Source organism: Mustela erminea, chromosome 3 (genome assembly GCF_009829155.1).
Source record: "Mustela erminea isolate mMusErm1 chromosome 3, mMusErm1.Pri, whole genome shotgun sequence".
Taxonomy (NCBI): domain Eukaryota; kingdom Metazoa; phylum Chordata; class Mammalia; order Carnivora; family Mustelidae; genus Mustela; species Mustela erminea.
Genome location: NC_045616.1, coordinates 138,556,365 through 138,700,543, shown reverse-complemented (window position 1 = coordinate 138,700,543; position 144,179 = coordinate 138,556,365). Strand labels below are relative to the sequence as shown.

Here is a 144,179-nt window from a genome sequence, read left to right as displayed (position 1 = left end):
GAGCTGCCCTCAGATGTAGAACAGGGAGACAGGGTCTCAGATTCCAACACTGGCTAGGGAGCAAGTGGTACCAGAGCATTTCCTCCAATTCCTGGATGGGGAAAGATCACACAAACAACACACTGATTTATTGCAACCCACCACACACACAAATTCTAAAGGCCTTTAACTGCTTGTAGGAATGGGTTGCCAAATTCCCAATGGGGCTTTGCGGGGAGCGCTCTCGGAGCCCTTGCCGCTGGAGTTCTGAAGACACTCTTCTGAAGGTTAGTCATGGTACTGGCGGCTCTGTTCTCAGCCTGGCAGGGTGCAGTGCGCCTCCTTTTTTTGAGTTTCCACAAAGTGGGTCCTCTTCTTCCTTTGCTGTTGTTCATTTCATGCCGCCACTGTCATAAATTACCACAGACTCAGCGACTTAAAACAACACAAATTTATTACCTCGCAGTTCTGGAGCCCAAAAGGAGACACTGGGCCAAGATCTTTGGGCTAACATCAAGGTGTTGGGAAGGCTGTGTTTCTTCTGGAGGCTCTGGGGGAGGATCCCTTTCCTTGCCCTTTCCAGCTTCTAGAGGCCGCTGCATTCCTTGGTTGGTGGCCCCTCCTCCGTCTTCAAAAGCAGCAGCCTAGCATCTTCCAGTGTCTAACTCTGACTCTCCTGTGTTCCTCGTTAAGGACCCTTGTGATTACATGGGACTCCGGCCCCTTCCAGATAATGCAAGATAATCACCTCTTCTCAAGGGTCCTTAACTTAATCACACCTGCGTAGTCCCTTCTGCCACGTGAAGAAACACATCCAGGGGTTTCAAGGAGTAGATGTGGAAATCTTTAGGCGGGCCATTAATCTGCCCAGCACAGCTGTCATGTTTACTTTCAAGATCTTCAAAGAGCTTTGGCTGTTGGTCACATGCATATATCATTTCCACAGGGCTTCTTTATTGGTCTGTTCCAGGTTTTATAAGCAGCAGGGTGGGTACCCGCTAGATGAAAGCTGCAGGAGTTAGCTCTCCCCATGGAGGAGGATGGGGCTGGAGGATCCCCACTGTTCCCTGAGGGGGTGGGCTTCTGTAAGAGTCATTGTCTATGGTTAGAGGCCCAGGTCACCCAGAGAGCCCTTGCCGACCATTATGTTTTCCCCCACTAAGAGAAAAATTTCTTGGCAACCTGTCGCTAGCTGCAGCCATATAAATCTGCTATATTTAAGCAACCCTTATGGAGAAGCAAAGGGGACAGACAGGTCTCTGGAAAAACTCTCATGCCTGTGCTCCAGGAAAAATGCACGAGACTATTCATCACAGTAGTCTTGTTTGTAATGGTAAAAAACTGCAAACAACTAAAATTTCCTTCAGTAGCAGAGTGGATTTCTAAACTATTGATACACCCTATGGTAATTGACGTAAGTGACTTAGAAGTCTGTATATGAAGATGAAAAAGTATTAAAAATATAACATTAAGTGAAATAACCCCCGAGTTATAGGGTAATATTGTTTATGTACTTAGGAGGCAAAAGTTTAAAAATATGCTTGGGATGGAAACACTTCAGCTTCAGGAGAGTGGGCTCCTCTGGACTGGAGGGAGGAAATGACATTGGGTAAGACCACAGAGAAGACCCCAGCTGCACTGCTAAGTATCCTTTCTTTAACAACAACAAAAAACTGAAGCGAATATGGCAAAGTGAAAATATTTATTATAGCTAAGTGGTATAATGTACTATTTTGTGTATTTTGAAATATTTAATAATAAAGTAATAATGAAAAAATCTAAGCATAAGACATATGGAGTTAGATATTTTTGAAGCAACATTTTTTGTCTATAATATAATGTTAAATAGAAATTTGAACTAGTCCCGTTATGCAAACTACATACTGAGCCAGTGAATGATTTGTAGATTTTCAGTGCTGTACCCTGACTTAGTGCTCAAGCCTTGGGTTTTTAATTCTAATACTACAACTAGTCATTGTCTGTCTACATACCACGGCCAATGGTTTCCTCTTCTGCAAAATCCCACTTGAAAAGGGGATGAAGTTTTCATTTGTTTGTCTTTACCAACACTAATTCTTTTTTTTTTTAATGCTTTAAAAAAAAGATTTTATTTATTTATTTGGCAGAGTACAAGCAGGGGTAGGAGCAGGCAGAGGAAGAGGGAGAGGCAACCCCCTGCCCCTCCTTGAGCAGGGGGCCTGATGTGGGGCTGGATCCCAGGACCCTGGGATCATACCCTGAGCTGAAGGTAGATGCTTAACCAACTGAGTCACCCAGGTGCTCCTTACCAACACTTATTCTTACCAAAAACCTCTCTAGTATGATAACTCCATCATGAACTTGCTTTAGCAGGATAAAGTCAATGATGCAGATTTTTTCCCCCAGGGACTTATGCAATAGACACGAACTTTCTCTGTTGAACTAGACGGAAACATATGTTAGGTAATTTTTTATAATGAATATAGAATTATCTCTTCACTAATCATATTGAATTTTGAGTAGAAATTTGATTTAGAAATTTTGATTTAGAAATTTGATGGAACTCTTCTGTATCTACTCTTTTCCAGCCACCTAGTACTTTGTGCTTTTCTTCACATGCAAGTACCAAGTTGTGCTATTTCTCCAGGCTTCCCAAACTGCAAGGAGAGGTTCTGGACACTCTGTACAGAAGGAGAATTTGTAGTTGAAAAAAACAAGATTTTAAGGTACTGAAGTAGTGGAGTCAAAAGTGAACACATAAAGGTTTATATACAAATTCTTGTTCACTAAGTTAGAGCAGTAAAGATAATACATGCATGACTGCTGCGAGGGCATACAGACCCTCTGTGCAAATTCTGAAATGCACCCTTTCTCTGGATGGACACAGCTTCAGTTGGCCAGGTGTTCTTGTACAGGCCACAACCTGCCCAACCATATGTAGCAGCTCTGAGAGGGATTATCCATAGCTTTTTAGACATCTTAAAATAGCAGTACAGATATGCTACAGATAATTTAAATGTGCATGATGGAAACTTTTTAGGGTATGCATGCAAATATCTTTGCTGAGACAGCATATACAGTAAGAGAACTGTTTCTTCCTCTGCATCTGTGTGTCCATCCAAATAATGAGTGGGGACTGTTGAGTCATTCCCACATTCACCGTGACTCCAGGGGTGATGACCGTAACAGAGCCTGGGGAGGGTAGTGGGAGCAGGCATCTGCTCCAGGGCCCGATGCAGCACAGGAATGCTGTAGTGCAGTGGGAAACTGGTTCAGATAGACACCTATGAGTAGGAGTAAAATAACTTGAGTGCCCAGCTGTGTCTCCTGAATGTTTTTGTGATGCCCATACACTGTTCCTCCAGCCATTAAAAGTGAGCCCTCCTAGCCAGCTGGAATCTGCAAACGAAGGAAAGCATGGCACAGAAAGCTTCATGTGGATGGAATAAATGATGAATGATGGATTTCTTTTATTATTTAATATGCCTCCCAATAATTGGCTAGGATGAGAAAATTCCAACAGGAAACAACGACCACAAAAGGTGGAAATGCTCCGCTGAATTTTTTCAGACTACTGACTATGTTTCAGTTAGAATTGAATTAGCATTTCTCATGCCCCCCCCTTTAAAAAAAGTTTTTTTTTTTTTTTAAAGATTTTATTTATTTATTTGACAGAGAGAAATCACAAGTAGATGGAGAGGCAGGCAGAGAGAGAGAGAGGGAAGCAGGCTCCCTGCTGAGCAGGGAGCCCGATGCGGGACTTGATCCCAGGACCCTGAGATCATGACCTGAGCCGAAGGCAGCGGCTTAACCCACTGAGCCACCCAGGCGCCCTAAAAAAAGTTATTTATTTATTTATTTGAGAGAGAGAAAGAGGAAGAGCACAGAGGGAGAGTGAGAGGGAAAAGCAGGCTCCCCGCTGAGCAGGAAACCCACCAGCTACAGTGGGACTTGATCCCAGGACCCTGGGATCATGACCTGAGCGGAAGGTGGACACTTACTTAACCAACTGTGCCACCCAGGAGTCCCTCTTACACACTTTAAAAGATATAATTTTGAAGAAATCACACAGGAAAGCTGCAAGTACACCACAGAACATTTTTACCTCTGAGACTTCTCTTTTCTTCTTTGTGATTAGTCAGTATTCTTGTGGGGAGATATATATATCTATATCCTGTGCCTCATTAAACTGACAGTTCACTGATTGTGTTTTTCCAATAGGTGTATAAGTTTACATGTTTGGCTAAGAATCTATGATTATTGTAACTTATCTGATCCACTGTCCCTGTTTCGGGCCCCATTCAGGCTGGCTGCTGTGTTTTCTGTGGCATGTCCCCTCATTCTGAGACTTGGTGCTTTCTGGCCTCAGATGTTCAGCTTCATCTTCTACTCTCCCTGTCCCAGCCTGGGAGGCGGCCCAGCCATTTCCTTGGGAAGCCGTGGCTCCCTTCACTGGCCCGTGGTGGTTAGGATTCAAGAGATCTGGGTGCAGGGTGTATTCATTGTTCCTGGAGTTTGTGGCTGCTAGGCTCCTTTAGTAGGTAGATTCTCTCTCTCTGTCTCTCTTGATACATGTATGTACAGAAACACACACTTAAATTTATATTAGTTTCTGTATCTGCTATTTATAGAAACTCATGACCTCACACCAATACCTCCAATCCGAATCCATCACCGTAAAATTCCTTCCTTCCTTCCCATATTTATATGTCTCTTCTGCATGAGAAGCCTGTCTCCACTAGCTTTATAGCTGTCCCCCCTTATCAGAGGGTTCCCTTTCTTGGGCTTCGGTTAGTCGCGGTCAGCTGTGATCCAGAAGTAGATGATCCTCCTTCTGACCTATTGTCAGAAGGTCACTGGGAGCCTAAGGCTCGGGCACCAAGCCTCCGCCAGCCACCCGCCTTGCCTCATCTCACATGCGGGCGGTGTAGCATCTTGCATCATCACAAGAAATAGAAAGGTGAGTGCAGTAAGATATTTTGAGAGGGAGACCACATTCATATAACTGTTGTCATAGCATACTGTTCTAGTTGTCCTGTTTTATTATGGCTGTTGCTAATCTTACTGTGCCTAATTTATAAATTAAACTTCATCACAGGTATGTATATACAGGAGAAAATAGAGTACATATAGGATTGGTACTTTCTGTGGTTTCAGGCATCCACTGGCGGTTCTTGGAGCATCTCCCCTGCAGATAAAGGGGGACGACTGTCCTTTACTCCTTTGATCAACCAGTCTGCCCACTTGCCTTGTCTAGATGCCGTCTTCACTTGAGCGCTCTGCTCTCCCTCCACAAAATACCCTTCTCCCCCTTGCCCCAGCAACCTGGCCTGATGGTCCCCCACCTCCTGAAGGACGCCCTCCTCCTCCTGCAGAGCTCTGACACAGCCCACTGCCCCAGTGTGCAGATACTGCTTTCCCTTTGCTGAGCTGACCTTGCATTCTGGGCCACCATGGCTTCTTCCCTCTTCCCTTTTCCTGCCTCATCTGGTAGCTTTGGGAATGGTTTGAGAAGGAAAGAGAAGGGAAGCAGCAGGAGGAGGAGGAGTACTTTTTATATGTACTTTTTTTTTTTTTTTAAAGATTTTATTTATTTATTTGACAGAGATCACAAGTAGACAGAGAGGCAGACAGAGAGAGAGGGAAGCAGGCTCCCTGCTGAGCAGAGAGCCCGATGTGGGGCTCGATCCCAGGACCCTGGGATCATGACCTGAGCCGAAGGCAGCGGCCTAACCCACTGAGCCACCCAGGTGCCCTTATATGTACTTTTTAAGAATAAAAGGACCCTAGGGGTGCCGAGGTGGCCCAGTGGGTTAAGTGTCTGCCTTTGGCTCAGGTTATAATCTTGGGGTCCTGGGATTGAGACCCTCACTGGGCTCCCTGCTCAGTGGGGAGCCTGCTTCTCTCTCTCCCTCTGCCCCTTCCCCCTCTCAAATTAAAAAAATCTTAAAAAAGGAAAGAATAAAAGCACTCTAACTTAACCTTTCTAAATAAATGTTGAACCATTTTAAAAAACAGCGGTGATTTGGGGACACGCCAAATTGTTGGTCTTCCTGGGGTGCCTTGTGTTTCTGCTCAGCTCTGGCTGTCAAGCGCTCTTATAGATGTCTTAGTTTCTGCCTTCTGTACAAGCCCAGAACCCAGTCCTGAGGAATTAGGCTTCTCTCCACTTCCTTTATCTTCCTGAGTTTTCATTGAAGACATGCTGTGTGGTTTACCTTCATTTTCTATTTTCAGCAGTCTGGCTCCTGCGTGTATTTTTCCTTTTCTAAATACACCTTTCTGGAGTAACTTGGGTTTACGTGCCTTAGAATTCTCAGGCTTGCCACGGTGATGTATAGTGGTAGGTTTGTTGCTAGAATTTGTTTACCAGGAACTTGTGACTGAATTTCTATACATGTTTATCCCTGAGTCTCTCTAGACCGACCTTCCTTCCTTCCTTCCTTCCCTCCCACCCTCCTTTTTTTCTTCCTTCCTTTTTTTTTTTTTTTTAAAGACTTAGCATCGTACCTGACATGTAAGAGTGATTGTTGTAATTTGTTGAATTGTAACAAGTGATATTGACTGATATTGTACTCCTGACTTCTAATTAATTTGGCCAGTAGTCCCTTTGTTCTGGGGGAATTAGTCAGGACAGTCCTTTAGTAATGAAAGGAACTGACAGGTGTTCGCTAAATGACTTGTCTCTGTATGTGGGGTTGCTACTGTGGGCAGAGCTGCTTCACTGCCCATTGTCTTTGTATTAGTGGGGTTTCTCTAAGTACAGGTCCAGGCCATGATGCTTAGTATGTCAATGCTCTAAATACTGGAGCACAGTGTGTGTATTCTTGCTCCCATATCAGGAACAGAGACCCTGAAGGCTCTGGGAACACATGCAGTCCCAGCCTTCTCTTTCCTTATGCTGGAGGAGAGACTGTGCTTGGAGCAAAGTGACCTGGGTGAGATTTGTTTGACCCCAAATTGTGTTATGAAGATTGAGTGCCCCATTTGGCAAACGTGCTGATACAGAAATGCATTCTGATGTCTGGGGGCTAAAGAATGATACTACAGTCCTGGGAGTGAAGGCTGGTGTTTCCACTCCACAGTCAGTCATTCTGGAAAGAGGTTAGTCCTAAGGAAGGAGGTGGAAGCGTAAGGGGGTAGATCTGAGGAGAGGTAGAGGAATGATGTCTTCTTCTCTCTAATGCCTCAGGTTGGTTAGTCTGGAGCACTTTAGGAACTATTTCCAGGAAAGCTTCTATTTCACTTGCTCTTAGACTTACTTTGAGGACTCCATTCCTTTATTTTTTTAAATAAAAAAAAATTTATTAAATTATGTTCAGTTGTTGGGCTCCCCGCCGAGGGGAGGAGGCGCCCGGGCCAGCCGGAGGCCTCTCCTTGGGGCTGAACGGGATGGCGAGTGTCGCGAACCCGGAACGCACCCACAGAAGACACCGGGCTCTGGAGGTCTGTCGAAGCAGGATCTCGCTTTATTGAGCAGGGCAGCGACTTATATGGGGTGAGGGAAGGGAAGTGAGGTCAGCAAAGTGGGGGCCAGTGGGGATGTGCCCTGTCGGCGGGAGTTGGGAGAGACACGCCCTGCAGGGGGTGGAGGCTCGCGGGAAACAGTACTGATGGGAAACCGAAACCGCCACTTTGGCGCCTTTGTGGTCGGCCATGTGGGTTCCCGATCCGGAAGAGAAGGCCACCCGGCGCCATCTTAGCCTCTTGGGGCCCAACATTCAGTAAGCCAGCATATAGTACACAACTATTTTGAGAAACATGCTCATGTGTGTCATGGTGGCTCACAGCATTTGCTTATCTGGTTTACCCAAGATGATTATAAAGAAACAGTGACATAAAATGTTGAAATGTCAAAGTGAAAACGTCAGAGATAATCAGGTTAGTTTCACAATAGGGCTATATTGACTTTCTGATGGAACAATTCTTTGTTGTGTGGGACTGGCCTCCTCATTGCAGGGCACTTAGCATTCTTTTTTTTTTTTTAAGATTTAATTTATTTATTTGACAGAGAGAGAAAGCACGAGCAGGGGGAGCAGGGAGAGGGAGAAGCAGACTCCCCACTGAGCAAGGAGCTGACATGAGGCTCGATCCCAGGACCTTGAGATCATGAACTGAGCTGAAGGCAGATGCTTAACTGATTGAGTTACCCAGGCACACAGCGTTCTTGATTCCCTTAATTTTTGTGACAACCCAAAACCACCCCACTCATATCCAAATGCCCCCAGGGGAGGAGAGTAACATTCCTGTTGAGAACCACCAAAATCTTCATTACCTAGAAGATAGGAGGCCTGAAGTAGTCATGTGACTGCCAAAATTACAGAATGACTTAGAGAGCCCAAAAAGAAACCAAATCCTCTCACTCTTACAGGTAAGTCTTATTATCTTCTTCACTTGAAATTAAGAAACAAAAGTTCAGAGTGGTTAACAACATGCCTTGGATCACACAATTCATAAATGGCACAGCCCATAGTTAGCCCTAGACCTGGCTAGTTTCAAAGACTACCAATCACACTTCCATCATGTGACGCTCATAAGCTAGCTCATACCCAGTTAGGAAATGAAGACCCTGGAGCGCCCGGGTGGCTCAGTGGGTTAAAGCTTCTGCCTTTGGCTCAGGTCATGATCCCAGGGTCCTGGGGTTGAGCCCCGAGTCGGGCTCTCTGCTTCCTCCCCCCTCTCTCTCTGTCTGCCTCTGCCTATTTGTGATTTCTCTCTCTCTGTCAAATAAATAAAATCTTAAAAAAAAAAAAAAAAAAGAAAAGTAAATGATGACCCTGACGTGCTTGACACTTTCTGCAGGATATTTCCTCCTCGCCCAACATACAACTAACAAAGTGATAATCCTTAGATTTTTTATTTTCTTATTTTTTAAAAAATGTATTTATTTATTTGAGCAAGAGAGACAGAACGAGCACATGCAAGCAGGGGGAAGGACAGAGTCAGTGGGAGAGAATCCCAAGCAGACTCCCCAGTGAGCTTAGAGCCCAACATGGGGCTCCATCCCAAGACCCTGAGATCATGACCTGTGCCGAAATTGAGAGTCAGACACTCAACCAACTGAGTCACCTAGGAACCCCCATAGATTCTTCTGATATTTTGAAATGTTCTAATTTTTCTCATATAAGGTACTGTAAAAATTAACATTTTAAAGTGACAATGATGCAGAAATTTCTAATTTTGGGGGTTATTACTCAACTATTAACTCATTTGGAATTGTGCAAATAATTAAACTTGCCCAACCCTGCATTCTTTCAGTATGACCAATTTCATCATGGGAGTTTTCATACAGAGATATAAGAGGTCAACAAAATGTGTTACTGTTAATGTATTACTATTAAAAGCAAATTCTTTGAATTTCTAACTGTGGAAATAAAGGATTATATATTATATTTTGTTTAAAATGAAACTAAATATATTTTTTAAAGATTTTATTTATTTATTTGAGAGAAAGAAAAATCAGGGAGAGGGGCAGAGGGACAAGTAGATTCCCTGCTGAGCACAGAGCCTGACCCAGGCTAGATCCCAGCACCCTGAGATCATGACCTGAGCCGAAGTCAGACTTTTAACCAACTGAGCCACCCAGGTGACCCAAAGTGAAACTAAATATTAAGAAGACGTTTCTGTATAGCCTCTCTTCATAAGCCTGCCTATTAATGAGTTCTGTTGATCTATGTAATAGGAATCATTCTGGCATCTGGAACTAGCACACACAAGATTACTTTTTTTTTTTAAAGATTTTTTTTTTTTTAGATTTATTCGACAGAGAGAGTGAGATCACAAGTAGGCAGAGAGGCAGGCAGAGAGAGAGGAGGAAGCAGGCTCCCCGCTGTGCAGAGGGCCTGATGCAGGGCTCGATCCCAACACCCTGAGATCACAACCTGAGCTGAAGGCAGAGGCTTAACCCACTGAGCCACCCAGGTGCCCCAAGATTACTTTTTCTTATATGATAATATAAGAGCTACTTTTCATTGAGATAGTCTCAGTGCTATTTGTTCATGTTTCTAAGACACTTGTAAACAAAGCATGATTATAAATTAAAGAGATCCATGTCACCAGTGATAATCAAAATCTTTCTCATTGTTCTAATGGTCATCCAGATAATCACAATATGCTGATATTAAACTTTCTGAGATTATTTTAGAAGTATAAATGTAAAATTCAAACATTCCTGGAGGACTCTATCTTATATATGAAAGCATTTCTTTTCAGCTATCAGTGTTTTTTTTTTTAAATATTTTATTTATTTATTTGACAGACAGAGATCACAAGTAAGTAGAGAGGCAGGCAGAGAGAGAGAGAGAGGAGGAAGCAGGCTCCCTGCCGAACAGAGAGCCCGATGTGGGCCTTGATCCCAGAACCCTGGGACCATGACCTGAGCTGAAGGCAGAGGCTTTAACCCACTGAGCCACCCAGGCACCCCTCAGCTATCAGTGTTTTGTTCCTTATTAAGATGCTATAATTCTGAGTCTAACTCAGCCACATAATTTAGAATAATTAAAAAATGCATTTGGAAAGTCAGTGCTTGCAAGATTTGGTTGAGGTGCCAAGAATTTTTGTGCCTCTGTTTGCATTTGCTTTTCTGATTCGTTAACATCAGATAACAATATTCTAATTATCTGGGGTTAATAAGAAGAGAGCACAGATATTTTCATGCCCAATGAAGGCCAAGTCCTGACCGGCCCTGCTGCCCCAAGGTTTCCCAGTGGACTGAGGGGGTAAAGTGGTGGGAGAACTGAGTCATCAGCAGGCATGCGACAACAGCACAGTGGTGCTGAGCTCGGAAATACCTGCAGTAGGCAGGCAGGACCAGATGCACGCTGGGAGGGGCAGCTCCGTTCCTGAAACATGTAAGATGTGTAAGTAACTTGAGTTCTGTTTGTTTTGTCATTTTGTTTAGGTTGAATTTTAAAATGTGTTGTGCCTTTATGATTTTATAAGTGCTATGCATTCAAGGATTTTTACCCCTGTTTTCGTATTTGTACACATCCAAGTAACATTGCAGTGAAAATTTAATTTAAGGCAACACTAGATGGTCCATGGGCTTTTCTTTTAAATCTTTTATTTATTTTGTTAAAAGTGGTCCTTTTAAGAAACAGTGCTCTAAACGTTCTGGGACATTTTCTTGAGGAATTGCCTCCGTTGAGCATTTCTTTGAATGTTTTCAATAGTCCAGATCGTTCTCCTCTGATCACGGATGTGTTGAGGTCATTGTGGCAGACATTTTGTTGCCTGCCCAGCACCCATGAAGCCTCCCTATGACCGCCCCTCTGTTCTCCTTTCTCAAACGCAGTCTTGGTGGAACTGCCAATCACGGTGGCCCATCCCACCTCCACCCGCATTCTCTAGCCTGGGGCTGGGCAGGAGATCCAAATGATGTCAGACGGACTCTCAATGGAATTTGAGGCTTGACGCAGAGTGACATGAGGACTGAAAATAGTTGACACTGATTCATCCCAAAGGTGGAGGCCCAATGCACCCTCCTGTCTGTCAGCTCCAGCTGCTTTATTCCTTGCTTTTACCTGGGTTCTGTCCTTTCCAAAATTTGCTGATCAGTCCTTGCTTGAATTCTATGGGCTAACCTTACCTTTCAACCAATTCTTTTATTTTTGATAAGTTTAGCCCGAGTTGGTTTCTGTAACCCACAACCAGTGATGGAGCTTACTCTTTACTAAGAGTAAAGTCTAGTAAGAAGGGTCAGTGAGGATGCCAGGAAGTTTTGTCTGGGGTCAAAAAAATAATGTATAGGGGCACTTGGGTGGCTCAGTGGGTTAAAGCCTCTGCCTTCAGCTCAGGTCATGATCTCAGGGTCCTGGGATCGAGCCCCACGTCGGGTTCTCTGCTCAGCAGGGAGCCTGCTTCCTCCTCTCTCTCTGCCTGCCTCTCTGCCTGCTTGTGATTTCTCTCTGTCAAATAAATAAATAAAATCTTAAAAAAAATGTATAACATTTACTGGGGTTCTACACCTGGCTGTTCATTCTGTAAACACTCTTGAAAGAAGCTGTGGAGCCTCGAGGCTTTAGCATCACCTGGAGTTGATTCTCTGGCTTATCAGTACGTAAGCTGTTTGTAACATTGACCATGTTCCTTAAACTCTCCAAGCCTGTTTTCTTCTAGGTAAGTTGGGGATAATAATGGCAATGACCACATGGTATTGTTGTGAAGATTAAATGAGATAAGATACATACAGCTTATAGTAAAGACTTAATATATAAAGTATTGTTATTATTATAATTTTGATATGTTTTATGAGACAGTCATTGAGCTACATGCTGCAGATGCAAAAATAGTAAGAGAAAAATTAAGTCCACTTGTATTTTTCTTGGAAAAAAAAAAAACCACAACAACACTGACTTTGTTTGAAGAAGTGCATTGATAATCTGCCTTAGGTGGGAAGCAAGGAATTAAGTACCTCTGAGGAAATGCTTAATTAAAAGTCAAATGAGAATGGCAAGAGAAGGGAAATTAGCTAAAGAATGACAGATTGGGGATTTTAGAATGAAAAGTGATGTAATATGATGCGGCCTGTGTATAGATAGGGACAGTTGTTATCTGTGTTTTATTTCTGGAGTTCTATGTGGGATGGTGGAATTCAGAGACAACTTCCGTTTATAATTTATATTATCCTCAGAAAACAGACCCTTGAAACAGGATTTCGAGATTGGGTTACATATCAAGTCAAGAAACACAGAGATCATGGGCTTGGTAGGGATGAGGGGAGAATGGGACATGGATAACTCATGGTGCATAGTGGCAGCATGACTACCCAAACAATCATGGAATGATAGCAAGAGGCCAAGTGCGGTGGAGGGCAAGGCATGGGGAGATCAAGTGGCTGTGGGACTTAATTGCTATAGTGATAGTCATGTTTGTAAGGATTGTGGAAACACTTGGCTTCTTCTGTGAACCCTAGTCCAAGGGAAATGGAAATCTTTAAAGATACACTTGAGAATGCACATAGGGAACCAGAAGGCCTCCATGACAACTTGGAGAAATCCTTCTTTTTTTGTAACTGCAGGGTTGATACGACTAAGGCGTAAAGGGTAAAGAGGGTAAAAGTCTTCTAGGCTTCTTACCTTTAGGGTCACTGGTGGGTCTGGGATGTGAGACATGACTGGTTTGAAGACATTTGGACAGACATGGACAAGGCTGAGAACTTTGAATCTGTAAGTTCCCATTACCTTCCTTGATAGCAGAGGAAACCCCACCCCTCTCTGAGGGAACAAGCCTTCCCCTCCTAAAAGCCTTTTGTTCCTGGCAATTGTGTCCCCAGCTAGGGTCACCACTCAGTGCCTCCAGGCCCCTAACAAGAGCTGAAACCAACAGAGCCCTGTAGGAGAGGCACAAAGGCTGGTCTGGGAAGAGAGAGTTTATACATAGCTCTAAGATGTCGCTGATCTGAGTTGGCAAGAGTCTGGGGAGCAAAGTGACAGCAGATTCTTTTTTTTTTTTTTTTTCTTAATTTTTTATTTTTTATAAACATATATTTTTATCCCCAGGGGTACAGGTCTGTGAATCGCCAGGTTTACATACTTCACAGCACTCACCAAAGCACATACCCTCCCCAATGTCCATAACCCCACTCCCCTTCGCCCAACCCCCCTCCCCCCAGCAACCCTCAGTTTGTTTTGTGAGATTAAGAGTCGCTTATGGTTTGTCTCCCTCCCAATCCCATCTTGTTTCATTGATTCTTCTCCTACCCACTTAAGCCCCCATGTTGCATCACCATTTCCTCATATCAGGGAGATCATATGATAGTTGTCTTTCTCTGCTTGACTTATTTCGCTAAGCATGATATGCTCTCGTTCCATCCGTGTTGTCTCAAATGGCAAGATTTCATTTCTTTTGATGGCTGCATAGTATTCCATTGTGTATATATACCACATCTTCTTGATCCATTCATCTGTTAATGGACATCTAGGTTCTTTCCATAGTTTGGCTATTGTGGACATTGCTGCTATAAACATTCGGGTGCACGTGCCCCTTTGGATCACTACGTTGGTATCTTTAGGGTAAATACCCAGTAGTGCAATTGCTGGGTCATAGGGCAGTTCTATTTTCAACATTTTGAGGAACCTCCATGCTGTTTTCCAGAGTGGTTGCACCAGCTTGCATTCCTACCAACAGTGTAGGAGGGTTCCCCTTTTTCCGCATCCTCGCCAGCATCTGTCATTTCCTGACTTGTTGATTTTAGCCATTCTGACTGGTGTGAGGTGATATCTCATTGTGGTTTTGATTTGTATTTCCCTGATGCCGAGTGATATGGAGCACTTTTTCATGTCTGTTGGCCATCTGGATGTCTTCTTTGCAGAAATGTCTGTTCATGTCCTCTGCCCATTTCTTGATTGGATTATTTGTTCTTTGGGTGTTGAGTTTGCTAAGTTCTTTATAGATTTTGGATACTAGTCCTTTATCTGATATGTCGTTTGCAAATATCTTCTCCCATTCGTGACAGCAGATTCTAAAGGTATTAGATCTTGAGACACCTGGGTGGCTCAGTTGGTTAAGCGACTGCCTTTGGCTCAGGTCGTGATCCTGGAGTCCCAGGATGGAGCCCCTCATTGGGATCCCTGCTCTGACCTTCTCTCCTCTCATCCTCTCTCTGTCTCTCTCTCAAAAGAAAACAAAACAAACAAAAGAATAACATAGAGGACATGGGGGAGATGGAAAGAAGGGAGTTGGGGGAAATTGGAGGGGGAGACAAACCATGAGAGACTGTGGACTCTGAAAATCAACCTGTGGGTTTTGGAGGGGGAGTGGGAGGTTGGGGGAGCCTGGTGGTGGGCATTATGGAGGGCACGTATTGCATGGAGCACCAGGTGTGGTGCATAAACAATTCTGGAACACTGAAAGGAAATTTAAAAAATAAATTAAAAAACATTAAAAAAAAAACCCAACCCTTAAAGGTGTTAAACCAAAAAGGACACTACATGAGGCTCTTTGGGTCTGAATTATTAGCACTGGAATGCTTTTCCAAGATTCTAGATTTCTGTGCTCATTTGGCTGACTGAAACCTGGACTCCGCAGCCATGATGTAGTTTGGAGAAATAGCAGTCATTTTGCTATCCTATTGTGGATAGAATCATGCTAATAGGACTTGGTGGTGAGGAGGTAGCAAACCGCTTTGATGCCTTACCAAAAATGAGTATGCCTTAGGGTGAAAAGGAAACCCTGTGAAAGTTTAGGGCTTTGGCACCTTGGTGAGTTTCTAGAGCCCAGGGACCTGAACATTGCTTCTAAAGTGAGAGACATGTGTTGCACCTTGCCTGCCTCGCCACTAAGAATGAGGTACAATGCATGGTAAGCCTCTTTGGATTTTAGAGGCACAGACCCAATTTGGGCATGCTGCTTTGATTCCCTTATTGGGCAACTCATAGGATACCAGTTTCCAGTTTTGGATAGGGTCTGGAATAAGAAAAGGTTGTGCAGCAGGTCTGGGTTGAGGACCCCTCTCCCTGCTACATGAGCCTTATGACCCAGGAGAACCAGGAGGAGGAGAGAATTTCCAATATAATAAAAATAAATAAGACTTTTATTTTCTCATTTTTATAAAATAATACATGCTTATTATGGAAAATTTAGACATACAAGTAAGGAAAATGAAGAAAATGAATCACCTATAATCCCACAACCCATATAACTGGATCCTATTTTGGTGTATATCCTCCCTGTGTTTTATGTTTTTTTCCCCTTAATGTAAATACTTGTCTTTTTCTTCAGAAGAGCAGGTTTCATAGAACATAGAATTCTATAACTCCCATTTAAGTATGTTAAAAGCCTTTCCTTATTCTTCAGCAACATTATTTTAAATACCAGTTTCATGATTCGTTGTATGGCTATCTCATGATTTACTTAATTTCTTAGCTGTAGATAGTTAGATTGTTTTCAGTTTTTAGATACTATTACAGGTTTTGATGACCAACATATTTTAATTTTTATTCTGTTAAACTAAAACCACAACCTACAAAAGAGAGAAAACTATTGCCTGAAAAATAATATATCTTTAAATTAAAAAATGTGAAAAAATATACATATATTTTAAATTGGGGAGGAGAAAGGTAAAGTGTGCATCTGTCCTTACAATAATGTAAAACTTTCTGAACATAATGCTTTTGTGATTCAGTTTCATATCCCAAGGGCTTTGAGCAACTGAATGGGACCGAATTACAAGTCCAACCCACAGACTGTAGCGGTTTCTTCTTGTTTTTTGTTTTTTGTTTTTTTTTGTATCAGAGTTGATGAATATCAAATACCAGTTCTACCTGACATTTTGATTTGGGTTAATTCTGCTGAAGAACGACTTGCCTAAGAGTGGTCTTCAGTATTAATCATGATTTCTAGTTTCTGTATTTTCTGACGTTTGAGATCTTGCCCCACCCAGGACGGCTTGGTTCCTAGAGAGCGCCAACAACTCAGTGAGGGAGCAACTCTTTCATATTCACATTAACCCACCCAAAGTCTGACTCCCCAGCCACTTAACTCACACAACAAACTCCATCTCCCCTGCCCTAAAGCAGGTACTGGACAACTGGGAACCACCCCTAGAGCTTCGAGCCCTGTGAAATTTATTCAAACTCTTCAATCTTCAACATGTTCAAACCTGTCATCCTGCCTTACCCATTCCTTCCCTGAGAATAAAGGCTCTGGATCATCCTGTCCTCACTCCTTCTGCCTCTTGTGCTTTCCCACCAAGGAAGCGTGTGGTGTGCTGGGCCCCTCTGTTGGGAAATGTAAGGAATCACCTCTTCTTTCAAAGGTAGTTGTTCCCATGTCTGTCACCACACCACACTTGATTAAAACAAATCCCAGGTTCATCTTAGAACACCTCCCTTCTCCTTAACCGGAAACATTCTAAAGCTGCCAGGGGTCCCAATTCTGTGTCCTTCCTTAGCCTTTCCTGATTCATGGCCACATCCACAAGGAGTGGGGGGGACTGGTGTGCATCTAGTGTTTTTGGATTTCCTGAGCCCTGAAGTTCTGAGCATTGTGTGGACAGTTTCCTGCCCTGCTCTCCAGTATGGGGGTATAATACAGGGATACTATACAAAGAATGCCCTTTGGTTATTACAATTCGTTTTTTATTTTTCTGGTTTTATCATCATCATCATCATCATCATCATCATCATTATTATTATTTTAACTGGATCTTTGTGTTTTTCCCTTGTTCAGAAGAATTAATTAAGCTATTATTCTGCTTCATAATCTTTGAATAGCTGCATGAAACAAGAGGACCCCTGGCATTTATATGACGAAAATACGTCTCTAGCAAATAGAAATTTTACCCACTGTGAATCTTTCCCCAAAGCCCAGTAATTGGACATATAAAAGATGTCAACCAAAGCCTCCATTTGATCTCCATAGCTCTGGCAGCTTAAAAATAACTCCTGCTGAGAAACAGGAAAGTGCCTGCTCACAATGAGACAAGGAAGCCCAGGGACCTTTAAGAAAATGTGTGATTCCCTAGGAATATATAAATCAAACAGAAATGGAACCTGAGGGCTTATGTACATTTAAAAAAGATATTTTTTTTTCCTGCAAAATAAGCTTGGTAGATTAAAAAAAATGATTTACTTGAAAAAATGCTGAATTTAGAAAATTTTAGAAAATTCTGTCAAACATTAATGCTCACTGAGTAGCATGTCTATAGCTGGCAGGCTCAAAACAAAAGTGGCAAAAGTTCTTAATAACATAATGTATGATAAGATAAAAAGACATATCACACTGAGAAGTGATCGGGTCAAAATATCTTAATTCTTGGCTTGGCTTCACTTGGTAGCAATGGGTATTCCCTTCACTTTCCATACCTTCCTTCTTCCGTGAAATGGAAGGATTGGACTGGCTGCGTTCTTCCAATTCTAAAATTCTGACATATTAATAATTTACTCGGGATTCTTTCTATGACTATTCCAAGTGCATCTTTAGATTTTTAAATTAGAAGACCCTCTGGTAGAGCCCTTTCCTCCTAATTTATTAGTAGTACAAAATACTTCTGATATATATCAAAATACAGATGCATGTATTTATATTTTATAATGAAGTGAAAAAGGGGTACCTGGCTGCTCTGTCAGTTAAGCATCTGCCTCTTGATCTTGGCTCAGGTGTTGATCTTGGGGTCATGAGTTTGTGCCCTGCATTGGGCTCCATGCTGGGTGTTGAACCTACTTGAAAAAAAAAAAAAAGTAATGGCTAAAATGGAAAATGCTTTGACAATGATTTCTTGATGCAAGGAGGGTAGACGGTGTTCAGCACGGCTGAGTTGGGGAGCCCACCACACTGGCAGATTCTGAATTGCTTTCCACTATAATAGTGAGACTTGACACTGGCAAGTTCAATCCTGGTTCTGGGTGAACCCAAACCCCTTGTTTTTCCTGTGGAAAATTCCTTAGGAATGTGGGCTTTCGGGTTAAATGACTGGATTTGGCTTGCGGCCCTGTCCCATACTACCCATTCTACTGCAGCCAGATTGTTCCATTTGCTGAAGGTTCAGTTTCACCGTCTCTAAAATGGAGCTGATAGTAAAGCCTACTGGAGGTTTTCCGTGAGCTCGTGCCTGCAGGCGTCTGGTTCTCTCTGAGCAAGGGCTCAGAAATGCTTCCTCTTGTGCTCTGTTGCTGTCTTGGATCTCAATTCCATGCCCTTATGATCTTGTAGAATGAGGAATAGTGAAGAAAAAACAAGATATGATTTATAAATAATAGAAAGGAAGTTGGGAAGGTAAATAGAGCATCTAGTATAAGAGAAAGATGAACTATTTTACAAAGGTAGGAAATAGATCCTAATAGAGTTTACAAAGGTAGAGAAACTGACTTACGAAATGACAGACCAAGAAAAAAAAATCAGCATCAGATTGGGAAGGAACAGGACATTTTGACTCTCCTAAAGCTTTCATACCACAGACATTTTGATAAGCAGATGGCAAAGGATGTGATTGTTATTTGGGTGATAACAGCAGAAAACCACCAGTGGTTTCATACCTTTTTCTTAACCCTGGAGAATAAAATGAAATAGATTCAAGGCTGTTGGTTTTTTTTTTTTTCTGTTTGGAATTTGTCTTTTTCCCCCTGTCTTTTAAGAGTTCAGATCTTCTTTGTAAAAGCACCCAGCTCATGTTACAAGTCTTTTTTTTTTTTTAATAAAGATTTTATTTATTTGTTTGTCAGAGAGAGAGCTCACAAGGAGGGGGAGCAGCAGGCAGAGAGAGAAGCAGGTTTCCACTGAGCAAGGAGCCATGTATGGGCAGGATCCCAGGAGCCTGGGATCATGACCTGAGCCGAAGGCAGACACAAGGTTACATGTCTTGATGCGAGGAGACACCGCCTCCCATGTTGCAAGCTAAAGGGAACATTTTCTCTCACACCCAGCCACGGGCAGCTCTCAAGTTGTGCTCTGCAAAGTGGACATATTGCTCAGACTTTGGCTCCTCTGGGAGGGAGAGAGTGACGTGTGGACTGGGCTCTTCTCCCCAGGCTCTCCCCTTTTAAGTTCTGTGATGATCTCTCCCTCAATTCTTCGCATCTCCACCTGCCTCCCAGTGAAATCCCTTTTTTGCTGAAGGGACCCTGTTGAGTTTGGTTTCCCCAGAAGCAGACGCTGGGGAAAGAGTTTGAAAGCAAGGAGTTTATTTGGGAGGTGGCAGAAGCATTGCTTAGGAGAGTGGAGACCTCTCTCCTTTATCAGCAGAGAGAAGCTGATAAAAGGTGTATAATCACAGCAGCCTGGTGGGAACGATCCGTCAGCAGAACTCTGTGAACCTGATCTTGGAGTTATCTTGCTCATGCCAGGCAGGCACTGGGGGAGTTAGATACTGGTTTCCGGGGGTCCGAGCCTCGGGGCTGCTCTGGGGCTGCTCTGGGGCTGCTCATCATCCTATCCTTCCGGCTGCCCTTAGCACAGGTAGGGCACCTGCTCCGCCATGTGCCAGCGACAGGGCTGTGGCCCGGTCACATGCCAACATGTGGTCAGTCATGCCAACATCACCTGCCTCCCCGCCATGTCTGTGTCTCCCTGAGTCTCAGCCAGCCAGGTGCCCCTCCCTCCAGAGTCCTGGGCCTTGGCCAAACCAGGCCCGACGGGTTGTGCTAGCCACCAGGGAGTGGCGAAAGGAAAGGCAAAAGGAAGGTCTGTCTTGGACCTGATTTCCCCAGTGGGAAGCAGAGCACTGAATCCCACCTCTGCTTGTTGTGCACACTTGCCTTCACTGCTGTGTTTCAGGGACGGTCCCTTTTCAGCCCTGCATACCATCATCAGCTGGTCGTCAGGGACTTTTCTCCATACTGTTTTGGGTTTGAACTGAGCTGAAAGAGAACTTGATGAACCCATCTAAAACACATTCCTCTGCATTATGCTAATGGTGGTGACATTTCTGTCACCTGAACTTTGTTTAACATTGGTCACCATAGTTTAATATTGGAGAAACTCCAATTGCTTGTGGTGGTACGCTGAAACTAGAATCTTGGATGAGGTTACCTCTATCACCCAGGTTCAACTAGAGAGACAGAATGTCTCTCTAATGTCTCTAATGTCCATTTAAAATGCACATTAAGAGACTGATTCCACAGAACTGTCTCATATGTTTGTGGGGCTGGCAAACCAAGTCCAAAATTTATAAGGCAGATTTTCAGGAATGGCAGGTTGGGCTTTTTGGTGAGAGTCCCCCAACCCCCCCCTTTTTTTTTTAAACATTTTTATTTATTTGTCAGAGAGAGAGAGAGTGAGAGAGAGAAAGTTAGTGAGCCCAAGTAGGGTGAGCAGCAGGCAGAGGGAGAAGCAGTTTCCCTGCTGAGCAAGGAGCCTGATGTGGGACTTGATCCTGACCTGAGATGTTCTGATCCTGAGAGGAAGGCAGACACTTAACTGACTGAGCCACCCTGGCTGTCCCTTGAGTAAGAATCTTATCTGCTATCCACAGGTAGACTTTCTTCCTCATGAAAGTCTCAGTTTTACTCTTTATAGCCTTTCAACTGATTTAATCAGGCCCACCAGGTTATCTATAATCGCCTTCACTTATAGTCAGTTGATTATGGATTTTAATTATATGTACAAAATACCTTCACAGAAAAACCTAGATTCACATTTGAATAAATAACTGCAGGACTATAGCTCAACCAAGCTGGCTGCATAAAACTGACCATCAGAGTACCTGTAACATTAAATTCAATCCCATTTAAAAATCAAATCTTAAAAAAAGCACCAGATTTATAGATACAGAGAACAGATCCAGTGGTTGGTAGAAGTGGGAGGTAAAGAGTGGGGGAAATGGTTGAGGGGAGTCATAAACTTCCAGTTACAACAAATAAGTTACAGGCATGTAATGTACAGCATAGTGATTCTAGTTAATATAACTTTATTGTGTGTTTGAAAGTTGATAAGAGTAAATCTCAAAAGTTCTCATCATAAGAAAAAAAATGCTGTAGATACGTATGATGACAAATGTTAACTGGACTTATGGTGGTAATAATTTCCCAGCATATGCAAATATCAAATCATTATGTTGTACATCTGAAACGAGTATGTCGTACGTCAATTATACCTCAATAAAAAAACAAATTTTAATGTTTTTCATTTCTTTAAAAAAAAGACTTTATTTTTCCCCCCAAGTTTTTAGTATAAATTCTAGGTAGTTAATATATAGTATAATACTACTTTCAGGTGTAGAATTTAGTCATTCAGCACTTCCATACCTCTTTGACATTGGCCATATCTACTTCTTACTGGGTGTGTCTCTTATAAGGGAAACAAAAGCAAAAATAATCTATTGGAACTTCATCAAATAAAAAGCTTCTGCTCAGCAGAGGAAACAATCAACAAAACTAAAAGGGAACCTATGGAATAGGAGAAGATATTTGCAAATGATACATCTGATAAAGAATTAGTATCCAAAATATACAAAGAACTTACAAAACTCAACACCCCAAAAACAAATAATCTATTTAAAAATGGGCAGAAGATGGGACGCCTGAGTGGCTCAGTTGGTTAAGCAGCTGCCTTCGGCTCAGGTCATGATCCCAGCGTCCTGGGATCGAGTCCCACATCGGGCTCCTTGCTCAGCAGGGAGCCTGCTTCTCCCTCTGCCTCTGCCTGCCATTCTGTCTGCCTGTGCTCGCTCTCTCCCATCTCTCTCTCTCTCTCTGATAAATAAATAAAATCTTAAAAAAAAAATAAAAATGGGCAGAAGATACAAATAAACATTTTTCCAAAGAAGACATCGAGATTGCGAACAGACTCTTGAAAAGATGCTCAATATCACTCATCATCAGGGAAAAGCAAATCAAAAGTACAGTGAGATATCACCTCACACCAGACAGAACTGCTAGGGCGAACAACACAGGAAACAACAGGTGTTGGCGAGGATGTGGAGAAATGGAAACCCTCTTACACTGTTGGTGGAATACAGTATGGAGGTTCCTCAAAAAGTTAAAAATAGAGCTACCCTATGACCCAGCAATTGCACTACTAGGTATTTATCCAAAAGATATATACACAGACACAAAAAAAGGCTTCATCTTTTAAGGGCAGTTTCAGGTTCATAGCAAAATGCAGAGGCAGGTAGAGATTTCCCATATACTGCTACCCTCACACGTGTATACTCTCCCCCTAAATATCAATATCCCCCTCCAAATGGGACACGTTTTTCAACTGGTGAACCTATCCTGACACAATCACTGTTATGTCCATGGGACATAACATTAGAATTCATTCTATGGGTTTGGACAATTGTAGAATGACATGTGTCTATCATTACGGTATCAGACAGATTGTTTTTGCTGCCCTAAACATCCTCCATGTTTTGTATAGTCATCTCTGTCCCCTCCTCAAGCTCTGACAACCAGTGATCTTTTTACTATCTCCATAGTTTTATCTTTCCAGATTGTCATATAGTTGGAATCATACACTGTGCAGCCTTTTCAGATTGATTTCTTTCACTAAGTGATATGCATTTAAGCTTTTCCCATGTCTTTTCATGGCTTGTTAGCTCATTTATTTTTAGGTTGATTAGTATTCCATTGTCTGATGTACCACAGTTGATTTATCCATTGACCTACTGAAGGACAACTTGGTTGCTTCCAAGTTTTGGTAATTATGAATAAAGCTGCTATAAACATCCATGCACAGGTTTTGTGTGGGTACAATTTTTCAGTTCCTTTGGGTAAATACCAAGGAGTGCGATTTCTGGATCATATGAAAAGTATATGTTTAGCTTTGTAAGAAACAGCCAAACTGCCTTCCAACATGACTGCGCCATTTTTTCATTCCCATCAGCAATAAATGAAAGTTCCTGTCACTACACAGCCTCGCCAGCATTTGGTGTTGGCAGTGTTTCAGATTTTGGCCATTCTGAGGGGTGTGTTGTGGTTGAATCATTTTTTGACTGGAAAGTTTTTAGATTTTTCCATTACCTTTGAGTTATTTGGGAGCTCTTGGATTAAGAGTTCACCAATACACAATAAATAAACCCGAGTGTTACTTGGTACCAGGCAGGACACTTAGGATTTTACCTGTATTGTCTCATTAAAGATTTTATTTATTTACTGAGAGAGAGAGAGCAAGAGAGAGAGCATGAGAGTGGGGACAGGGGTGGGGAGGGGAAGAGGCAGAGGGAGAAGCAGACTCCTCAGTGAGCAGGGAGCCCGCTGCAATGTGGGCCCTTGATCCCAAGACCCTGAGATCATGACCTGGGCTGAAGGCAGACATTTAACCAACAGAGCCACCCAGGCGCTCCTGTGTTGTTTCATTAAATACCACGACATCAGTACTATTGTTACCCTCTTTCATTTTTGAGGAAAGTGAGATTTAGGGAAATTGCCTAAATTCATTCAGCTGGAATTCAGTCTAAGTCTGTTTGGGTTAGAAGTTTATGGCTTTTTATTTTAGAGTAATTTTAGGTTACAGAAAATTACAAAGATAGCACAGAGTGTTCCTGTATTCCCAGTGCTATGGAGTGAATGTTTGTGTCCCAGAATTCATATGTTGAAGCTTAAACCCCAGTGTGATGATATTGGGAGGTGTGACATTTGGAAGGTGATTAGATCATGAGGGTGGAGCCCCAATCATGGGATTAGTGCCATTGTAAAATAGACTCTGGACAGCTCCCTCACCCCTTCCACAATGTGATAACACAGCGAGAAGATGGCTTTCTATGAAGTAGGAAGTGGTCCCTCACTAGACACTGAATCTTCTAGCCCCTTAATCTTGGACTTCCAAGCTTCCAGAACTATGAGGAAATAAATGTTTTTGTTTAAGCCATTCAGTCTACGATATTTTTGTTACAGCTATCCAAATGGACTAACATATGCAGTTTTCCCTTTTATTAATATCTGTAACTGCGGTACATTTGCTGAAACTATGAGCTTAACATTGGTACATAACTAGTAACTAAGCTCTAGACTTTATTCAGATTTCACCAATTTTTCCACTAATGTCCTTTTCCTATCTCAGGACCCAATCCAGAATATACTGAATTGCATTTAGGAAAGCTTGCCTTTTTAACTATTTCACTTGGATTGCTCTATAGAGAAGTTTAGAAATCTACAAAAAGGTATAAAGTTCCATAATTGTTCTCTGAGTCTGGGTGACACAGCCCAATAGTGGGATAATGGAACTGTTTTCCTTAGAATATGCTAACCACTTGAATTTTCAGATATACTTTGGTTTTAGTGCCTGACCTAAAAACTCAGAGACTTTTCCTTAAAGCTTTTTGTAATAGCTTTCAGTAACATTCTTAGTTTCTTAGTTTTCCAGAGAAACCTGCTCCCAAGTAACTATGTTAGTGCGACCCGGAACTCCGCCGTCCTCCTGTCTGATGACGTCCTTCCACAGCTTTTACTGTTCTCTTCATCTCTGTTCCTATTGCTATCACCTGAGTCCGTCCAGGAAAAGATTATTTCACATCTGGATTTTTATAAGTACCTTTAAAGGCTCTTCTAATCTCTAGACTGCTTTCAGTTCCAAACTCATCTTTAATGTCAAGACCAGACTGACATTTTAAAATCATTAGCTTCATCATATGGACCCTTGCCTAAAAATCTTAAGGCTCTGCTCGATGATTTCAGGAGAAGTATTCAAGCTCTAAACGTTATTAAAATCTTTCCCTATTCTTTTTCCATTTCATTTTCCTATGACCCCCTTCACCTCAATGAGTCCATTCCTCTGAGACCAGCCAGGCTAACTGACTCGGAGCTCATGCTTACGAGACTCCCCTTATTTAGGATGTCCATTGTCCTCTCCTTTCTGTGCCCAGATATTTTCCATTTTTAAAAGAATGTTTCAAGGTTTATCTGATTGTTCTCCAGGGTGTGTAAAGAGTAATTCTCTTCTCTTAGTATTTTGGAAACTCTAGTGTTTATCGTGTGTCCTGGTGAGCAGGGGAAGCTGATTTGTAGTTCCAATTACTTCCCTTCTTTGTGTCCTTTAATTTTGTTATTCCTGCCAGCCACCTGTACACAGTCTCTGTGTAGGCAAGATTCTCTTGCCTTGTGCTCCCTGGGTACAACTGAAACAAGGATAGGGCTTCAAAAGCCTTTCTGTGAAACAGTCAAAAAACAAAAGGAAAATAAATACCAAGTTTCAAAAAGCCACAAATAGCCCAATGTACATAGTACAAATTACTCGGTCTACCTTGATGTACTAGTTAGGATTAAGTTCAAATGTATTGGCTTAAAACTCAAAGGATGGCTTGAAAATATAGTTTGTTCATTCTTGTAAAAAAGAGGTCTACCAGTCTATCACTGGGGAGTCAGATACTGATTTTCCTATTCCACCATCCTTGGCACAAGGGCTCCATCCCCAAAATCATTTCATAGCCTTAACGTGACTGCTGGAGCTCTAGCCACCATGCACATGCTCCAGAAAGGGAGAAGAGAAATGGCCAACAGAGTCAGAGTATGACCCCCTTTAAAGAGCCTTCCTGGAACTCTTACCCAACAATTAATTTCCACTTACATATGACTAGCCATGTTTCTTATTTTTTAGTATTTTGTTATCTTTTTCAAGGTTTTTTAGAAAAGATTTAATCAATCAATTAATTAATTAACTTAGCCATAGGTGGAGGGGTAAAGGGAGAGGGAGAGGCATCTCAAGCAGATTCTGTGCTGAATGAGGAGCCTGCAGTGGGGCTGAATCTCATGACCCTGAGATCATGACCTGAGCTTGACCATACAAGAGTCATACATTTAATTTACTGAGCCACCAGCTGTCCCTATCTTTTTAAAGTTTTTATTAAATTCCAGTTTGTTAACATACAGTGTAATATTAGTTTCAAGTATAGGATTTAGTGATTCATCACTTAGGTACAACACCCAGTGCTCATTACAACAAGGGCCCTCCTTAATACCCAGCACCCACTTAGCCCATCTCTCTGCCCACCTTGCCCCCAGGAATTCTCAGTTATTCTGTGTAGTTAAGAATCTATTTTCTGGTTTGCCTCTCTTTCCCCTCACCCATGTTCATTTGTTTTGTTTCTTAAATTCCACATCTGAGTGAAATCATATGACTTACTTCATTTTGTATAATACTCTTTAGCTCCATCCATGTTGCAAATGGCAAGATTTCATCCTTTTTAATGCCTAAGTAACATTCCTCTGTGTGTGTGTGTGTGTGTGTGTGTGTGTGTGTGTGTATCCCCCACATCTTCTTACCAATTCATCAGTTGATAGACACTTGGGCTGTTTCCACAGTTTGGCTATTGTAGATAATGCTGCTATAAACATTCAAGTGCATGTATACCTTTGAATTAGTATTTTTTTAATTCTTTGGGTAAATATCTAGTTGTGCAATTGCTGGACCAGAGACTAGCATTATTTTTAACTTTTTGAGGAAAATCCACACTGTTTTCTAGAGTGTGATTAGCCATATTTAGCTTCTCACATTGCCATACTTAGTTTCAAGGGAGGCTGATCAATATAATTTTTCATTAGAGAAGATTGCTGCTTTGAATAAAATGGGGTTCTATTAATAAGGATGAAGGGAAGTATGGATATTGGGTGGACAACTAGCCTTCTCTGCTGCAGATTGCTTCTATGGCTGAGAATCCCTGTTCAGTATATATCCTCTAGTTCCAAAGCTCAAAGTCTCATTGTCTGTTTTGTTTGTACCTTGAACTTTTCTCTAGTCTCCATGTGGGGATATTGTCTTAGAACCCATTAACTTGGTGTCCCCTCAATCTCCTGGGTTCTGTCTTAAGCCATTAAGTTTTGAGGTAGTCTCTTATGCAAAAAGAGAACTGAGCCATCTTGGATACTACTCAGAGATGTTGTACCCTGGGTTAGGATTGTGGATTGGTCATACCTACTAACCACAAAGCTATAGTTTTAAGAAAATATGCTTTAGTAAGCACTTGTTCTGTTCATTCAATATCCCTTTCTCTCTCTTTTGGTAACAATACTGGGATTTTAGTTAGGGCCATCATTTATTTAGTTCTCACATGTGATTCCTTTGGTGACTGTAGTTAGTAATACCGGACTGTATACTTGAAAGTTGTTAAGAGATTTTGAGCATTCTCACCAAACGCACAAAACGAGTTAACTACATGAGGTGATATATGCATTAATTATCTTGATCTTGATAACTAGTCCACCATGTATATGTATCTCACATCATTATATTGTCCACTTTAAGTATGTATAGTGCTCAAGAATTACTCCTCATGCTGTGAAGTGTGTAAACCTGGCGATTCACAGACCTGTACCCCTGGGGATAAAAATATATGTTTATAAAAAAAAAAAAAAAGAATTACTCCTTAATAAAGCTGGAAAAAAGAGATGGCCTATTCTAAAAATTAAACAAACATAATGATATAAATTTTTCACCTAATAGTTAAGGTCTATCCGTGTTACTCTTTATGAAAATAAGAAATAGCATAATACAATTTCCATATTGGAATGACACAGGCATGCCCAAGAAACACTCTTTTTCAAGAATCTAAGACCTGTCTGTGGCAGATATTGAACACATAAAGAGGATCCCATGGAGTAAAGGGAATGTGAAGAGACCCATGATGGAGAGAAACTAAAACAAGAATCTCACAGATCGATATGTGCCAGATTGAATGTGCCAAGAACTGATGTTATGGTTAATTAAAAAAAATGTACCCGAGGTGAAAAAAAACCTCACAATGATCTACCACAGCATGAATAATTTGTAATTTGGGATCATCTGCACACTCTCATGCACTTGAATATGAGACATTGTCCAAGTAGAAAGTCATTTCCATGTCATATCTCAAGATTTCCAAGAGTCTGCAATGCAACGAATTCAGGTTAAAATAATCATTACTGTTTTCCCCAGGCAGTTAGTGAAGGGAGAAAGAAAAGAAGGGCTGGAACGAGAATATTTTTGTAGGGTGGATGAAGAGGAAGAAGAACATTGAATGTCAAAGGTGTTACCAGCAATCGAAAAGTAACAATGTCAGCTTGAAGAAATAATTTTCTCCAACAATGTCAGCTTGAAGAAATAATTTTCTCCACTAGTGTCAGGGCGAAATTTGATGTCACAACATGATCACCGAAAATATGAGAGGGCAAATGTCAAGAATTTTCCTGATGTTTTCCTCATGGCATTCTATTCTATTTTAGTCTCATGTATCAGCTATCCAAGATTTAATACCTAGTGGAATGTACTTGTTGGAAAGAAATAAAAAATTGTACCTCACAACATTGCACATGGTGTAACAAAAATTTTCCTCATCACCTTAAATTCCTGTTCATAGCATTACAAGATATTGTACTGACTTTTTTTCTTTTTTTTTTTTAAGGATACTGCATTTTCCCCATTAGCAAGGAAGTGATCAAGAATTGAGTATGAGTGAATAGATACTGGTGTATCAATGTGTGAATACCTCTTAAAATTGGTATTTAGGTTTTTGGGCCTCTTACATTGTTTGCACATTAAGAAATCCAACATGGTCATATCTGAATGTGCTGAAAATTATGAACTTATAAGCTTATATATATGAATTTGTATCTATGACTGAATTTCTCTTTGAATTATCTTTTTTCCTTTCATTGCTTTATTATTTCTCTTCTAAATTCTGTTTTGTGAGAAATTTGTAAATTTGGATTTATCTTTGGTGAGAAACTTTTTTTTTTTTTTTAAAGGTTGTATTTATTTGAGAGAGAGAGAGAGAGAAAGAGAGAGCATGAGAAGGGAGAAGGTCAGAGGGAGAAGCAGAAGATTTGATCCCGGGACTCCGGGATCATGACCTGAGCCAAAGGTAGTCACTTAACCAGCTGAGCCACCCATATGCCCTATCGTTGGTGAGAAACTTTTAAATGTCTGCTGTATCCTTCTTGAAGGAGGGAATGTCGAATTAAAAAAAAAACACCTCAGCCCTCATGAAATTTATATTCTAGCAGGTTAATGCATGTTAATTTAGAGTACAAACCATTCAATATTGTGATGTAATAACACTGGAAAAATTATTTTTATAAGATGTTTTTATAACATTTTATAAATTTGATGTAATTTTGTCTTGATTATGTTTCTCTAAAACATAGCACAGTTGAGTATTATAACATGATTTTTCTATCACATAGAAGTAAGTGTAACTTGGGTCAGATCATAGACCCAGACAAAACTAATGAATGTCTGATATAGTAGGTTTAACGAAGCCGTAGAACACCATAGTGCTTGGCACAATGTAAGTACCTTAAAAGGTTTCCTGAATTGGACAAAAGCATTTAGCCCTGGGCCTAAAATTTTTATTACCTGGGTATTTAGTACATTAGGATGCATTTTATTTTTTCTCATTACTTGTGATAATGTCCACGATCTATAAAGTAAACACATTCCTTCCAACACAATCCTCTGTGTTTCCATGCAATCTGCCTCTTTCTTCCCCATCCCCAAAGTCCTGCCCCTCTGTGCAGCTGCTCTATTTTACCCCTTTTTAAAGAAATTACTCTCTGATGTATCCCTTTAGTTCTCTGAGGCTGGAGGGAACCTGACTTTCTGGAGGAGCCTTTTAGATGGGAAGGGCAGCTGTGGGTGGCGAACATCAGCTCCTGCTCCCTTTGCTCCACTGTGCAGGGGGGAGAATATTGAACAAGATCTTGTCTCAAGCTTACCAGGAAATAGCTGTGGTTGGGAATATTTGCAGCCAGTATCACAGTGATTGCCAAAAGGGTTCCCCCTGGGAAGCCACTGTCACCAAACAAACATTATTAAGTAAGGTCTGGTGATCAGGCGATAGATAATTCCAAGCAAATTACACAAAAGCCACACCGTTTTGGGTTTTGAATTAATTCTTTCATTCCATAAACAGTTATTGAACACTGCTTGGTGTAGTACTCTTTACCGGCCTTGAAGGGAATTTAATAACAAGAGCTGCCATTTATCTTCCTATGGTAGACAAAGCACCTTGCATCTATTTTTTCTGATTCTTACTTCTACAACACCAGGAAAATGTTATCATCTCCTGTGTAGAAACGAGAAAATCCAAGCCAGTGAGGACACTGAAAGTCAAACAGGTGAGGTGATAACCTGCGCTTGTGCTGGAAGGGTTTTGTGTGGGCCCTCTTTCCCCTGGGAAGCCCAGCCCCCAGCCCAGTACTAGAGTTAAACCAAGAGCAGCAGCTCTGAATTTTTCAGAAGTCTTTCTCATGTCATTTTGTTTCAGGACATCTTCAAAGAAGACAGGAGATTGTGGCGAATGGGAACCTAAGAGGGGATATACAGAAACAAATCTGACCTTAAGGAAGTAAGTTCGTTAGAGCTGTTTTCAAAAGAATCCCTCAAGGCCATGTTTAGCTGCAGTTTCTGGTGAAATTGAATCATAAATTTAAGTAGAAAAAAATGTAATTGCTATTATTTATAGTGTTGGGAAAAAAAATCACAGATTTGTAAAATAGAAGAAAAGGGGTCATTGAATAGAGTCCCTGCTTAAGGAAGGCTAAAACCCAGAGGCAAAGTTATAATTTAATTTTTTTGGCATTCACCGATCTCTCTCCCAGGTCTTGAATGGTTCCCTCTAAAACATCAGCTATATGTTAAAACAAAAACCTCAATACTCATTAAATTACAGAAATGTTCTGAATTGTGTGTAATATTCTTTCATCTTTTCTGCCTCTAGGGGGAAGTGTGTTTTCAACAATTCTGTCCCAAGAAGGTATTTTCTTTGTGGGCTGTAGGCTTCACAGGGATCCTTTACTGTCCTTTACTGTGACCTCAGGGCTGGCTTCACGAGGGAGAAGATGTTTTCTGTGAAAATCTGGAAGGGTTCTTGAGAGGTTGCCACTGGGTTTATGAGGGAGAAGGTCATGCAGACTGTAAAAATTGGTGGAGAAAACTTCCTTAAGATAGCATTTCTAACACATTTCAAAGAATGGCATGTTGGGGTTCTCCCGATCATGCTGTCTTTCCTGGTGGTAAAAAAAATTAACTTATATAGACACCAGACTTTTCAAAGAGTGGCAAAGAAATAGCTGAATATAGAAAACTGGCCACCTTCTTTTAGTAACTTCATGTTAAAAAATATAGTTTGTGATATGGATGAAAACATTTCTAAATCCTATAAAAAAGTCGACTAGCTTTTGTAATAATCCTGCTTAGAGCTCACATTGCTTTTCATTTGGTTAATTTTATTTTATTTTGCAGCATTTCCCTGTAACTTTCTTTTGTTTTCATTCAGCAATTGTTGCCAGAAACAATGTACTAAGTGAAAAGGTTAGGGATTTTTTTTTTTTCCATTTCACTGTTCTACAGAATTGAAAGGAACAATGTTTAAAAACTGACTCTAAGGGATGAGTTATTTCTATTTGTTTTCTTGTTTCCTTCTTTCTTGGCTTGATCTATCTTTGTGTTTACCGTGCTGCAAAAATGCTATTATACTCTTTTAATAATTATATTAGTGTGCTGCCTATCCTCAAAACTTAGCTGCATATAAACAAAATTTTAATGCAAAGAATGTTATTACTTAATGAAAATTAGCTTTGTCCCCAAACCTCTTTTACATGGTATAATAGGTGGTACATGCTTATTTCTAATTCAATCCCATTTTAAAATACTCTCAGGGACAAAGATGTATTTAAGTACCTCATTTTTATTCTTTGGCCTTAATTCACCATCTAGTGAGTGAGGGTGTCAGGGGGGTGACTTCTGAAATCTTTTCCAGTCCTATGATTGGAGAGCTTCATGGTATTCAAGAAATTTACACAGACTCTCCCCTGCTTGGAAAAAATCAATTTGGTAGAAAGTAAACAGACGTATAACATTAACGTTCATATACTATTACTTCCTATAAATGTGCATATTTTCAATTAAAGCTTTTCTTTAAAAAGTCTAATTTCTATATAATAAATAAGTCCTGGGAGGTAAGATATAGCATGTTGACTATAGTTAAGAGTGCATTGCATATTTGAAAGTTGTGAAGAGATTTTAGAAGTTCTCATCACAAGAAAAAAGAATTTGTAACTATGCATAGTGATGGAAATTATAACTAGACTTATTGTGGTGACCATTTCCCAATATATACAAATATGGAATCATTATATAGTACATCTGAGACTAATATAATGTTACATATCAGTTGTACCTCAATTTAAAAAATTCCAATTTCTGCTCACTGGAAAAATTTAAGGGGTGCTTTGAGCACCAGCAAGGACAGTAATGCTTCTCTGGTTCTGCTGTGTAGTTTGGGGGCTCTTCCTTTCCACACATTGGTTAGTCTGTGCCATTGAGTGACAAGCTGCAAGTTGAGAGCTCTGATGGAAAGGCCACGGAGAGTCTGTGATACCCAACCTAACCGCACTGCCCTGGGCGTGACCCCCGGTGTGACTGGGGCAGAAGCGTTCATGTAGGGTGCCACTGAAACCCCAGACTCTCCTAATAAGCCCACACCACACAGCGTGCAGAATCCTATCGCCATTGGCCGGTGTTTCCAGACACAGGGCACAGAAAGCAGTAACAGGAAACCTTCGTTCCTTCCCGTCTCCTGGCAACCAGTTTCGAAACCCATTAGACCCTTGGAATTCTGATTTAGTTCTGTTCTCTCTTTCTCCCTCCCTCCCCTCCTTTCTTCCTTCCTTTTTCCTTCCTTCATTCCTTCCCTTCCTTTTTCCCTCCCTCCCTCTTTCTCTCCAGGAGTGTTTAATTGCTGTGAAGTGCTAAATCTCGATTTCCAGTGTGTGCAAATTACCGTCTTTGTGGAATTAAAATTTTATGCAGATGCCTCTTTTGCTACTGTTTAGCAGCTCTAATTAAATAAATAAGATTTCTTGTAGGAGTAGAAAGGTCCTGCTTGAAGACTGAGGGATCATAGTGCATAATCTGAAATCTTAATGACCCAGACGGTGACCTGTTGTCCATAATTACGTTTCTGGTGCCAGAAAGAGCATTAAGGAGGTGCTGTCACTGGCCTCCAGTGCTGCTGCTTGAAGAGGCCACGTCTCCTGTAATCCCAATTTGCCTTGTCACTGTTATACTGGAGAGCGATTGCTCTCTTGGGGCTTCCGTGTTGAAAAGAAAGGAAAAGCAAGGAAAAGAAAAGAAAAAAGAAAAGAAAGAACAACAAACAAAAGCAAAGCAACCAAACGCAATCCCTGGGGCCATGACATCGGTGATAACAGTCGGCTGCAAGTTTCTGCCGAAAGAGGGCGTTGGTCTAAGACTGTTGGAAATTCGAGGTCACAGTCTAATGAAAGACCATTTAAAAACATTTTCAATTTATTTTAATTTGCGGCGCTTAAGAATCACAATTCCCCAGTCTAATGCAGCACGTTCGCACTGCTGATGACCTCGGAATGTTATCACGTTCAGTGGTTCAAGTTCCATTTGGAGCTGCCCTGTAACACAGAGGGTATCCCGTGAGGCCCCTCTGACCACGGACTTCACGGCCGTTTCCATCCTTGTCTCCACTGCTCTTGTGGCTGTGACCAGTGGCTAGAGGAGTCTCGGACACAAGATCTTTCTCGGCAGTGCAGAACCGCGAGCACAGTGCCTCTCGCGACCCGGAGGAGAAGCGGTTGGAACGGAGGGTGCCCTTGCACCCAGGGGACCCTTGGGTGACGATTTAGGGAGGTCTCTTGGTTACCTGGTTTGGCACACAAAACCTCGAGGACGCCTCGGAGATGCTCTTCAGACTATTCGCCACCTCCAGAAGCCGAACTCTTCACTCGCCTCCGGGAGCAACAAGTTTCGCTTTTCTGCTAGACGCTTGCCAGCTGAGGGTCTTCGCGTGGGGTCACTGGACTCCTGGAAGCGGGGTGACTCCAGCGCGAATCGCGAGGCCCAGAGGGAGAACGCGGGTGCGTGGCAGGAGAGAGCGGGGGGGGGGGGGAGGGAGGGGTCCAAGTACCGCCTGGGCTAACTGGGAGTTCGAGGTCCTCCATCGAGCCATCGTACTGGGACCTAGGTCCCCGCCTGACCTTGCGCCAGGGGACCGGGAAGGTCGGGTGCCCGCCCCTTGTTGGTGCGTCAGGAGGGAGTTTGGCTGGAGTGAGAAAGAGATGAGAGTGAGCGGGATTTACGGATTTTTGCAAGGAAAGTACAAATTTCTAGGACCACCCCCTTCCTCTAATCCTGTTGTTTTTTTGCACAGTGTGTGCCTGCGTTCATTTACTTTCAAACACGTTTCCCTTTTTAAAGCCTGGAGCTGGAAAAAGAGCTGCCGTGTGCGGGGCCAGGGTAAGGCGGGGGACCCCAGAGGGTGTGCGGTGTGGTGGGGGCTCCCGCCTGTGCGGACGCGGGCGACTGCGGCTTTAAGGACAAGGCAGGGGCTGGCTGGGAGTTGTTGGGGTTAGGGACCGGGGAGGGGTGGGAAGGTAGGGGTGTGGGGAGGAGCCCTGATGTAAGAATGTTAATGAGAGGCTCCCCAGCCCAGCCCCCACCACTCCCCACCCCCACCCACCCCACCCGCTGGAAATACAAACCCAGCCTCGGAGCTCCTTGTGTGGTAACACGCTCCGCGGCTGCCACGCTATTTAAACGCGGGCTATGGATCCAGGAACCGGCGCGAATCAATGAGATCAAATGCGGGGGAGATGCACCGTCAATTACAAGCACTTGGACAAGTCTAACTTTTTTTTTCTTTTACAAATACGCTTTCAAAAGCAATCTTAGCAACGTCCAAATAAGAAGCCACCTCTAAGCAAAATAGTATATATAAAGGGAGGGCGAATATATATATATATATATACACATATATATTTTTAAGTGTGTGTGTGTATATATATATATATATATATATATATATATCTATTGTAGGCGTACAGGTTTACACGCGGTGAACTTTTTCTTTTCTTTCTCTCTTTTTTAAACGAGTGACACTGCAAAGAAGGACTCTTCCTCTGTCTTCTGGTGAAGGGGTATTCTATTTTCTTAGAGCGCCCAAGGGGGCGCAGAGACCTCGGAGAGAAGAGTGGGGAGGAAAGAGGAAGGGTGGGTGGGGGGCAGAGGGCGAGTCAGCAGCGAGGGCAGGCTCTTTCCTGCGGCACCATGCCGTCCCTGCTGGTGCTCACTTTCTCCGCGTGCGTCTTGCTTGTCTGGGTGTTGTTGGTCGGCAGCACCAGTGGCGGTGGCGGCGGGGGCGCCAGCCTCGGCGGAGGGCGCCGGGAGAGAGAGGCCCTGCAGCCGCAGAAGATCGAGGTGCTGGTGCTGTTGCCCCAGGACGACTCGTACCTGTTCTCCCTGGCCCGGGTGCGGCCGGCCATCGAATACGCGCTTCGCAGCGTGCAGGGCAACGGGACCGAGCGGCGGCTTCTGCCACCCGGAACTCGCTTCCAGGTGGCCTACGAAGACTCAGATTGCGGCAACCGCGCACTTTTCAGCCTGGTGGACCGCGTGGCGGAGGCACGCGGCGCCAAGCCCGATCTCATCCTGGGGCCGGTGTGCGAGTACGCAGCAGCGCCGGTGGCCCGACTTGCGTCGCACTGGGACCTGCCGATGTTGTCGGCAGGGGCACTGGCCGCGGGCTTCCAGCACAAGGACACCGAGTACTCGCACCTAACGCGTGTGGCACCCGCATACGCTAAGATGGGTGAGATGATGCTCGCCCTATTCCGCCACCACCAGTGGAGCCGCGCCTCACTTGTCTATAGCGATGACAAGCTGGAGCGGAACTGCTACTTCACCCTCGAAGGGGTCCACGAGGTCTTCCAGGAGGAGGGCTTGCACACGTCCGCCTACAATTTCGATGAGACCAAAGACTTGGACCTGGACGACATAGTGCGCTACATCCAGGCCAGTGAGCGAGGTGAGCAGGACTGCGACCCCCGGCTTCCGGCCCTAACCCCACCGCCCGCGGCGGGTCTCCCCGCACACGCGTCAGCTCCTCTGCGAACCCTACTGTACCCCCTGCACCGAGGACCCGGGGAGGACGTGCACGCGGGGATTCGCCCGGGTGTGCGCTGTTTGGCTGCGACAACCTTTGACCATCACCTTTCGCTGTCGCGGGGTGAATGCGGAGGTCCGAGGGAGGTAGTAGAGCCTGGGGGAGGGGCGTCTGAGCCTGAAGCTCCCGAGTGCCTGGGTCCGACAGGTGCTGTCAAATCGCTTTGGTTTTTCCTCCTCTCTCTTCCTTCGCCAGCACCAGGCTGGTGATTGGCGGCGCACTCTCGGTGTCCTGCAGCAACCGGGGTCTGAAAGCGTCCCGAGGCCAGAGAGAACTTGTTGCTCAGTCCTTTACCAGCGTGCGCCCCCTCCCAGTGCGGAAGCAAATGCATTCTCTCCACAGCTGGCTCGCCGCTACTTGGCTGGCTTGGTTCTAAGCGTTTCCCTGGCTGCACCTTCCGCAAATCCCAGCTTTCTTTTAAAAGGTCATTGTTTCGCCCTTCTCATTTCTTTCGTGGCCCTTGTAAACGAGCCTCTGTGGTTTCCACCAAAAATGCCTCGCTGTGTCTGGACCCAGGCGACACTCACTACCCGCCCCTCCCCCCAAACCCCCGCACGATCTGCACCGAGGTCCTTAAAGCGCCCTGAGCAAGGCTTTGCGAGAGCGCGCGCTGGGGAAGCGGTAGCTTTATAGCTTTTGCGCGTGAGCCCCAAGTTTCTCCCCGGGTCTGAGCTACCAAACCGGACAAAGCTCAAGGCTGAGGATGGAGGCTCCGGCAACAGGGAGCAGGGAGCGGGAGGAGAAACGGGTGGTCGCGGATACCTAATGACAGAAGACCCCAGTGCGGTTGCTTTTACTGCAGTGTAGGCGGCGTGAAGGTGGGCTGAGATCCCAGCATAGTGCAATTTCCTCTTTCCTGGTGTCAAGTTTGGGGTGAACAGTGCTCGGGGAACTCTTCTCGGCTCCCGGTTTCGGGAGTGCAGGCGCCTGGATGGCCAACGTGTAGTCGGGCAAAGCTCGCCACGACCCTGCGCGGGGAGGTCACTGGCGAGAAGGGCTGAGCCAAACACAGCGCTAGTCCATGACTTGGCACGGGCAGGAGCCTGGGCACTGTGACCGTGGGACACAGGGCAACCGGAAGCTAGCAGTCTCGGGAACAGGTGAGAGTGGGCAGAAGGTCGCTGGGGGATGGCTCGTGGCCACCCCTTTGTCCAGTTTGTGCACTCCGACTGGGGAGTGAACGCACTCTTGAGAGAGAAGAGGCGGAAGGTGTTGACAGTGGGGTGCATGGCCAAGTTTTGAGCGTTTGAAATCCAGGCTGTCTTCGCGGAATCCCTGCCAGACAAGCAGCGGGGTGCCGGTTTTGCTGATTATGAAAAAAGGCACTTGTGTCCAACCGCTGCGGTCTCCCTACGCTCGGTGGAGAAACCCACATCTACTTCTTTCCCCTCTCCCAGTCCCCAGGTTAAGGCAGAGCCCCGTAGACCTCAGGTTGTCCTGTGTCCCTGGAACCTGATACTTCAGCTCTGGGCTTTCGAGGGGCTGGCAGGGCCTGGCTTTCAGGGCAGGAAGATCTGGGGGGAGGTGTCATCCTGGGGGCGCGAGGCGTGGTCTGCCAACGCGTCTGTGCTGCCACAGCCCTGAAGGTCTGAATGCTGGCGGTGACCAACCCACACAGGGCCTGAGATCGTGGCCTAAGGGGAGCAGTCGGCCCCAAAGAGGGCAGATGGGACCACCAGTCCCCTCAGCCTCACAGTGGTGTGACTGAGGCAAGGGGTAGAGGGACGCCAGTGCCCAGGTAGGCTTGGGGGCTCCCGAGAGCTCGGATTACAGTCTGGTGCCAAGGATTAATTTAATTCCGGAAGCCTCATACCTGATCCCAGGTCTTTTTGCTGCTGCTGCTTCTCCTCCCTCCCTCCCTCTCTTTCTTTTTTGTTTGAATTTAGTGGTGAAAGTTTGCTGGGCTGAACTGTATGTTTACAGGTGATGAGGCTATTCTTACTCTAAAGTCTATTTCCAACAGTGACTAGGCAGAAGGATAAATATTCATAAATATAAAACAAAACAGTTTCTCTCATAAGGCTTCTCCCCCCCCCATTTCCCCACCCTCAGGTGAGAAAGTTGCTTGATCACAAGGCTCTCTTTGGAGATCTTTTACCCATCACCCTTCCTTTGCCATAGCTGGTTAAAGTGTTAAAAAGGGCTTCAGTTCAGGGGTTTCCTGGCATTTGACTCGCAGAGCACCTGCCCTGGCAAAAGAGGCTGGGCTGCTCCTAAGCCTCTTACCCCAGGCTCCTCCGCTGAGGTGTCAGGAGTTGGGGCAGCCCCTTTTGGGGATGCTGGGAGAGTTAAGTGAGCTAACACCCGGAATGTGCTGGAACAGGGCCAGGCACATACCGAATGCTCAGTCAACATGAGGTTTGAGACTGGTTATTCTTATTTAATATATATGATGATAATCGCCCTTACGGAGGTGGGGCCGTGCTCTGGGGAGAGAACCTTGGCAGGAGGAGCAGATACTGCGGCTGCTGCGTGGCCCAGGGCAAAACATTTACCTTCTCTGAGGCGGGATTTCCTCCTCCTGGAACAGTGAGGTCAGATGAGAAGCAGGCCTCTTCACGCTGATCTGGTGTTTGCATTTGTGCTCACTCAAATATTAAAAACTTAACTGACCACAGGTTTTTTTTTTAAAGATTTTATTTATTCATTTGACACAGAGAGATCACAAATAGGCAGAGAGGCAGTCAGAGAGAGAGAGAGAGGAGGAAGCAGGCTCCCCGCGGAGCAGAGAACCCGATGCGGGACTCGATCCCAGGACCCTGAGATCATGACCTGAGCCGAAGGCAGCGGCTTAACCCACTGAGCCACCCAGGTGCCCTGACCACAGTTTTGTCCTCGAAAATTCTGTATGAAACATCATAGAACCAGAGAGTGTCTGTCCCCCTTAACCCATCTTTTGGAGATAACGTTTTTAGCACTTTTTCTGAACTTATTTTCATCTTTAAAATCATATCATAAATGTTTGAATTTCTTAACGGGTATCAACTGATAATGTCACCACCTCAAATAATAATATGACTAAAATTTCACTTGGCTATGTGCTATACTGTAGAATGAAGAACTGAGGGGCATTGATCATTCCTTTCAGGGACTTGCCACTAAGTCAATAATTAAAAAAAAAGTTTCCCCGTCTTTTGTCCTTAGGCAACATAGAGCATCACCGAAATACAGACGCCTGAGTCTACATCAGTAAAAAAACAATGATCTTTACTTAAAACTTAATCCTACAGTCCATGACAGCCCTCAGTATTCTATAGTCAACAATAAATTTATTTTTAAAAAGACAAGTTTAAGTATGACAACTCTTTCAAGCAATAGAAGCTAGCAGTTGTTTTGTCTCTGCATCTTAGGAAACGCAGAACTGGAAGTGGTACACACACACATTTTTGTATGGAGAACAGTAATTTTATCCTTTTGGTTATTAATATGTCATGGATGTGGCTTGTTAACAGCTATAGAGACAACAGTATTTAATCAGGACAAGAGTCACTTATTTTTAGATTTAGGCTGGGGTAAATGACCAAATGGTTGATCAGAATTTTTAAGCAATGAATGCATGATAAGTATAAAATAACTAGCACACAGCAGGGGGAAAAGAAGCATTGTAAGCTGCAGTGTGGATGAAAGTCTTTGGAGTGGATGAGCCTTTGTGAACAATAAAAATAAAAGTGCAGTCTCTATTTTGCTAATGAAACGCATTGCTGTATAGTGTAGAAATGGCCAGAAAGAAGTCTTTCTAATTTTCTTTCTGAAGATACTAATTTTATGGGAGTTAGTTATACAGTTACATAGATTAGGAAGTCAGAAGATTGCACGAGTCTTATTAGGAACAAGCATTTGCTGCCTTGTACTTCCCATGTCTCACTTCCCAGAGGGAAGCATTTTCAACTTTGGCGATGATTTCCTTAGGTATTTGACTTCTAAATAACATGTGAGTTTGATTATTTTAGTTTGAGGGTTTCTCTCCTACCATCCCTGTGGCAGATGGTAATTTAGTTCTCTTCTCCTGCATATTAACCACATACTCAAGCTCTCTTTGCAGACATCCTTTCAGAATGGTTGTGTAAAAATTTTTGGTTAGCTCAACTTTCAGTGTCTATATCTTTATTGCCTTCTAAATGTTATTTTTAGTTGTACTGTATCAGTTATTAAAATGATAGTTCCTGAATTGCTCTAGTTTTCCTTGGGTTAAAAAAACAAGTTGTTTTTTTCTTGTTTGCTTTGTTTCTATGGACTTACAACTAAATCATCCATCAACTCTCTATTCTAAGTCCCTGAGGTGCTCCAGTTTGGTTATTTTCTAAGCAGGTTGCACAGTTGTCACTCTGGATTCTTTAACACACCCCTGCAACTCCAATTACCCCTCTCTCTCTCACACTAGATCCTTAGGTGTTCCTCTTTCTTAGTTTGTGTTCTTGTTTTGGTTGAGTTCTTCCTTCAGGAGCTTTCTCAGAAAGGATGGATGAGAGCTAAAGGTTGATACCTTTCATGACCGTAAATGTCTTCATTCTGCCCTTATGCATTATTATGGAATTCTAGGTTGGAAATCATTTTCCTTCAAGATTTGAAGGATTGTCTTATAAATTTTGACATTGCTACTAGGAAGCTTCAATTGATTTGGGTTCTTGACTTTATTGTTTGTTATCTATTGTTTTTTTCCTGAAAACTTTTGGAATTTTCTCTTTGCTCTCAATGTTTTAATATTGTGTTATGATGTACTTTCATGCCAGTATCATGCTTTATGCACATCAAGCTATTGGAGGGTGCACCTTTTCAGTTCAGAAACTCATGTCTTCTGGTTCTGAAAAAGTTTAATTATTTCTTTCAACCCCTTAATTTGCTCTGTCTTTCTAGAATGTATTGATTTGTATTTGAATGTATATGACTTGGAATGAATATGATTTGGATGTTAGACCTGGATTGAAACTACCTTTCTTACCTCATTTCTCCTATTTACGACCTGTCTTTTAAAAAGAAATTACTCTTATTTAGATATTTCTTTGACTGCCCCCCAAATTTCTATTAAATTTTTCTAATTTCTGCTATCATATTTTCAGTTTGCAGCACATGGCATATATTGCCTTGGCTCCATAAAATAACGTCACTTTTCTTTTTTAAGCTTAGAATTAAATGGAGAATGGATGCAAGAGTCTGATGGAGAATACGAAAATATGTTTTTTTAAAAAAAATTTTATTTATTTGAGAGACAATGAGTGAGCAAGCATGAATGGCGGGGGAACAAAGGGAGAGGAAAAAGTAGACTCCCCACAGAGCAGGAAGCCCAATGTGGGGCTTGAATCAGGACCTCGAGATTACATCCTGAGTGGGAGGCAGACGTTTAACCAATTGAGCCACCCAGGTGCCCCCAAAATATGTTTTTTTTTTTTTTTAAAGATTTTTTTTTTTTTTTTAATTTGACAGAGAGAAATCACAAGTAGTCGGAGAGGCAGGCAGAGAGAGAGAGGGAAGCAGACTCCCCGCTGAGCAGAGAGCCCGATGCGGGACTCGATCCCAGGACCCTGAGATCATGACCTGAGCCGAAGGCAGCGGCTTAACCCACTGAGCCACCCAGGCGCCCCCCCAAAATATGTTTTTATTATTGATAAGACCTTTCAGAAAACATGGGTTTAGATCTGTTGCCAAAAGGACCCACTTACTGTTACTTCTCCCTAAATATGTGCCCTCTGCAAGCAGACATACACCCAAAAGAGGAAGGAAGAAAGGATCCAGCATGCCATTTTTGTTTTCAGACTCACTCACCAAACCCACAATTTACTCCTTTTCCTCTGGTGCAGGGAGAGGGATAAATGAAGGCACATTGAGGGATAAGGAGTCTCACCCTCTTAGAGATTACTCCAGATGGAGATATGCCACTGGGGAAAAGATACCATCCCTAACTCAGGTATGCCATGTGGACTGTTTCTGGTTCTTTGATGCGGCTTCTGTAGACACCCCTTAGCACTTCTCTTGTTCATTCTTAGAGTGATTGCAAAGTCACTTACAGAAGGCACTGGGAGTCAGATAGTGGAGGATGCCATGGGACATCACAAGTCTTTGGCAAAGAGAGAAAGAGACCAGAATGATGAACAGTCCATCCAGAAACCTAGAATCACACCATCATCCCTCCTTTTACAAGTTTAACAATTTGACCAAAAAGTGAGTATTTGTGTATTTAATTATACTTAAATACAGCACAAATTATCTTAATTGACTATCATTTAGACAGCCTGCAGGATTAGCTCCAGCTCTCTTTTGCTCCCCATGCTTTATTGACTGTTGGTGAACACTGGTCATTGTATACTTCTCCTGATTATGGCCACACGCTTCTCACACTTGTCCATATACTCTCCAGGAATTGTCGCCAAATCCATTTTTACCTGTTTACTTAATATAATAAGTGTGTAATTTAATAGTTATTATACAAACTGATGAAACCTGAGTAGGAGGAGAAGGCTATTTCAGTGAAAACTATTTTAAACCTTCTAACAGATTGTATAAAGACAAGTTGCTAAAAATAGTTGCCATTGAATTAGGCATGAATGAAACAGCCATAAGAGAATAGGGAATACCCTACAAATCTAGAAGGATTCTGCATTCTCTCTGCTTCACCAGTGTCTGTAAGTGCTTGTTCCAACTTCAGCTGGGTCATAACGTGCATTATGGGGCTTCTTTTATGCAAGAAAAACAATATCTTGCCCAGGAACTTGAAAACCAGTTCTCCCAAAGAAGGGTTTAACAGTACGGTCAAAATGGATGAGATCTAAAGTAATCGAAGTCTGCTCAGTTGGACATGCTGGTGCTCTGCGTCACTCTTGGTCCGTCCCAGCAGGTACTGACATTTAAAGAAAGAGTGTGTCTGTCAGAGGGTTTGGTCTTTGTGGTGATGGGAATAGAGAGAAGGAGAAGGGCCGGAGCTGTAAAAATAGACAGAGAGGTGATGGGCGGTGGGGAGGGGGCAGTGTCAGGCAGAGCCCATACAGGACTTAGGGAAACTTCTGCTCCATGCTGAGGACACAGCTGGGTAGGTCCTGGGCAAGCAGTAGCACTTTTATGGATGCTTAGGGTTACCAAGGCCTGATGTCTTTGGACACCTGAATCCTTTGACTGACCTCCCCGATTTGGATTCCATCCTCACTGACATGCACTGCGTACAATTTGGCTTCTTGTCTGGCATGCCCAGGAAAATATTGATGCAAGTGTGTTTGAGTTTGTGACCATTGGGTTCCTCATTGAAATGAAGTAATCTGCATTTGAGAGTATCTGAAAACATCTGAGTTAGATTATTGGGATTCTGCCTCTAAGCAATGACTCTACTTTTTACGTGCTGACAGAATCAGATTCTATATCTGGGGGTTTGGGGCCAGACTCCGGACTCTGATCAAATGATCACAGATTGATGGGGACTGCTGGTGGACAGTCAGCTAGAGCCTCTGGGGTCCTTCTGTAGAGGCCCACTCTTGGAATCTGCACTCTTCAAGCTTGTCCAGCTTCAGCCTTTTCCTTATTGGCTGCTCTGTGGGACAGCATGGCTCTTTTAATCATTTTAAGGAACTGGAATTGAATCAGAGCTGAAACAAGGGTCTAGGTCACAATGAGTGATGAAGAGTTTCTTTCAAAGCTTCCTTGCTGAGGCATCTTGGAATTGGACTACTCACCCAAATATGTAACAGTGTTTCTAGGCACAAACAACACCTACTCTCATAGTTAACAGACCTTTTGGAGTTTTGTATTGTTAAATCTTGTTCTCCAGAGTGTTAGCCAGCACAGCGAGCCCTTCTGTAGTAAGAAATGTCAGAGTCGTGATCTAACACTCTGAATTAACATGCGTAACAAATGAATTATCAACAGGCACCTGACCTTCTGTGCAGGTTGCCAAGGCAGTCTTGGTCCAGCCTGGAGCTTGTTTGACGTTTTCAGCACCCATGCTTTTACAAAGAACAGTTGTATCACAGAGGGCTGGCATGCATGGTGATAATGTGGGGACAGCCCCCAGAACCCTCTGGGTCTCCTCTCTCTGTGTATGCACTGAAACACAGCGGTCTGCATCATGGGGACCAGGGGCCACCGACAGTGATCAAATTAACTGGATATATCCAATGACCAGGCACCTGCTTCACACCAGCCTGGTGTAGCTCTTATGGGGTGAGCCACAAGTTTCTGGAACTGCTTAAAGCTTCTCAGACCTGACAGTGTGGGTATAAATGGAGAGAATATGAGGATGGACTTGGAGTCTTGTTAACTATTTCCTATATATGTTGAGACAGCTCGAGAAAAATGTTTCAGCGTTCAGACTGCAGAAAACTTACACGACTGGCTGCCTCCTCTGATTTGCCAAACAACTGTTCTCCCTAAAGCCATTCAGCTTGCTTTCTTAGGAAAATGTATTTTCCATGCTATGCAGGACAAAAGGCCATTGATATTCTTCACTGGCTTATATTGGGCAAATCTGGTATCTTTGAAGTATTTTTTTAAAACTTGATTTTGAAATAATTTTATACTTTTGGAAAAGATGTAAGAAATTGTAAGAAACCTCTGGACAGCCTTTGCCTCAACTGTTACCAGTTGTAACATTTTGCTCCATATGCTTTCACTCCAAATCTCTCCCCCTCTCCTTCCCTTCCTACCACTTTCAAATACACACACACACACACACACACACACACACACACACACACTTATCTTTTTAGGAACCATTTGGGAAGTAAGTAGGACCATGATGCTCCCTTATTCCTGAATACTTAAGTGCGTGTTCCCCAAGAGCAAGGACATTCATTTACAAAACCACAGTATAAGTATGAAAAGCAAAAACTTTAACACAGATGCAATACTGCTACCTAATTTACAGACTTACTCAAATTTTTCCAGTTGTCTCAATAAGGCCCCTTCTAGCAAAACTTCTAATATTATTATTTTTTAAGATGTAGTTTCACACATTTAGTTTTCTGTTCCTTGAAGTTTTTTAGGTTAGAACATTTCCAAAGCTTGGTTTTTTGGCTGCTCTCCTGACTGGATTCACGTTGCCCATTTTGACCTTTTTGGTCCCGGGTGTAGATTCGTGTGTGTGCCCCATGGTTGGTGATGGTGGCTTCCATCACCCGGTGACGCTGGCGTCTGCTCACTTTTTCCACCGTCATGTTACTCTTCTTTCCCTTTGTGATGTGACGGTCATGAGTGAGGAGGTGCTCTAGGTCTCTATTAGTACCCTGTTCCTTGTCAGATGTGCCCCTCCCCCGGTTTCTGCATCCTGGCTGTCCTGTGGGAAAGGGGCGTTTCACACGTGTTGTTTGTTCCTTCCTCCCCAGTGGTGATCATGTGTGCAAGCAGCGACACTATCCGGGGCATCATGCTGGCAGTGCACAAGCACGGGATGACCAGTGGAGACTACGCCTTCTTCAACATCGAGCTCTTCAACAGCTCTTCCTACGGTAACTGTGCTTCCAGGTCCCCCACTCCAAGCTGTCAAAAGAGGTCCCAAGAAAGCCAATAATTTGAATTACCTCAATAGACTTGGTTCCATAAAGAGGAACTTAGAAATTTGTGATACTGAACACTCCCAGGACTTCTAAGTTCTCAAGCTTTTCTTCTCTGAGAACTCAGAGCAAGAAAATACCTCCTACTTGGGGTGCCCTCGGACTGTCTGGGAATGAGCATAGCTCCCTGCAGAGCTCCAGATGCTCATAAATCCAGGCCCTAAAGACCCCTCAAACGTGTTTCCAGCTGCAGGTTGCCACCATGACGGACGGTTGGAATATTTGAATGAGATTTGGGCATGCTGCTTAATAGAAATAGATGAGAATATATTGATGTAATAGGACATAGAAAAGTGTGTCACACATTGCAAGTGTATTTCATAAAACTTACTTTGGTAATATAATTGTATGTGTGTATACATCTAAGCAGGTTACACATAGGTTTGTAATGGGCTGCAGTGTGAAAATAAAATAACCATTACTGTAAACTGAGGTAAAAGCATTTTGAAAGCTACTGCTTCCAGCCTCTCTTCACTCCAGATTACTGCCCATTAGGCCTCCCCTATATTGAAGTTTGAGATCCACCAACAAATATGATTGAAAGCATATAATTCTTTAAAGTGGATCTAGGGGTGTTCCCAGTGTTCCCATTACGGAGGGTGTTTAAGGCCATGAAGATCACAGGTACAAAACATTTCCTTCATATGTGATTGAGGCTCTCTCTGAAGAAGACAGTATAGGATAGTGGAACATTTTCTCAAATACTGCACATTGGCTGCTCAAAGCTGAGCAATTATAGGGAGTCGTAAGTGTTACTTTCACAAATGGCTTATTTATGCTGAGCTCTACTTCCATGTTCTTGCTCCTGAGAGACAGGCTCTAAACCTTAAAGCATATACCTCACTTTCCTGCTCTGATATCCTGGCTTAGTCAATCAGCTCAAACAATAGAGCATTGTGCATAAACAGATAATAAAACACAATTCTCACAGGGCTAAAGAGAAGTTGATGAAACAAAAGTAGCTCCTGCTTCCTGTCGTGGATAAGATTGGAGATTTGAGGCTTAGAGGATAATCACCCATTTTTCCTCCCTGCTGCCATGGTTGTCTTTCCCCTTCTCTTTACATAAGCAAAGTGGTGGTTTTACTTTTTGACCCCAGATCAGAATGTAATTATAATACTGGCCATGGTATTGAGTTCACTGAGATAGTGGTAGGGAGTGGTGAAAATGAAAAACACTTATTCTGAGTTTTGCAAGTTGGTAATGCAAACATAGTGTTTATTTGGAGAAAATGCATGTGAATGCACATTATAAATGGACCAGTGCAGTGCAAATATTAGGTACTGGAATTTCTTGCATTCACGGGTAAAGCTTGTATTACTTTTCTTTGCTAATTACAATACATGAGTATTATAGAAAATTTGAGAAACAGAAAATCACAAGGAAGAAAGTAAGTAAATATTGATAATATTTAGAAATATGTGCATCTTGCTTATTTTGTTAAAAAAATTACAAAAACATTTTTCAATAAAGTGATACTATTTTAAGGGTGGCCATATAGGATTTTATAATGCTGATATGCTGTCTTTACCTAAGCAGTCCGTTGTTTTTCAATATTTATATTGCTCGCAACTTTTTACTATGAAGAACAATGCTCTATTGAGTAACATTTATACCTACATATAACCTGTGAGATAAATTTCTTAAAGTAGAATTTCTGGGTCAAAAGTTTTAAGTTCTGATAGATCTTGCCAAGTTGACCTCTAAAGAGCTTTACCACTTGATGCTTTTGCAACAAACTCTGAGTTTGTCTGTTTTCCCGCATCCTTATGTCATCTAACATTTCAGTTATTTTATTCATTTGAATTTCCATTTACATCCATAAGCAACGTTGTGCAGTTTCTTCATTTATGTTCTGTACCATTCTTCTTGAATTCATTCTTAGATATGTTTTCTGGTTGTTACTTTGATCATGTTCTTTTCCCATTACATTTTGTAACTGTACTTGCTATATAGAAAATCTATGAGAGTCCGTTTATTTATTTTGCAAGAATTCCACCTATTAAATCTTCTGTCTCAATAGCTTTTTATATTATTTTTGTACAGCAATAAGAGTTTTTCCCCATTTTGACGGTTGAACATGTTATTTTTCTTTTTTTATTGCATTGGCAAAAACCTCCAGAGTTTTATATAACAATTGTGATCCTTTAATTTCTGACTTCTTGAACTGAAGTAGATGGTAAAGTCTCCTTTTATTTCCAGTTTATTAAGTGTGGTTTTAAAAATTGGAAATGAGTGGGGTATGTTATCAAGTACATTTGACCTATTCTTTTAGTAAATTTCCCAAGATTGAGCCATTGTAGTATTCTTGGAATTAAGTATACTTTTTCATGAGGACTTTTATAGGTGTCTTGCTGATTTTAACTTTTTAGTATGTTAGTTAGGATTTTTGAGTCTGTATTCAGGAGTGAGATTGGACAGTAGTTTTCTTGCCTTGGGTTGTATTGCCAGATTTTAATATCAGGTTTATATTAGCTTTATAAAATTAATTGGGACACTTTCCATTGTTTTTGTGCTCTAGAACAGTTTATATACCATAAGAATATTCCTTGAAAGATGGAAACAATTCAACTCTGTATCTGGACCTAACTTCCTTTTAGAGGTAATTTTTGAAAAACTTAAAAAAATTATTTTGAAATAATTTTGGACTTCTAGAAAACTTGCAAAAATAATATAGAGAGTTCATGTATATCTTTTACCCAGATTCCTCTAGTGTTAACAATTTAAATAACCATACCTCAACGATCAGAATAAGAATATTAACACTGGTACAATACTACTAATTAAACTACAAGACTTATTTGAAATTTACTACCTTTCCTCCTAATGATCTTTTTCTGTTCTAGGATCCAATTCGTTTAGCTGTCATATCTTCTTAATATTCACCAATCTGTGTTCTTCCCCCAATCTTTCTTTGTCACTCATGACCTGACAGTTCTGATGAGTCTGTTATTTTGTAGAATGTCTCCCAGTTTGGATTTATCTGTTGTTTTCCCATGGTTAGAAGGAGTTTATACTTATTTGGCAAGAATACCACAAAAGTGATACCATGTCCTTCTCATTGCGTGGTATCACTGTGTAAGAAGTCATAACCGTATGACTTAGTCTTGGTGATTTGGGGACAACTTTTTAAAACGTATTGTTCCATGAGTTCAGTTTTTCTGCTTCTTGAACATTAAATTGCATAGAGTGATACAGTGTACTCTATACAGTTTGCCAAGTATCCTTTGTGTTCTGATTAGACCTTTCTTTTTTACCTTTTATAGTGTGGGTGGTCAGGCTTTGGGCTCTGGTATCAGTCTGCGGGAGAGGCTGAGCTCTTGGCAAATTGTAACACTGCCCTCCTCCATGGATCTTAGTTTCTTTTAAAGATAATAATAGTACTTACCTCATGGCATCAAGCTGAGTAATAAATGAGGTAATGTGTGTGAGATACCTACTTCTTGAAACATAATGAGTGTTTAATAAATGTTAGCTATATTATTAGTCTTAGTTTACTTTAATGTTTATATATAGTTCTTAAAAATGGTAAGTTTATACATTTTTCTGGGTGTAGTTTTTTTTTCTTTTTTTTTCTCTTTCCTTTTTTTTTTTTTTTAAGACTTTATTTATTTATTTGACAGAGATCACAAGTAGGCAGAGAGGCAGGCAGAGAGAGAGGGGGGGAAGCAGGCTCCCCGCTGAGCAGAGAGCCCGATGGAGGGCTCGATCCCAGGACCCTGGGATCACGACCTGAGCCGAAAGTAGAGGCTTTAACCCACTAAGCCACCCAGGCGCCCCCCCCTTTTTTTTTCTTTTTAAGATTTTATTTATTTGCTTGAGAGAGCAAGAGATCATGAGTGGGGAGGAAGGGCAGAGGGAGAGGCAGAAGTGGGCACCCTGGTCAGCAGGGAGCCCAACATGGGGCTTGATCTCAGGACCCAGAGATCATGACCTGAACCAAAGGCAGATGCTTAACTCACTGAGCCACCCAAGTGCCCCTCTTGGTATTATTTTATAGAGAAGTTTAGGCCATACATTCTGTTAACAAATTAACCATCTTTCATCTAATACAGCCCAAGAATGGATGTAGGTGTATTAGGAATTACATCTGCATGCAAATAACCAAGGCTGCCAACTATAGTGATTTAAACAAATGTAAAGGTTTGTCCTCTCACCTGTAGGAGGTCCACACAGGTGGGCCCTCCAGGGCAGAGAAGGTGGTTCCAACTTGTCATCAGAGACCCAAGCTGCTTCTGTTTCTTGGCTCCCTTAATCTCAGTGAACAGCATCCATCCTTAAGATCACAAGATGGTGGCTAGGACTCCAGGGAGGCTGTCTTCAATCCAGGCAAGGTGAAGGGGGAAAGATGAAAGGCAAACAGAGGCTACCTCAGTTGACTCAGTCCTGTTTGAAGGTCTCTCTGGAGGTCCCTCTGATTAACTTTTACTATATATTGTTTGCAACCCTAGCTGTGAAGGATGCCAGAAAATGTGTGCTTTCAGCTACACTCTCTGTTACCCCAAATCAAGTTAGGAACCTAAGGAAGAAGGAAGAATGGATGTAGGGAGGCAAAGGTCTATGCTTGCCACAGATCCTGAAGCCCCTTTCCTCCTGAGTAGAAGCAATAAACAGAATCTTATGGCAAGAGAGAGACCTAGACCAAGGATCTAGTGTCTATCATTAGTAAAGGGTCTTCTCTGAGGTTTTTTTTTTTTTTTTTAAGATTTATTTATTTGAGAGAGAAAGAGAGAGGAAGCACCCACATGCATAAGTGTGTGTGAGTTGGGGGAGGGGCAGAGGGAGAGAATCTTCAGGCTGACCCCGCCAAGCATGGAGTCCCACATGAGGTTCGATTCCAAGGCCCATGAGATCATGACTTAGCCGAAATCACGAGTCAGATGCTTAACTGACTGAGCCACCCAGGCACTCCATTGTGCCCTCAGAATCAGATATATGTTCATGGAAAGTTCTTCAATATCATTATCTCCCTAATATCATTATCTCCCATTATCTCCCAATATCATTATCTCCCTATCTCACACCAAACACTACAGCAGTTCTAGAAAAAGACTCTATTTTAATTAATACTTACTTGTTATTGGATTAAAAAAAAACATATAGTGTGTCTGTATTTACTGATTACTGGATTCTTTGGTCTTGATAAGTACTCAAATTCCCAGATCTGCCTAAATTACAGTTACAGGAATTCAGAATATATGATGGGGGAATTCAAGTGGTGGAAAACAAGACTGAAAGGGGAGGTTTAAAAAAATCTAGAGAGAAGTGGCATCTGGGTGGCTCAGTTGGCGAAGCATCTCATGCTTGATTTCAGCTCAGATCTTGATTTCAGGGTTCTGGGATCGAGTCTCATGTAGGGCTCTTCGCTCAGCATGGAGTCGGCTTGAGAGCCTCTCTCTCTTCCTCTCTCTCTCTACTCCTCCCTCCTACTCACTCACGTTCTCCCTCTCTCAACTAAATAAATAAATATTTAAAACAACATCTAGAAAGAAGATGATGTATAGATTGCCCTGTAGAGGGTTTTTTTTTTTTAATTTTAATTTATTTACTTGACAGACAGAGATCACAAGTAGGCAGAGAGGCAGGCAGAGACAGAGAAAGAGGAGGAAGCAGGCTCTCTGCTGAGCAGAGAGCCTGATGCAGGGCTTGATCTCAGGATCCTGAGATCATGACCTGAGCCGAAGGCAGAGGCTTTAACCCACTGAGCCACCCAGGTGCCCACCCCCCCACCCCGTGGAGTTTTTAACAGCACCCGTCGGCATGCTAACTCATGAGCATTAACTTCTTCGGATGAAAGTTAGGTGGCAAGTTATTTGGGTGAGCCTGTCCAGGACTGGTAAGGTTACTATAGAGCTTTCTTGAGTTCCTAGTAACTCAGAGGGCACTAATTAAGGTGAAGATGGAAATATAGTAGAGCCAGGTAATGCACATAAATTATTTGACTTGCTGAAAGTGGAAAAAAATAGAAAAAATTTAGGAGAGATTAGATTTACTCTAATTAGATGTACATTTTACTACAGAAGTAATATATGCACATTCAAGTTAGTTTGGGACTATGTGAAAAGAAAAAGAATTCTCATGCGATCTTTCAACTGTAACAGTGGTTAAACCACATATAGACACTTCTTCTGAGCTTTCTTTCTGCGTTACTTTTGTTCTTAACACTTTTGCCATCCCGTTGCATGTTTAGTTTTAAAGCTTGGAACACCTCGAACTCGGATGAAATGAACATAGAGCAGGTCCGGCATGGCACCAATGTTTGGAGTGGGGCTTGCATCTGAGTCCTCCTTCTGTTTATTTGTTAAGTGACTTGGGGCTCATCAGTCTCCTGGAACCTCCATTTCCTCATCTGTAAGGTGGCGGTTACATTTACATCCTTCTCATGGAGTTTTTATGAGGACTGAAGAATGAAATGCTACTGGCACTGCCATTCACAATGGCGTCGCCCCGTAAGAGGCGCTGTGATTACTGAAGGGAGCAAGTGGACCGGCCCAGCTCATGGCAAGCTTCTAACACTGGGGCATTTGGAGAGGGTCAGGAGAGGCGAGGGAAGAGCCAGAGCTCTACATAGCCAGCCCAGGGGAGTTCCAGGCATTCATTTCTTGGACATATTCTGTGATGCCTCAGCTAGTTATCCCAGGGTGGGTACCCCCTGCCAGCGCAGTTCTCTGGCCGTGGGATTGCTGAGTACAAGGCTTCGGGGTGACCAGGTAATATCCTCTTTCACAAATATTCTGTGCCCCTAAATACAAGCTTGCGGCTCCATGATGTTTAAAACAAAACAGAGAAAATTCACTTTCCTCATTCCTGAAACAGCCGTGAAGGGTCACCTCCTCTCCCCTACTCTTCACTAGCAGACTTCTGTTTCCTCTTACCCCCTTGCTCAGCCCCCCTGAGAGAGGATGACGTTAGTGCTCGCCCCTCTGAAAGTGTTACCGTCAAGTTCACCGATGGGATCCTTATCACTAAAGCCCTTAGTCTTACATCAGATGGAGCTTCTGTGCCTCTAAGCAGTGCTGTCTGATGGAACTTTCTGTGATGCTGTGTTCTGTTCTCTGTTGCCCAGTACGGCAGCTACCTGCCACACATAACTACCAGGCACCTGAAAGGTGCCACGTGTGACCGACGATCCAAATTTTAAATTTTATTTAACTATGATTAGTATAAGTTTGATGAGTCACACATGTGGCCGGTGGCTGCTCAGTTAGGCGGCACCGCTCTGGAGCATTCCATTCTGTTCCCACCAGTTTCTCTCTGGGAACCTGTTTTTCTTGTGTTGGTAGCATGGCATTCTCTGGCTTTGCCAGAGCCTCCCCCTGCCTGCTACAAACACCTTCCCCAAAGTGTCTGTGCTTAGCCTTTCTCCCTTTTTCTTATCCAGTGCCCTCAGGTCCTGGTCTAACCTGAAGCCATCTGGAAAGGACGTCTAGCACTTTCTCTAGCACTCACTCCTCTTTCTGGCTTCAAACGACTATTTCCAGCTCCGGCCTGGTGGTGTCACTTGGGCATTCTATAGTTAGTCGTCTTGGATTGACCGTGACCCCGACTGAAAGAAATCATGAATGTTTCCACATCATTTCCCTCCTCCTCCAGGCTCTGCTCTTTCCTCTCACAACATCCCCTTTTTCTTCCCTCTCTGGCGTCACCAGTGATGTGATGTGCCTCCCTTTCTGTTGTTTCTCACTCCCTCACTCTTTTTTTAAAAAATACTTTATTTTTATTTATTTGACAGAGAGAGACACACACAGTGAGAGAGGGAATACAAGCAGGGCAGTGGGAGAGGGAGAAGCAGGCTTCTCGCTGAGCAGGGAGCTCAATCCCAGGGTCTAGGGATCATGACCTGAGGCCAAAGGCAGCTGCTTAATGACTGGGCCACCCAGGCGCCCCTCACTCCCTCCCTCCCGTGGAGTCCCGACATTCCTCTTGCCCTGTCCTCAGCTCTTGTTGTCAAGCCCTTTCCCTCTGTTTACAATTCCACACTTGATCTTAGCCAAAAGGCTGAGAAGCGATTAGCTTATAATTCCAAAAGCAGTAAATGTTTATGATCGAAAATTCACTAGATTCCGAAAAACACAAAAAAGGAAAAGAAAAAAAAACCCTGAAAAAAAAAGCTCGCCCCTGGTTCTGACTACCCAGAGAAACCCGCTTAGCTTTTTGGTGTGTGACTTCCCTTGTATCGCCTCTCATAACCTCTTGCGGGGACGGTGGTGGCTGTGAACCCTCTGTGTCTGCCCGTTCTAATCCACTGCTATCTCCCAAGGCCTGGTCCTGATCATGTCATTCTTCTGTTACACTCGTAAATCTCCAGAGGCACCCAGTTGTCTCCTGAATTAAATTTGTCCCTACTGATGGGGCATCATGCCAGGCCAGCTCTGCCTTTCCTGTGTTCAACAGCCCGGAGGTGGGCAACGTTACTGACATGTTACAAGAAGCAACACCCTCAAAAGCAGGAAGTCAGAGGATTGATTATAGTGGTGACTAGATAAACATTCAGTTTGGATCAGATTTGTTAAGCTTGATTGTTTGCCTTTTTTATTTTACTTTTTTCCCTAGAAGACAAAAACTCCCAAGTTATTACCCTTTGGATTGTGGTAGATAGTTTTATTGTATTGGATTTCACTTCTTTTAGGAAGAAGTGTTTTCTTATTTCAGGAAGTGAGATAGGGACTGGTCCCACTTCTGTTTGTGTTTTCTAATCCTGCAGCATAGAACCCGTAAGGGTTTAGTATTTCGTTTCTTATGTGCCTAGAGAGTGCTCTTTCCCAGAGCTGAGGAACTCTGAGCCTCTGCCTACAGAGCATGACTACTGTCGACGTCTCAGGTCAGTTACGAATGAATCAATAGTCGGTTACGAATGAATCAATAAATATTGATTGATGCTTGTGAGAAATGGGTTCCTCCTTGGGATGAAGCTGTTCTGGACATTCTTAGAACTGGGGGTCTTCCTGGGAAATGGATTTGGCTCCTTAAGAAAGGCCACGTTGTTTGTGTCTTGGCTGGGGGCGGGGACGCAGCTCTCCCTCTCTCCTTCTCGCTCTAGTCTAGGCTGCTGTCGCCTCCTTAGTGTTTGGGAGGTTTCATATGGAGGAGGACTTTGTCAAGTTTTGTTTGGTGGCCTGAAATTTAATCTGGGCTCCTTGAGAGCAGATCTAGTCCTTAATGAATTCCTTCCTCAGCTCTGTCTTATTTATCTTTTAACAGCTCCCTGGCACATAGGAGCAATTAATAAATGCTTGCTATTATTAGGATTATCGTTATACAGATAACTCCACAAACAAATTCTTTGTCTCATGCTCTAGACCAAGGCTCCCAGCTGCCTACTGGATGTCATACACATTTGCACCTTTGCCTGTGCTGTGGGCTCTGCCAAGCACGCCCTTCTGTCCTGCTCGCCTTCTATTAAAATCCTAGTCACACGTTTGGGCCGGCTGATGCCTCCTCCTCACTTGAAACCTTCCCTCTTGGGAGTGTGGGAGCTCCTGGTGGCTCTCTGTACCCTCTGCATTGTTTCTTTCTACTCCCCCCACCTTCTGCCACAGTGAGCTAGTTGTTATCCTGTTGTAACTTCAGCTGTTAACACAGACATCTCAGAATCCCTTTCCCAAAGGTGGTGGAGGCTGGTCAGGACATTCCTCATGCCTGCTGAGGTGGCCATCACAGACCCTTGTATGTGGTCCATGGACAGTTACTGTCTGTCTGCTTTAGGAGGGGCTTGAAGCTCCAAAGCCACCAGCTCTTCCTCTAATTGCATCTGTAGGAGGGGAGTGAGAGCTGCCGAACCCTGGCTGCCTGCTCCCAGCTGTCCTCCCCACTCAGCCGTGGGGCTCCAGGAGTCCATAGTGGACTAGGGGCTTGGTGTGAACGAATGACTCTGATGCTGGACTCCAGCAGGTTGAATTCTTTGTCATGACTCTGGAGATCTGTAGGGATCATGAGGATAATTCATAGAAACAACAGTCCACGTTTCCTTCTGGGGTCCTGCAGGCCACATGTTTCCTCAGAAGTGAGATCATAAAGAGAAGAGCGCTAATTCTAATTTGCCTTTGCTTTTGTGAAAGGGAGCACTGTGAAGCCGGGGCAGTGGGGGGGACCCAGTTTCTTAGTGCCTCAATTTCCCTATCTGTGAAAGAGGATAACGTACCTGAAGCAGAGTCTTGCGAAGATTGAGTTTATGCATATAAAGTGCTCAATAAATAGAGCTTTTTAAAAAATATTTTATTTGTTTATTTGAGAAAGAGAGAGAGCACGTGTGAGAGAGAACATGAGCGGTGGGGAGAGGCAGAGAGAGAGGGAGAAGCAGACTCCCTGCTGAGCAGGGAGCCCGATGCGGGGCTCGATCCCAGGACCCCAGATCATGACCTGAGCCGAAGACAGGCACTTAATGACTGAGCCACCCAGGCGCCCCAATAAATAGAGCTTTTATTATTATATATGTGCTCAATAAGTATTAGGAATTTTTATTTTATTACTATTGATACACTGATGAATATTGCCCAATAAATAATTTTTATATGATGTTGCCAGGACTAGAGAGAGATAAATCCTCACGGTCACCAAAGTTAGTTTTATTCTGAGGTGATTCCAGAAAAAGTTCAGAAAGAGTCAATAATCTCAGTCTCCCAAGTTCTTCTACGAATCGCGCCCACTTTACCACATTTGTGCACATCTGTCACGGCGTTCCTGTCATTCCACATGCACACAACATCAGGTGTGTTTTACCATAGTAATGACTCAGTTGACCTCCACAGTTGATGGTAGATATTTAAAAAAAAAAAAAGTGAATGGAAAGGAATAAAAGCTTTCTTCTTACTTCCGCAGTGCTGCAGTTCTTGGGGGCTGAAAGTCGCAGTCACACGGTTATTGTAAGGCAGTTAACTCTGGAGTGCCTTCCTTGCTCTCTCACATTTCAAAGGAACATGTGTGCAAAAGGTCTTCTTCTCCTTTGAGGATCTTGGCACCGTCAGGTTATATCCAAGGGCAAAACTATGACAATACCGCCTGGCCCAGCTGCCAAAAGTAACACGTCGTGACACACTGCAGTCGAAGGGGGAGAATGGCCCCTTTATGGTAACTGCCTTGGAATTATAAATATTTTTATTTCTCTGTAGGAGATGGCTCGTGGAAGAGAGGAGACAAACATGACTTTGAAGCAAAGCAAGCATACTCATCCCTCCAAACAATCACTCTACTGAGGACAGTGAAGCCTGAATTTGAGAAGTTTTCCATGGAGGTGAAAAGTTCTGTTGAGAAACAAGGACTCAATGAGGAAGATTACGTAAGTGCTTGATTTCGGGCCTAGGCCTTCTGCATCCTGAAAACAGTCTTCTAATTAAATCAGAGGTGACAGTGTCCCGTTCTGAACCATTCAGAGATTCCTAGGTTCGTGCCTGAATGTCATTGAGCTTCCTGTGTGGTTTTTTTCTGGCCTGCTCCACCCCCCACCCCAATCACCCCCACCCCACTTTTCCAACTGCTGCAGGAAAGAAAATTGCTCTTTGTGGGGACTTGTGGTAATGCTGAGCAGATGTCGGTAGACTTCCGCCGCCTATTTGACCGGGAGAGTGTTGGGGGGAAGATGGAGGATGGAGTGCCAAAGCTTTGCATGCCGAATTTTTCCAAAGCCTGATGGCAGGAGATATTTTGGGTTTTAGAAGTCTCTTTCTTTTGGCAATCTTTTTGGTGAGTCTGCCTCTGTCTCCTGTGACTGTATCATTTCCCTGGGGTCTTCCAGAATTTCCTGTTCCTTCGGTGCTGTTGTTACGGATGCATTTTCCGAGAGTGGACTAGGGTCAGGAGCTTTGGGCACCCTCAGGACTGAGTGGAGGAACCCATCTGAGAGGTGGCACTGAAGATGGTGGGCCACACCTCACTTGGCACCCTAGTTGGGCTGCCTCTGACCCCTCAAATTCCCACATCACTCCTGTAGATTCATTCTCAGAGCAGGGGGAGCCATGGACTCTCAGACCAGTTGGGGGGATATGCTGGTTTTCGAAACTGTTCACTCCACAGTGTCCAGGGCAGGAAAGAGATGCCTTCTTAATGGAGATAGATCGCTTTGAGTTGTTTGTGCCCAAAGTGGATAACCAGCTTCATCTGGGCCCTTTCAAAAAGGTCCTCTCTTAGTTTCTTTATTTGAAGTACTGCAGGGTACAGACGTTGGCCCCAGATAGACCTACATTCAGAGCCTGAAGCTAACTCTTCTTAGTTGTGTGATCTAGGGCAAATTACACAGGCTCCCTGGTCCAAACTGCTCCTCCGTGTTGGGAGGATTACAGAGAATCTACCTGAAACATTTACTGTACTCCCTTCAAAAAGTTGGAGCTCCATAAAGGAGGCCTCTTTTATACCTCTTTTTATACCCGTTTTTATATTACACCTGGCTTTGTAAGAATTTGCTATCAAAAGACATATGAAGGTTTTTTTTTTTTTTTAAAGATTTTATTTATTTATTTCACAGAGAGATCACAAGTAGACAGAGAGGCAGGCAGAGAGAGAGGGGGAAGCAGGCTCCCCACTGAGCACAGAGCCCGATGTGGGCTTGATCCTAGGACCCTGAGACCAAAGGCAGATGCTTAACCCACTGAGCCACTCAGGTGCCCCTGAAGGGTCTTATAAACATATTTATTCATGTCTTAAGTGTTATATATTATATGCATATCATTTAAAATACCTTTTGATTTTCTAAACCATTACTGTCCAGTAGATAAATATATGTGAGCTGCAAATGTGAGCCACATATGTAAGTTAAAATTTCTAGTAGCTACATTTTAAAAAAGTTAAAATAACCAGGTGAGATTAATTTGAATAATGCATTTTATTTAACTCACATAGAATATGTTCTTTCAACACTTAATGTAGAAAGTATGGTTGAGATTATATATTCTTTTTATTGGATAAAGTCTTTGAAATCCAATGTGTGTTTTACCCTTGCAACATATATTAATTCTGTTCGAATGCTTGGTAGCCATGTGTGACTAGTGGCTACCGTATTGGACAGCGGGTTCTCAATTAGGAAGGAAGGAAGTGGAGCTTCTGCAGTAGAGCCCAGGTTGGAGGAAACCTTTGATAGTATCGTTGTCGTCCAAATCCTTTGCCTCAGGAATAGGAAAGAACATAAAGGCACTGAACATTTTTGTTTGGCTTTTACTTGAGGCTGTTGAAGTTCAAGTATCACAGTAAAGGCTGTCCCACATCATGATACTTCTTGGGCAAAAGAGGTGTGTACCTTTGTACCTACTACAAAGATCCATAATATATTCCAAACCAAGTGCTAATGTTTAGAGATTAGTTGTGGTTTCACATTATAATATGGCTTCTCTCTGATGATGGGATCATTAAAACTGACTTTATAAATAAATGAAAATTTTAATTTTAAGTAGGAATTAAGGCTCATAATAATTTGTTTTGATTCTGAACATGTGTCTACTTTTCATATTTTATGTATTTTTTTAAAGATTTACTGATTTATATTTAGAGGGGGGAGGGGCAGAAGAAGACGGAGGAAGAGACTGTCAAGCAGACTCCCTGCTGAGTGCAGAACCCAGCGTGGGGCAGCATCTCACAATCCTGAGATCATGACCTGAGGCAAAATCGAGTGTCCGATACTTAACTGACTGAGCCACCAAGGCGCCCCGTCATATCTTATGTGTGTTTAGTTGGGCCCTTTTGCGTGCCATCGGGTTAGTGTAGGCAGGTGATTGTGGTGAGTATTGTGGAAGGGGGAGCTATGAGTGCCAAAGACCCGGGAGCTGCTGTAGCTAAGACTCCCAGGTGCTAGACCTTGATCTAAAGCTGCAGGAGATGCTTAACACAGCTAGCAAGGCATGGTGGTCTTCATTCTAGAGCTCAGCTCTTTCCTAGGGCTTTCTGCTTCTCTTCTTTGTACTACAGATTGTTTTATCTACTTACCTAGAACTTCAGTTCATGACATTCATCATGGGCTCTTCAGCCTCTACCATTGATTTCAAATCGAACAACTTAAGTAGACTCTCTTATTAGTTCTAAAATTTACCACTCGTTTTAAAAAAATAATCACATGACTTATGAATAGTGTCAATTTTGTTTCAATTCTTTTCCTATGTACACTTAATTAAAAATATACTTTATTAAATTAAGCATATTAAATTAAATTAAGTATAACTAATTACATTAAAACTTTTAATGGCACTGGCAAGGATCCCAGGACAGTATTGAATATAAGTAGTGATAATGGGCATTCTTGCCTTGTTCTTAACTTTAATATGAAGAATGCACAACAGATTTCATATCTGTTCATATCACTGTTTAGGCATAGTATTTAGTGTGGGATTTGGGGGAGAGTCCTTATCAGATTATGGAAGTTTCTTTCTATTCTTTGCTGGTGAGGTTTTGTTTTGGCAAAATTATATCTTTTATTAGAATAACTGAAACAAAAATAGCATAACAAGCATTGAAGTTAATGAAATTGAAGTTAGGGAAAGGCTTTGGACACAGGTTTTTATTGTAAGCAATGTAAATTACAGCATGTTCTTGACGCTCTGTCATGTATGTTAGCACTGCATTCATTATATTTAACATGTTAGCAGCAGCCTTGGAAAGGTGTGATCTCAAAATGCAAAAATTTGATACTTTAAACTTTGGTAAGCCTATACTGAAACACTGGGAAGTAGGAGTAGCTATGATTTTTAAAATAAAATTACTATTTTACGTTTTTAATTTATCAAATTTTGATGGATTCATGAAATTTTGTTCCCATAAAATTAATCTTTTTTTCCTTCATCCCCCTCTTTTTTCCTCCATCTCCACCTCCTGTGCTCTCTTTTTATATTTATTTATTTATTTATTATTTTTTAAGATTTTATTTATTCGACAGAGAGAGAGACAGCGAGAGAGGGAACACAAGCAGGGGGAGTGTGAGAGGGAAAAGCAGGCTTCCTGCTGAGCAGGGAGCCCAATGGGGGACTTGATCCCAGGACCCCAGGATTATGATGTGAGCTGAAGGCAGACAGTTAATGATTGAGCCACCCAGGCACCTCTGTGCTCTCTTTTTAAAGTTGGTTTTTTATTGAGATAATTGTAGTTTTAAGGTGTAGTATGGAGAGATCACTTGTATATATTGCCTAATTTCCCCCATTGGTAGCATTTTGGAAAATTATATGTACCAACACAATACAGATATTGACACTGATACAATGCACTGACCTTATTGCTGTGTGTGTGTGTGTGTACGTGTGTGTGCATGTGTGTGTAGCATAGAGTATGCATATTAAATTCTATGCAATTTTATCACCTGTGTAGGTTGGGGTCTTTGAATTTCATCGAATGGCTTTTCTACATCTGCTGAGATAATCAAGATTTTTTTTTATTTAAAGATTTTGTTTATTTATTTGACAGAGAAAGAGATCGCAGGTATGCAGAGAGAAGATGGTTATTTCTTTATTCTGTTATAATGTACTAAGTTGCATTACTGGGTTTTTCTCTAATTGACATATAACATCATATAAGTTTAATATTTGATACATGCATATATGGCAAAATGTTTATCACAGTAAGTTTAGTTAATGTCCGTTACCTTGCATAGTTATAAATTTTTTTTTCTGGTAATGGGAAGTTTTATGACCTATTATCTTTGCAGCTTTTAAATATACAATACAGTATTAATTATAATCATCATACTTTACATTAAATTCCAGAACTTATTTATCTTATAACTGAAAACTTGTACATTTTAATCACTTTCATTACTAATGAAAGTGATTAATTTCTAATTTTAACTATGTCTGCACTCCAGGCATAACTCTGGTCTCCCTACCTTTCAAGACTGTGAGCTTTTCTATTTCCCAGATCATACTGCAGAGAGTAAGATCAGGTTGAACCTAGGCATGTTTGCCTGGGTGCAGCTTCTTTGGCTGCGTCATCCCAAGGGCTTTTGGCAGCCTCTACATCAGCATCTCTGGATCAGATGTCTACTCCTGTTTCCCTTGTCTTTGGTGGAGAAAATCAGACTGCTTAGGACTGGGCTATCATTGGGACTGTGTATGTTGCATGTACTGTAATGGTCTAGTTATTACCACATGTGTATTATGATGATGTTTCCACCATTCCTATGGGTAATATAAGAAATACATTTTAAGGGCGCCTGGGTGGCTCAGTGGGTTAAGCCGCTGCCTTCGGCTCAGGTCATGATCTCAGGGTCCTGGGATCTAGTCCCGCATCGGGCTCTCTGCTCAGCAGGGAGCCTGCTTCCCTCTCTCTCTCTCTGCCTGCCTCTCCATCTACTTGTGATTTCTCTCTGTCAAATAAATAAATAAAATCTTTAAAAAAAAAAAGAAATACATTTTAAAAAGATTTATTATTTATTTTGGAGAGTGAAGGAGAGAGAGAGAGAGAGCGAGCGCACGCTTATGGGAGTGGGGGGAGGGGCAGAAGGAGAGAGAAAGAATCCCAAAGCATACTGAGTACAGAACCTGATGACGTGGGTCTCAGTCTCACCACCCTGAGATCATGACCTGAGCCAAAATCACGAGTCAGCTGCTTAACCAACTGAGCCACCCTGGTGCCTCTAATAATATTTTTACAAGTGCATTTGTCCTCTTACTAATGAACCTAGTAAAGACCTATTCCATTCTGGTGTATCATTTTTTAGTAGGGCCCAGGGGCCACTACTGGAGATAGTGTAGCCTGATGGTTAAAATATGCAGGCTAGGTGTTTCATGGACCTGGCTCTGCCTCTTACTGTTTTTATAGTAGGCACATTTCTGAAACTCTGTGCCTTAGTTTACTGACTATAAAATGGCGATAATAATTTTTAACTGAGAAGACTGTTGAAAGAACTCAAGAATTGTATATAAAGAATATTTAACACAATGTAGGTACTTAGTAAATATTCACTGGATGATAGCTATTATTTCTCTTACTTTTATTTCTTATACTCCAGACCAATGTATGTGATGCTTCTGCATGCCTATAGTATCTAGTACTCCTACTTATCTTTCAGATCTCAGCTCAGACACCACCTTCTCAGGACGTGTCTTTCCTGACACTCCAGAATGTCTTAGGGCCCTCTGATCCTTTCCATCATAGCCTCTAGCTATGTGTGGGATTTTCTAATTAAATCCAGCCTCTCCAACCAGACTGTAAACCCAGAGAGAGGAGGAACTATGTTTCTGTTCATTCTTGCATCCCCCTGTGGTATGCTTGGTACAAAGGAAGCAGCCAATAAGCATACACTTTATTATCATGCTTATTATTTTCATTATTTTTGAATGAGAGGACATCAAATCCAACCTACACTCAGCACAGTGATAGAAAGGGAGAAACAGGCCCAGGCAGGCAAGGCGGCCTTTCTAAACGTAATCAGTATGTTGCAGTCAGTATAACAATGTTGGGTGGTGATGGAATCCTGTGCCTAGACCTTGTTAGGTCCATAAAGAGAGGAGTTCAGGGTCACTTACACCGGAGAAGATGGCATTGGGGATAGTAATGGGTTTTCATAGTGGGGATTCTGAAGACTGTCTGCAAGTCATCAGAAATCTCAAGTTAGAAATAAAGCCCCATGGAGAGGTCCTCAGCTAGCAGAGGGGCTCTAAGTGTGGCCCAGACAAATGTTTGCAGAGTGCCTGCCTGGCCTTCTCTGGTGACTTTTATTCCATTGCCCACATGGGCAGTGGCTCTCACTCAAGTGTATCTTAGTGGGTGTTTGGCCTTTGCCATGTGAGTGGTTCCAATTCTAGAGCCCTGGAATTTGGTTTTAGAATGCACTGTGTGGTGTCCAAGCCAAGATTAGTTGCATCCCCTGACTCCTGCTTCAGTGACTTTGTTTTTCCACTACATCAGTCTGATCCTTTTATTAACAACGTGCCCAATATGGGGGTGAACCCATGACCTGAAGATTAAATATCTTGGGCCCTACAAGTGAGCCTGGCAGGCAACACAGGCTTCCTTCCTTTTTCTGCACCCTGCCTGCCCAAATACACACTTTTAAGATAGCAGTTTCTCTTGACTTTTTTACACGCTTGACAAAATCTGGCTAGGACTCTCTCTCTTTTTCATCTGCAGCAACATGTTTTCTTCTGAAGTGTAAATTATTATTTTATAGATCATGAGATGCTGTTTATTGAGTACTCCAGAGAGCCTGGCTGTGAGTTTGGTCTGTGACCATGCAGTAGTCCCATCTGGGTTGAGATCCCCATCACCTAAAAATACTGAAGCAGATATAATCCATGGCCATGAGCTGTGGAAGCCCACAAGAGCGACATTTCTATGCCAGCATGGATATAAAACATTATGCACCTCAGTGTAAAGCATTCTCATAGACTGATGGTACTTACAGAGACATGGACAATTTATCAGACCATATGTTGTGCATATGTGAAAATATCCACGGTCCTAGAGGAATGAAATCAACCACAGTGGAGTGGGTTCATTTAGTTCTTTAGTAGACAGCTTCTTCCAAATTCATCTAAGTTTCCATGACCTCTTTAAGTGGATAATGGTCTCTTGACTTAATGTGCATTAACTCTTTATAATTATGTACAGACTTTTGTGTGTGAATGAACATGTGTATATTTCTGGAGAGAGGGGCCAGTATCCCTCACCTGATTCTTAATGGGGTCAGTGTCACAAAGAAGGAAGAATCATTGAATTAGACCATAGCTAGTCTGTCTACCATTTGCCCACTTATTGTCTGAAGCCCTGTTTGTTCTTATTGATGGGGTACAATGTTGTGCATGTGCAGCTGCATTGAAAACTCACTCCCCTGGAAGCAAATGAAGAAACACCTAAATGCTGGAGTATTTCCTAAACTTAAATTCTAAAACAATTAGCTTTATTGCTGAGATGGGAGAGATACTAGGTCATTCCTTCCTTCCTTCATTTTGGACTAGAGAGTCCATTTAGTCTTTCCAATTCCTAGTGTTTTCACCTTATGTCTTGAAGAGGTAGACTTAAATTTATCCTTGCTACTATTTCTCAGTTTAGACTGAGCCAGTGCTGGAGACATCATTTCCCCTCTGGCAGCCTGTCTGACTTCTCAGTCGTGTAAATCCCACTCTTGGCCTTGCCCCATTCTCCCTATTGTGTTTGGCACTTCTGAGGCCCATTCACTGGCTGGCTTCGTAAACAGTTGGCTCTGCCTTTGGGTGAAGCTCACCTTCTTCCCCTGATGTTGTTGTTGTTGAAACCAAAATAATACATGACTTTTTAGATGAATACAGTAAATGAAAAGAAAGAACCAGACAGAATAAAAAATAAATTTATGGTACTGTAAGTTATAGACAAAGAGCAGTGTCCGGTTCTTCTCTACTCCTGACTCCCATTCCTTAGAGGCAATAATCTTTAATGTTTTTATTGGCTTCTTCTGCTGTTTCCCTCTATATTTTTCAAATAGCTTATTTATGCTGCTGTTTTTGACATATAAAATCTGATATCATCTTATTATTTTCTAAAATGGAAAGACATTTAACTCCTTTACACATTTTCTCTATAAGTACTTACTTTCCTCCCATCCTCCTAATATTTTATAACATAATTTTTAGTTAAAAGTACAGTCACAAAATAAAATTTGAAGAAAAGCTACCCCCCACATTCAGAGCTATGACCATATATATAATGAACCACATAACAGAACCACATGGTGTTTTATGATTACATTTCCTCTTCTGTGTAACCCTTTTTCTATGATGTTAATAATTTCCTTGTTTTGTTATTTGCTTCCATGTAGTTCTCACTATTCCCTGAATGATGTTAATGATTTTTGTTTTCTGGCTCCAGTTTAGAGTAATGGCTTCCTTTAGTATCAACCTGGAAATGTTTCTCAGTTTTCTCCTGTATTAGTTCCCCTTTTTCTTGAATATCAAATCTCCTTCTCAGTTGAATTTCACCTTAGTTTTGAAGATGATATGATCAGAAAATCTTTTGACTTTGAGTATTAGAGAACATTTTGTTTTATCTTTATATATAATTGGTTATTTAGCTGGGTATAAAATTTTAGCTTGAAGGTTAATTTTCCTTCAAATTTTGATGTCATTTCCCTATTGTCATGTTGCTTTTGGTATTACCATTCTGATTATTTTTTTTCATGTTACTTTTCTTTTCTTTCTCTCTTTAGAAGCCTTTAGTGTTTTCTCTGTATTGTTGATTGTTTAATCAGGGTCTAGTCAGGAAAAATTAGGTAATTGAATGGAAGGAATTTAATAGGAGAAGTTAACTCTAAGGTGTAGGAAGAGCTGAAATGCCGAATAGAATAGTAAGACAAGCCAGAAATTAGCAATAGCAAAAGCTATTACCACTTCTAGAGCTAGTAGGATCAGGAAAGAAATGGTTTTACCAGGACCAAAGAGTTAGTGTCATAAGAGCTAGATGCATGGAAGAAATGCATCCTCTGCCAGAGATGTTACCTAAGGTGAAGTGAGAGAGAGGAGGAAAATCCTGGCTTTTCCTTTCTTCCTGACCCTTCTACCAGTGCTTCCTGTTGACTGAATCAACCAGAAGTCAGCTAACAGGGAAATGCAGCCTAGAAGAACCATCCTCCTGTGATATAGAGCGGAGCAAAGCAGATGCAGGGAGGGAAATGAATTGGAGGCCAGAGGCAGACAGTTGGCTCACTGGTACTCTGTTTTCTCTGTTTTTTCACTATGATGTGTCTTGGTGTGGATCCTTTAATATCTTTGTGCTGGTCATTTTGTTTGCTCTTTCCAGAAATTTTAAAATTGGATGTTGGCCCTTTTCAGTTGATTCTTTAATTTTTTTCTCCTGTTTCCAACTCTGCCTTTTTCTTTTCCATTCTGAGAGATTGCCTCAACTATATTTTCCAAAGTGTCCATTGAATTTTTAAATTCTGTTATAATATTTTTAATTTCCAAGAGCTCTCTCTTAGTCTCTTTCTAAAAAAATAGTACCTGACAAGGTTTCCTGGATTCAATATCTTATCTTTCTGCATATACCTTTTCATCAGTTCTAGATCACATTTCTTTCACATTTTTAAATTATCTGAAGTTAGGATCCATTTCATAATTGGTGGACTGTCGCAGTTTAGTAAGTAGAGTTTTTTCTAAGGGAACATAAAACAAAGATGCTTTTTACAATTCTGGTACCTTACTTTTGTTGAGACAAGGTGTTTCTTGGTAAGTTTTCTTTTACTTCTTGATTGCTTATTTCAAGTTCCTTTTAAAAAACATTACTTTTTATTTCTTTCTCTTCCGTATTATGAAGTTTTATTAAACTATTGGTAGTTCTTAACTATTTATATTTAAGGGTGATCCATGAAAGAGGCCATCTAGATGTTCTGTGTACATGGGAACTTGTTTAGAGGTAGATTTTATTGTAGGGTAATAAGGTATTGAGTTAGTTTTTTCAAAAGGTTATTCCAAATTTGATTAGCTGGAAGTTGTTTCTCTTAGGCTCATTGGATTCATTAAAGAATTCTCCTCCAAATCCCTTCTTCTTTTTAAAAAAGATTTATTTATTTATTTATTTGACAGAGAGAGAGAGAGAGAGAGATAGATCACAAGTAGGCAGAGAGGCAGGCAGAGAGAGAGGGAAACAGGCTCCTTGCTGAGCAGGGAGCCTGACACAGGGCTTGGTCCCAGGACCCCAATCCCAGGACCCCGAGACAATGACCTGAACCAAAGGCAGAGGCCCAACCAACCGAGCCACCCAGGCACCCCTCTCTTCTTGAGAGTTGTAAGTCTTCCCTGCATTCTGGGAGACCATGGTGGGGAAGCCTCACCTTTAGGATTGTAGATTTTTCACTTAAACCTCATTTTCAGTTTTATGCTTCACCTGAGCTCCACCTGTGCCAGATAACTTCCTGTTTGGGTCTTTTTTGTGCCAACACAAAAGAGGTTTATTGGCCAATAAACCTCTTGTTTTCTGCCTGGATGGGAAGGGGCAATTTCTTCTCTGGGTATGGTTTGGTGGTTCCTGGGGGGAGGGCAGGGGCAGCATTTGAGTTGAAGTGGTCTGTATACAGACTTTCAACTAATCCCACCATTTTCTTTTCTTTTCTTTTAAGATTTTATTTTATTTATTTACTTATTTGACAGAGAGAAAGATAGCAAGAGAGGGAGCACACACAAGGGGAGTAGGAGAGGGAGAACCAGGCTCCCCACTGAGTAGGGAGCCCTATGTGGGGTTTAATCCCAGGACCCTGGGATCATGACCTGAGCTAAAGGTAGATGCTTAACAACTGAGCCACCCAGGCACCCCCAATCCCACCATTTTCAACTGCGTGGCATCCCTGCCTCCAGAGATAACTAGTATTTCCAATTCTAGAACATCTTTAAGGGGAATTCTTTTTTTTTTTTTTTTTAATCAGAGCTTCCTGCCCTGTTCCTGTGCGCAGTCTAGCTTTAGTTTCTCGGGTCTATTGTGTTGGTGATCCCTCTCCAGTTTCCAAAATTTTGTTGAGATTTCTCATCTACTATTTCCTTCCTGTACTCTTTCCAGTTATAAGTTTACACCCTAAAAATTTCTTTTATTGTTGTTTTGGTAGGGATTTTGGAGGGAACGTGTGTTTTACTAGAAGTCTCTCTGGATTGTTGAATCCATGAAAATGTTCAAATACGGCGATGACATCTTGTTTTGTATCATGTTTGGTTTTGTGGTAGTGACAGGTGTGGGAGGGTAATCTCATTATAGAGAAAGCAAGGACGAGAGTTGTGTGTGTTTGAGAGAGGGATTTGTCACGTTTCTTTTGGTCCCAAATGTTGTAGCTCCTTTAGAAATTCCTATTTGGTTCCAGTTTCCTTTCTAGTGGCTACTTTTACTTGACTTCCTAGCTTAGTGCCCAATTCCTCACCCTCACAGACATGTCTGCCTTCTGTGAGTCTTTAAAAGCAATTATACACAAGCAACATACATTAACAGTAATACTAAGAAAAGGGTTGTTCTTTTACAGTTTTATTATACTGGTGTATGTGTCTTTTATTTTTTAATTTTTTTTCTTTATGTCTAGGACTAAACTCCTCTAATATACCTTATATACCAGCTTCACTTGAAAAATGATTCTTTTGTACCTATACAGGAACATCATGTAGGGATCCTGTTGCCAGTCAAAGTAGAAGTCTAGGTTTTAAAGTAGATTTTTTAAAAGCCAAGTTGACTCAGTTTAAGGTTAAAAGATGGGATGTTTAAATAAAAATAATGGGAGCTGTTTGTATCCTGGCAGGTTATTTGTAATTTATCACAGTGCAATGGTAGCAATTTAAAACCCTTTCTAGAATCTGTTAGGATTCTTTCATTGTAAAACAAAATGCTTCAGAAAAAAAGTTAAAAAACATTTGAAGATGTTAAAAGAGCCCCAATGTGAGGCTCAGTTACCTTCCAAAGCAGAGACTGTCTCCTCAGAATGGGATCCAGCCCCTAGTAATCTCCATTATTGCAGACAGCATTATGCTAGAGCCAAATGCAATCCAGCTGGGAAAGAGCTATAGGAGAGAAGGCAGACTTCCTGACCATGGACTAGGGCAGTGGACTTGGGCTGCGAAAGCCCTTGGCCAGGTCCCTTCACCTCTTGGGGCTTCCTCTATTGTAAAACCAGAGGTTTGGTCCACACCTCAAGGAACGTTCCCATTCCCAGGTTTCTGTTATTACATATTGAAAGTGGTTTTTTGTCTTTAGTCTTAATTTAGAGGCTGTGTTTCAATGTCCATATCTGTATGGAATGTACATAGCCCTTACTGAAAAATCACAGTGTAACAATCATCACAAGGCCCCCCTCCCGTCCCACATTTTACGAGACTCATTACAATGTACTATTCTGCTGCGTGTAACCTTACATCAGAGAAGTCTCTTGGAAATTTTCATTTCTCCAGTTTGTAAGAACAAAGGACCAACTTTTCTTCAGCTTTGAAATGGTCACATTCTATGGCCTGTGTTTGCCTCTGCAAAACTCACCTTTGCATTCATAAGGAATCGCAGCCTTCTGTGTTCAATTTGCCTTAGCTAAGGGTACTTTTGCAAACACAGAGTTAGAGCCTGGTTTTTAAGAATGGATCAGAACTGATTTTTAGCCTTTCTCCAGTGAACCTCAGAAATGTTTTTTCGTTGTTACAAAAAGGTGTTCTAGTTATAAAGAATGTGTAGAGTCCACTGTTTTTTTTTTTTTTTTTTTTTTTTTTTAACGAAATAATGCTGCATCCTCAGTGCTTTGGCCTTCAAATTCCGTTTCTTGCTTCTTAATGCCACCTCTGTTCTTGACTTGGGGTAGAATTTGGTAAATGCTGTTTTTATTTCTAACCAGGTATTCTGAGCAGGGGGTGATTTTATAACCTTGAATATTTGCTCGTTTGAGGTTAGCGGGCCACCCATAGCTTGTTTTTTCTCCTTATTTAAAAGTTGAAAATTTAACTAATTAAACAAATACTCTAGCCGTGTTTGATGCACAGCAGTATTGTTAGGGAGGGGGATGTGTATTTGGGCATCGTCTCCCTCCCACGTTTCCCACTGACACTCAAAAATGAAATGGGAGCCTGGGGAGCAGCCGATTTATCCAGCCAAGGTATTTGAACAGAGACAGGTTTAATAAATCATTGTTTAGATAGGCCACACATTACATTTCGGAAAGCCCCAAATGTTGGAAAACACCGCTCTCATTTCCTTCAATGAGGGGACGGCCTAGCAGGAAAGCTGTCTCAACCGGCTTGTATTTTCACACTGGTTTTGCACAGGAACAGTGTGGGAGGTGACATCAGTTGAAAACTTATCAGATCATCAATAAAATCTCTGCCAGGCACTTCACCTTTTCTTGTCTTATATAATATCATTTAATGGACACTGTAGGCTCTGAGATTTTAATAGAAGTTAGCTGGTCAGTAAAAGTCATGAAAGAAGAACATGCAGCTGATGGATGCAAACTATATTTTGCTCCACTTCTGGTGAGATGGTGCCCAGGCCAGCCTTTGTGCCTGCCAGAGATGCTATTAGAATAGCAGAGGCTCCTCACATTCCCCCCACCCCCACCGGCTGTCTCTCCTTTGTGTCCTCACCCCCTTTCTTTAAAGACAGCCAGGGAATAATTTGTCCAAATGAAAAGGCTCTTTCAGGCATTGGAGAGCTCAGCTAATTGTATTTGAAAGAGTAAAAGGGAACCACAAGTTGGCTTTTAACAACAGAAAAATAATGAGTTCACATGCCAATGTATTAATAAGATTAGTTTTATTAGGAAAATGTAATCAGGCAAACAGTGGCACTGCAAAAGGAATGGCTTATTAAAAGCCATTCTTTTTTGTTAGCTAAAGAAATACCAGTTGGCTTTCAAAACACATTTAAATTAAGACACAGTGAAATCTAAAAGATAGTCACTTTCCTTTTCTTGGAATAGGAAAATTCCGGTGAAATTGTTTATTCCTATAAGTTCAATAGCTTTAGTTGTGCCAAATTAGAATATTTTAAAAACTTGGGTATCTCCCAACTTAGGTGCTTTTTGTTTGATTGTAAATTATTATCCATTTGGTCATGAGTTTTCACATATAGGCAGGCGTGGATTCATTAATTGCAAAAGCAGTGTTGAACAGGTGCAACCCAAAGATGTTTGCTACAGAAAGAACAACCGTACCTATCAAAAAGGACTTTTCCAGACAGTAGGTTTCATTTTGACCCTTTGAAAGACAATCACTGTTTTTTAAATTACCATTAGGTACAGTGATATAATTTCAGTTAGGAAGATATTTTGCAATACTGGAGACAATATACTCAAATATGCATGACTAAAATAGCAATGCAGTGGGGAACGATGTTTCACAATCGAAGGGCTCTGCTGTTTAATTTTTTTTTGTTTCGCACTTGTATTGTCACTGCGTGGAGAAGAGGGCTTTTTAGCACATGTGGCCACATTCTTCACAATGAAAACTCAAGTCAGGTTCTTTTTAGAATAGCCAGATCACTTAAAATGTGGACTGTAGCTACATTACCAGTCCAGCTTGCAGCGAGAACACGCATCAGCTTGAACAATCATACCCACGAGTGCCAGTGAAGGAGCCCAGGGCAAAACCATAGAGGATGAAAGCTCTGATTCGTTTGTTGTTTGTTTTGTTTTGTTTTGCTTTTCTCTGCTGGTGCTCCTGGAGGCTCAGGGCTACTGCATCCCTCTTTTTCCACGTGGTGAGGAACTCATTTTCACAAAGGCACTGGGATCCAGCAGTTTAGCATCACTAGGATATCACATTTATAGAAAGGATGGGGAGGGATACGGCATTTATAGAAAGGAAAAGGAAGACCTACAATAAATGAGCCTAAAGGTGGTATTTTGCTGTCAGGAGGAGGAATTGAAAGAGCCTCTCCGAGGCCAGGATTCATTCTTTCTCTGAGGGAAACAGGGCTATAGTCAGACACCCACCCCCCTGCCGCCCCCCACAACGGCTGGAGCAGCACTTCAACGCCCTTACACAAAGCCTTGCGTTTTACTGATGGAGTAGCAGGAGAGGGACTCTGCATTTCACATACATTCACAGGAGCAGGAAGAGACTGCCCATGTGTCCAGCCTTCCAGCCTGGGATGAGCGCGGTGGACAGGCCCTGGCCAGCTTCGTGGGCCACTAACACAGGATTCTGGTGCCTGATGCTGACGGTGGCCACAGAGTTTTAAAGTCCAAGGGCAGAGTTCTGGTTCATAAGGCCGGGCCATGGTTGCTGCTCTCCGTGTGGCTGGCTGTGGTGGAGGAGCCCGAGGTAGTGGTTCAGTAAATATTCATTAATGGGCATTAAAACAATTGATGACCTCGGGACATGCCACTTTGTGTGCTAGAGACTTTAATCTGTGAAATGGAGAAAACCGCACTGAGTTGCTCTTGGAATTTATGAAAAATGATTGTAAAGGGGTTTATAAGCTTAAGCGCTTTGTGTGACAGTGTCCAAAGCAAACAGCCCGGCGGCCGAGGGCAGGACATCCCGTAACCTTGCAGGCAGTGGCAGCTGAGGCTGCATGCTTTCTGGGGGCTGGCTGGTTGTTGAAAGAGAGGAAGTAGAATAATCCATTGCTAGGGACACGATCCTCTCCCCAGTTGTGAAATCCGAAAGTAGCTCAAGCTGTAGGGAATGATTTTGGATTAGTATTTATTTTCTGATTTTTGCTCCCCCTGGAGTGAGCTTGCTTCGTTTTGTAAAGTCCTAAAAATCTTGCTCCCACAGGCTGTGATTAGAGGTAGGGAGGCGGAGAACTGGGGAATTTTTATTTATTTATTTATTTTTGGTATGTTAACTTGACAGTTGGCCTAAATTGGGAGATCTTTATTAATTATTTCCTTTATTCTTTCCTTTTCCTGCTCTCTCTATGTGAGATAATTACAGACTCACTGAAGTCAGATGGCTGTGTTTCTAGCCCGTCGTAAAGATCTTGAAGATTCAATCTCTCTATTAGTAAATGGCCCCGTGTCAGGTTGGCCCCCTAATTTGCCCAGTGTTGCCGTACAAATTATGTGCATTGCAGTCTTAGGACATTTTTCCTTTTCTGTACTCAGCAGTGACATGTATTTGATGTCAAACCTATGTCCAAGAATTTCTTGGGGAGGGGCGCCTGGGTGGCTCAGTGGGTTAAGCATCTGCCTTCAGCTCAGGTCATGATCCCAGGGTTTGGGGATCAAGCCCCTGCTCAGTGGGGAGGCTGCTTCTCCCTCTGCTTCCTGCTTGTGGTGCCCTCTCACCCTATCTCTGTCTCTGTCTCTCTCAAATAAATAAATAAAATATTTAAAAAAATGTAAATTAAAAAAAAATAAAAGAATTTCTTGGGAGAAGAGACTTCAGATACAGTCCCCGAGCTTTCCCGGGGGACTTGTATTCTTGCTGATCACCGGACCATGAGCATCACCATGCATATAATTAAGCCGGGAGAGGGTTGCTCTTTGAATCCCTACGCATACCGTGAAGCGTTTACCAAGTCCTTTGGTCAAGGCATTGCAGCAGGTCCTGTGAGGATAATTCAGCATCTGTGTGGGCTGCTCTGGAAGGACAGGTAAGAAGAGTTGTGTACCGATGAGCCTCCTAAGTGAGGCTAAGTGAATCCAAGCCTAGAAGTAGGAAAGCCATTAGATGCATTTAGGGAATAGTGAGCAAAATAACCTGGCTTGACCGGAGCGATTTCACAGAGGAGTAGTTTGGAAAGGTCTCTTTCTGTGTTGAAATTTGCCCCTCCCTTGGCTGCCAAGACGCCGCTGTCTCCAAGTTCTCTGCCTACACTGCAGTCCCTCCTAGTGTCCTTTCATGAATCCTCTTCCCCACTTGCTCCACAAATATTGGTGTTTCCCAGGGTTCTTCCCTTGGCCCTTTTCTCTCTAAACACAATTTCTGGGCAGCACATCCACTTGTCTGGGTGGGATGTTCACCTCTATGTGGATAGCACCTAAATTTATATCTCCAGTTGCAACCTCTCTCCTGAGTGGCAGCCCTCCCCCGACCCCCCTTCCCATTTCCTACCCACACCTCTGCCTGAATGACATGGCGTCTGCCTCCTCATCCTTTCACTGGGAACTGCTCCATTTTGGCACTGGGCTGGGCAAAGTATAGAGGGGAGTCAAGGAGGGTGGAAGCTTGAATTCAAAGAACTTGTTCTGCACGCAGAAGGAAGTGGGAGATTATGGTCAAAAAGAGATTGTCAAGGATTTTGAAAGTAGAGCAGCTCCGGGGGATGACAGGGGTTAGCGTCTTGCTACTCACGGGGCGGTCTCTGGAACAGCTACGTAGGATCAATGGGGAGACTGTAGAAATGAGGAATTTTTTTTTTTTTTTAACATTTTGTTTATTTATTTAAAAGAGAGATACCCAGTGAGAGAAGGAACACAGCAGGGGGAGTGGGAGAAGGAGAAGCAGGCTTCCCAAAGAGCAGGGAGCCTGATGCGGGGCTTGATCCCAGGACCCTGGGATCATGACCTGAGCAGAAGGCAGATGCTTAATGACTTAGCTACCCAGGCGCCCCGAAATGAGGAATCTTGGCGCCTCATTCCTTAGACCTGCTCAATCAGAATCTGCCTCTGAATGAGGTTCCTAGGTGACCTGTATGCACATTAAAGTCTGAGAGGCATTGGTCTAGGGTGTGTGCATGAGATTGAGTTGAAATTGAGGGGACATGAAATTTGTTAAATAATGGCAGTCAGGGAACCAAGAGGCTATGGTGTTGAATGAATGAATAATGCACGGGGACCTTGAAATGGCCCAGTATGAATGCAGTAACGTGGGTGGAGAGGAAGAATGCGAGCTGACTGCCAGCCTCCTTAATGCATTCATTATGCCCTAGGAGTGAGGGAGGGGCCTTGCCTCAGATGACAGTAATATTTGACAGAGGATTTTTGACATCTCAGTTCTGTGAGAATAGAGCCTCTAATTAGGATTTTTCCCCTTTTAAGTTCCATGTCTTAGTTCTTAAAATAATAGCAGGTTCTTAAATGATAATGAATTGGCTTTATGAGCACTGGACTTAATAAGACTAAGCCCTTTTTTCTGGCTTTATGTCAATTTATAATTTTCTCCGCTCCCCCCCTTTTTTTTAACATAGCAGCAAGAGCTGAGTTTAATGATCTGGAATCAAATACTACCCTTTTTTTACTTCCTTTGATCCCCTTTTCCTGACAATTAAAAACATGTTTGCTAGGATAAAATTTCACATTATTTTTTCTCTTCCTCCTGATATGTAGATAACATCGTGGAAATCTCACATTAGAGAAGTGATACTAGACTTTGAAGGAAGAGGCTGATATCCTTGGGGCTATGTCCCCTTTGGGGAGGTGCCCTGCTTGATAAGAAAGTTAACACTGATGATGAAGGTGCTGGTTTGGAGTTAGGAGATTTTAGTTTTGGTTGTAGTTCTGTCCTTGTATCTGCATGGCTTTGAGTGAATCAGGCAACTGTTATGGGCTTCAGTTTCGCGTGTATGCTGGTTGGACTGTATAAACTCTAAATTCCCTTCAATCTGTGGAATTTTGTAATTCTCTGATTCTTTTGGGCTATACCCAGGAGTTTCTTCTGTTGTGGCCAATATATTTTTTGAGCTTGGTGTTATTCTGCTTTTCAAATTCTTGGGGCTACTGCCATGATTCAAAATCATGACACATCTGCATCTAGAATACTCTGTTTTGGTAAGTTTCATAAGAGTATCAAGTCTCCTCATATTAGCAGAGTATGTTAGCTCTACATGTTTTTAAAAAGTAATAGAGAATGTTTTAATTGCCCAAGGGAATGAAACAATTTTCTTAATGAGATAGACTTAGAAAGACCAATCTCTTCAAAATGCATAATAAGATGTAGCATGAGTCAACCTGGTGAAGACTATGGGACATTTCTTGAAATTTGAAGACTTAAACTGAATTCTCAAACTGTAGACCTGAAGGCATACTTTCAGGATAATTACAAGGATGACTATTTTTCCTGGTAGTTAGTAAGCATATGAAACTCATTATTTGCATAGTTTCCAAAGGTTGTCTTAAAATGTGTCCCAGAATGATTTAGATAAGTTCATTATGATGGATTCCAAATGGGACTGAGAGCATGTTGGTCACTTGGTGTGTTGCCCTATTCTTTTAGGTTGATATTTAAGATTTTTAAAAGTCCAGGGCGCCTGGGTGGCTCAGTGGGTTGAAGCCTCTGCCTTCGGCTCAGGTCGTGATCCCAGGGTGCTGGGATCGAGCCCTACATCGGGCTCTCTGCTCCACGGGGAGCCTGCTTCCTTCTCTCTCTCTCTGCCTGCCTCTCTGCCTATACTTGTGATCTCTGTCTGTCAAATAAATAAATAAAATCTTAAAAAAAATCTATAAATGTCCTTTATAAATGATTGATTTAAAAATTTTAAAAAATTTTGATTGATGATAGGAAACGCAGAACTTGACCAGACAAAGCATGAATGTTGACTGGATTGTTATCTATTTTCAGATATTCTGGTAGCACCAACTGTGGAATATTTCCAGTATTCTGGCTTGAGTTGTTCATTTAGGGAATTGATTAAAAAGAAAACTTTTTATTGTGGGAAATTTCAAATATACACAAAAAAAGAGTGCGGTATAGTGAAGCTCCATGTCCCCATCACTCAGCTTCAACAATTACCAACTCATTTTAATTTTACCTATAAACTTGCCTGCCTTCACTTCTGACATCTGATAATTTTGAATCAAATCCAAGGCATTCTCATTTCATCTGTAAATATGTTAGTTTGAATCCAAAAGATAAGACTCTATTATTTTTACAAGTATACAATACAGTATTGTTAACTACAGTCACCATGCTACACATTAGATCCCTAGAACTTACTCATCTTATAAGTTTCTACCTTTTGACTAATATCTCCTCGTTTCTCCCACCCCCAGCCCCTGGCAATCCCCATTCCCCTATCAGTTTCTATGAATTTGACTTTCTTAGATTCCACTTATAGGTGAGATCATAGAGCATTTCTCTTTTTCTGTCTGGTTTATTTTGCTTAACACAGTCACCTCTGCCTTTATCTATATTGTCACAAATGGTAAGATTTCCTTCTTTTTTATGGCTGACTAATATTCCATTGCATATCTACCAGTTACTTTATCTATTAATTTATTGATGGATACTTAGGGTTTTTTTTTTAATGTTTTGGCTATTGTGAATAATGCTGCAATCTACATGCAGATATCTCTTCAAGATACTGATTTCATTTCCTTCAGACACATACCCAGAAGTGGGATTGCTGGATCATACAGTATTTCTATTTTTCACTTTTTGAGGAATTCCCATACTGTTTTCCATAATGACTGTACCAATTTACATTCCCACATATGGTGCACAAGTGTTCCCTTTTCTCCATATTCTCAGTTGTTATCTCTTGGTTTTTGTTTTGTTTTTAAAAAATTTTTAAAAAAGATTTATTTATTTATTTGAGAGAGAATGAGAGAGAGCAAGCTGGGGAAGATGCAGAGTGAGAGAGAGAATCCTCAAGCATACTCCCTGCTGAGCATAAAACTCAACACGAGACTTGATCCCAGCACCCTGAGATCACAGCCTGAGCTAAAATCAAGAGTTGAATTCTTAACCAACTGTGCCATCCAGACACCCTGTTTTGTTTCCTGTTTTTAAATAATAACCATCCTAAGAAGTGTGTAGTGATATCTCATTGTGGCTTTGATGTACATTCCCCTTATGGTTAGTGATGCTGAGCATCTTTTCAAGTATCTGCTAGCCATCTGTATGAGCCCTTTGGGAAAAATGTCTATTCAGGTCCTTTGCTAATAATCTCTAAATGAGATTATTACCATTATTTGCTGTTGAGTTGTATGAGTTCCTTATATATTTTGAATATTAACCCCTAAACAGATAAATGGTTTGCACATATTTTCTCCTGTTCCATATGTTGCCTTTTCATTTGATCGATGTTTGCTTTGTTGTCCAGAAGCTTTTCAGTATGGTATGGTTCCACTTGTTTATTTTTGCTTTTGCTGCTTCTGCTTTTGGTGTCATACCCAAAAAATCATTGCCAAGACCAATGTCCAAGGACCTTTTTCTCTATGTTTTTTCCTGGTAGTTTTCTAGTTTCAGCCTCACATTTAAGACTTTAATCCATTTTAACCACAGTGACATACCACCTCACACCAGTTAGAATGGCTAAAATTCACAAGTCCGGAAACGACAGGTATTGGCGAAGATGAGGAGAAAGGGGAAACCTCCTACACTGTTGTTGGGAGTGCAAGCTGGTGTAGCCACTTTGGAAAACAGTATGGAGGTTCCTCAAAAAGTTGAAAATAGGGGCACCTGGGTGGCTCAATGGGTTAAAACCTCTGCCTTCGGCTCAGGTCATGATCCCAGGGTCCCCGAGTCAGGCTCTCTGCTCAGCAGGGAGTCTGCTTCCCTTCTTCTCTCTCTGCCTGCCTCTCTGCCTACCTGTGATCTCTGTCTGTCAAATAAATAAAAAAAAATCTTAAAAAAATGAAAATAGAGCTACCCTAAGACCCAGCAATCACACTACTGGGTATTTATTCTAAAGATACAAATGTAGTGATATGAAGGGGCACGTGCATGTAAATGTTTATAGCAGCAATGTCCACAATAGCCAAACTATGGAAAGAACCTAGATGTCCACCAACAGATGAATGGATAAAGAAGATGTGATACACACACACACACTGAAATACTATGCAGCCATCAAAAACCTAAAATCTTGCCATTTGCAATGACATGCATGAACTAGAGGGTATTATGATAAGTGAAATAAGTGAACCAGAGAAAGACAATTATCATATGATATCTCTGATATGAAGAATTTGAGAGGCAGGTCATGGGGGCTAAGGAGGGAAAAAAATGAAACAAGATGGGATCGGGAGGGAGACAAACCATAAAAGACTCTTAATCTCACAAACAAACTGGTTTGTGGGTTTGCTGGGGGGTGCGGAGGTAGGGATAGGGAGGCTGGGTTATGGACATTGAGGAGGGTAGTACTGTGGTGAGTGCTGTGAAATGTTTAAGCCTGATCACTCACAGACCTGTACCCTGCAGCAAATAATACATTATATGTTAATTAAAAAAAAAAAAGACTTGAATCCATTTTGAGGTGATTTTTGTGATTGTAAGATAGAGGTCCAATTTCATTCCTTTACATATAGATATCCAGTTTTCCCAACACCATTTATTAAAGAGCCTACCCTTCACTATTGTGTATTCTTGGTTCCCTTGTCAAAGATTAGTTGAACATATATGTGTGGGTTTATTTTTGGGCTCTTGATTCTGTTCTATTGGTTTATGTGTCTATTTCTACACTAGTACCATACTGTTTTGATTACTATAGCTTTGTAATATGTTTTGAAATCAGAAAGTGTGATGTCTCTTGCTTTGTTCCCTTTCCCAAGATTGCTTTGGCTGTTTGTGGTCTTTTTGGTTCCCTAAAAATTTTAGGACAGTTTTTCTTTTTCTATGAACATTGCCATTGGAATTTTAATAGACATTGCATTGAATCTGTGGGTTGGTTTGGGTGCTATGGGCATTTTAACAATATTATTTCTTCCTGTTCATGAACAGACAGGATACTTTCCATTTATTTGTGTCTTCATCAGTTTCTTTTATCAATCTCTTATGGTTTTTAGTGTACAGATCTTTCAGTTCCTTGATTAAATCTATTCCTAAGTAGTTTTTTGTTTTTGATGCAAGCACTCTTCTTATTTTTATTTTCATGAATTTGTTTTGCCCACTCTTAAATTCACCTAGCACATACTGTATGAATGGAATCATACAGTATATAGTTTGTGTCTGGCTTCTTTCACTCACATGCTGTTTTTGAGATTTTACATGATGTCTTGTGCTTGTTGGCCTACTTCATTTTTGTGATCCATTTGCTGAAGCATTTTGCCCAACTTTAAATGGAGTTATTTATCTCTTTTTATTGATTTGAAAAGTTCTTTTTAAATATTCTGAATATAAGTCAAATATATGTATAATGAATATTTTCTCTCAATTTTTCACTTTTTAATATCTTTAATGACAATTTTGACAGCAGAATTTTTTGTATTGAAGAAGTCTTTTTTTTTTTTAATGGTTAGTGCTTTTTAGTATGCTCTTTAAGAAAAACTTGCTAATCCCAAAGACACAAAGATATTGTTTTCTTTCAGAGCTTTATAGTTTTAGCTTTTATGTTTAGATCAGTGATCCATCTCAAATGAATTTTTGTATATGCTGAGAGAAATCAAGTTTTAGTTTTTTCCCATTTTTTAAAATCACTTTGTCCCATCACCATGTGTTGAAAAGATTCTGTTTTTCCCATTGCGAATTGCTTAAGTGACTTGGTAAAAATTCAGATAACGATATAAGTTGTGGATTTTGGACTCTTTACTCTGTTCCATTACTCAATTTGTCTGTATTTATACCAGTTCTGTACTGTATTGAATACTGTGGCTGTACAGCAAATCTTTAAATCTGATAATGCAAGCCCTCTAATTTGCCTTTCTCTTTCAAGAAGTTTTGCATGTTATAACTTCTTCCCTTTTTCTATATAAATTTTAGAAACAACTTCTCAATTTCAAAAAAAAAAAAAACAACAACAAAAAACCAAAAAACTTCCTTAGGATTTCTTGATTTGGATTGTATTGATCTATAGATTAATTTGAGGAAGAACTGACATGTTAAAAACATTAAATCTTCCAATCCATGAAAATAGTATATCTCTCCATTTATTTGATTGTCTTTACTTTTTCTTAGTAATGTTTGTAGTTTTCTGTGTAGAGGTTCTGCATATCTTTGATTAAATTTATTGCTAATAATTTTATGTCTTCTGAAGCTGTTGTAAGTAGAATAAAAAGTCATTTTCAATTTTTTATTGGTAGAATATAGAAATGGAGCTGTTTTTTGTATATTGACTTTGTATTGTTTCTGTTCTTTAAATTGAAATATTTACTGTTGATCTACCTTTTTGATCATGGACTCAATCTGCTTTTAAACTTAAGTAGTGAATATTTCTTTTTTTGATACTGCAATTTTCAGTTCTAGAATATCCACTTCTTTTTTCTAAAGCTTTCATTTCTCTGCTGATTCTGTGTTTGGTCAGTCATTCTTTGCAGTCATCTTTTTCTTCAAGTCTTTGAATGTATTTATAATAGCTGCTTTAAGGTTCTTATCTGCTAATTTCAACATTTGCATCATTTCAGGGTTACTTTTTTATTTGCTGTATTCTTGACTATAGATCATTTCTCCTGCTCCTGAATGTTTAGTATTTTTTGAGTTTGTGCTGGATGTTGTGGATAATATGTTATAGACTGTATTCAGTTATGTTCCTCTGAAGAGCAATTTTTGTTCCAGCAGGTAGTTAAATTACTAATTACTTTGAACTTTTGGAATCTTGGTTTTATTTGTTCTTGAGGTGACTCTGCTTTGGTTTTGTTTTAGTTTTAGGATGAATCCTTAGTCTCTTGGTATAGCCTTTACTTCTAAGGTGTGGCCCATATAGGGTTTTACTAGAAAGGCTGAGATATTTCCCAGGATACGAACTCCAAACATTCTTCTGTGCAGAAGGTGGAATCTATATGTTCCTTAGCTTCTTAAGCTTTCCAGCTCTTGCTTTCTACTGGATTCCTTGGTGTCTTTTCTCTATGTGTGCATTTTAAGAATCAACTAATGACAGCAGAGTTTATGAATAGATTTGAGTGCTCCTTTCTCTGTGGCTCTCTTCTTCCCTGTATTTACTACCTCATTGTATGTCTTTAGGATCATCTCTGAACTACATCCTCTGACCTCTAAAGCCAAGAAGGCTCTGACTTTCTACTTGAATCCTAGGTTGAAAAAATCCTACTTGACACCCCATGTCTCTTGGACAAGGAGTACCCTTAGAGGATACTCATATGCATTTAATTCTCATGAAATATGGTCCCCTTTTTTTCAAGAATCAATTCTCCCATATTTTCTCCCTCTTTTTGGTCATTTCCCAGTGTCTTCCATTAGTTTTATTTTTTTTTTAATTTTTATTTAGAGAGTTTAATTGTTTTTTGAAATCTTAATCTGATATAAACTACCCTACCACTACTGGAGCTCTCTCTTTAAAATCAGAATTATAATGCTATTATAATTTCTAATAATTCCTTAATTTCACCAATAAGCAATGTTCAAAACTTGTAGGGAATTTTCTTTTGAGGAAGAAAATATTTACTTTTCTGTGTATATGTATGTGTTTGTAGCAAACTTTATGGAAAAAAATTTCCTAAAAGAGAAAAGTTCACTCACTGGCTAAGAATATATTGATAGTTTCAGCATGCGCATCATGCATTGGTGTTAAGATCTGGAAGTCTTTCTCTTAGCAGTAGCTGCTGAATCAATTTTATGGCAGTCTCAACTACATCAAATCCAGCTATGGGTCTGTGTGAAACTATGTGAAAAAGGCCTTTGAGCAGCTAAAATTGGCATATTATCTATTAATTTTATCATAGTAGAATCTATCAAATCCTACTCAGAAACTGTTTACCCCATTTTAAATGTAGTTATAAGGAATTTTGTGATTTCTTCCCCCAGTTTATAAAACATTAGTAGTATAAAGTCTGAGAGGGAAAGATGGCATCAAGAAGGGCAGAGTGAAAGTAGCAGGTAGTGACAGGTGACAGTGAAATCAACTCAAGTGAGTACTGTTTCTGTGTTAGATGCAGGGCTAGATCCCAGAGAAACTAAGATACCTACCATATGGTTTGTGCATCCAGCAACTTGTGTAATGTCAGAGTATGGAGGCATGCAAAAGTATAAAATAGACTGATCAGTGAGATGATACGAGTTTGCACTAGGTGCAGTTGTGGAAGGAAGGAAGACTTGGGTAGTTCAGGAAAAGATCCAGCAAGAACAAGTTTGAGTGGCTCACAGAACGTTTATGTGTCCATTAGGATGCTGGGAGGAAATAAAAGACACATTGAAAGGAAATGAGAGAGACCTCAGTGAAGGGACAGTTACAATTTTATGTGTGGAGTTAAGGAAGATCAACAAAAGATGGCAGAGAACCTCATGGCCTGCACATGTGGGAAGCTGTTACAACCCCTAGACCAGAAAGGGCAAGAGGAGGGAGAGTTTACTAGCACCCATAAGTCTTGTGGCAGTTGGAGAAAACCACCTGTGACATCTGGTGGAGGAGTGCAGCTCCTGACATCTTGACCTTTATCTCCTTCTACCCTCTCATCTGCTGAAGCAACCAGAAGCCAGGGGACAAGGAGACCCAGTTGAGTTGTCCATATATGTCATCCTCCCAGAGCACAGCTAGTTGAAGAAGGGTGGGAGGTGGATCTGGAGGAGGTAACCTGAGAACATCCAGTAAAGTTGAGTAGCAGTTTGCTTTGCATGAGACAAGGCTCATGGGGAGTGCATTCCAAGCCCAGGGGCTAATGTGTAAAGGTACCTCATGGCATGCTCAGAGAATCCAAGAAATTTTGTAAGGAGTAGCACATAGAGTTCATTTGGGAGTGTGACTAATAATGAAGAGCCAGCAAGGAAGAAGTGAGAATGTCTAGAAACATACAAGTCTGGTGACGGCATTGTATAGAGAGCCCAATGCACTTTTTTTTTTATAGCAAAAAGGCTTCTGGACTGCCTCTTGTCATAGCCTTACATATGGAGAATAATAATAAGTATATCACATGTAGCATACTTATGTTATCAAGGCAGGAATGCATGTGGCTAATTTAGAATGTATGTGGTTCCCCCCAAGAATACTTCCATCGAAAGTATTTATATTATTCAAAAATTTTGATACTTAGAGAAAAAATATTTAAGAACCTGGAAACTATGCTTATATGAAACATCTTTTCTTTGGGTAGCTGGTAGCTGGATAGATGAAGCTTTATTACATTTACTACTATTATTTATCAAAGTCATCATACTTCACATTGCATACTAGTTAGAAATACATTATATCAGTAGTTCTTTTATTACCTGATTTGGTTGCTGATATGTTTGGAACAGATTAGTCTCTGAAGCAGGACCCTCATCCTTTACGTCCAGCTTGTTTAGATGCCCTTTTGGCATAATAGGCCTTTTTATTCATTGCTGGGGCAAGGTCAACTTTATTTGAGTCCAGGATTTATCAGAAATCCTGATCTACTTGATCTGAATCATGTTGTATTAGCTCTGGTTTAAAGATTGAATTAAGAGTTGAGGGACAAATAGCTTGTTGCCTCATGTCCCTTTTCCTCCTTTCTTCTTCCACCCTCTGTCTTCCCATTCCCTCTCCAGGTTTGGGTTTGGCTTCTCCATCATGAAGAATTTTGTCAGTCTTAGTCTTCTTTTTATTACTCTTATGGTTCTTTCCACTCTACATACTCAACTTGTAGAGCTATCAAGTCAATTAAGAATAGAAACTAGAGCACAAAGCTGTTTTCCAGTATTAGTTGGCTGAACATATGTGTCAATAGGATAAATGTTATAACTAGGCAGTAGGCTTGGAACCCTACTAAGAACTTGTCCATCCAACATTTTCTGGAATCTTGACCCCATCCATTGACCAAGATATATCCATTCTGTTAGACTGTTAGTTAGAGTTTCTTTCGGGGATAATAACAGTTCCTATCTATGAAGGTTTTATAAGACTTAATATAATAGAACTTAAGTGTTTACATAGCTCCTAGTAGCACATAGAAGATTAATAAAAGTTAGCTGTTATAATAATTACCTGGCATTAAAGAGAACGGCTTGACTTTGTCAATCTAGCATTTTGTAAACTTGCTATTTCTAGAGTCATCCTTTAACATTTTAAGGTATGCTGCTACTCTATGGAATACATTTTGGGAAACTGAATTAAGAATGGAACAAAATTAAGCTTTTGACTATTCATAGTGATTGAATAAATCAGTAATACTTGAACTAGGAGTTGGGGTTCTGGATCTTAGCTCAGTCCTTACCATACGTTGAAACTGCTTAAAGAAAAAGAGAGATGTTTCATTTTAAGATACAAGACAGAAATGACAAAAGTTCACCCCTTCGCCCCCAAGGGAAAAAAAACCTCCAGAGCCTGGATTTTTGCTCATCTCTTCCTTGCCATCACATCTCCAGATGACTCAAGGGAAGTGGTCTGAAATTCTCAGGCTGTTTAAAAGGATGTCATCAAGTTGGAGAAATTAGAATTTACATGTTCCTTCTGATTTTGGCCTTTCAGAAATAATGAAGCCAGAAATTGTCCTCCCGTGTTTCCCTGTCTCCATCTCCCTTTGCCCTCTTCTTGTCTTGGCTCGGCCTTACCTCCTGGAAGTGAGGTACTGTGAGGCACTGCAGGCCACACAGGGTTCTGCTGTCTGACTGAGCCCTTCCCCCACTGGATTTTGGTATATGCATTTATCCATTTCAACATTGTGCCTGATAGGACCACATAACCCTGGGAAGAGAGGCCAGTGAGTATCCAGAGCTGTCTGTGGGGGTTGGGTCATCAGGCTTTCCAGAGGCACATCTATCTGGTGGGGCACTGGTGGGATATCAAGGCCAAGGCCAGACATCCCTCACTTGATCATCTGTAAGACAGGGACAATTATGTCATTATGTATGTGCATTTCTCAACAAAACCTTCAAGGGTAATGGGTGATGAGAAGCATTCGGATATGACGTGAGCGTGACACATTCAGAGGGCAAATATATCAGATGACTGAATTCTCTGCATGAGCAGGGGGGATGTTTCTGAGTCACTGATCATTTGCTTGTGCTCCACAGCCAGCAGTTCAAAGAATCCAATTCCATAGAGTCCTCCTCTGCCTTGTTGCTTCCTACAAGGCGGCCCCATGTGGCTTTCCTTGCTGAGGTGTGTTTGTGTAAATGGATGCCAGATGCCAGCACTGTGGTGCCTGCGCTTAGCCTTCACGGCTGCTGCAATCACTGAAAGGTCAGCCAGTTGCTGTAGCATGGGAGGGATCGTAACTTGACTTAATGATCTTCCCAGGACTGCTTTTGTTTAACGATCCATTCTGTGTTGAGAGAGGGGGAAGGGGAGAGAGAGAGAGATAGATAGATAGATAGATAGATATTGAGAATCTGCTTCTATCTGTAGGCAGCCATAGTCTAGGCTGTAAGACCCGAGTTAATCCAGGGTAGGCATTGTTACAGGGGTGGATCTGAGCCCAGGATAGGACGAGTCATTTGGGAAACTTAGGGCAAACCCCTATCCCATGTAAGTCATAACTTGAATATAGGGAGGAAGGAATCTGACAGACATGATGGCAATGCTTCAGTCAAGCACACAGCTGGGCCCTGGCTCTCTCCCTGATGTGCTGCCTTACTGTTGTTAGTAAGACTCTTGACCTTGGCATTTCCTCAGAGTTCAACTCGGATAAGGATTTAGATTTTCAACTTAACTTTCCTCAAGGCTAAAATAAGCAAGTGACCAAGTGTGAATTCCATGAAGGCAGGCCCAGTAGAGAAGATCAGGCATTGGAGTGTCTGCCAGGAAGAATGAGAACTCCTTCTGGTGTTGAAGAAGTATGGTGTCACTTGGTTTATGGAAATCTTTGCTGTTATCCTAAATTATAGATTTTTAATTTTATGATTCAACAAAAAGTTGAATTAAAATGAAATCTCAGTTTTTATTACAAGGAGACCACTTGTAAAGTGTTCATCAGATGCATAATATACTTTAACCTTTGACCTATCTGTGCAGCATGCCAAGGCCATTTCTTTCCCCTGTGCATGATTGACAGGGGCCCAGTGGGTCAAGATAAGTTTCATTTAAAGATCTTATTATTAATATAATTATTAATTATAGCTGTCAAGCTGTCATTGTTCCTGCTATGATGGAGAAAGGGCACATCTTAGACCCATCTCTTTTCTTACCTTGTCACCATAAAAATTTCCATTTCCTCAGGCACATGGGTGGCACAATTGGTTGAGTGTCCCAATTTTGATTTCAGCTCAGGTCATGATCTCAGAGTTGTGAGACTGAGCCCCGTGTTGGGCTCTGAGCGCAGTGTGGAGTCTGCTTGAGATTCTCTGTCCTTCTTCCTCTGCCCCTCCTGCTTGTGCTCTTTCTTTCTCTCCAAAATAAATAAATAAACCTTTAAAAAAATTTCCATTTACCTCATCTCCCCTTCAACTGAATGAGAGGTTAAGGGTCATGTCTTTTTCAAAAGCCTCTTGAGAAATGTTACCCAACACCCTCAGTTTTCCTCATTTGCACTGGGAACCATTGGTTTGTGGTAAGGAAGATAGAACCACTGTGTGATATGCTTGAATTATGTGAATACCACAAGCAAAATCCCAGGACAGCATAGCCTTGCATTTAACTTTGGTAGCTTTCTCCCAGGAGCCTCCGTCTGAGAGCTTTACAGGCTTTCTCAGATATCCAGATGAGCCGGGGAGCTAGATGACTGTTGTGTTATTCACTCTCACTTTACAGAACAGCTGAGGCTGAGGCATGCAGCATACTTTGCTTGCTTGCTTGTTTGGAACTCAGGCATTAAGGAATTCATCTATGAATTTGCTCCTCCAAAAAGAAATGAGAAAGACTCCACTCACCATCACAGATAGGAGCTATGTCATGTATGACAATTCTTGATGATCATTTAAAATATAACAAGCTTTTCCCATGATAGAGGATCTAAGAAAACCAACCAACCCATGCTAGTAGACATGGCTGATATGTGCTCTCAGAGAGGAAGGCCAGGGGCAAAATGGCGTTCCTTCATTTGGAAAACCCACTGCTGGCCAACCAGAGAGGGCAAAATCAAGAGAATGGAGATGAAAGGATGAGACGGTTAGTGCCAGCAGATTACCTTGTTTTGGGAAACCTCCCAGAATGAGTGAAAGATGATGAGTGACTTCCATTTTTTTAAATGATAGATGCTTTATTTGATACATAGCACAAGCAATTTTTACTCTGAAGCTCGCCCCTCATTGTGGTCTAATTCATAACTTTCTTGTGTAGAGGCTATCTGTGTGTTTTTGTTTTTGTGTTGCTGTGGTGCTATTTGGTTGAGGCTGTAAACTCTTAGGGCTCACGAACTATATTGTTTAGCATCTAGAAGGAGAATGGCTGTGTTTAGGAATTTGATTAAGACTTATGGGATGCCTGGTGGCTCAGTTGGTTAAACGTCTGCCTTGGCCCAGGTCACGATCCCAGGATCCTAGGAGAGAGTCCCTTGTTGGGCTCCCTGTCAGTGGGGAGCCTGCTTCTCTCTCTGCCCCCCTCTCTCTCCTCCTCTGTTCTCTCTTGCTCTCTCTCTCTCTCTCTCTCAAATAAATAAACAAAAATCTATAAAAAAAAGACTTATGCCTAATGACAGTAAGGAAGAGTTTTTTGACTAGAAATGGTGCTCAATACTGGAATACTCAGGTAAGGGAATCCTATTTTCTTTGATTAGTAACAATAGCATGATTTGTCAGTCAGGACTTTGAGGTTCAAATTTTGTCATGACCAGAGACAGGGGGACATACCAGATGACTTTGTTCCTTTTAGCCTGGGGGTCAAGTGAAAATGTTTCAAAGGCAGCTTAGTACTCTGGATTTTTTTCTCCCTCAGTAAATTTTTTTTTTTTTTTTTGCATTTGCAATTTTCAATGTCTATAATGTGCTAACGGGCTTTCCTCCCATTTAAAAAACACGTGTGGATGTGAGAATGTTCTCCTCGAGAAAAGATGGTCTCTAGGGTTTTGCTTCTGGCTTGAGGTTCTATGAGGTAGGTGTTATGAAACCTCCCCCGCAGCAGGCTGGGGGTGGGGGTCAGCAGCTCTCCTGCTAATTTTGTCAGGAAAGGGAAACACTCAGCCACTTTGAGGGGAAAGAAGGTAAATTTTGTGATCCATTTGCAAATCAAGATAGAGTGAGTTTTCAGATCCTATGTTCAGACACGTGTTCAGAACCTATCTGTTCTCTTCTACTATCAAACCTGGTAGGAAAAGTGTAATTCAAGATTACGTTTCTCAGCCGGATAATTTGAGAGTGTAAAGGGGGCAACTGAGTTAGAAAGAGGAGTAAGGAAGGAGTAAGGAAGAGGAGGGGCCAGAAGGCAGTTGGAGCTGGAGCGTATATCCTGTGCTTTGGGTCGCCAATGGCAGCATGAGGCCCTAGGTTAGGCTGTTGTGAAGGAATCAGGAGGAGGAGGGAGAGAAGTGGGCAGCTGATACCCAGTAGCTGGTACTTTACAGTTTAAACAGGGGCATACTAGGCTCCCCAGGAACCAGGAGTACAGAGGGAACAACCCTCCGTTAGAGAGTACAGGAAGACGGGTGGTTCTAAAAGGAAGGAGAGGATTAGACCAGAGCTTTTTTAAGGTGTCTTGCATCTCCCATATTCCAAGGTTCTGGGATTTCCTTTTGTAGAAGGCTGAGTTTTATATAATTATCAAAGGGAAGATAGATTTATCTTTTGAAAAAATTTTTTAGCATGGCCTGAGAATTTACACAGCTTAAGTCCACTTATTAAAACTCTAACTCATCAGCATGCACACTTTCTCAAGCCAGGATGACTTCATGGCATAAGTGAAAATTTCCTATTCCTTTGTAAAACGAATTAGCATAGCCATAGCAGAAAATTATCTTTGACCAGGAGATGTTATTTCTTTATCATTCTTTGCCTAAGAAAATAATGACTCTGTGACTTAAGCTTGATGAGTAAGAGTAAAAGCCGATGTCTGCCATTTGTTTTAGTGGTCCCAGAAAGAGTTTCAAGAGGTTTTATATGCTCTAATTCATTTAATCTCCAGAAGAGCTCTGTGGGATGAATAGGTACTAAACCCTCATTTAGCCAATAAGGAAAATGAACAGTAGAGAGATTAAGTAATGTGTCATGGCCAGGATTAGACTTTGGGTCCATCAGCTAACTCTGAGCTTTTCTGTGAACGAATATGCTTCCTCCTTCTCTCTCCTAGATGGTCAGTGGAATTGACCAGTGTGGGCTGCATGCTTCATCATTAGGCAGAATTAAGGGTGTGACACTCTGGAAGTAAGAGAACTGATTGGTATGTTAAAACATGAGCAAGGAGCCTTAGTTTCCATTAAGTGTAAAATGGGTCCATAAGATATGTTATACCGTAAGTAGATCACTTATTTTCTGACTACTGTTATTGGGAATTAAAGACTAATCAGGATCCCTCGTTTATAATTCTCTATATGTAGACAATAAGAACACCAAAACCTAACAGCGAGTACTGACTCTGTCAGGCACTGTTGGAAGTCTTTCATATATATTAATTCCTTGAACCTACGAGCAACCCCATAAGTACTAATATTTTCCAGAGGGGGAAAACTGAGGCCTAGAGTTGTGGAGAAACACATCTAGAAGGTGGCAGAGCTATGCACTGAGTTCAGGCCATTATTCTAAACTGCCTCTGGCACTGGGCTTTGGCAAATCCAAAATATTTGTTTCAGTTACAAGAATAGGACTCACTGTGCTTAAGGATGAGATGAGGCCAACTAGTACTGGACATTGGGCTATGTCTTCTGTGAATGTTTGTGTATTTGAACCAGGTGATGCAGGTCAGTTGTGTCTCCCTTCATATGGGATCTTTTCCTAGGGATGAGGCATAGAATGCCTCCTTGCAAAGACTCACAGTGGTCATCCATGGGGTGCCAAATTCATTTTGCTTCATGGCATTCCACTCTTGACACTTTTTCCTGAAATAAGAAAACTTGTTCTGATTTTTGGTTTTTTGTACTTCTGTACAGAATTTGTAAGCTCCTCAACTTCAAGATTGTATTTAATCATTTCGTGTTTAATGAATGTTCAGTGGGTTTAAATATGGTATCAGAGCTTTTAAATGGTGCTTATGGAATGAAGCAAGTCTGAGAGAAATTAAACAGCTTCCCCAAATTCACATGAAGCTTAAGTTTCTCAAGGGCAAGGACTATCTTACTTGATCCAGGACTTAGCTGGGATAAACCAGTGGTGCAAGCCTATTTCAATTCCTGTTGTTAGAGCTTGAGCGGGGGGAGTGGTCAAAAGGTAGGGTGGGGAGTGGTCAGAATCACAGGAACCACTAAGAACACAAACTGGAAAGAGAACAGATGCCATTGCCAATGGAAGAGAGGACACAGATGCCAGGCAGGGAGAAATGGCAGTGCCCCCTTCTCTTTAAATCCTTAATACCAGTGCTAGAGTAGGCTTTCAATAGTATCTGAAACTAAATGGATGGATCTGTGCTCTTCTTTTAGTCAGTGTCACATGCAGAGCATGTAAAGGTCATGGGGACTGTTAAAGTTGGCGAAGACCTCATGGGGGAGGTTGGACTTAGGTTGGTTTGAGGTAGAAAATAGAGGTGAGGAAGGAGGGGGGCAGCTATGCAGGGCGATCTTTGGGCAAAGGCGGATATACTTGGAACAATCAACCTCATTGACTTCTATAATTTCCTCGACTTCTGTAATATCTTGTCTGCCCTGCAGATTCTTGAACTGAGGAAGGGTTTTCCTCACTAATCCAGTGCCAGGAAAACTAAGGCACGATTCTTGTTAGCTACCCTTCTGCCCATCTCTGCCACTGTTTGTGGACCTTGAGTCTAACTTGTTAACTGCTTTGATTTGCTTACATTATTCATGAATGTTGAGACATTGGTGTGTGGGCTCACTCAACCCGAGTTTCTTTTCCAGGTTAACATGTTTGTTGAAGGATTCCACGACGCCATCCTCCTCTATGTTCTGGCTTTACATGAAGTACTCAGAGCTGGTTACAGCAAGAAGGATGGAGGGAAAATTATCCAGCAGACTTGGAACAGAACATTTGAAGGTGAGGATTCGGTCTGTAAGACAACACCACTCTGTAGGTGATCCAGTTGCTTCTTCCATGGTTCTGCTTTTCTCTCTTACACCTGTGGGACTTTGTCCGTTTCTTGTTTTTTGCAGCTGTCAAGTAAGGATAGTAGGTCAAGATCAACCCACCTCACAGACTTGTTGTGAACACTAAATGAGATAAAGCTTGTGAAAGTGCTCTGACAGAGTCCCACTGACACACGAAGTGCCTCATTTCTGTCTGGTTGTTAGATAACAATTCTACGCTTCTTCAAATTAAATTTATCACAAGGCTCATTCACAACAAATAATCAGTTTGTGAAATGTTCTGTGATCAGTTTTAAAAGAAATAAGACCAGATAAACATTCATCTGTTCAATCCTGGGTGGTTTGAGATGATAAGCAAGTCCAATCAAGGTCTGTGATTTTATTTTATTTTTATTTTTATTATTTTTAAAAGATTTTATTTACTTATTTGACAGACAAAGATCATAAGTAGGCAGAGAGGCAGGCAGAGAGAGAGGGGGAAGCAGGCTCCCTGCTCCGAGGACCCTGAGATCATGACCTGAGCTGAAAGCAGAGACTTCTGACTGAGCCACCCAGGTGCCCCTTTATTTTAGTTTTAAGATGGTGACTATCATCTGTGGCTTTCTTAAGAACAGAGAAGTATAAGAACCATGCCAAAAAAATGGCCCATAATCTCATCACTTGAACAACCTCTGTTGACAATGAAAAATTGTATAAGAATGAGATTACCCTTGGCTGGAAAAGTTAAACAGTACAAAAATGTACAAAATGAAAAGTGAAAGTTTTCCTTCCTGCCCTAGTCCCCTCTCCCTAATGTAAACACTATTAACAATTTCCTGTAAGTCGATCTAAAAATATTTTGTGCCTTCTTCCGGCACATATGCATTTGTATATCTTATCAAAAAACGTATACAAAAGGAATCGTATAATGTATGCCACTCTTCATCTCAGCTTTTTTTAACTTGTGTGTCAAGTAAGAGAAATTTGCCATATGAGCACTCATAGATTCAGCACATTTTTAAATGGTAGTTCCACATTTTTTGACCATGTGGCTGCTTAAGGACTCCTTTAATCTGTCTCCTCTTGATGGATACTTCAATTGTTTACAGTTTTTGCTGTTACACAAAATGCCATCACAGGCATCTTACACATCCTGATGAATATTTTTGAGTGCATCCAACAGGGAACATTTCTAGTCATGGGATATCTGGGTCAAAATGTATGTTTGTGCCTTTTAAATTGCATTAAATATCGCTGAATATCTTCCATAAAGGTCTACTAGTCTAAATTCTTGCTAACAGCCTATACGGTGCTGGTTTCCTCTCACTTCACTGACACACTCAAGGGAAATTAACATAAGACTCAATGAGAGCTGCTGAAGCCATGCAGCTGTCAACTTCATATTCATTCAGTCGTTCATTCATCCAATAGTTCATTCATCCAATAGTCTTGAGCACCTACTACGTGCCAGGCACTGTTCAAAGCGAAGAAGATTTAGCAGTCCTCCCTGCAATTAACTGAGCTTTCAGGGTCGTGGGGGTACTGGTGATAAACATATAAATACACCATTTCAGGAGCTATAAAATAAAGCAGGGTAGGGAGACAGAAAGTGACAGGAGGGGGTGAGGAGATGGCTAATTTAAAGAACATGGCCAGGCAAGGTCTCTGAAAAAGTTGCAGGTGAGTAGAGATGTGAGAGAAGTGAAAGAAATTATGTAGGTGTTCAGGAGGGAACATTCTAGACAGAGCGGCAGACACAGAGACCTTAAGTGTGCCTGCAGAGAGAGTGTTGAGTGCTGAGGGCAAAGAGGCCTGTGTAGTTGAGCATAGTACATGGGGGGCCGTGCATTAGGAGCCCCAGTCTGACAGGTAGTTGGGGCCGGATCACGTCAATGTGGAAGGTTACTGAGGTCTTTCACTTCCACCCTGCATGAGAGAGAAAGCCACCAGAAGGTTTTGAGGGATGTGATCTTTCTGGAGTCTTTAAAAGGGGTTCCTTATGGGACTGTGTGGAAAATAAAGTGTAGTATGCTGATGGGTATCATTTAAAAACCCCTGATACGGAATACAGATCGCTGGACCAAGGGTCAGGAGGCCTGCGTCCAAGTCACTGACTCAGTATTTTGGTTTCTCTTTCATTTCCCGTACGAAGAGGTCGGGCTAGCTGATGACCTAGGGGGGCCCGTCCAGTCCTGCATCACACCAGCTCTTCCCTTGAGCCCTTCTACAGTTATTTGCAGTTCAATGAAGGAAATTTTTCGGTGATGGGAACAAGTACTGTCAAGCCTGGATTTGGGGTCCATATGTATATTTTTTCATTTGGGACTTCAATGCACTCCATGGCCTCGTCCTGTCCTTGTTTATTAGAAATGGCAGGACAGTGCTGAGGGGTCGTGTTCCAGCTGTCTGGGCAGTAGCTATGGTGACAATTGGATTTAATTTCTCCTGGGTGGCTTTAGCAAATGCCGCATCTTACTCGAAACTAGAGTGACATTTACTTTAACTTTAGACAGATTGGAGGACGTGAACCAATAAGCCTCTAGGATGGTCTTGCTCAACTTCTGACTGCTTCAGTTGAGGAGCTGGAATCAAATAGGATAATGCAGGGGGCATGTTAGGACAGAGTCAAATTTCCCAGAAGTTGTGCCCAATACACTGAGAAACTGGCTTGTGTGGACACAACCTCGGTCGGCCACATCCCGTTCTTAGCCGTTGCTCACTTCATGGTGTGGTCATTTGTTCTTGGGCTTCTGAAGGAGGTTGTTAAGGGAAGGGCAGGTGCCCACAAGGGCTGGAATGAAGTTTTGTCTAGAGGGCATGGACGAAATTTTCCCATAGCTCATCCTGATGCTTCCATTCTAGGACTAGGTCACACCGGCAATGTGAAGTGAGTCCTAGAGCAATCGATGATACAGTTCCGTCCAAAGTTAGAATCTTACCTGTGAAGATACTTGAAGCCAATGTAAAGACAACTGAAGCCAACTGAACTTGAATTGTTTGGAAAGCCCATTTTATTTGCTAAACAATCAATCTGAGGGTAGTCCCCAAGAGAACTCTGAGAAATGGTCATTTCGTACATGGCCATTAAATTGTCAAGGGAAAAATACTCTGGATGTTATTTGACAAATTTAGATTTTATTACCGTGAAACCTATGACCATCTCTCAAGGCTCTTAATAAATGGCCTGGGAAGAAGCTGAATTTCCTCTCTGTGTGACAGGTCAGAGTGACAAGGTAAATAGGACTGTGGCCAAGCCTTGAGGTCCACGACAGGCCCATAGAAATGAGGGTGGGAAGTCTCATTCCTTATGTACAGGAAAATTTTGCTGTCAGCCCGACAATCTCACCTTAAACACAATACGCTCAGGTGAAGTCTCACTTGCTAATCGGCCACCCTGAGGGTTCTCACCCCATTTCTTGGCAGAATTGTAATAGCTTAAAGTGTAATGAGGTCTTGGATTACGAGGGCCTCCTTGTTTTATAAAATACTCTTCAAAAGCCTTAGCAGAACACACCTTTATAAACACCTCTGAACAGAATGACAGATGGTTTTGGCTAGGCAATATGTTTGGAGATAAATATGATTTTTAAAAATGACATTTCATTCTTAAAAGTTGTATAGATTGTCAAGGATAAACAAGTTTGAGATTGGTGTATCATTTGTAACCAGTCTATATTAAAAAGACCAGAAAAAAAAAATCAAGATGAATGGTAGCTCCATTCTGTTTGTGGCAAAGTAGACCAAAGTCTGGAAAAACCAGTGGGCCTTCAAACCACAACCCAAAGGACAGTAAACCCAAATACTTGCCCTCTCCAAACCACACCAGAGGATGGAACTTTCCCTTGAGATCCCTTTTCCCAGACATTCATTTTACTTCCGGAGAGAATCAAATCAATAGAAACACTAACTAAGAATTACATTGAACTCTATTATGGTCTAAATTGAAAGAAAAGAGATAGCCCTAGTTAATTAGGATGTGGCTGACATATGCATTCTCTTACTTAGTTAATGAAAATTACAATGCAGATAAATTTAATATCAACTAATGATACGTTTTTGCTTTCACTGATTACTGTCTAAGCCACTGTTGCTGGCCAGGCAAAGTCAAATCCTTTGTGTGGGCTTTCAGGGCTGCCTTTTCCCCACTGCTTCCTTCCTCTTGGGCCACCTCCCCTAGAACGTCCTGGTCCCTTTGCTTCCTTTCGGCTTCCATGCCTTTAAATACTAACAGGGCTGGCCTTTTGGTGCGCAAACTGCCATTCCCTGATGGCTGCCTGTCTAAGTCATGGACTTACTTCATTCACATTCCTATAAAAGACCGCTCTTTTACTGAGTCTCCAACTAGATGCCAGCTCCTTCTCGGAGTGGTGTGGGCACATCAGGTGTCCCCTCCAAGATTCTAGGCCCACTGTCAGTAACAATAGCAGAAGAGAACAGCTGATGTCTTTTACACCTATAGCGGAAGTACTCGACCTGTCCTGGCTCAGTTAATCATCTTGACAGGCTCTTGGCTGGGAGGTGCCAGTGTGCCTCTTCAGCGGTCCTGAGACTGAGGCCCAGAGGGCTGAGTCCTTGCCCACGGTCACAGAGCTCATAACCGTGGAAGCTAGGATTCAAATAGATGTAGGTAGAAATCCCTAGTCCAGGCTGCCTGTGTCTTCGTGGGTGGGGAACCTGTCCATTCGTCTTTGTCTTAGTGGCAGCATTAAATTCAGCACCTAATGCCAGCTTCGAACTCATCTGGATAAACAATGAATGACTTCATGTGTCTCTGGGAGATGGTGGGTGTCATCTAAGCTTAACGTGGTCATCGTTTCACAATATACATAAAAGGCAGACCTTTGTGCCATATGCTTGAAACTCATACAGCAATGTGTATCAATGATAGCTCAGTAAAACTGGGGGAAACCCCCCAAAAAACAGTACCAAAAAACCCAAAACAAAACAGAATGAACACAAGTGAGGTAAAGACCAGCTCTGCTTTAGCTCTTGGCTCCCGTGACCCGTGAAGCAGGCCCTCAGCTCTCCCGGGCATCTCTGGAGCCCATAATGAAGCACATTCTCGGAGTCCTGGGCCTAGAACGAGTTTTCTTTTATAATGTTTGGCCAGTGATAACACATACTCGTGACGAGTCTAGGAGCACGCCATACCTCCAGCCTCTCTCCTTGCAGGTTTTCTTTTTCTTTCTTTCTTTCTTTTTTTTTGTTTTTAATAAATACAAAACTCTGGGACAAGCATGCTGCTTTCAGGATTAGCCTTAATCCATTTTTTTAAAAACATATTCCCCAAAGAAGGTCATTTATTTCTTTTTCTCTTCATTTTTAAATGGAGAAATGTTAAGAATTTAGGAATGCAGACACAGATGAAATTACAATGTCTTTCCAAATGCCAACAAAAATGCTCAGAGTCTGATGAGATCCCCTGCGGCATGAGTTTGTTTAAAGAATCCTGTCAATTCATTTTCTTGTTTCTGTTGGCTGATGAAGGTCTTTGAAATCACTAACTTGGAGTTCTTCCCATCTCGTCCTCTAGGTATTGCTGGCCAGGTGTCCATAGATGCCAATGGAGACCGGTACGGGGATTTCTCCGTGATTGCTATGACAGACCCGGAAGCGGGCACCCAGGAGGTGAGCCAATGACCCCCTGCCTCACTGCTCCTCCTGCTTATTGAGATTCCAAGGAATGCATTTGTCCTGGTGTCCAAACAGCTGTCCACAACACAGCCGTCCCCAACACAGCCTCCAAATAAGAATAAACTGAAAATTTTGGAGTTTCTGAGTAGGGAGGGCTTACTTCTGCTTGAGGATATCCTGGACGATTTCAAGAAACAGTCCCTTGTTTACCCGAAGTGGGCAAATCATATGTTTCCAGTGGCAAAGTGTGTATCTTTGATGCCTCTCATTCAGAGCTGATGTTCCCATAGCACTTGATGGGCCCTGGCATAATGGTCTTGGTGCCTTTCTCCTCGTGCACATGGGCCTTTGTGGCAGGAGCAGAGCCAGCAGAACCTGGCACTTGCTATATTTCCTGAAAGATTTTTTTCACCCTTGGGGTGGTCTGGGTTTCATGGGCATTCTAGTCTCTCCCTCCATGAACGGTGGATAGCTATAGTCCTTTGCAGGGCCGTTGTGAGCATTTGGGAGGGAATCTGTGTCAAGTACTTGGTGAGTGCTCAGCACATTCCAGAGATCGTTAGATTTTGGTGATTATCTAGAATGCTTTTTACTATGACATGAACTAGCCTGTGGAAGCTTGCTGGGTCTCCTTCCAGAGAGATAGGGGAGATGTCACAGGTCACTTAGCAGTAGTGCACTGGTGCCCAGAAAAAAGAGAAACAGATCCCGAGAACCTGTGGGGGAAGGTACTTCCAGATCAGGGCTCAGATAGCTGGTGGAAGTTCTGCTTGAATCAGAAACTGGGGACAAACCTTGAATTGAGTCAACAAAGAATACTGAGCCAGTTGAAAAAGAGTTCAGTCTGGAAAGGTAATTTGCGAAGTCATGAACTAATCTTCTAGCCAGAGAAGGGGGAAGCAGGATGTTCCTAAAAGATATTTTTGACTCTTAAAAAAAAAAAAAGTTTACTTACTTATTTGAGAGAGAGAGAACGCACAAGCCGGAGGAGCAGAGAGGGAGAGGGAGAAGCAGGTTTCCCGCTGATCAGGGAGCCTAATTCGGGGCTCCATCCTAGGACCTTGGGATCATGACCCGAGCCCAACGCAGATGCTTAACCTACTGAGCTACCCAGGTGCCTCCCTTTTGACTCTTTCTATGCCCAGCTGATTGAGAGGTATGAGGCCATACACCTGTGATGGCTTACTCTGGTCATGATGTCTGACTTTCTCCCATATCCCTGAAAGCAGTTTGGGCTTTACAAATGGCTGACCTCGTGGGCTGCTCTGCGGCGGACGGCAGATGCAGGAAGCAGCAGCCCCTCCGACGAACAAGAGAAAAGTCTTAAATTCTGGTTATTGTTTTCTATAGAACCACTTTCCCACCATGGGGAGACACTGTTCTCCCTAAATTATGCAGACCATTAAAAGCACCATTACTGCCTGCAAATCTTGATTTACAAAGTCCTCAAAAAGACATCATTGTGGTCAGTGTGATAGGGGGTGCCTGTCCTATGCCTCCTTTGGAAACAGAGAACTTTGAGCTTTGAGTTTGCACATTTGTTTTTTGCTTTTACGTAGGTCATTGGTGATTACTTTGGAAAAGAAGGTCGTTTTGAAATGCGGCCGAATGTCAAATATCCTTGGGGACCTTTAAAACTGAGAATAGATGAGACCAGAATTGTGGAGCATACAAACAGCTCTCCTTGCAAATCATGTAAGTTTAGAGACTTAATTGCTCTGCATCTCACCGTCTACCCTGTCACTATGATGCAAATTTAAAAGGCAGATGCTATCTAGGAGCTCATGTTCTCAAAGCTCAGCTTGCTTTCTCTGATGTTGTGAAACCCATGGGAAGAGTTTACGTACTGGCAGCCCACTTTCTAGGGCTTTCTTCTTTTTTCAAAATGGTAAAAGCCTTCTCCCTATTATCACACCTCTATTCATAATATAATCCCTTCACATTTGAGATGCCCACTTAGGGAAAATAAAAAGATCCAATATTAAATGTGTAGCAAGTATCATTCTGATTCAGAGTTTGTAGGTGTCCTCCTACTCCTCGGAACCGAACAGATAATGTCCCTTAAATACCCCTTAAATTTACAAATTGGCAAATCAGTGTAAAACATGCTATTTACTAGAAGCTTTGTCATAAATTCAGAAGCAAGTGGACATTCGCACAAGGAGCTTACAAATAGGAACTTAGTGGAAATTGTTGCTTTAGAGAGAAGCTAATGAAGGAGAACCAAGTGAAATCGATCCTTCAGGCCAATTAGTCACTTTAGGCTAACATAGAATGCTCTTTATTTTGGGGCCAGGCTTCAAACTGCTCTATTTATGTTTATGCGATAATTATGGAAAGGAGTAAGGCAGACCTATGTTAAGGATAGTCTGGAGTTGCTGGGCATGGATTTGAAATCCTGCCCTATCACTTAGTGGTTTGTGACCCTAGGAATGTTCCTCTATATCTTTAAACCTCAGTCTGCCCGTATGCGAAATAAAAAAAAAGGATTAAACGGGATAATGCATTAAAAGCTGACACTACCTTGTTTAGATAAAGGCTAGCTGTTTATCGTGTTTATATAATAACTGGGACGCTACTGCACTCGATTGTTTCAGATTGTTATTCACATTTTCACAAAGCTATATAGGACATTTTGACATGAAACTCCGGCCTTGGTGAGAGAACATCTAAAAACAGAATATCAGCCCAATGCATTTTTCACCAAATCTTCTAGCACTTTGAAGTGTCATCACCCATCTGTGATAATAAAATGTGCTGGGTCAGTCCCATGGTCTGTCCAGTTGTCTTCTCTGACTAGGAGCTCAAGAGAGGACAGACGTACCTGAAAACCTGTTTCCAGTGTTCCTCAGATCTTTCTTGAACTGCTTTATTCCCATTGTTCTCCCATAGTTCTTTCTGAAATGCCTCTTAAGCTTTGCACTTGGCAAAAAAAAAAAAAAAAAAAAAAAATAAAGAAAGAAAAGAAGCTGCAGGATACCCTAGAAAGTCTTTCTTAAAAAAAAAGGAAAATTTGCCACAAGTAGAAAATTGAGATGCATCTCCCAATGACTAAAACTTGAAACATCTCTGTTTCTCCAAATGCACTCTGATTATCTATGTTTCTTTTTTAAGCAGGTGGCCTAGAAGAATCGGCAGTGACAGGAATTGTTGTGGGGGCCTTACTAGGAGCTGGCTTGTTAATGGCCTTCTACTTTTTCAGGTTAGGATGCTTTATCAAATTTTAAAATTCACTCTCCTCTGTTGCCTTGGTCACTCACCTTTGCACAGTCGTCCTTGTGACTGTTCCGTATCTTGCTCTTACCCCAAAAGCATGACGGTTAAAAGAATGAAGCTGTTCTTTTGTGACGGTCTTCACGACCCTTTTGGTTTGGCGGTCAGGGCTTTGTACTGCTTCCCCTTGTGGGCCACAGAGCCAAGACTCTCCTCTGATCACAAATATTCTGACGCAAATTCCTACCATCCACCAAATGTGTAAGTGGAGAGAGAATCTGGACAATGGCAAAGCAACTTGCCTATTCTTATTCTTCCTCCAATTCAGAAAGAGGAGTCTGGGTTCACCTTCTGAAAAGGAGGAGGCAGCTCTGAGCAGTCCACATGCCCAGGCTGCACTGGGCACAGTCCTTGGAGAATCCGCACATTTAGTTGTCACTGTGGTTAAGCCCCGAAGCTTGTAAAATTGTAACATTTATGTGTGTTCAAGGTACTCAGAGTCCCAAATCATGAGGGCCGTCCCTTCCTCTGTAATCTTTTGTGGTTGAGTTTGTGGCTTTGTCTCAAGTCATTAGACCAAGATGTCTTCATTTCTGTAGGGAACTATTACCCCGGGTGTACGTGACTCTTTGCGGGAACAATTGTATTCCTGTTCCTTTGGTCACAGTACGCTTAATCTGGTCTTTATCTAGGGCATATCCTGGGAGTTAGGGAGAGCTTCTGTGGCAGAATAGACAAGACTTAACCCACAAGGCACCCAGGGAAAAAGGGGAGGGCTTGTTCTATGGCATTTCAGAGAGCATGCCAATTTTCCTCCTTGAATAAGGGCACAACGCCTCGGGGCCACACTGCTTTAATCTCTGACCAGGGTCTCATATTCTGTCATTTCTCATTTATCAGCCCAAACCCAGATGTCCCTTGGGGGCATTCTTTGTAAGAGAAACCATAGTATTTTGTAGCCAAGTGAGGTTTGATTACTGCGTTCGCTTTCCCCTTACCCAGGAAGAAATACAGAATAACCATTGAGAGGCGAAGCCAGCAAGAAGAAAGTAACGCTGGAAAACATCGAGAGTTACGGGAAGACTCCATCAGATCCCATTTTTCAGTGGCTTAAAAGAAAGCCTTTTCTTTCGGCCCGAGATTCTTTAAGGAGATAGATGGGATGAAAGACATCAATGGAACAGAAGGGACACTCTTGAAGAACTCATTCTTTTAAGCAGTTAGTCATTTCGTTGTAAAATTTCTTTAGAAGCTCAGGAACTATTTTGAGTCACCATATGCCTCCCGGGCTTTCACCTCATGACAAACAAGTATGAGAATACAACATCGTTCTGTTAAATGTTCCTACTGATTCAAGGGCATATGATTAGATTTATGTTTGGAAATCTGATGTCTCCATATTTTGATGGTTTTGGGGGCATTTCATATAAGGCTACAAAAATGTGGTTTTCTGAAATGAAATGTTTTATAGCTAGAATAAAATCATTTTTACGAGTAGAATATTCTTGGAAAGAATTTAACATCCAAAAAGAGGAAAATGTAATGAAAAATCTCAATGTTGGAAATACAGTGTCCCTTTTTCTAGTGCAAGTGGACAGATTTGAAGTTAAGGACTGCTCTGTCCAATGTATATATTCAGGTCCTGACTTCATATCTCCAAAAAGGATTTCTGGCCTGTCTCCTTTAATGTCTCATAAAAGCTATTCTGGAAAGTTGTAACTATTACTAAGATAAGAGGATTTATATAAGAAAAACAAATCTAAAATATTTCACTTTTTAATGTAAAAAAAAATAGCCCTATTTCACACTAACATTTTATTTTTAGGTATTTTAATCTTATATTTTGCTATTAGAAAATGTGTCTATTTTTTCATTTTGAAGATTAAATTCCACTTATATTTTAAAAGCATGGGTAAAGTGTGCAACAAACCAGCAATGATGAAAGAGGCTTCTCTTTTTCTCCCTGTTTCCCTATCCCCTTGGTCACAGCCAAATGCCAATTGCTGCTTTAATTACAGAGATCTAGGCATGTATTCAGATCACACACTCTATTGGAGGACATTGATTTACCTGCTTTAAGTGCAAAGTTATTTTAGGGATAGACCTCTTCTAGTTCTGGTCAAATGATGAGTTTCCAGGTAAAGGGTGGAGTTTATTGGAATTAACTAGGTTTTAAGGCAGCCCTTTTTCCCTTAAGAACAACTTTATAGAGTACTAACATTTGACAGTAAGCACAGAAAGGATAACTCTAAAAATGCATATATGACATTTTACTAAGATTCAGTGATATTTTGGTTAAAAGAAGGAATCTAAGTAGCTACTCTGCTCCTTTTTAGTGGACTCCACAAAGCTTTAGCGTCATCTACTAATAACCTGCGTAATAGCAGGTGAAGTGTAGATAGAAGATATTTGAACAAAGTGAAATAAGTATTTACTGAATATCTACCTGCACTCACTACTCTGCACGTAGGTGTAAACTCAGGTTGCCATTTTTGCTGATAATTTATGGAGAAAATAGAGAAGAAGAGAGAGTTGGCAGATTAACATACCATGTTGTAATTATGTCACTAGGGGCTTTCCTCAGTAACAGTTTGAACATCTGAAAAATAGTTTTTAAAATGACCTTAGTGGCTATAAAAGATCACGTACAGGGAAGAAAATAGGGGAGTTCAAGCAAGTCCTTGGTCGTGATGGAGGTCGTAGTTCACACGGGTGGGGGTGGAGGCAGGCAGAGGGAAAGCTGTGTATCTTGGAAGCTGGCCTGAGCTTGCTTCCCTGGAAGCGTCTGCCTCTGCCCTTCCTACTTCAACCAGCCAATGGGTTATTTCCGTGAATAGGTTATTTCTGTGTGAGGCATATTTCCCCTCTACATTTAAAAAATGAGATTCAGGCAGCTGGAGAGCATGACAACCGAATGAGCTATGATCAGCCAAAATGACTTTGTTGTAGTTCTCCATGGTGGATGCAATGGAAAAAGTGCTGACTTCCAAAAAAGATGGCGAAAGAAGGCAAGAAAGGCAAGCTCCAGAAATTCCAACGTTGGAAGAGTGTTTGGGGAGTAAAATCTAGGAAAGCAAAACATTTAACAACTCAGGACTCCTCAAAGTGAAAACAGAATGGAAGATTTGCATCCATCTTTTTCTGTGTGTGAATTGAGAACTTAGTTCTCTCTCATTTTTATTTATCAATGATGTTTTCAATATATTTTTGAGCTATTCACTTCATACTACCTTGTGTTTGTGAAAAAAAGTTTAAAATTCAAGCCTATGTGCTTATTACAGGGGGAAGATCATTCTACCTGGTTGTCATCTTTGGACATAAACATTTCTCACCTTTCTGGAATTAATATAGGGGCCCGTTAACTGTAACATTTTTAAAGCAAATATCTTTTATTTCTACTTTAGGTGGAGGAATAGTTCTAAATTTAATATTATATCCCCTGATAAAATGGTGGCATGAGATTTTAGTTTTTTTAAAATGGCGGACTAAGTCATGAGATGCCATCCCATTCCGTTAAAACCATTCTGGGAGTTCTTGAGATTGATTGCTTATTTATTTACATGTCTGTTTTCACTTCTTTCCTCCTTAAAGTCATCATGTGAATTACCAAAACTCCGTTAAGTTTAAGTTGGAAATGTTTGGAAATTAAGTTGGAAAACTTTGCTGCAATGTAGGTGTTCGGTGTAAGTGTGCCCTGGGTTAAGACCTCTGGAGATTATAATCCGGGACTTGATTTCCTTACAGCTAAGCAGCATCTTTGACAACTAGTCATTTGTACTCCACCTGAAGCCACATATCATACAGTAAAATAAATAGGGCTTTAGTTCTTAAATCACCCTATAAATTTTTACCCTGAAATCTAGGGCACTCAGATTTCAGAAGGGAAACTTCATCACTATTTTCTCATCTGGCCAAACAAGCTGATAGTTACATAGGTCAAAATGAGTATATACGCTTTGTATATACCCATGGTGCTGGAAATAAGTATAGATTTTATGGTCATCATTTCACCTGCTTAGTTTTTTTTTCCCCCCGGATTCAAAAATAAAAGCTTTCTCCAAATGATTACTTCTATCCAGAAATAATGTTCTGGATAAAGTGCATATCTTCTCCCAGACTGACTACAGTTTCCATGAGGAAGCCCTACAAATTACATTTCACAGAACTGTCAGCTTGTCCTTTCCTGAACCACAGCCATAGTTCCATAGGCTTTGAAATAGGTTTTTTTTTTTTCTATTTTAACATTTCAGAAGCTATATTTAATGGAGAGAAGAGAAATGCATGGAAAGAGAATGTCTCCTTTTCTCCTCTTCCTTAAGATTCAGAGTTTTGCTTTAGAATGTCTTATCATTCTCCCTGTTCACAGGTTCTAGGGTTCTTAACTTATTCAAGGTACCTGTGTCCCCTCTGTCCCCAGTACCACTTTCCTTCTGGTTGCTACTGATTTTGAAAGTGTAAGATGTGCTGTTGGCAGTGACATCAAAGCTATTGTCTAGATCTCATACAGTGACAATGCAGAAATTAGCTTCCCGTGGCATCACCCCCTTCTTGTGAGTGAGTGAGTATACAGGGCTACTTGTGGAAGTCTCTGTAGGAGGCCAAATAAAATATTATACCACCAGTATTAAGGGAGTGTTTATACATGGAAAGAAATGCATACTTACATTTCTTGGGACACAAAGAACCCAGATTCTGAGTGGATACAGTATAAAACCAAACAGCAACCCAAATTCGGGCTCTCGATTGATATTTCACGGGTTCTGCTTAATAATGTCCCTGGTGGTTAGCACTTCATGGAGAAGTTGAAAATGGGAGGAATTTCTTCTTCAGTGGAAAAAACTGGAGCTGTCTGAAAACATGAAATAATGCTTTGGGGGCAGCATGGAAGCATAGAAAGCGAGAAGGTGCTGTTCAGAAGGATCTGTTTCTTTTTCAGCTGATGCTTAGAACTACAGAATACCCAATTATTTAGCCCATCTTCAACAGCCAGACTCAGCAAGAAGCTTGGGACACACCCAGCCAGAAGAGTCGGGAGTCGATCCTGGGAAAGAAACAGAAGAGAGTGGCACGGAAAGCAGCCCCTGTGCTTACCACCCCTTTCTCCCTCACCCCCACCGCCACCATGGCTCTCCCTTACCCCCAGCCCCTGCCATGCACTGTGGCTCCAAAGATGCCTCGGCGTCTGGCCCATGCAGGTAGAAACTTGTGAGTAGGAACCCTGTACTTCCTCAGAGGGAAAGAGCACAAAACAGTGCTGCCTATAGGATCGTAGCTGGCTTTGGATCAAAACCCTTATGCTAACTTGATGGCACACGCTCTGGGGCAGGACAAGCCTGTGATGTGCCTATATTCCAACAAGCTTTGTTTTGGTTTTCAGCATGTAGCTCTCATGACTGTCTCTTGCAGGCATACCCCACAGCTAGACTCTAGGGATTAAAATGACTTTCAAAAGGGGCTAGATTGGAGTTTGTTCAAATTTGTCATTAACCACTAATGTTAATTCATACCAAAGGTAAAGCAATTCTAAACCAGCTGATGCTGTTAATGTTCATGTTTTAAGCTACTTCAAACATGGTGAAAGGGTTTCAATGGGAGCTGAATATCAGAAGTAAAAATCCATATGTTATAACAGCTCTTTGATGGATCAGGAGTGGAATGATTCCTAGAGGACGGATGTGAATAAGCCAAATTCAGAGTCAGCAAAAATGCTTCTTCTTTGAGTCACACGTTTAAAGACCTAAATTTTATGCACAGGAATAAAGGGCCCTTCCACAAAGGGTGTACATTGTCACATGGACTACCAAATTGTTTTTTATGTGCTAGGGGAACAAAGCTGTGATAGCACACAGTAATTGAGCAGAAAATGTCGAGAAAGAGGAAAATTTGGATTTCAAAACAGGATGGCCTATTTATTATTTAATGCCAACATCTGAAAAAGTTCAAAGTGGTGCATCTTACAATGGGGGTGCCCATTGTAAGTTCAAAGCATCTTCCAAAGTGGTGCGTCTTGCAAGACAGCAATGGGGGTGCCCTCAGCAACCTGAAGATGCTGTGAGTTTGTAGAATTTTTCTGCTGGGTCCTGGGAATCTGAGCTTTGTTCCTCATGCAATGGTGAGTACTGAAACCAAGAGGACACAGAATAGATACCGTGAAGGATTACTTCCGCAGCCCTTCTCTTCTGGGCCATATTACTCGTGGTTATTTTAAATATAGGACTACCAAACAATACAGAGCTACCATGAGTATGGTAGAAAAGTAAAATAAAAGCTGCACAAGCTACCATTTATTATTCTAATGTAAGTAGAACTATCTGCATATAATGTGATTTAATTTATTGTTTTGTGTAGAGAATGAAAATTAATGACTGTGGATATAACCCCTGTTTTGTATAATATATTTTATTTCTGATGCAAACTGGTCATTTAACATATCTACTCGGTTTGGTGTTTGGATATAAATGTGTATGTGTTCTTGTAAATGTTTCTCTTAAGCAAGAATGCCACATGCTCACAGTATAACAATGTGTTCTCATTAAAAATACATCCCACAGAAAACTTTTCCTGTTTATAATTCAACTAACATACACTGCACATACCCATAGTCTCTGAGGACTTTCTGTTTTGCTAGGATGAGTGGAAGTGAAGGTCAGTTAGTGGTTGGGGTGGACTGTACTCCTTGAATGGTACCCATGGAAGAACTCAAGAATTTCTGTCCAGCAAAGGGACGTTTATAGAAATAAGAAAACTATCTATTATAATGAGTGGTGAACCTTGAACTGGCAGGTAAGGAAAGAACTCTTCAGGGATACTGTTATCTTGCATCTACATAGTTATGCAGTTGGCCTTGGTGACTCATATTGTGATGTCCCTTGCCCGGTTGGAAGAGGCCCTAAGTCACTTTTGTCACTCTGGAGAGCTTCTCGGGTTCTAGCAGACTAGGCAAATTGACTAGCCTCAAGCATCTCCAGTTGCCTTGAGGTTGTAAAAAGCTGCCTCATTATCTAGAAAGTTATTTATGATTCACTTTAAGCTGGAGAAACACAGCCATTCTCATGGTTGGAATGATGTTTCCTGCCCTCCATACCCTATTTCTGGGATTTGTAAGTAAAAATCTTGTGACTTTACTCCCTCTCTGTGAGTATATTGAAACTTGGACTGACTACCATCAGTCGTGCTGTGGCTGCCACTGTTGGTGAAGTCCCAGGAGACCACCACAAAGGCCATCCATGCAGGGTGCCCAGGTTGGAGAGGATTCTGGGCAGGATGTGATTCTGGACTGGAGGTGGGAATGGGGGTTGGGGGAGGGCTGTGGGAGGGCCTGCCACGACTGAAGGGTGGGACCTGGAAAGCTCCCGGAAACATCGGATGTCTCAGTCCACTGGGGCTGCCACACCAGAATACCAGACTGGGGGTCTTCAACCAGAACCGTATTTCTCACAGTTCTGGAGGCTAGAAGTCCGAGATCAAGATGTCTGCTATTTTGGTTCCTGGTGAGAACTTTCTTCTTGGCTTACGGATGCCTGCATTCTTGCTGTACTCTTATGTGTCCTTTCCTGGGTGCATATGTGTGCAGAGAGAGAGAGAGAGAGAGAGGTATGTGCTGGGAAGCCTGAGCCAGTGTACTGGATGAACAACAGGCAAAGTACCATCTGACGAATGAGGAGGCACGAGGCCCCACACAGGGTTGCCAGGTAACTAACTCCCTTAGCATTTAGAGCTCACACTTTGGGGAAGTGAAGATCTTGGGGTTCTTTTGATGGAAGGTCCAGGTTTCAATATACTCACAGAGAGGGAGTAAAGTCACAAGATTTATTACTTACAAATCCCAGAAATAGGGTGTGGAGGGCAGGAAATGCAATGAGGGGAGTGGGGGAGGGGGCAGGCCATCCTCTGTCCCTGGTCATGAGTCAGCATGAGATAGACAGCAGGAGGGGCGCCTGGGTCACTCAGTAGGTTAAGTATCTGCCTTCAGCTCACATCATGATCCTGGAGTCCTGGAGTCGAGATGCACATTGGGCTCCCACTCAGCAGGGAGTCTGCTTCTCTCTTTCCCTCTACCTTTCCCCTGCTCGTGATCTCTCTTTCTCAAATAAATAAATAAAATCTTTAAAGAAAGAGAGATAGCTGGGTAGCAAGCATCTATTATTTATAAGGTAGGAGGGGCAGAGGTCACTAACTTTTCACAGGCTTAACTCCAAATGGTTATTTGTGAAAAATAAGGCAGGGGCTAATGGCAGGACTCTCCTAAATTAAAGTCCTTATCTGTGGATGTGAGTAGGGTTATCATACTGTAAAATGCCTAGGCAGCAGCAGCTCAAAACAAAAGTTGTTTTTCTCATCACAAGATAGGCAGACAAGTAGAGACGCAGCGGCTCTTGAGTTTCTTCTTAGGAGGACACTAATCCTATTAGATCAGGGCCCCACCCTTGTGACCTCACTTAACTTAATTACTTCCTTAGTGGCCCCATTCCAAACCAAGCCACACTGGAGGGGAGTTGGATTTCAACATAGGAATTTGAGGGGAAACACATTCAGTCCCTAATGTGCAGGGTATTCCTATTACTTCCCCATATCATCTTGAGGACCGTGGCCTCCTTGAATCTTTCCACCGCATGTCTTACTTCCACATCCCTCTCTCAACTTCTTCATTCATACTCAGTATCCACGACAGGCCAAGGATGCCTCCTCACTGTGGCTAGTGGGGGCTACTTTCCCTTGAGGAGCCTCAGGGAGCTCCAAACATCATCCATTTAAGGTCCTTTCCTAACCCTAAATTATGGACTTCTGGAATAGACATACTATAGCCTGTAGTGGCTACTATTAGAAGAGGTATCAATGACTGCATAAAAAACTGTCCTCTAATAAACCATCTCTTAGCACCAAACTAGAACTAAGAGAAAGAACTCCTTCTGCAGGTTTTGCTCCTGCCTGACATCATTATCTGTTGAAGTCCCGTCATGCCCATTTAGAGATGAGGACGCTCTTGGAGCCAGGGGGAACCCTGGCTCCATACTTGAGGCTGTGCACCCCGTGCGGACGTGGGGGTGACCATAGTCCCAATCTCACTGGGCTGCTGTGAAGACTTCAGACTTAGAATCCTGCCTGGTTAGGTAGTGAAGCACTCAGTAGGGTGATTATTAGACTCTCCCAGTTCCTTGGCTATGGAGACAAAGCCCCCAATTGGTCATTTTTGATGACTTTCAAGATAATTTGCCTTGATGACAAGTAGCCCCACCCTCTTGTGGGATGAGAAGAGAGGCAGTGAGGAGGAAGAGGTCCCTTTTCTGGACATTGGCCTCCTCCTGAGGGGTCCAGACAAGGGTGGAGAATGGGACAATGATGGCCACATTGCCTCTGAGGCCCTCAGGGGGCCAGAGCGGTTTTTTCCAGATCTGTTTCTCCTCGGGTGGAGGTGGCCCTGCTGGCCTCACATGTCAGCATGGCCTCACGCCTGCCTTCTTGCCCTGGCTGATCTGGCCCCAAGAACCACTCCCTGGACTTCATCATCCTGGGGCAACCATGCTCACAGCTGGGCTCTGCCAGAGCAATGTCTGCTCCCCTCCCAACATAAAGGACCCTCATGAGTCCTGAAAAACATCTTTCCCACCAGTGCTTGCCCTCAGTCCAGGTCTCTCCTAGGAATGCTGGGATTTTGTCCCAAATGCAACAGCAGCACCTCATAACGGTGTTAGTGGCGGGTGGAGGGGGGTGGATTTACTAGTAGAGACAGAAGGGATTCTTGTTCTGTTGCTACTCCAATGGGCAGAGAGAGACCAGGCATCAGCAGAGTAGTGGGAGATGATGGCATCGAAGTCCTGAAGTTCCGGGCATATAGGGGCAACCCCCAGGTCCCGGGACACCTGAGACTGGGACAGAGACCACACTGCTCTTCCAAGAGGGCCTCTGATGGATCAGAGTGTGGGTCAGGTAAGGCAGATCTGGGAGGCTGTGCTCCAGAGGCTGTGTTCTGTGTGTCATCCCCTCCTTATCCCTTAGCGTGGTGGCCAGCACAGGCTCCCCTCCCCGGGTGCTTGAAAAGAACTGGCTGTGCACAAGAGCTCTGTGCTCATTGGGCAGGAGCATCTTGGGTGGTGTCAAAGGTATTCTATGCTTTCAGGCAAAAATCCAACAGAAGATTGTATCTGAATGGAACTTGCCCCTGTACTGTATACCCCTTAAATGACTGTTCTCAGCATTTTATTCAGAAGGAAAATGAAGAATGAACAAGAGTGTGTGCCCTTCTCAATTCAGTATCAGTAGCTGGCTACTGAGAGCTCTCTGTGTGTCAAGACTGGGCTAAGCACCTCAAATGGGTTCATTTTCTGAGCCATTTGATGGTTATCCATATGTCACTCTGATGAAGTAGGACTACAGTCACGTTAGAAGTGTGTAAATGGAGGCCCAGAGAGGTTAAGTAACTTGCTCAAGGCCTCCTAGCTACCAAGTGGCAGGGCGGGGATGTGACGTCGGGCTGCTGTTCTAGACAATGACTATGCCCAACCACGTAGTCCGTAGAGTGGCCATTGTCAGACTTCTACAAGCAGAGCTCCTACCTGTTCATCACCTTCCACATCCTGACAGATTCCCGTCCATTTCTCCCATCCAGTTCATCTTCCCTGTTACCGAACAAGACCTTTATCACCTCAGCCCCAAAGTGGTGGCTCCGACCCCTGCTCCCCTCTTTTCCTCATTCTTCTCACCGCCGCCATGTCAGTCTCCCTGAGACACTGCTCTGACGTCACTCTCTTTTCTCACTAATCTCTGATGACTCCCATTTCTCCGGGTCAGATTCCATACACTGTGCCTGGCGTTCACAGCCCCACGCCCTCAGTTAACAGCCTGATTAGGCACTAGTCCTTTGGTTCAGGTAGGTCGTGCTGAATTTGACCTACTCAAACTGGTTTTCTTGTCACACACTACACACACTACACATTCCCTGCACTTCCTTGACTGCAACTTTTTATTCCCTCTGTTCCTCCTGCTTGGAAGACCCTTTGCTTACTAGTCAGGCCCACCCTTTATGTGCAGTTCCCACCCCCATTTCTCCGTGGACATCCTTGCCCACCCCGGCTTCAGATGAACCCTCCCTTACTTTGTGGCACTTATTGTCTCAGGGGTTGTGAATACTTGGTCTGCAGATGCATTCTCTTCGGCCAGCTAGTATTTAGAAAACAAAAAAAGGAATTTTAATGCCTTCGATGGTGCCAACACTCTCCAACTTGCCAGAAGCCCTACGCTCCTGATGTTTTTACATCCAACTTCCTTCACTAATTTACTTTAGGTTTTGGGACTTGCAAATTGTTTTGAACAATCATGTAGAGCTTTGTGCCATCTCTTCTGCGGCCACTTTACTTCTCCTTTTAATGATAGCCTCCACACTGCGGGTCTTCAAAGAATATCCTTCAAAAAATAACCTTTCTCTCCTCTCAGTTTCTTCATCAAGTACTAAGTACTCCAAAATAAAATATTTCCTGCATCAGGCGATTTATTACCCCCAAAAGCTTGCATACAGTTTTTGTAATGTGGACACTCCATAACGTTTCTACCTTGTGGAATTTTCTTAAAATGGGGATATTCGTAAATGGCCTGCTTAAATCTCTGTTTTATTACTACTTGTGGGGTCGCAGCAAACCACAGGCCTTTGTTAGCCTCAGTTTCCTCCCTCGTACGATTAGGAGGATAATAACTACTTTGAAAGGTTCAAGTGTTTTCCTGACACGCAGTAGCAGTTCAGCGAATGGGGTTGTTACTGTTTGCATGGGGTAGCCTTAGCGCCTCAAGTTCTCGGGCTCCTGTGTGAAGACTGGCTCATAATTGTGGTTCTTGTATGTGACCTTGTGGTAGATTCTATCTACCCCCACTCTCATTTCATAGATGAGGATCCGGGGGTGTGCACAAGATGGCGGGTGGCACAGAGAAGTAATGCTAGCTCGCATTGGTGGCATCAAACTTCCCAGGACCCTTGAGGGCTAAACTATGTCATGTGGTCCCTACCAGAGCCCGGTGAGGCAGGCACTGCGGTCATCTCTGAGACACGGTGTGCTTCAACACCTTGCCTGGTCCCCCAGCCAGAAAGTGACAAAGCCAGGGCATGAAATACGGTAGCGGCCACTGCAAAGACCCTCGATGACCATCTCACCTTTAACCCTCTGTTGCCCACAACCCTGTCAGACATCAGTGGTGAGGATGAGAAAAAGATGGTGCCTTTCCAGCAGAATTTAGGATTTTAGCCTGTAGGTTCCCATGTATTATCTGTAGGCTGGTGGTCAACCCAGGGAACATGACCAGTTTGTGCTTTAATAAGGACAATAAGAACAATAATAGGGAAATGTTCATAAACACTAATTGATTCAATATGGAAAGTTTGGGCTTTTTTTCCCCTTGAGATTAACTAAGATTTTCTGTTTGAGTTGGGAGAAAATCTTTTCTATCATCAAATGTGCTTTTTTTTTTTTTTTTCTTTTTAGGTCTTTACTTGACAGAATTTAATGTTGGTAAATGATAGTTGAAATTCATGACGTCTATCAGTCTAGAGACATTAGTCTGTTGTCAAGATGGGATTACGTAATGTCTTCTTGTTTATACACGGTGACAGGGGAATACATCCTGTCTTCTGGACCAGCCTTCCCCCGGCTGTGTCGCGTGGCTTAGGAACACCCATCTGTTTAGTAAATCCTTGCTGGTTGATTCTTTTAAAGGCCATACAAAACCTGTGCCCAGCCCAGGGTCCTAATAGTTAATCCTTGTCTTCCTTGAGAGATCTCTCACATTCTGCTAGTTGAGTGATCAATAGATCATTTCTAAACCCCTAATCTTTCCTTCAAAGGTTTTCCTTTTTCACTTTTTAAAAAGATTTTATTTATTTATTTTTAGAGAGTGAGAAACCGAGTGCAAGCAGGGGGAGGAGCAGAAGGGCAGGGAGAGGGAGGGCAAAGAGTTTTAAGCAGATTCCATGGCGAGAGCGAGAGCGGAGTCCAACCTGGGGCTTGATGTCACCACCCTGAGGTCACGACCCCAGCCTAAACCGAGAGCGGGATGCTCAATCTACCGAGCCACTCAGGCGCCCCGGAAAGGGTTTCTGAAAACCGGCCTCCAGGGTTGACCTTGTGGTTACATTTACAAGCAGCCCCTGTGCTGAAACAGCACCACTTACCAGTTCATTCTGACAGCGATGCTGGTAACGGTGTGACAATACGCTCGCAAACGGTCACACTAAAGCATGTTTTTTCTTCCTTTATTAAGCCTTTTCTAGTTGCCTAAAAAAAATTTTTTCCCCAAAAATGTGAGTGTAGGTGACTCGCAGTGTTACATTAGCGTCAGGCGTAAGGGCAGGGACCCCAGGCTCTGTGCCTTCTCTGCTCCGCGGTCCCAGGGTCACTGACAAGACGCCCTAGGCTGTGCCTTTCCTTCCTCTCTTACTCATCCCTCCCTGGACGCCTGCACCTCCCACTCTCCTTCCCGCACTTTCCCGACCCCGGCCTCCCTCTCCCGCCCCGACCCTCAGTTTGTTCTCTGGTACTGATAGCGCTTTATGTTTGTTTATTCATTTGTTTTGTTTTGTTTGGATTCCACATGAGGAAATCATATGGTATTCGTCTTCCTTATTTAATGTATACTTGCAAATAATCACACTGGAACATTTTTTTCTTTAAGCTTTTTATAGCTGCTTTGACTTAAGAGAAAAAAAGAAAAGCTCCTGAAGCCAAAACCCTGCCTATCAGTGCAGTTGTTTTATACCATTTTATTCTTCATTTCTACCCATCCAAGATCCTATATCTTCTCGTTCAAGTAAGCCTTGGCCCCAAAGGCTTTCTTAGATTTTACTTAAGAATTAACGGTCATCCTGTGGTTCATCTCTGTCATTAACCAAACCAGCCAGCCCCTGGCAGCGTGCCGGGGTTGTTTGTAGTGGCTTGTGAGAACAATTTAGTAACATTTCAGAAACTCTGTGACCTGGTTAACGAAGTCATTCTTAAGAGCTAAGTTATATAAACTTATAATTAAATAAATTTTATTTTATTATTATTAAAAAAATTTTTTTTTAGATTTTATTTATTTGAGAGAAGGAGTGAGCGAGCATAAGGCGGCAGAGAAGGGGCAGAGGGGGAGGGAGAGGGAGAGAAAGAGGGACTCTCTCAAGACAGTTCCATGCTGAGAGCATGGAGTCCCAGGCAAGTCCCAAGTCGCAAGTCTCCATTTCACAACCCCGAGATGATGACCTAAGCTGTAACCAAGAGTCAGACACTCAACTGACTGAGCCACCCCGGTGCCCCTAAATAAATTTTATTTTAAAAAAAGTCACCGGGGTGACTCAGTGGGTTAAAGCCTCTGCCTTTGGCTCAAGTCATGATCCCGGGGTCCTGGGATCGAGCCCCGCCCGCATCAGGCTCTCTGCTCAGCAGGGAGCCTGCTTCCCTTCCTCTCTCTCTGCCTGCCTCTGCTTACTTGTGATCTCTCTCTCTGTCAAATAAATAAGTAAATAAATCTTTTTAAAAAAATAAAAAAGGTAATAAATACTCAAAACATTCCTTTCAAATTATTTCATTACATTGTACTGTTATCCACGCACTTGGGTTATTCACATCTACTCTGGGTCTGTCTGTAGGCCCTCTGTAGGGAAATACAAAACCACCATGCACTCCTGTACGTCTCTTCTTAGCTCCACATTCAATGAAGTCATGTGGGTATTGACACTGGCCGCGTTAGGAGTATTTACAACACACACATTAACGAACACTACAGATCATGGCACATTCCCTCCAGAGACCTGTTAAATGTTTACCAACGTACCAATTGTTTACGATTTTCTGCTTCCTACCAGGTGAATCCAGAATGAAACCCACCCATGAGGCTTCTCTTTCACAGAAAAAGAAATTGATATTCTAAGAAGTTAAATGACCTTTTCGACATTTCACAGCTGATAAACAGTAAACTGAGCACTAGAGCCCAGGACTTCTAAAGTCTACCTAGTGTTCTTTTTTTATGCTAGAGAATGAAGGGCACCTCTAAATAATCTTGACTCTAAAAGGAACCTTGAATACTGGGATAAACTTCCCAACATACTAATTGCCCCAGAGAAAGTGCTACCCTGAGGGTCTACCAGGAGATCAAAGATTTGATTCTTGTTTCCTTAAAAGATAAAAATGCTTTTATGGCCACAGCTAATAGTTCCAAATTGTTTGATAAGAAACCCTCAGTATTTTAGTGATGTTTGTATGTACAGTGGAAGTTGGAGGATGGGAAGGGGAGGGGTCGAAGGGATAAGAACCCTTTGCAATCTGATTGTTGGAAACTTTGCTTTTGTGGAAAATTTTAGAACCCTCATCCTGCTGCCTTTACAGCTCCCAGCCCCAACACCGCACACCCATACATGGCACACATAGTAAAGATGGAAACGTGATTAAAAATATAGAAAATAGTAGGCTTTCCAAGTAAGGCGTCAGTCCATGCATTTGCAAAATGCTATATCTGTGGCCATTTAAATATTACATTTATGATATAGAACCAATCTAAGCACACTTGTAGTACAGCAGAGAAATTTTAGAGGCTTCCTCAGGAGTGATGGATATAATTTCCTAAATAGAATGTGGAATCTGGCATCAGCTTCCTATATAAACTCTGAGACCCACTGCTATTTTTAAAAAAATCACTCATAGAACAGTGTTTTTAATGTATTTAGTTTGATTCCATAAAATTAATAAAATGAATGTGATAATTGATAATAACTTAATGTCTTGCCTCATTGTTTCATGATGTTATTTGCATGGCCCAGCTACTGCCCTCGAAGGACTAGTTCTTTTTCTACCCTTACTGGTCAAGGATGTTCAGTTCCTCTGTAGGCATAATAGCTCTATATCTGTGATGATGTATCTTTCTTTTTTTAAAAAGATTTTATTGATTTGTTTAGAGAGGGAGAGAGAGAGCAAGCACATGAGTGGGAAGGGCAGAGAGAGGGAGAGAGAGAGAGAGACTCTCAGGCAGACTCCCTGCTCAGCATGGGTTCTGACTCCAGGCTTGATCCCAGGACCCTGAGATCATCACCTGAGCTGAAGGCAGACACCAACTGAGCCACCCAGGTGCCCCTGTGATGGTAATCCTGACTCAATATTTGATTTTTAATTTCATGCCCACCCTCCCATCACTCAAATTTTATCTTATTTTCTATCCTGGGAACTCAGGTATATTGTGAATATTTCCCTTGACAACCACAATATATACTGTTAGTAAATGAGTATTTGTCTAGATGTAATGTTATGCTAAATACAAATGGGCAGGGAATATTCTCCACATCGACCCATAGACCTAAATATTTAAATTGCAATGATCCTTTGAAATCTTTAAGTATGAGTGATGCTTTCTGATATATAAATGAAGGGCTGTGAATAAGCAAGAAATAAGAGTGCATCTACTGGCCCCTTGGAAGGTTGGGGATCATTTAGATGTTCCCATGATTCTCCTCTTCACTACTGTTACATTCAAACAGGATACTAAGAAGTATAGGAATCCTATGCTGTTTAGTTTAACACAGAACTTTCAATGATGAAGAGAGATCTGGGTAACCTTGATAGATTTTATATTGCTGTGTTCACGAATCATGTACAAGGTACAGAGTCCAGGCATCAGGAGTGCCCTACTTCAGTTAAAACCATCCTCTACTTCACTGTGTTTGGTGAAGAAGATTCCTGATGTGATCCAGAATTCTCGCCCTTAGCTTGAGAAGCCCATGTAACTCAGCTGTACTAGTAAAGTCCCCAAAAGCTTCATTCCTTAAATCCCTTTCAAACATGTACAGGAGACATTCCTGCAGCCTACTTAGGAAACTATTTCTTGAGGTACGGTCATCACATTTCTGAAAAATTATGGTGGCAGCTGATCCAAAATCTTGGCCTTGAACTCCAGCCAATGTTTTCTTGACTCCAAAGTGTCCTGCCAAAACAAAGTAATTGCACAGCTGACAGAACCTCTCTTGTTACCTCTTAGGAATGACCATAATTTATAGTCAGCAATGCCAATGGGGGTCTCCCAGTGAACATACGGCCACTCTGGGTGCATTTCAGTGAGTTATCTCAGGGCTAATGGTCTTCTCATTTTTACCTTCTCAGGAAAACACAAAATTCCTTGTCTGAGGAGAAAGAACATCACTGATAAGGAGCTCTGTTTTTATTGTAACCATGTTCTCCTTTTTTCTTTCTAGATATCTACTGGTTTCCTGACAATGTGGTCCCATTTCCTGAGGGCTCTAAATCCTCACCAAGGTACTGGTTCCAGGCTTAAGGTGGCTGTGAACAAAGCTGTCACTATGGAGACTTGTTAAAGGAAAGACATCCTATTTGGCTTTATTTTTTGTTTTTTATTTTATTTTATTTTATTTTTGCCCCCCCCCCCCCATTTTATTTCTTTTCAGTGTTCCAGAATTCATTTGGCTTTAAAAACAGGTAGGCAGGTGAGGTTGTTGCCAGAAGGGAGATGGTCATTAGAGACCTGGGCAGAACAGATGAAGAAGATCAAGAGGTACAAACTTCCAGTTATAAAATAAATGTCACAGACATGAAAAGTACAACATAGGGAGTATAGTCAATGATATTGCAGTAACATTGTATGGTGACTGCAGTAATCGAGGTGAGCATTGAGTCATTATGTCTAGAACTGTTGCATCATCTAGAATGCACAGGATTGTTGAAGCAGTATGTTGAGTACTGTATAGAATGTATACATGTATGTATGTATGTCAATTATACTTCAACAATAGATTAAAAAAAGCTAAGCTCATACAAAATTCAACTTAGCTGCTTGACTTGAAGGTTGCAAAGCAGGAGGGAGTCAGAAAGAGGAGAAAAAAGAAAGTGAGAGGCTATAGGCTATAAAGCAAAGGCTGGGAGACTTGTCTTTAAGACAGGAAAAAGCCATTCCTTGAGCATGGGATTCCCCTTGCAGCACGGAGGAAGGTATCACCCAGTGTGTTACTGTTCTAAGTAGCAACTAAGATCATAATACAGAAAAGCCCCTCTTCTGTGCTGAAAAACTGATAACATGATGTGGTATAAAGGGCTGCAATCATTCATTGGTCATTCAGTAATTTTTTTTTAATAGAGAATGTGTGTGTGCTTGTGAGCATGGGGGTGGTGGGTGGGAAGTTGGGGAAGGGAGTGGGGTGGGGGGAGGGGCATAGGGAGAGGGAGAGAGAATCCTAAGCAGGTTCTGTGCTCAGACCTCAACGTGGGGCTCAATCCTGACTCTGAGGTCATGGCCTGAGCCGAAATCAAGAGTCAGACACTCAACTGACTGAGCCAACCAGGTGCCCCTTTAAATAAACATTTTAAGTGCTTGTTGCTAGATGTTGGGGACATAATGATTACAAAAAAAGAAGAAGAAGAATAAGAAGGAGAAGGAGAAGGAGAAGGAGGAAACCTAATGAAACAAACAAAAAATTTGCAAGCTTCCTTCTTCTAAAAGGAAACTTGAATTTTTCTGAAAGAACATCCTAGGTTTAACTGTTCATTTTAAGGTAAGTAGGTTCTGGACCCAGGATCCTCTGGGCTATAGAGTATAGAATCTAGGAGTCTTTAATGAGGCAGGTGGGAAGATGTATTCCTAAGCTTTGTGAACCTGGGTGAGAAGATGAGAAGCTGAAGGCCCATGGATGACTAAACATTGCACAAGCTAGGAGACTCCGAGGGTCTCCAGGGTTTGTTATTGTACTTAAGAAGCTTCAGTGTCCTCTGCTTTCTGAGACAAACATATCAAGAAGCAGCACTGAAGAAAGTTTATTGCACTCATCTTCAGGACTAGCCAAAGGGAAGAAAGATTTGGGGACTGATTCTGACAAGGAGGCTGAAAGTCCACCAAAGTCACCCAAGAGAGGCACCTAGTCATGGCAAAATTTCTCTAAAACATTCATTCTCCATTCTGACATGGCTGTTAAAACCGAAGCCCTGGTTTCTGTCAAACTCCCTGCCTTCCCTTCGTGCCCACGGCAGTGGCTCATGATCTTACTGGTCTAGAGCTTATCAGTTCCTTCTACATTTTGGCCCCTTTGGGGCCTTGGAGATTTCCCTTGATTTTTTTTTTTTTTTTTTTTTTTTTTTTTTTTGTGAGCTCAGCTATACATTTACTGGAATGTTTGATTCTCTCTCTTTCACTCTTCCCAGTATTTCTAGCTGTTCTGTAGTGGGCAGTTTCCACATAATCATATCCTCCACACTGCCAGAAATAAAGTCTTTGCAATCTGATTAGAGGTAAGGAATGGAAAGAAATCAAGCTAGAAACAGTGGTTGCCTTTTCTTATTTAAAGTTGGAAAGGTCAAGCACTGGTGAGGTCTTTACCTGGGTCTTTGAGGTGAGATGAATTTCTGTATGGAATGTATTTCTCCTGAGAAGAGTTTTCTTACAGGACATCAGGTACGTTTGCTGCAGGATTCCTGGGTGTGCTACCTGGACCACCTAACAGTGTCCCTAAACCTCCCTTAGTTGTACTTACTCCCTGGGGAACTGAGGCTCCTATTCGAGCCTGTGGTCTAGACTACTGGTCTCTGCTCTTCAGGCTTTGTCCCACTAGTTAGCTTTGTTTTTAGTTTTTTGTTACCCTCTCGTTTCTCACTACCTGAATGTTTTGAATCAATGCCTTTCTTCAAACTAAAGAACTATGTATGCAGAGCCTCCTTGGCCACTCACCTGGTCCCCAGGTTTCCCCCAAGCCCAACCCACTCTAGTGCTTTGGCTCCCAGGATATAAGTTTCTTTTAGCCTTCTCCCCAGAATGAATAAGGGAAAATCATATGAAGACTGTGCCTTGACAGTTCAGGTTCTAAGGAGGAGAGAGTGGGTGGTTCTGTGATATCAAAAGATGCAGATCTATCAAGACATTCAGAACTGGGGAGACCGGAAGTGAGCAGGAAGCAGGCTTTGCATACACCTCTTCAATCCTGGGATGCCTGGGGGCTCAGTTGGTTGAGTGTCTGCCTTTGGCTCAGGTCATGGTCCTGGGGTTCTGGGATCAATTCTTGTCAGGTTCCTTGCTCAGTGGGGAGCCTTCTTCTCTCTCTGCTAGCCACTCCCCTTGCCTGTGCGCTCTCTCTGACAGATAAATAAAATATTTAAAAACAAAACCAAACCTCTTCAATCCTTTTTGTATTCTGAGGTTATTATCTCAGCTCTGTCTTCATTTACACTCAATACTTCCCAAGTTACTAGGAAGGACAGACAAGTCCAGACCCCTTAAAACTCTGTATTCTTTCTGTTGTCTGTGAAGAAATTTTTCACAAGATGTCTACTGAAGTTCATTGCCAATGAGAGAATTCATAGTTTTTTATTTTGATAAAAAGTACATAACATAAAATTTACCAACTTAGCCATTTTTAAGTCCAGTAGTGCTAAGTATATTCACAATATTGTGAAACAGATTCAGAACTTTTTTTATCTTGCAAATCTAAAACTCTATATTCTTTGAACAAAAACTCCTCCCTTCCCTGGTAACCACGATTCTACTATTTCTATGAATTAGACTACTAAATACCTCATATAAGTGGAATTGTACAATGTTTGTCTTTTTGAGACTGGCTTATTTCACTTAGCATACTGTCTTCAAGGTTCATCCATGTTGTAGCATGTGGCAAGACTTCTTTTTAAAGGCCAAATAATATTCTACCGTGTGTATACACATTTTGTTTTTACATTAATTTGTCAGTGGACGTTTGGGTTGCTTCCACATCTTGGTTATTGTTAACAGTCCTGCTATAAACATGGGTATGCAAATATCTCTTTGAGACCCTGATTTAAATTTGGGTATATACTCAGAAGTGGGCTTGCTGGAGCATGTGGTAGTCCTATTTTTAAAATTTTTTTGAGGAAATTCCATACTGTTTTCCATAGCAGTTGCATTTTATATTCCTGCAAACAGTCCAATTTCTCTACATTCTTGCTAATACTTATTATTTTCTGTTTCTTTGATAGTAACCACCCTAATGGTTGTAAGGTGGTCATGTCTTTCTTATACTTCTTCATATGATTGCTGGGATTATGGGTGTTTTAAAAATATCTGATCAGCCAACATCTGGTTTCTCATTTTGACTTTCAATGGCTACCCAAATGATCTTCAAAATTCAAAGAAACTGTGACAAATTAAGAGTTTTCTGATCAAGAGTGGAAAACATCCAGAACATTCATGTTTGTTTTCCATCCAAAATTATCACTCAATTAATGCTCACCACCAAATTCCACCTGGTTTCTTTACATAAACTTTATAACGCTCTCCTTACAAGACTTCTGTGCATTTTCCTAATGATGGAAAGACCACTTCATCTTGGCTTCTGCTTTTCTTCTGTGAGCTCATGCTAAGGTCATTGTGCAATGTCTTTTATATGTTTGGGTTAGGATAGAACATTAATCCCTCCCAATTCTAAATCTTGGTCTCTCTTCAAACTGGGGTGGTTGGCTTCTTTTGGAGGTCACAAAGGTCACCTTGGCTACCTCTAAGTTATGACCCCAAGTAACATTTTTGCACTGTAAATGACTTTCTTGTTCATTAGATTTTATTTGCAGTTGATATTGGATCAAAACCTGGTATACTCACCGTGGCAGCCTGCATTCCCAAGAGCATTATGCCATTCCCAAGGACGGTATCTCATGATGACTTTCTGTCTGGTGTACCTCTCCTCCAAGGCTCTAAAATAATAAATCATACCTTTTGTATGATTACAAAAGGTATTTTTATTTCCTTACTATCTCTTGAGTTACAGCAAAGTACATGGCAAGGAGAGAATTTATGACTCACAATTGATGAATATTTTATCTTATTGGGAGGTAGACTGAGGGCAACATAGTGAGCCAGCCTGTGCTTGACCAAACACCATTAGAGATTTCAATCCAATCCAACTGAATGCTTCTGACCTTGAAACTCCTCAGTTATTGGTGCTTTACAAATAAATTCATATGGGACAAATAAATTGATATGCTGTCTTTTGGTCATGCGACCAAGGTGATGGTTCTCAAACTGGGGACCTTGTTGAGGCAACAGATCCCATGAACCATACATACTCACACTTGAAAATGTCTTGCAGAAGTACCCTCATCATAATTAAAGAACACAATAAATGTGTGAGGGATTGGTATGGGAAGGAGATTTTTTTTATGATCAAGACTATGGTTAGCATAAACCAGAAATCTTGGGAAAAAATTCAATGACAGAGAAGAAAGGCTGGAGAGAAACTGGGTCCTTGATGACATTGATGATCCATCCAGAGCCACTATTTTAAAGATTTAGTATTAAGTGACAAAATTATTGTTTAAGATAGTTGAGTGGGGATTCTTCATTATTTCCAACCCAAAGCATCCAAAACCATGAAGCTATGTTAGGGTTTTAACTAATGAACAATGGGAAGGTGATAAGGGGTTTAGCAAAAATGTAACACAGTCAGAGATGAATTGCAAAAAGATGGTCTAGTTCCAGGGTTGAGAGTGCTATTGTAGGGGTTTAAGGATGAATGCGTGGGGGTAGGTATAAAGGAGGACCAGGATTGAGGGGGAGGATTATGAGATACATCTCAGATGTGTTGAATGTAATCTGCCTTTAAGTTTTCCTACTGAAGATGCCAGATAGGCACTGAAATATATGGAACTTAGAAATGATATCCTGTTTGGAGAGATAAATTTAGGAGTCACTGATGTATAGACTTATTGAAGTCCTGGATATAGATGGATGTGCTTGGGATGAATCCTTGAGACACTTCGGTATAATGCCAGGATAAAAGAGTATGAGTCTCCAAAGGAGACCAAGAAGGATATGCAATGTAAAAGATCTGAATATCTTAAGGTTAGTCTATGAATTTTTACTTAAGAACCCATGGGACAGAGGGTGGACTTGATAATTTCTCAGAATCTTCTACTTCTGAGATCCTTGATTCTAAGGTAATTATGATTGCTGCACATTGTGGCATCAAAGATAAATACTGTCAAATCTGTTTTTTTTTTAATCCTGCCAATATAAAATAATCCTGCCTTTGAACTCATATTGCATATTACCTGTATTCCTGTCAGGGAATATCCTACTTTGTGGGGTGGTTGTTTGTGACTATGTCTCATTTCTTCTACTAGAAAAGGTGTTCTTGAAGGCCAGAAATTACATCCTATTTATGTCTTTGTCTTTCTCCCCAGACTGCTCTACCTAACTGTCAGGGTATTTTGAATATAGTTAGACACTTATATATTCTTTGGTGAAGGAGTATTTGCTAAATAATTAAAAACACTTAGTGCAATTGTTAATTTAAAAAATGGAATTCTTGAATGTGAACTAGAAAGTCTGATTGAAGACAAAGGTAAACAAAAATCTCATCCTGGAGAGATCTAAGTGTCATGGAACATTTACCTGAAGCCCTTTACCTAGTGAGCATCCAGCTCTCTGTTTAAGGTGGTAAGATCATTATGAATCACTGACTTCCAGTTTTCTGAATCAATCTAATGATCAAAACATACAGAAGATAAAATAATCCTTACTCTGACCAGCACTCTTATGCCACCAGAGTTGATCATTATCCTATTTCCTGTAGTACTACCGAATTGGATCCTTCTTCAACTGAGGAAGTAAGAAATGTTACATTTGGTCAAAGCAGACTTCAAAAATGGATTTAGCATCAGATCTTGATAAAACCTGCAAGATGGTCAATATTATCAGCTTAGTATTATTATAGTATAGTTTTGTGACTGTTTTTAACGGGTGTCAATCAAAAACAACACACTTAACATTTAGCTGAGTTCATTACAAAATATGAGTTGTCAAAAAATGGTCCATTATTATAGGGAAATTGGATAAAACATAGAATGGAAGATTAAATGAAACCTAAATTTATTGAAACATTATATTTTCTGGATTCTCTAACATTGTAATTTCATTTGACAAGAAAAATAAAAGTATATGTACACTCGTTTTCAGGTCTTATATATTCAGTAATTAAGAATTTTGGGTATTATTACACCATTCATAATTATCAATTTAAGATAAAAAATTAATTAAATGACTTTCACATCCCAGGTTTTAAAGAAATCTAGACAGGCACTTCTGCTTTCACATATCCAATAGTCCTTCAAAAATTCCCTCTTCTTAAAGCCAGCAACCATTAAGTTACTCTTAAACCCACACTAAGTACTATTTAACACAGGGGACAGAAAGCCAGATAGGTCTGGTTTTTGGTATCAGTAGTGTCTTTGTTGTGGAGAGATGTCAGTTTCCAAATTTGCACTACACTGTACAGAGCTGTGTACCTCAGGCAACTTTATAGCTCAAACCCCACTCCCTGGGGACTTATAGCAACTTGTAAATCCATGAGGAATTTTTCAGCAAAGTTCTATTTCTTAGTTTATTCATGGATTAGAGTTATAAGAGTAGATTCATTCTAAGGCTCTAATGAGCAGGTTTTTTTTTTTTCTTCACACTGAAAAGAACACTTGCTTCTCTTTTTCCAACATTCGGCTTATGATGATTTTAGAATTTATGTTCTCAGTTATATCCCCCATTGACTTTGAAATCTTAGAAAATACTCACCGTGGTTCTTCCCAGAATCCAGCACTATTCAAAGCCTTTCTTTATGTAGCATTAGAAAATGGAGACCCACAAAAATATTTCACATGAGTTTGTTGCTCTGGTTTACTTCTAAGAACATTGGCTCTGCTCTTCCTACTAACCGGAAGTCATGACAGCGGTCTAATAACTGAGCAATGTCTGTTATTAGGGTGGAGAACGCAAAGAGGATTTCCATATAAAGTTTCTCAGAGTCAGGCTGAGGATAAGTTCTTTTTCCTTTCACTGGAAAATATTTGAACCAGAATTTTTTTTTTTTTAAACAATATATGTCTCCAGAATGAAGTCCATAAAATCAGTCTGAGGAGTACTAACGGCCCTATTGTCCACTTGTTAGATGAGCCAGCATCACATCTGTGACTGGTCTGGGTTGTTTCATTTCATTGACTTCTATGGGGCTGTCAGTATATGGGCTTTTTACAACTTTTTATTCAGAGCTGAATTTCCTTTCAGTTTTCAATGCTTGCTCGTTTCTGTTCCATTATTTCCAAATTTCATTCCTTTCTGTCTCACCTCACTTCAAATGCATTTCAAAGGTATCCCCCTCTTTTTGGATAATAAGGTATAACATTTTGGAGTTGAATAGTCCCTTAGAGTTCACCTATTATGATGTCCTTATTTTACAGATGAGAAAAGTGGGGCACAGAGAAGGGAAGGGAATTGCTTGTCATAATTTAGTGGGATTTGTCTTAGATCTTAGCTCTTCTGAGTACTGATTCAGCCACTTGCCTAAAAAGGCAAGGTAATCTGAGGCAGGGATCAGAACCAAGACACATAGCTGAACAGTTTGTCCCCTTACTTTATGATTCTGTATTAGTGTTCTATGCTATGTAACAAATTGCAGCAAACACAGCATCTTAAAACAATATACATCTACTATCTATTATACCATACTCTATGTCTTCAGCTCCTAGAGGCCACCTTCACTCTCTAGACGTGTGGGCCTTCCAACATGCACATTTACTTCTTCAAGCCCAGCAAGGGAGAAAGTCTCTAATAAGATTGTGTCTTATATGACTTAACATAATCAAGAAGAGACATTGCATCACCATTGCCATATTCTATTGGTTAGAAACAAATCACAAGTAGCACCCAGACTCAAGGCAACGAGATGATAGAAAGGCATGAATACCAGAAGATGATGATCTTTGAGGGAGACTTTAGAGTCAGTAGACTACAGCCCCCCAAAATGATCTATTTGGGCTAACATCAGAATAAATTTGAGGCAAGCAGTATTTTCACTGTGGATCATGGTCAATTTGCAAATATATTTCTAGAAGTGCATCTCCAGGATCCTCTACCTTGTTCAATAATTTTATCCTTTTTACCAATGAAGGTACAAAAGATGAGTTTTTCAAATTTATTGGTGAATGAGATCAGTGTTAACAAATAATTTGGATGTCACATTTAGGTTCCATTTTTATTTTCATGCTAATGTAATGGGGATAATATTTTTGATTTATATAAAATGACCTTCATATTTGAATTTCCTTGTATGTAACCTCCTAGACAGCCAGAGGCACCCATTTGCCTTGCAGAAAATTAGAATTTTTGCAGCAAGAATGCAAGGACAAAAGTAATGCTGAACTTTAAATTCCAAAATGGAAGTTTTGAGTTCACAGACTGATAATATTTTGAAAGACAAGCTTTGGTGGGGGAGAATAGATTCTCTAAACTTCTTTAGTTCCTACTAATGGTTTTGATCATTGAGTTTTGATCCTTGAGGGCAGAGGGGACTTAGGTATGATGTCACAGAAGCCATTAAGGAAGGAAGGAAAACTCACCCTTTGTAATCTCAGAGGGCTGCGGGAAGGTGGGAAAAGACAGAGTAAGGTATGAAGGTCTGATGGTAGGGCCCTTAGGGACCTTATTCAAGGGCCCCAAAATTCAAGGGTGCTGAAGTATCCAGATAGGTTTATGGAATGGAATCCAGTCATGTTGGGATGATTGGTCAGTTTCTATAGGCAGAGCCAGTGGTTACCTAAAAACTTCTTTGTGAGAATTGTGAGAATTCATTGTGAGAATTGGTCTCACAATGGACTGGGCATCCATAGCTTCCAGTATGGTGTATCACTGACAGGGAGGTGGCTTGAGAGATGGATCCAAGGCACCACTTCCAGCTTCCTGTGATCCATCTGTATCATTCTCAGAGCCCAGGAATTCTCACGTGCCCTGGAGAGGGCATATGGAGATGCTAAGAGGGCTTGGACTAAAAACCAAGGTTCATAGTGACAATGTTGGGCCTTACTGAGCTCTGTGATCTTAGAAACTGAGAAAGGGATAAAATTCCCCATCCTTTTGTGTTCCAGGAAAGGGTTCACTGCAAAGAACCACCCTTCCCCATATGGCTTAAAGAAGATTCTCCCCATGCTGTCTGGTTTATCTACAACAAGGCCATACACAGATCTTCCAAATTCCCATTTGCCTCACAAATGATTAGATTAACTGCTTGTGTCTATTCACTAACAGAAAAAATACTTTTTAATTGAACTTCATTTATTTTCTTTTTTAAACTTTTTTTTTCTTTTTAACAATTTCATTTATTTATTTGAGAGAGAGAGAGAGATCACAAGTCAGCAGAGAGGCAGGCAGAGAGAGGGGAAGCAGGCTCCCTGCTGAGTGGAGAGCCTTATGTGGGGCTCTATCCCAGGACCCTGAGATCATGACCTTGGCCAAAGGCAAAGGCTTAACCCGCTGAGCCAATCAGGCACCCCTAATATTTTTTTTAAGGTAGGCTCCCCTGCTCAGTGCAGAGCCCTGAACTCATGACCCTGAGATCACGACATGAGCTGAGATCAAGAGTCTTCACTGACTGGGCCACCCAGGTGCCCTGTAATTGAACTTTAGTTAGGACTCTTCCTTACCCCAGGTCTCTGAACTTTGGCCTCGCCTAAGCCTGAACCAGCATTCAAGCCCTATGACTAGGCTGGCCTCAGGGTAAAATATTCTCTGATCTACTATTCCGTCACAGCACCCTTTCATCCCATTTCTCCACTTCCAGTTCTTTTTAGCCATGTTTACTCCTCCATATAAAAGAAATACTCTTCAGGGTGCCTGGATGGCTCAGTGGGTTAAGCCTCTGCCTTCGGCTCAGGTCATGGTCTCAGGGTCCTGGGCTCGAGCCCCACATCGGGCTCTCTGCTCTGCAGGGAGCCTGCTTCCTCCTCTCTCAGACTGCCTCTCTGCCTACTTGTGATCTCTGTCTGTCAAATAAATAAATAAAATCTTTAAAAAAAAAAAAAAGAAAAACTCTTCTTGCTGAGTTCTTGAGATGCTTGCAGACCTTAGGCTCAAGACGTCCTCTTATAACAATAGCGCCTACACCTACTGCTCTTCTCCCTTTTGGAACAATCCTTTTGAATAAAGTCTTTCTTAGTAAGTCTGGATTTGTTTTATTTGATAACAGCATAAATTTGTAACCAGACTCGAATGGTCAGGGCCACTGATTCAGCTGTGGATGCCAGTATGATGACCTAATGCTCAGGCAAGGTCATCAACACCTCTGAGACGAGACCAGACAAATTGGTCCACTGTACAGACCAGGGAGGACCAGAGGAAGTCACCTGGATGAGATTTCCATCATCATGAAATCTCATGATTCCTTCCTTTAGCCAGTCAAAATCTTAGAGAATAGGGGCTGGAGTGTTTCAAAGGACTAAAAATTTACTCAAAAGAATCAAGTCAGTTTCTTTCGGCTTAAAAGTCTTTTTGGAGACACTGTTACCGGAAAATTTATTTTTTTCTTGCCACTCAGCGGGGTCTTATGAGGGTGACTAGCTCTGCTACCAAAAGTTTACAAAAGCCACTTTTTCTTAGGACAGCTGACAGCAGTGTGTACAAATTTGTGACCAGCTACACTAGAATTATGAATCAAATAAAACAAGATGATGTTCCACAGCAGTGAATGTAAGATACTGCCTTTGAGTTGAAAAACATGTAAGTACAGGATGAGAATATTTGGTTTAGGAACAGCACGGCAACACTCAGGAAGAAAAAATTAGGGGTTGTATTAGTCGGGAATTTTTTGGTTGCAACTTACAGAAACCCAACTGGAATTAGGCAAAAGGGCAAAAAAGGGAATTTATTGGCTCTTAGAATCCAAGAACAACCAGACTGAGGGAAGGAATATTGCTGTTAGGTTTCAGGGATAAATGGGGGCAAGGGACACAAGAGCCCTGGGGCTCTCCATCCTAGTCTTGGCTTCTCTTAGGGTGGCATTCTCTCCTTTGGGTTTTATTCTCTCACTACAGACAATCCTTCCACTCTAGGCAACATTATGACCTTTAAATGCTTGTGAGACTTACCTATTCTGACTTTAGCTACTACACTTGAAAGAGGCCCAGAAAATTCTGTGGGAGAATTCTTTTTTTTTTTTTTTTTGGTTAAGAAAGCCCTTTTTATTTTTTATTTTTTTTTATTTTTTTATTTTTTTTTCACATTTTTTTTTTTTTTCCAGCATAACAGTATTCATTATTTTTGCACCACACCCCGTGCTCCATGCAATCCTGATAGGACACCTAGTAAGGGTTCTCCTGGAGCCAGGGAAACACAATCATGTAAAAACGGGAAGCTTTCAAAATAACCATTTAAATGTGCTTATGGGCAGGGGAAGAGAAGAGGGCCATTCCAAAATTTTAAGAAGTAAAGGGAGTTTCTGGATAAACAGCCCTATATAGTTCAAGTATAAGTGCGTGGCCAACATTAATATGAAGTCAGAGAGAGAATGTGTTTTTCAGAGAAGCTGATGTAGCAGGAGGTTGGGGTTGGGTCTGTTGATGTAGAGTTTGGGGTGCAGTTAGCAGTTAGCACACCTGGAGGCTGGGGTTTTGTCATGGTGTCTATGCTTATAGGAGATTACAGACCACATGGAAGGTGTTTCTAGGAGTGCAAGTAGATGGGTGACGCAACTCAAATGGTCCCATGTTATTGTTGATGCAGCCATCTTGGGGACCCCAAAAACACTGAGGTTGTTTAGGTTGGAGAGGACAAAACCCTGAGACATAGTAGCTATTGTCAGCGGCTCCTATTCTTTGTAGGCTAATACACAGAAGCTTCAGGGCAACAGACTGATTCAATGCAAGGACTTCCTCACAATCAAAGCTGTCTTGGAATGGAAGTGGTGAGATGACAACCTATGGTGGTGTGGGCTCATTTACTCACTCCTCCACAACCTCATTCATTCAGCAAATATTTATTAACCAACAAATAGGCAACGCTGAGAAATAGACAAGGTATTCCAGAATGGCAGCTCATGAATGCGCTACTTACACCCGGCCCAGTGTATGGCACTATATCAGTATTTGTTAAATGAATGAAAGATATGAATGAGTCGGGGGCATGGTCACTGTCCTGGGTACTAGAGACGACCATAGGCCCCTCAGGGAACTGACAGTCTGAGGCAGCCAATCAAACAGTGGTTTGATGGACAAATGCATAAATTGCTTTGAAACGACAGAGGAGAGGTGTTGGCAGAAAGTGCTCCTGGGGTTCACAGCAGGGCTGGCAGAGCTGGAAACTTCTTATGCGGAAAGGGCAGCAAGGTGGAGAGAGATGAGAAGGACATTCCCAGAGGGAGAAAGAGTACGGAGAAGGGGGAAGAGGTGTGGCCACGTGGGGCCCCTGTTCCTGGGTTGTTCCCTGTCTCACTGCAGACCCTCAGTGCAGGCCCACTGCTGGGTTCTGTTTCTTCCATTTCTGTACTGCATTTCCTATTCTTGCCCTGTGATATGTGCTGGACTGGAGGCGGACAGCCAAGGAGCTCAAGGTGTGCAGAGGAGGCCTTGCGGTGGGGAGAAAGGAGGGATTGGCTCTCTTAGAAAGTGGGTAAAAGAGCTAGGGCGTGTGTTCACCTTGGAAATGTTCTATTTAACAACTGGGTCATGCACATCTCTAGATTCTTTTTTCTATCATAAGTGACACCAAAAAACGTTTAAAAAAGTTATTTAAGAAAAAAAGGCCTACATTCTCTATACCTTCACATGGGGAGAGGGCACCTGGGTTCACCAAGGTGCCCTAATCTCCTTAGAAGCCCTCCACTCAGTCCCTCCTCAGAGCATTCTTATTGTCACTCACACCCCCTCCCTTACTCAAGCTGACCTCTTTTCTGTTGTGGTGTGATGTGATGCAACGTCATGTAATATTTTCAGTCTCATAAAGGTGTAAATGATAGACCAAGTTTATTCTCTTACCCATTCAGGATTCATCTACATTTTAATAGCAGAGAACATTTTTAGCCAAAACAATGCCATCCTCAATGGGAAATTTAAGCATCTCCAATAGAAGTGGCAGGATGTAGGGGATTTATGATAAAATTATTTCCCCCACCCCATCCCCAGGAGTATCTTTTTTTTTCACACTGTGGGTCATGGATTGGGAAACGAATTTTGTGAGTTGCAGATAGGATTTTAAAAAGAATGAAATAGAATTGAATAGGATGAAATAAAAGAGGTGAAAATATCAGAAGTCACTGCATGTGGTATGAATAAGTGATGTTTCATAAAATGTTTAAAAAAAAAAAAACCACAAAAAACACCCCAGAATGTTATTTCAGGTTAAAAAAATACACACACATACACATATATATATGTGTATGTGTGTGTATTTATATACATATATATATGTATGTGTGTGTATTTATATACATATATATGTGTGTGTGTGTGTGTGTGCTTGTGTGTAAGTGTTTAAATTATGTTTTTTGCTGTGGGTCATAGTAAAGACAAATGTTTGAAAATGTTGTCTCAAATTTACTTTCTAGAAAAGTACAATTTGATTTTGCCTAAATGACTTGGCTTTTTCTTAGACTAGGAACAACTTGGCTAGTCCATCTTGCTTGGTGGTGGGTTCTAAACAGAATATTTCAATTTACTTTTTTTTTTTAAGATTTTATTTATTTATTTGACAGAGAGATCACAAGTAGGCAGAAGACAGGCAGAGAGAGAGGGGGAAGCAGGCTTCCTGCTGAGCAGAGAGCCTGATGCGGGGCTCCATCCCAGGACCCTGAGATCATGACCTGAGCTGAAGGCAGAGGCTTAACCCACTGAGCCACCCAGGGGCCCCTCAATTTACTTTTTTATGTCTCATATCAGAGGAGTGGAACTCTCTCAGTTTTTCCAAGTCCTCTCAGGAAAAGAACCAAAATGAAAGACCTAACAATCTCCTGCCTACCTAAGCAAATGGTTTTTTGCCTGAAATATCTAAGGCAAGGGGAGGGGATATCTAAGTGTTTCTAAGTGATTTTGGGGATTAGAGTATTAATTAAATGCATCTCTGCTATCCATAAGAGTTAATGTGGATTTCCTATTGGACTTTCCTATTTGTTGAAGGCAGAAGGACCAACATGGCTTGTTTAAATTAAATAATGTCACTGTTTGAATAAATAATCTCAAGGAAGAAAAGCTAGATCCATTATTAGTATTGAAAAGCATCCCCCGTTCCAGAAGGCCAGCTGTATCCTTGCATCCACAGCATCAGATGAAGGGGCAGAAGAAGGCACAGAAGTGTTTTTAATGATTATTGCATTTTAGGGTAACTGTAACCGAAAATGACAGTCTGTCTAAGCAATTATTTTTTCCCCCCGAAAAGCCTCCTGAGCTCTGAAGAGATGCAAGGAAGATTCCATTTTACTCAGTCAAGAGGACAACTGAAAATGCCAAGCCTATTAAGGTGAAATACATCCCACTAGGAATTCAGAAGGACAGTGTGAGAGTTTCTGCACCAGGGAAACCACCCAGAATTGTAAACTAATTGTTCATGTCATAAAGTTTGCCCAGAGTCTATGCCACCCAGATGCAAAAAAATAAACCTACAATCCTTTGGCCAAATTGATAATAAGTAATGATTAACAAAACGTTCTTTTCCTTGGCGAGACTGCTGGGAGAGAGATTCTGTTCCTCCCAGGGGGCTTAAAGAAGAGCTTGCCTTTGTGTGTTCATCATGTTCCAGGAGAAAGGAAGGCAGAGCTAATGTCTATCCTACAAGGGAAATTCCTTGCCTTGGGGGGTCTTTAGGGATCAGGCTCCCTACTACTTACATCGTAATCATTTTAAAAGGGAAACTCCAGGAAGCAGTGAGCTTGAGCAATTCCTGTGACTTTTCAGAGCCCGCAGACTCAGAGGAGTAAGTGGTTTCCTTAATGCTCAAATATTTCACAAACTTCGCGACATAGCCTGGATGCTTCCTCCCTGGAATTCCGTATCGTATTATCCCCCAGGGAAACTCAATGTGCTGAAAGAAGTCACCTCCAATCCTTATATGTTGTCTAATTTTAGTTTTTTTTTTTTTTTTTTAACTTAAAAGCCATACAGGTTGGGGAAGGCTGGGCATATCCAATGTTCTTAGTATTTCTTTCACATTTCGCCTCATGCAGTTTGAACAGATGTTCATAGTTTAATAGATAAATGTCTATAAAGAAGCAATGAAATTAAAAGTGGGCATGCAAGGTCCCAGTAAGCACTATGTTGGGGGAGAAACAGACCACCATGATTATCAGAATGAGGGAGGATAGTGTTATGGACAACGCTGACTGAGAAATGGCAAACATGATCTTTTGAATAGAGAGCTTTTTTTAGAAATGAATGGTCCATCTCATATTCTTTTTTTTTTTTTTTTAAAGATTTTATTTATTAATTTGAGAGAGAGACAGTGAGAGAGAGCATGAGTGAGGAGAAGGTCAGAGGGAGAAGCAGACTCCCCATGGAGCTGGGAGCCCGATGCGGGACTCGATCCCCGGACTCCAGGATCGTGACCTGAGCCGAAGGCAGTCGTCCAACCAACCGAGCCACCCAGGCGTCCCTCCATCTCATATTCTTGCAAAGTTACAGGAATTATACCAATATGATCCAAGTTTCACTGGACATGGTTTATGGACCAGAGAAGTATGTTTGGAGAGAGAGTTGAAGAAAATTCAGTAAATGCCATAAAATGTAGATGAATAGAAGAGGCTGGAGCCTTCTGTGAATGCCTGTAAGGAGTTTTCCCAAAGAAGAGTTCTTTCGGGATGTACTTCTCTATTCTTTGTTTTCATCATCTGCCACCTAACACGTGCATTTCTCCTTTGTGTGACCTGGGCACGTGTGTGCTTGCTATCTCTCCTGATCTTCCATGCCACTTAGCGAAATGCAGGCATTTCACAGATAAAGGTGGAAAACAAGGACGAAAGAGAAGAAAGACAAAGGCATGTAAAAGGAAAAATGGAATGAGGGAAAAGAAAGAAAGAAAGAAAAAGAAGCAAGTCTGCTTCGAGCCTCGCAAATGGAACGCGGACAGAAATGCACTCGTCCTGTTTCACGGCCTCGCTGCAGCCAGGACTGTTGTCTGCTTTGTTATCCTGGGGAAAGGGGGGAATCTTGTTTATCGGGGCTTGGGATATGACCAGGAGTGGGATTCTAGAATGAGCAGTACCCACAAGACCTTCTAGGAAGGCCAGTCGGATTGTAGAGAAGGGAAAGAGCAAAGAAGAAGAGAAAGAGGGGGCCAGAGGCGGTGTGTGGGAAGGAACTGGGCGAGTGAGTTTATTTCTGAGGCAAATGCTTCGTGGGTTGTGCAAACTAACAGTAGATACATGAATGAGGTTGGTCTTGGCACAGGGTAAGTACTCAATAAATAGTCGCCGGGTGAGGTCTGATAATGGAATCTGGGGGTGGGCAGAGAAGTAGGTGTTAAAAGATTTAAAGGAATAAATGATTTTTAAGCATATTGGATGGATTTATGTTTTGAATTGATGTGCCAATTATACATCATTTTTTTTGGTGAAGCAATTCCCCTGAGTATCTTGTTGGCAACGTGTGTGTGTGTGTATGTGTACATGTGTGTATGTGTGTGTGTGTTCCACTGTGGTCATCAAATGAACCACTTCTTAAATCAAGACTCTTTAGTATTTTCTTCTTGTGAATTGGAGGCCAAACCAGAAGTTGATCTCCCTGCGGGCATCACTGCTTCTGTGAAGGGCCACCTTTCCTTCCTCCTGTTTCCTTACTTTCCATTTCTACCATTACTGTCACTGGGCAAGGACTGGGACTGCCACGCAAACCGTGGACATCGGCTATTGCCTGCTGATGCTCACCAAAGGCCTAGACTTCTGCTGGTGCCATCATCTCAAGTCTCCCGCCCAGGATCCCCTTTCTGCTTTCCGGGATACCCATCTCACTGTTGAGAGATCCGCAGGTTATTATGGGTTGAACAGGGAGGAATGATGGAGAGTTTCTGCATGACTCCCTAAAGGCCTCTGCTGGAACTTGGGATGTTTTAATTTCAGAAATAGATATTTGAAAGTGTGATGAGATCTCATGGAATTACTAGCGTAGCACTATACTTCAGGAGAAAAATGAATTAAGGAAGTATTTGGGGATTGACTCAGAATCTAACCACAATGTTTCTATGGCAAATTGGCTACTAATTTGCCAATTATCAACTTAGAAATGACTATTAGAACAAGACATATTCACTGAGAACCAACAGAGCTAATATGGTCTATTTCAGATTTTGTACAAAACTCAGATGGATCTAACTTGTCTGAATTAGGGCTTCAAATAAAGTAGATTGAATACATCCTATTCCAGCAGGCTTGCCTTCATTATGGGCCGATTTTCCCATCAGGAAAGAGGCAATAAAGTCTGATACTCTGGTGGTACTAACACCTTCTGGATGTTTGTACAAGGAACAACTTTGGGCCAAGTGAACAAGAAAAGAGGAAGTTCCTGAACCACTTGCAAAGGGTTGAGGCTAAAGAACAGATGTCTCTCGGCTGCCCAGACGTCTGCCACATGACCCAGCAGCGCTACCGCTGCCGAAACCCCAAGTCTACAACTCAGGGTGGTCTGGAAGAGAAGGATTGTTTTCTTGAGAGTGGTTTCAAGAATGCAGCTCCTCACCTAATAAAAGGAATGTGCAATGATTAACTGAGTCTAATATTAGCATCTGCAAAATAAAAAGCAATTGGGCCTGCTCGGAAAGAGCAAACCTTGTCCGCACCCGTTGCCAGGTAAAATCTGTTCTTACTCAGTCATAAATCTTTCTTGGATGCCAGAGAAGAATTTCACTTCCGTCAGAAACACTGGATGAACCAAAGAGAAAGAACATGCTGTTTTGGAGGTGAAAGCATCTTGAGTTTAAAGCCATTGGTGTTTTTCTGCCTGCTTTGTTGGCTTCTTTCTGATGGTGTCCTTGACTTGACCATGCCTTGCGTCATTTTTTCATAGGATGAGGCAGCAGTGGGGAAATGTAAGGATGGGACATTTGCATCAGGCTTTAGCCTCAGTGAGAGAACCAGCATTTGACACTGAGTTTCACTGTTCTCCGGGATGGAGAGCCTTGATTAAACTTTGAACACCAAACTTTGATAATTCTGATGCATACATTGATTTTATGGTTTCTTTAAACTCAAGGATGCCACTAATTGAAAAGCAGAAATTGAATTGATTTGTTCATCAAGTAAGGTTAGTGCTCTTGCTGAACTAGAGATTCAAATGAGCAGAAACCACCATATATTATCTGCTTTGTTTTCATGAAATCCTTTGACGTAGGACACTGGTTCTCAACGTATGAGCCTCAAAATATCAGCATCACTTGGGAAATTCCTAAAAATAAGCGTTCTTGGGCCCACCCCAGACTTCACGGGGCAGCAATTTGTGTTTCAGTTAAGTCTTCTAAGGGCTTCTGATACACAATAAAGTTTGGGACCCACCAAAGCAGGAAACATTAGCACCATAGAATTTGTTATATACCATCTTATCTTGGATCTTTGAAGTCTCTTATAGCTAAAACTTTCAATGTTAAATCCTAGATTTCCAAGGATCTTTGGCAACATACATGTAGATGACTGTCAATAAATGTGCTCTACAGATACAGCATCTCTGAGGTAGTAAGTCAGTTTTTTTTTTTTTAAAGATTTTATTTTTATTTATTTGAAAGGCAGAGATTACAAGTAGGCAGAGAGGCAGGCAGAGAGAGAGAGGAGGAAGCAGGCTCCCCGCTGAGCAGAGAGCCCGATGCGGGGCTCGATCCCAGGACTCTGAGACCATGACCTGAGCCGAAGGCAGAGGCTTTAACCCACTGAGCCACCCAGGCGCCCCAGTAAGTCAGTTTTTATTGTCCTCCCTTCCTCACTCCCTCCCTCTCGTCTTCCATCGTTCCTTCCCTTCCCCCCCCCCTTTTTTTTTAGTCTGCCTCTATATCACTTTAGAAACATTCTATTCTCTTTTACATATGTTTTAGATGGGGCTGACAATCAAGTGGATCTCATCTCACCTGCCACTTGGTGAGCCACTAAGTGGCTAAGCCACTTAGTCCACCAGTCAAAGTACTTGTCTCTGGACAGAGTGATTTGTCCAAAGGTGGTAGCAGGGTCACTGAGAATCTCGGGAGTAGGAGAGATCACTGTAAACTCTACGAAGGAGAGACTCTGTATTTCTGACTTTGTGAAGACCAAGAAACAAGGTGAACTTGGAACTTTTGGGAGGCACATTTGCTCCCACATGGAGATAGTCTGCCTGGGAATGAAGCCAACTCAGAGGAAGACAAAGCCAAGTTTTACATGAAGAGAGGGCAGAGAGCTGATGTCATCTTTTGAAACTTCATGCCTTAAAACTGGAGTCGGCTCTCTTCCCAAGGAGAGATTCATAATCAATTCAACATTCCACGTGAATACCTTAGCTTAGGATCTTGGAGACATTCATATTAATGATTTTTTTTCCTTATCACAAAAGTAAGAAATTTGATCTTAGTAGAACTGTGTCATGTAGAAAAAGTCCCTTGCGATCATTTCCACTTCCTGAAAATCACTGTATATAGTTTTGCGCATACTCCTTTAGATTATTTCTATCAATATACTAATGAAATAGGATGTTAATTAAGAATTTTCTTAGTGTTGGGGCGCCTGGGTGGCTCCGTGGGTTAAAGCCTCTGCCTTCAGCTCAGGTCATGATCCCAGCGTCCTGGGATCAAGCCCCACATTGGGTTCTCTCCTCAGCAGGGAGTCTGCTTCCTCCTCTCTCTCTGCCTACCTCTCTGCCTGCTTGTGATCTCTGTCTGTCAAATAAATAAATAAAATATTAAAAAAAGGAGGAATTTTCTTAGTGTTTATTTTGCTAGAGGCCCATAAAATCAAGGATAAAACAATAGGTGTCTACATCTACATTCTAGAGTGAGGTTATCAGACTGTTTATGTAGGATTTGCAAAGTGAGTGATTCAGGTCTTCCTTTATTAGTTCATATAAGAAGCTAAATTTTTGAGAAGGCTATAAGTTAAAGAGGAGATTGGCAAGGTCAGTAAGAGTATATTTCTGGAGAACATTTTTGGAATGGTGGGTATAGCTCCCATCCTGGGGTAGAGTCAGAGAATACTCCCCTTTTACCTTGAGTCAAGTGGGGGAGGACACTTCAAGAGATCCACTCAGAAGACCTTTTATGCATCCTTGGGATTTTCAGGACACGGTACCTGGTAGCTCATTCATCCCTCATTCCCATTTATAGGGCAGCAGAGGGAAGAGATGAGACTGAACTCATAATGTGATTTGATTTGATGGCCTGCCAACTGTTTCTAATTTGGAATCATTGCAAAACATGAAATCATCCAAGTAGAATGCAGCTATCTGGTTTGGTTGACACTTGAGAAACTTTCCTCCATCATATCCAATCACAGATTTCTCCTCCAAAGCCACAATCTTTCTTTCACACTCTCCTGAGTCACTGCTCCTATCCTGGGTTGTCTCCACTCAGTAGACTCAGGAACAGAACAAATGAGGAACAGAACAAATGAAGAGATTTTGAAGGACCACTTATATGTACAATGACTTAATTATGAGTGTACAGACAATAGAAATCTTTACAACAATTTCCAGTTCCATGCACCACTAACATCAGAATTTTCTGGAGCTGTAATTCATTTTCTGCACTCTGTATCTACCTTTCCAATCCCAGTCTCTTCTTCCTGTACCCAGATGAACTCCATTTTACAAAGTCCTTGAATTCTGCCTATGTATTCTCCCTTCATTAAATTCCCTCTTTCTTGAGCATCTAGCCTTTAGGTGCTACTCCCTGATAAACATGGTAAGAATGTTGTTTATAACAACAACTTATTAACCTTAAAAAAGTGCATTTTTTTGTCACATTACTTCATTTTCTTCTCACAATATCCCTGTGATAATTCATTTCCGGTTTGAAGATGGGAAAATGGAGGCTCAGAGGGATTGAGTGATTTGCCCAGTGTCACAGCAAGTTAGTAGTGCACACAGGACAAGAATTCAGATTTTCTTGCCTTTCAAGCTCTTTCTTTCCCTTACAACCCCATCTCCTCAGCTGCTTGCTGTCTGAAGCCACAAGTTCACACTCAGTTTCATCAGCTTCAGCTTTTTCTCTCTTGCTCTGTATCTCCAACATTTATCCTCAAACACCCTAAAGTTTCTTCAAACTCTTTCAGGAGTTTCTAGTAGTAGAGTTATATTTCAAGTATTCTGACCTGATCAGACTGACAGTTGCCAGTTTACAAAGGAATTTGGGGAACAAATTGTTTCAGTTAATCAATTCAACTTGAATATTTGAAACTATTATTAAATTAATTTTTCTCCAGAGGTGTTTTCTATTAAAAAAAAAAAGAGTTGAAATTCCGATTTGGGGAGATTTCTAAAAGAAAACCAAGACTTTTCTAAAAAAAAAAAAAGTACTTGAGCAGATACCTGAAAAATGTTGGTAAATTAAAACATCACTAAAAAAATTCATTGTTTCATTATCATCCTGTATGTATATAACACATATTTTTCCTGTTCCCATATTATTTTTGACTACTAGTAATTCTTTTAATTAAATTTTTGTTCTATGTAACTGTATCTTGGTAACTTTTCAGCTAAAAAGAGAAAAAAGGATAATCTTTAATATTATTACCTGCTTTTTATATCATATCACTTAAAAATAGTCAACACTGACCACAGGGAAAGGAGAGGGAAAACTGAATGGGAAGAAATCAGAGAAGGAGACAAACAATGGTAGACTCTGAACTCTAGGAAACAAACCGAGTGTTTCAGAGGAGAGAGGCTGGGGGAATGAGGTAGCCAGATGATGGGTATTAAGGAGGGCATGTGATGTGCTGAGCACTGGGTGTTATACACAACCAATGAATCATTGAACACTACCTCAAAAACTAAGGATGTACTATATCTTGGCTAACGGAACATAATAAAAAAATTATTATCTTTTTATTTTTATTATTGACACTGGATAATAATGGAAATAAGGAATGAAAAAGATTAATTTTACTTGTATATGGCCGACTGAACAGACACTGATTTTTACAGCTGATTTCAAAATTTAAATCTTTCTTTTTTTGAAAAAATATACTTTCACGCATGTTAGTTTTTAATCTTAATCTGTTTAATTATTAGGCTTCTTGGTTTATATGTGCACTGGAAGTGGCTTGGATTAACAATATTTATTCTTGGTTCTTGGAAAAAAATGACACAACTTCTTAATTTTATATGTCCAAAAACACAAGTCCCCAGGCAGCATTTACAGTAAATGTTTACATAAATAACCTCACTTGACCTTCAGAACAGCCCAGTGAAATGTTATCATTATTTACAGGGTGAGAAACATAAAGGTCAGAAGGCCCTTATTCTGTAAATATTGCTTAAGGTTCACATGGCCTATGAAAGGTGAGGTTCAATGGGGCTCTTTGGCCCAATCTGCAAGCTTAAGAGGGATTTTCATTTTTTTTGCTATGAAGTGGAGATCTTATCTATGGAAACAGGGTTTGCCCTTGTCTCTGATGCCAACTTCAACCTAGAATTAGTCCATCTTTTTCAAAAAGCCATATTGCTGTCCTTTAAGAAATTGTGATGGTCACTCAGAGGTACTGGGAGATGGCAGGCCAGTAGGGTTGCAAGATAAAATACTGGGCATTTAGTTAAATTTGAATTACAGATAAACAATGAAACTTTTTTTTTATTTCTTAATTTTTAAAAAGATTTTATTTATTTATTTGACAGAGCGAGAGAGAGAGAGAGAGCGAGAGCGAGCAGCAGAGGGAGAAGCTGACTCCCCAGTGAGCAGGGAGACCGATTCGGGACTCCATTCTAGGACTCCGTCATCATGATCTCAGTTAAGGCAAATGCTTAACTGACTGAATGACAAAGGGGCCCCTTTGAATGAATGAAACATTTATAAGTATAAGTATGTCCCATGCGATATTGGGACATACTTATACTAAAAAATGTAATATTTATATGACGTTCAATTTTAACTAGGCATCCTAAATTTTTAATTTGCTAAATCTGGCAACTCTACAAATTGGTTTCCTAGGCAAGGAGCAGTTGGTGGCCTGGTGCAAACTTTAAGGGTAGTAAATCTACTAATAACATCACAGGAGGCAGACAGACGTAGACACTAAAGCTGGCTTGTTCCTTGCTTGCATTCATATTCTGATTCCCCTGCTTACCAGCTACTTAGCTTTCCTGGGACTTGGTTCCCTCCTCTGCAAAACAGCAGATAACAACAGTCTCTATTTCCTCAGGGTTGTTGTGAGAATTAAATAAAATAACTCAGAATACATTTCACATGATAAATGCTCAATAAACTTTGTATTTATGTTAGTATTCTATATAATGTCTTCTCTTCCTGGAGAACACAGTGATGATAATACTTTGAATTATGCATTATATATATTTATATCTGTCTATCTATGTCTATATCTACATCTAAACCTATATGTAAAATTTCTTACTGGCCTGGATGCTTACATTTAGTAACTGCATTGTCTGGTGAATCTCCTTTAAAAATATTTGTTTCCATTGGTACTGTGTTTTGTATTAAGTCGCCTATATTTATTATTATTGGTTTTAACTCTGGTTTAAGAAAAATGTTAGTGTTCAGTTTAACAGTATTTGCAGATATGCTTAACTTTATTTTTTTGTTAACTTCACTAGAGTATTTATAAGCTTAAATGTATTATAAATTTTTAACATATATATAGTTTTATTGTCAGAAATGATTTTTCCATTACACCCTAAATACTCTGAATTTAGATGTTAATTAGGAAACAAGTTAGGGAAAATGAAACACTGTATGCTCTGAATAGTGCAGTTACTACAGTTTTGCGAAGTGTCATTTTCTTACATGCATGTGTTTGCATATCTATACCTATAATTGTTTGTATATGATAATTGTTTTTTGGATTTGACGCTATCTTTTAATTCATGGTTACTGTATATGATTCTACCTAAAACCCATAGATTTAGTAATAGCTACACGTGAGGGATGAGGGACCTTAACATGGGCAAACTGAGTGAATTTTTCTGATGCTTTTAGAAAGTCTCTTGAGAACTCTGTACTTATCAGCGTGCTAAGCATTGTGGGGTCATGCAAAGCTGCATCAAACTTGAGGCTTATGTTTTGTTTGAGGATGGAAGAATGGGGAATAAAACACGTGTAGAAGTAACCACAGTAAAAGCAGCAAGTGCTAAAGGATTTAAGATGAGTACTGCTAATGTCTTCTATGAGACCAGATGTGTTTGTTTGTCCCATTGCAATGACAAGGGATAGCTCCAACTGCCACATTTGACGTGACTTTAATGTAAGACACTTCCCCACTGAGGTTTAATTTTCCCTTTCCTTTTTTCTTTTCCTGTCCTTTTCTACTGGGCACAAACTTAACCATTAAGATCAGCACGAAAGGTGACATTTTCCAATACTGCTTATTACCTGAGATCCCTAAATAGCATGCTTTAATTTTGAAAAACATTGACGGTTTTTAAAAATTTCACAATATTGCAGACATAAGGTACCTAAAATAATATTTTAATGTAAACGAAAATAAAATTGGGCTAGCTTTTTTTTATATTAAAATGTTTATAGAGGGGTGCCTGAATGGCTCAGTCAGTTAAGTGTCTGCATTTGGCTCAAATCAGGTCCCAGGGTCTTGGAATCAAGACCCGCATCAGGCTCCCTGCTCAGCAGAGAGTCTGCTTTTCCCTCCCCCTGCTCATGTGTATGTACTCTCTCTCTCTTTCTCTCAGTCTCTCTCTCTCTCTCCCTCTCAAATAAATAAATATTAAAAAAAAGTTTAAATGAACAAAACTGTTTACTAACACATGTACCCCTCCAGGGCCTAAATGGATATATTCAGCTTGTTCTGCCGGGGTTTACTGGTGGCAAAGTAATCTGTCAACATGCAACAAGAACACCAACTATGTCTATACTTTTGTCTCAGTAATTGTGCATCAGAGCACCTAGCTTAAGAAGACAGTACAGGGAAGAGCTGGTTATACACATATAAACGCATGTGTGTGTGTACCTTCTGTTTATCTAAATCTGTGTGTTTGAGGAAACTCTTACAATTTTTACCTTCATATCTGTATTTCCTGTATTAGGAGAAAACAGGGCTGGTTTCCTGAGTGGGCAACCAGTACAGTTACAGCCTTGATTTACCTGTGCTCCGGTCCCCCACCAGGTCTGTTGGATGGGTTCTCTGCCTCCCACCCCCTAAAAGTGCCCAGTTAGTGCTGCTGTCTTCTACCCCTGGTGGGGGGTATGGGTGTGGATGGAAAGAGGGTTGGGGTCAAGCATATGCACTAAACTTGTGGGGCAAGGACACAGACATCTGTGAGTTCATCTGGAAGTTTCCTATTACACTCAAGGGAGTGCAACATTAAATACCAAATGAAAAACCCCTTATCTTGGCCGGCTCAAGAGAAACCACAAACAAGAGGGAAAACTTATTTTTTTGCTTTTGTGGACAAGGTTCTTATATTTGTGTTTTGCGCGGGGACACATAAGTTATGTTGCTGGAAGAAAAGGCTAATAGGTGAAATTTCAGAGGGCTTGGGGTTCCAGTACCGCTCTAGCAAGAAGTTATTCTAGATAAAATGGGATAAAATCAAAC

The 144,179-nt window shown here is 41.6% G+C and overlaps 1 protein-coding gene across 3 annotated transcripts; it reads left to right on the top strand.

Moving 5' to 3' along the window:
• The first annotated feature begins 33,568 nt into the window (after positions 1 to 33,568).
• NPR3 (natriuretic peptide receptor 3) lies at positions 33,569 to 107,299 on the top strand. Of its 3 annotated transcripts, XM_032337674.1 has the most exons (10): positions 33,569 to 34,193; positions 34,487 to 34,572; positions 42,073 to 42,179; positions 45,580 to 45,702; positions 56,916 to 57,082; positions 91,733 to 91,868; positions 97,431 to 97,525; positions 99,091 to 99,226; positions 100,646 to 100,733; positions 101,747 to 107,299. In XM_032337674.1, the coding sequence occupies exons 3-10, from the start codon at positions 42,137 to 42,139 to the stop codon at positions 101,856 to 101,858; spliced, it is 900 nt and encodes a 299-aa protein (XP_032193565.1). In that variant the 5' UTR covers positions 33,569 to 34,193; positions 34,487 to 34,572; positions 42,073 to 42,136; the 3' UTR covers positions 101,859 to 107,299. The 3 variants fall into 3 exon arrangements, with proteins under 3 accessions (XP_032193565.1, XP_032193564.1, XP_032193563.1); XM_032337673.1 differs by lacking the exons at positions 33,569 to 34,193; positions 34,487 to 34,572; positions 42,073 to 42,179 and adding an exon at positions 34,580 to 36,139 and having other exon boundaries at positions 100,649 to 100,733; XM_032337672.1 differs by lacking the exons at positions 33,569 to 34,193; positions 34,487 to 34,572; positions 42,073 to 42,179 and adding an exon at positions 34,580 to 36,139.
• The last annotated feature ends 36,880 nt before the right edge of the window (positions 107,300 to 144,179 follow it).

Coding starts and splice junctions, on each gene's coding strand:
- NPR3 (XM_032337672.1), top strand. CDS start 35,383: ATGCCGTCCCTGCTGGTGCTCACTTTCTCCGCGTGCGTCTTGCTTGTC. Junction 45,703..56,915: donor CTTCAACAGCTCTTCCTACG/GTAACTGTGCTT, acceptor ATTTCTCTGTAG/GAGATGGCTCGTGGAAGAGA. Junction 97,526..99,090: donor CGGAAGCGGGCACCCAGGAG/GTGAGCCAATGA, acceptor GCTTTTACGTAG/GTCATTGGTGATTACTTTGG.